At 34.3% G+C, this 144,179-nt stretch overlaps 1 protein-coding gene across 1 annotated transcript; it reads left to right on the forward strand.

Annotated features, from left to right (window-relative positions):
- Positions 1-12,442: 12,442 nt before the first annotated feature.
- On the forward strand, positions 12,443-97,242 carry LOC149771148 (transient receptor potential cation channel subfamily M member 5-like). The gene is made up of 16 exons (XM_089948822.1): positions 12,443-12,574; positions 15,756-15,856; positions 26,003-26,228; positions 27,673-27,783; positions 34,712-34,743; positions 43,780-43,915; positions 49,564-49,692; positions 65,928-66,102; positions 69,860-70,016; positions 72,441-72,754; positions 77,900-77,989; positions 78,696-78,836; positions 79,022-79,215; positions 92,220-92,281; positions 94,814-94,961; positions 97,207-97,242. Exons 1-16 carry the CDS (start codon positions 12,443-12,445, stop codon positions 97,240-97,242), a joined length of 2,184 nt encoding a protein of 727 aa, XP_089804948.1.
- The last annotated feature ends 46,937 nt before the right edge of the window (positions 97,243-144,179 follow it).

Raw genomic sequence — 144,179 nt, forward strand, 5'->3', positions numbered from 1 at the left:
CAGGCATCAGTTACTATCAAAGGCCACCACACAGTAATCAGACATATTAAGACATCATGGCAGACATGTTATCAGTCACGATAAAGACCTATCAAAGGAATCGTTTGGTTTCTAACGTGGCTCAGCTCAGCCTTTGGCCTGCATTTCTCAGAAGCTACTGTCATACAAAACATATTTTCTGATAGCGTTAGCTTCAACATGCAGGGTGAATGAGTTTCTGTTGTCCTGAACTATCTTCAGCTCAGATCAGATAGCTCAGTGGTCGTCTTGATGCAACCAGGCTTTTTACCGAAAATAGGTTACTATTATTTGGCAATCCAAGAGTTGTCATACACTTGCTCTACTCCATAGTCAAGTCAAGACCCTTTTCATACTACTTCAAATGCATAGTGGCAAATCATGGCACAAGCAATCACCTCTTTCTGCCAGTGAAAACTGGAAAGCAGGAATTCATTCCTCATGCCTTGTCTACATAGCTGAGGTGCATTATAAGCACAGTGTACTCTGAAGTCTTACAAGATTAGAGTCACATTATGAAGATTTCAGCTTATGAAATCATAATAATCTCTGCAAATCAAGCATTTGAGCACAACGTTTTGATTCAAGACATAGTAGCAGTGGTTGGATGGCATACAGTGTCAATCTTCTTGAGCTTTTATTAAGAGATTTATCTTCGCAGAGACAAACTCTTTATCTGGTTGGTGATTGGGGCCCAGACAACTACCAGACTCTGTCAAGAGTCATCACAGCCTATTGCCTTCTCTGGATTCATCAGTGAAATTCTGTAGGCAAGAAGATTTCAATGCTTTTGCCTTTTATGTACAAATGTTCTGTATCAGTAATATGCACCATACGGTCCAAGAATGACTAGACCACCATTTCGCAAAAGGTGACCAAGGCAAAAAAAGAGGGTGACCACAATGCAGATTTTGAAAATCCTAAAAATAATTATGATATAGTGGGGTAATACGCCCTCCATTTTAGGCAATCCAGTAGTCTGAACATAGCCTTTGGACCTGTAAGTTGGGGTGCATGGAGATTTTAAGGGATCCAAAGCATCTATCCTTTAGCTTGATATTGCCATCTGAAGCAATAATAATCATTTGACCAGTAATGCTGGCCATCCAGGCAGTGGAGCCGTATCTATCCGTCCTTCTTACCAGATTTTAATTATAATGTTTCTCCTACCATGCTATTTTGTTGTTGCTGTTAAAGGCTTTGACACCATCTTCAGTAAAGATAGGCTATACATGGCAGCAAGTGTAAATGGTGAAGGAAGAACCAGGGAAACCTTGAAAAGAACCACCGACCCACGAGAAGCTACTTGCAAGCGTTCACATGTACCTACATTGGCTGAACCTGAGACTTGAACCCATGCAGACAGAGGTGAGATGGCAGTGATCTGTAATGGTAAGAGCATTAGATCACTTGGCTACTCAGGGCATATATACAATTCCAGATATGGAGTTGCTAGTAATATATCTGTCTTGACAGGTCTAGGACTTTATCTCACTATGATTAAGGAGATATTAATGATCCATTTGCCTGTTCCAACATACCTTAGGTTATGTAAAGTTATGGAGATTACAGGATGGATCCATTTGGTCTCTCACAATTGTATTATGATGGTGATTTTAGTCATAGATCTGTTTGTCTAGCCATACCCATGGTAATGCTGGTACTGGCAACAACCGTACCACCTTCTGTAAAACTGGTAACTGTGCCAGTCATACTCCCAGCAAACCAGCCATCCTTACCGGTATGACAAAATTGTCTGGCTAATCCGGCTTCACTTATATTCAATGCTTACCCACACTACTTGCTGTGGATTGTATAGAGAGGAGGCATTAAGTCATCATTGCCGTAGGAAATGGTTTATCCCAAAATTAAAGCAGACATTATGAACAGTCTGGTACAATACTCATTTCACCACCTATCTTATTAAGCACATGGGTTTTGAATTCTTTTTAGCAGCGGTTAAGTTTTCTTCCCCCCAGTTATAAATTGGATTTAAAAATAATGGGTTTGGAACATTGTTGCAATATCTTTCATGTTAGATGTGGCTACATTGACGATTGGGAGATGATAGCCCAGAGTCTTGGGCTATTACCAGAACAGTGCACCATTCAAATTAAAATGGCAAATGTATTTATTCCTTCAGCCAGTCTTAATCTGATATGTTGTAACACATGTTTGCACTCCACTTTGAAAAAAGCTGCTTCTTGATCTAGCTATAAGGATCACTCTATTTGGCTCACCATTCATCACAGTTTGTGGGCAAATTTGAATATGTTTGGAGACAGGCAGCTCATAAACAATTCCTCCATTTTGCCACTCTATCCATATCTTCATTTTAAAAGCCTGTTGTCCCTGCAATAATGGTACGATGATAGGCAAGTCAAACAACCTTATGTAAGCAGACAACAACTGAGCCAGTATAGGAGGCACCCATGTTGGGGAGGTAAGAAACCATGTTTCTCCAAGTCCAATTATCCTGTTTCCTGCCATGGACTCAGCAGGTAGACAGTCTACTGGAGGCACCAGACTCCTGCAATCTTGATCACATATGTTCAGTTTATTGACCCAATAATGAATAGGCGAATCAGGTCAATGGAGGGGGGGGGGAGGGCTTCACATCTAGTTAATCTTATCCCTTCCTCCTTTGTTTCTCTCTCAATCAGATGGATACACGGTCAGATGAGAAGAATGGCAAAATTAATATGCAGGACATACATTCATTCATTTACAGATGGGTAATGGAAATTGTATAAAAACCACAATCAATGGAGTTCTATTCACATATGTCCATTTAATAAAGGCCAATGGGAAGTTGAGACCAATTATAAGCACGATTTGCCTCAATGAATCCGAGGTTCAAGATAGAGACAGCAAAATCACTAATGTCTCCATCCGAAAGGACAAGTATGCCATCATAGTCAATTTAACAGCTGCCTACTTTAAAGTTCGTTTTCACTTGACGTGCAAATGTTTCTTTGGCTTAACACAACAGTGTTTAGCATTTTGAAGTCCTTTCATTTAGTCTAAATATTAACTCCTTGAGTCTTTACTAAATTATGGATTGCTTCATCACCGTGTTCCTGTTGAATTACTCTATGGTAACAGCAATGTATCAGAACCAAAATCATATGGTAAGTTCTGTTCTCTACAAGAGCAGAAGCAGTCTCTCTCATAAATTAGGAAATATCCAACTTTCCCCCATCCCAGTGTTTTTTTCCAATGTCAGTTTTGCACATGTCTCTCATGTCTGCATCATACAGACTCAAATTCTGACAGGACTAGGATTTCAGCAAGAGATTTGATCCCAATGGGCTACCTTTGCATGCAGCCATTACAAATGACTTTGTTGGCTCAATGGTGACCTTTTCCACTTTACTAGATCAAAAGGTTACTATCATGATCGAGGTATGATCATTACTGTGTCCGTGCTGTGGATTCGATGCCAATCATTTGGTAGAGTTATGGGCATTTGCCATACCTCCTCAGCTATGGTCACAGTACTAAAAATAATAAAGCAAATAAGGGGTCAAAATTGCACAATAATTATAATGGCCTCTCTCCGATGAGACAAACCCTGGATCCACGATCTACTCAGGCATACCCAGAACTATTACAGCCAAGCTGAAACTGAATCTCTTCAGACAACCACAGTTGCAGGTATTCCACCCATTCATGCTGTGCTCATTTCAGGACAGTCTTGCAAGAGAAAGAATTTAGACCTTTGATTCTAGAGAGTCAGAAATCCAACCACCATGAATGCCTATGAGGGAAAGGAACATGTTTTAAGGGACTAGTGTTGATTCAATAAAGTCATCACTTTGAATGCCTCAGTCCCTAAACTATCCAAGTATTCGCTCCCTGCTTAAGACAGAACAACCTATTAATCAGGCAGTAATAGCAACCTACATTGGATTCACATGGAAAAACTTAATATGTGATACCATTTAAGTGTTCAATCCCATAAAGATATCCTCGCATGTGTATAACTTCGTTCCCCCAATGTGTTAAACAGAAACTAGGAAAACTAAATCCATTAGTACAATAAGTATGCTCCTTCTAGGTACTACTGGTAAAGGTAGGATGCTTGGTACTTCCTCCCCCTCTATGTGTTTCCTTCTAATGTAATGTGATCAGGTAATGTATTTTGCCAGGTAATGTATCTGCCAGAGAAAAGCAATTTTTTTAGTAAATTATGTTTCTCCCATAATGCTTACCCAGTCACATTACAAATAGTCATTATCATCCTTCCCTGCAATGCAAGCATCCTTTAATGTGCCACTCTGGTAAAACATTTATTTAAAACCGACATACTTGCAGCCACCAAGCAGTTAGAAAGGGGAATTAACCTGTAACAGTTGATTCCCTTTGACTTTATAATATACAGACAGAAATACAATGTTTTGTCTTTACAGAAGACTTGAATTTGGAGGTAACAAAGAATTTTACAAATGTAATGTGATCAGGAGAAACATAATTTACTCAATTTGCTTTCATCAATACATACTTTCCAGGACTAATTATCTGTTCACTTCCCTTCAGTAACAACATTCATAATTGATGCCAGATATAGATTATATGGCACTGGTGATGAAGCACATGCACAAAAGTACCAATGAGGCTGTTTCAGTGTTTGAAATTACCAGTGATTTATGCATGTCGTCATAAAAATATACATAAAATGTTTTGCCTAGTGGACCTATCATCTGTGCAATATCACTTTTGGAACTTTTACCAGATCAGCACGTCAGCAGCATTAAGTATTGCATCATGATTTTTACTAGCTGTTAAAATTAAAATTAGTTTGAAAAATAGGTAATAAACGTTGTTCCTATCATGCAGCATAATATATGTAGACTGAGAAAATCATATGGTAATTTATTTTCATGGAATTAAACTTGGACCTAGGTGATGGTGACATCAGGTTTACTTCAGAGTAGGTTACTGTTTATATGAATGTCAGTAATACGGATGCAACTACAGTCTGTGGAAGTATTAGGCTGCCATCAACATGACAATATATTTTTATTACACATAAAATCAAGATGATTTATTTGTGTCCGCAAAAGAAGTTACTGACTGCATTTTTCTGACATGATTATTTAGACATGATGTCAAATTGGTGTGTTTGTGTTGTTGTAATGACAGGTCACACTATAGCATCCTGTTTAAATTATTGGCCATGTTTGCATAACATGTCAGCAAATCTCAGTTGGTAACATGCTATGTTAACATCATCTTGATCATATACGCAATAAAATATTGTTGTTTGTTTTTGTCACATCCTAATACTTTCACAGCAGTATTCATACTGTCAAATCAATATATAAACTCCTGTTTGTTCTCATCATATTTGTCCCAGACATGAGTTTCCAATGTATTCACTTTAAAACTCTTCGATACAAGTGCTTCCACATTGCATACAATGACGTAAGTAATTAAATCAAACTGTCAGTTAATGATATCGCTTATCGTGTCACAATATCGCTATAATTAGAACATTGGTATGTTGCATGGTCTTGGCAATTTGGTCTTGCCTGCTGTAAACCACATTTGACATTAATGTATTGGATTTAAGAGAAGCAAAATGTTTTTGATAATTTACAAAAATTGTATTATAAAATACTCCATTATTATAATACATGACTTTGGGTCGATACTGATGTTAATTATAACTTAATTAACATTCTAATAAAATATTCTCTCCAAAAGAATTAATTTTTTCGATCTCTTATATCTTAATATATCTTGCAACACAGATCATATGATTCTTTATTAGAGATCAGTTTACTTCAGTTACATTAATCTATTCCTTTTTTTCTAGGAGCCTTTACAAATTCTCAAGGGATTGTGTTGTAAGAAAAAGAAGGTATGATAATGACAAACAAAATAATATTTTGTAGCAGAAGATTACTCTTTCCCTTGATTAAAAGTTGTGGGGTATTATGGGTCCAAACTTAGCACATGGGTGATCCTTTGCTAAAAAGAAAAAGAACACATATTGATATGACAATTTTTACATTCAATGTCAAGGTAAAATTATTAATGCAGATTAGATTTTGCTGGAAATTTTGAAGTGGTGACTACATTCTCTTAATCAATTTAGAAATACAAATTTAATTACATATATTGCAGTCATACTGCCAAAGAAAGAATCATGTTAATTTAATAGTTGGTGACTTGAAATATAAGGTCACTGTTGCCTTTCATTTCATGACAACAAATTGCCATCTCTTTAAATAATTCCAAGCAGACTTCATAATTATGTTTCCATTTTCCTACAGAAACAGATGGATTGCAGAGCTGGAATCCTAAAGGTCAGTTTTGCTAAAATTTGATTTGGTTCTTGTATCTAATTACTTGAAATGGACTATGAATGTGTTCACCAAACGCTTGCACTGGATTATCAGTTATTTACACTTCACCTTTTGAATATCCAAAGGTAACAATATAGATGGGTTATTTTGGTCATTTTAGTGGCCATATCTTATATGTACAGAATTGCAGTTTCTTTCAGTAGCAATATTGTCAGAGTCTGGCACATCCAATGGATGGGAGTAATCCTTGACAAATAAAGGAAAGTAAATTTTAATGTGACTAGTGAACTGCAATCTAAATTGAATTCTCCTCGGAGTCATATTATTAAGTTTGATTTGCATGGAGATGCCATATCTTTATACAAAATTTTGTTTACTATAGCAGGTATGATTCTTTTTCAGAATAGATATGGGGATGCTTGAATAAGCTTGTCTTGTGTATGCAAATCAGAGAAAATAATGTATCAGCTACTTTCAGTTCATCTGTTAAGGAAGTACATACAATTATGACCCACACTGAGAAAGTGAAAATCAAAGGTAGCATTTCTGATTTGTTTGCAGTGAAGGGAATTATTTTAATTACTATTTGAGGATATGTTTTGGGTCTGGCATTCTGAATCATTCCCATCCTTATTATAGAGAAATAACATTTCATAACATATTGTTGCAAAAATACTATGTATGCTTTATAATGTATGATATGTTCCTGCTAGTTTGGATTAGTGTTTTTGTGGTGGGGTGGTGGAAAGTACTTAGTTGCTTTGATGGGCTGTGATTCTTAATTTGGCTAAAATTGTCTGTGTCCCAGTAATATTTCAAGATCATTGTTTAGTATTATATTAGGTGAACAGAAAAAAATGTTAATACACAAAGCAACATATTGATTGATTAAAGATAGATGAATTGAAGATTGTATTGGTGTGAATTTACTGTTTTGAGCTTATAGTTCTAGCATACATTGTAAATATAAAGGTAATCTTTTGTAGAAAGGATAATAGTATCTCTTTTCAAATCAGTACATTTAAAATACCAATTTAAATGTTTAAAATTATACAACTCAATAAAATAAACTAGAATTAACATGACTGATATTTTAGTTATGAATAAATATGTATGAAAAGAGCCTGTATTAAGTTCCTTCTCTGTATTTGCACACTGTAAAATTAGCACTGGCAGATTATCGAACAACATGTAAATCATGTAAATGATGTTCTTAATATTTCAAAGGAAATCACGCTGAAGCATGTGATGCACTTGGTACAAGATTTACTGGGGGACAAATATCTCAAGCATTATGAAGGCAAAAATAATAAGAAAGGTGGTGAGTATATTAGCATATGCATGTTTTGATGCAAACATGTGTCCATACATAACAAGCCCATTGTTTTGCTTGAAAGACACAAGTACAGAAAAGCACTGCTTATCTCGATCATTAAAAGATATTTTGCCCAAACTAAATGGTTGTCCAATTAATGATTATGTAACTATCTGGAAATATTTAACATTTGCTTGGACTCAACTTGACTCTGTAAATAGACATCATTTTCTTCCTCAGTGCCCATTATCAAGATTATGGTGGCAGTATGTTTTAGTTTTGCAGCCTGCTGTGATAGACAAATGGCATTTATTTCTTTGCTGCTCTACATCTGCAGGTCATCAGGTCTATATGACCATGCATCAGTTCATGCAGTCACAACTGATCACATCCCATAGACCGACATCCCAAACTATTAATTTCTGAAGTCATCGATCATTAAAAGAAATTTTGCCCGAACTAAATGGTTGTCCAACTAATGACTTTGTAACTATCTGGAAGTATTTAACATTTGCTTGGACTCAACTTGACTCTGTAAATAGACATCATTTTCTTTCTCAGTGCCCATTATTAAGATTATGGTGGCAATATGTTTTAGTTTTGCTGCCTGCCATGATAGACAAATGGCATTTATTTCTTTGCTGCTGTACATCTGCAGGCAATCAGGTCAATATGTCCATGTATCAGTTCATACAGTCACAACTGATCACATCCCATAGACCAACATCCCAGACTATTAATTTCTGAAGTCATACAAGTAAAATGCACCAACTGATTACTCTGTGACAAGTGTTTTTGTTCCTACTTAAGAAAACGTTAGTGCATAATTTCAAACTTTAATACTTTTGTCAACCTTTGTATGACCATTCATACCCTTCCTGCATACTGAAAGCCTAATTCTACCCCTTTCACTCGTCATTGCTTATTGTCATACATGCATAAATGTATTACCACTTGACTACATATTGGGCTAAGTGGCTAAATTATTGACCAATCAAGCACATAAAACAAAACAAAGCTAACATGAATCATTACCTTTGTTTTAAAGAGTTTTGTTGCTCACTCAAACCTGATCCTCATGTTTCACCCACTGATTTTAAATCCACCTAGTCCAGAGTTAACAGTAAACTTGTTATGGAGTGGGGTTTGATTTACAAATTTATCTTACCCTGTTTGTTTTTGGACACCAGATTAAACATTTAACATGATTTTTGACGATTAAAAAAATAATTACTTTTTGCCAACATACCAAGAATATTTTTGAATTCATCATCTCCTCATACACAAAAACTTGTGTACAAAATGTTATCCAAAATAGGACTTGGAAATCCGTATTTGTTGTCTTTGAAAATCTGGGAAAAATCTTTGAATTTATTATACAGAATTCTGTATGATCTCTAGCAATTTAACCAAACAGTTTGCTTCCCTAAAGAATTGAATTATTTAATATGCATATTTGTATATTCATTTAAACCTTAAAGATATACACATATCTGCGTGACGCTGTCTTTGTGAAAATTGATTTTTGATGGTAAATAATATATATAATTATTTCATTATTTAATGTAATAGTATATGATTGTGATATGCTTTAAATTGAAGTGCTCATTCAAATGGAATCCATAGAATTGAGTTCAAGATATGTACATATCTTTTATGCATTTTGCAGGTTTTCTTTGCTGAAATATAATGTAAAATATCAAATTTATATGTTTGAACCCTTTCCTGAAATATAATGTTAAGTACCAATTTTGTGATATATATTTGAACTCTCTCAGAGAAAAAAGATTTTGAGGCAAATGCTGTTCCTTCAGAAGATGGGAGTAAGTACAAAAAATTATCATATTCTAGCTCTTTTCTGCCTTTGATTGAACATAGGCTCATTCAAGTGGATATACCCTTTATAAACCTAATGAAACTGAAATTAATACATTTGGAGCTATCATTAATACAGTTTACACCTTAGCCCATAATGAAATACCATATGCTAATATATAAATGGTGTTTGCTCTCTAGAAAAAGAATGGTGCTAATTCAAAAAACAGACTCAGTGCAAGATACCAAGTTCTGTCAATTGATCAAGTCATGTGAGAAGTTAAGGAAAGTCTAAATTCGAGTAAATATCTGTCCATTCTTGCTGATGGACATACTCCATATCAGAACAAGAAACAGCACATATACAATACCTGGACTTTGGAAAATTGGAAAGCTTATTTTGCAGCAACGATGAGTTGAAATTAGCTGTTGCCTAAGAGCTAAATGAAGGCATTGAATTGGGTTTGGAGAAAGTGTCTTATAATGACAGATTAATGTGTGATGCTACAAGCAGGAAACTAACCACTGAATGTGTTGATTTTTATAGTGCCAGTGTGATATGTTGACTAAAGAGTGGATCTATGAAACACTTATCAGACCATTTTCCATAGACATGTCCTATATTGAAGCAATAATGTTCAAACAGGAAGACCATCCTGCTATTCATTGGCAGTATTTAGAGTTCAAAGCAAAATTGAGGGTATATACAAGCTTGCTGGATCCACCTAGTCAAATTCTTGGAGTACTGTTAATGAACACTCCACTTCTTTCAATATGTTATGAAAACTGAGAATAATCATGTTTATTATAAGCCTGACCACTGCAGAGTAATGGTGAGGATGAAGATTCACTATCAAATTCCTTGGTACTAGACAGTTTGCAAATTCTAATGAACAGCACCTCAAATGAACCAGATCTTGAGGACTTTACTCTGCAGACACAGGTACAACTTGTTGGCTTACTACTGTTCCAGGTGACACACAGTTACAGCAACATTTTTGTCAAATCCTGCAGTTTGAAAGTATATACCTAATGTAGCAAAATGTATAATATTAACGAAAGGTTTTGAAAAATGAAATGCATTTAAGAAATAATTATTTTGTATGTTATTTTGTTTGTTCTTTGAATTAAGTGCAGCAACACTTGAAGCAACACTGAAGTCAGTTCTTTGAAAGTAACTTCAGTGTTGCTTCAGGTGAAAAAGATAGGTGGGATGAGTGAAGTTTCTGAAACAACTTGTCCAGGACAAGTGGAGGTTAAATCCTCCTTCAGCCTGGACAATACTGGATTTTGGTACCAACTGAATTATGTACTTCTGATCCAAAGCAAGTGTGAGTGTCTTAAGATAGCTAGTAAGCAATTGATATAGCAATCAGAAGTGTGCTGATCCAAATCATGGTTAGACCAATGGCTGGGTTATGTTGTGGCATGCAAGATACTTTACTCCTATTTCCATGGCACAGTATATATAACGTTCCATTTGTTAATGTCCTGTCAAACATCCATCCACCAACCAACCAACCAAATAAACCAAAGTAAGTTATAATTGTGCAAGCATACATGGATAATACCTTATTAATACACTAATAGAGTCGTGTTCAACATTGATGAAGGGTATTCAGAAATACAAATCATAACAATGTTTAAACACATTACTAAATTTAATGTAAGCCTTTATCAATATTTTCATTAATTAAACAAGATATTATTATTCATTAGGTGTGACAAAATCTCTAGTTAAGTGACTTTGTGACATACCTATCAGTTACTCGTTTATGGCAAAATAACACTGGATGTGGGCAACTTTTAGATTTGATATGCATGTTCGCTTGTGTACACAGATGAACTAGTTATATAGATCTTTTACCATTTAAGATGATGATCTTTGCTCATATCCTTGCCCAGACATAAAAATATAGCATTTTGTGAAAGCAATGGAAGCAGCAATAATTCCATGCAGAATATTTATGGTAAAGGTCAAAGTTTATCAAAGTTGTATTCTCTATTTAGCACATGTGTTCAGTTAAATCAGTATAGACTAGACTGATGTCTTGGGATTGTCTGCCTGTCCACACACCATTCAAATGTGAAAAACAGCATTCTACAGAACACTTGTTTATTAGTTTATAATGTGTTTTGCACTTTTGTCCAGGTATACTAAAATATTTGGCAAGCATTATGTTAAACTATAACATTATACTATACTATACTATGCTATGCTATACTATCTCATACTAACTATACTGTACCATACCATACCATATCATACCATCTTATGTCATTATGTTAATTTTGCAAGTGATATTCCAATGTATGATCCTTAACTGTTAGTCAATTCCTTGAAAAGTTTTCAATGTATAGCCTTAAAGCCCATTTGTTGCAAATGTAATACAAATGTGTATGATGCATTATGAATGTAATAATTTAAAGTTTAAAACACACAGGGTATTTTTAACTCGATTTGCAACGTTAAATCATAAGTGACATAACTGTAAGGAACTGATTTAGTTTTCAGTGTTTTCCCTTGAAGCTATACTTGGTCATTTGTTAAAGCTATAATGGATATATACATTTAAAGTTGTAATTTATTTGGCAAAACATACCATAATTTGAAGTTTTAAATTTTTTAAAACTAAAAGTTCCCTCATAGCATTTAACCTTTGTTATGTGCATATACCAACATCAGGTATAAAATTAAGCCTTGAAATAACAAAACTCATGAACCTTAGTTCCATCTTAAGATTTTGTTATAAATAAAAAATAATTTTACTTTTGATAGTTTGTTCCTGATTAACTGATAGTGGAAACACCATTTCAGATTTACTTTTATGATCTCTAGGCCAGGAGATGATAAGATATATATCAAATGTAACTTTGCTTCTCTTTGTTTAACAGTAGAATATTTGTTGAATCCTGTGACTGTCAATCTAACGAGTTTTAATCATTTTATTTAAATTCAAACCTGTTTATGAAAGTGAACATGATGTTTTCTCTCAAAGGTGACAAGCCAAAGGAGGAATCTGATCTTAAGAATATCGCTCTGGATTTTTTCCTTTGGTCAGTTCTAAACAGCAAACAAGATGTGGCAAAACTGTTCTGGAAGCATGTAAAGGTAATTTTATGTCATAGACTGTTTATTCATGGACATCTGTATGCATCATGAAGATGTTGTTGCCCCTGTGCATCAGTCTGTGAGTACATGTTTCTGTCCCTGACAAGGTTTCATATCACTTCTTCTCACTCAAAACTTGGATGTTATAAGTAAACATTGTAGCTAGATATGTGTTAAGTGCATAATAGGGGTTTACTATTGTCTCTTTAGCATTTTGGGCAGATATACAGTTTGCCAAAGATTGAGTGCAGTGTATTTGGAATTTCAGACATACATTTTCCTTTCACACCAGTTGACAGATCATATTGAAACTTTGTTGGCTATCAAGTTTGGCATGTTGGTCACTTCAAATGAAGCACTGATAATTAAGCATAGTTTCAACATTAGTTATCTTTGACCCTATAATAGCTGATAAAGTTAAAGTTGATGACAAGTTTTATGGGTCATAATGGAGGCTTCGTGTTAAAATTACAGTAGTCCCCCTCTTATAAGGCACCCCTATTGCAGCAGGAAAGTGGCCTTATAATGAGAGTGGCCTTTCTAGAGGGGGATGACAATGTAACTATTAAATACATATGAAGAAAGTCACAAGTACATTTAATTCTAAAACATTTTGTATTTACATTAAAAAATCACATTCATTTGTTGTGAAGCAAACTGTTTCATCATTTTCAAAAGAATGTTATGAATTATCATTGATATAGTTTTAAAACTGTCTTTATAATTATGTTACAGGTCAAATCATCTGTCACTTTGTTGGTAACAGTCTAAAAAACAAACCAGTCTCGTCACAATTAAAAATATCCTTGCTGTCTCATATCCCCTGTATATATCGTTTAGCCTTTTTTCCAATCTTCGACAATTACATTATTAACATGAGCTGATTCTCCACTAAGGACAGAACACATAATATTGTGTCGCACTTTAAATCTGTGCAACCATCTGTTACTTGCGCTAAAGTCTTCATATCCCAATTCAACTGACAAAATTGCATTTTCTTGTCATTTTTATCAGGATACAAACTTCTCCTTGCTCAAACAATCTTCCTTTCTCTATCCATTTCGCCTTCCCACTTCTGCAGAATTGTTTCTCTCTTTCACGATATTGTTTATATGTGTCTTTCCGACATTAGTTTTCTGCTAGGATCCTTGACCCCACACACCTACCTCTCAGTCAGTTTAATTACTTTCACTTTCTCTTAAAAATTAAATCAATATTTTCCTCGATGACATGTTGATCTTTCTGCAATAAATTATTCATATTGCTAACTACAATACTGATCAAACAATTTTTTTATGCATCTGAACAAATTGACGTGTGTTTTTAAAGGAAGTGATCTTGTGACGTGATTCATTAGTCGCATTCTGGTACCCTACTGTTTTATACATTTCTTTACAGAAAGTGAGAGAAGCCAAAACGGCTTCGATATGTACCATTAAAATCACGCATATTTGACCTCTCGGCTATTAGGATTTGAAATTTTGACAATTATTGTCAGTAGTAATAGCCATGAATTATCAAAGTGACCAAGCTCAACATCCTCCAAAGGGAAGCCATAAAGGCTATCAAACCATTTTCCTGCTGACTTGGGTACATCAATGCTACCACTTCTCATCTGTTACTACTGTTAAATAATTGTAATTTTAACAATTATCAGAGTAACTAACCTGGACATCTTATGATAACACAGCAGTAAGGCTAATTGGATTACATGTACTTGCCCTTTTGTATGGATTAAAACTTTAGTCTTTCTTGGCTCTATGGAATAAATGTGGCTTCTCTTGAGGCGTAAATGATATAGTATTAACCTTAGTGGTACATGTACTTTAGTCAATACTTATTTGAGTAACGAAAACCTAACATCGGGAAATATAACTCAGATTACTTAACACACGTTATGAATAAAATACTGGTTCTGGATACATATTAAAATAAAATGTGGCCGCTTGATAGGGGTAAATTTTATATTATTGGACTAATATGCTGGCCACTGGTCACGATAGCCGGGTGGCCTTTCGTGAGGGGTACTTTTGAACACAAACTCATCAGTGCCAACGGATTCTGGCCATAAGGAGCAGGTGGCCGCTGGTCAGTGGGGCCGTTCAAGAGGGGGACTACTGTACCCGTTGACTCAATGGTTAGAATAAGAATAAACTTATAGACTTTATAACTTTAAATTCCCCTAGACCCATAATGGCATACCTTGTCTAATGTTAAATTCTCAATGACACTAAAATGGCACGTAATGTTAAACCTCTGTTTAACATTACACATTACATTTCCATTGACTCCATAAGGGCCAAACTGGCTTACTGTTAAATTCCCATTGATTCAGTAATGGCTCATTGCTACTGTTTCTTATAAATTCCATATCATCCCACTATACTGCTCAGATGTTTTGTTGCTGAATCACAATGTTTCATGATTGATAATGAGTAAAATAATCTAATAGTGGGCTTATATGTCATACATGTATTAAATAATTACAATAGTTAAAATTCCAGACTTATTTATAGTATGCTCATAATTGATGGACTTATTTTTTTGTATAGTTTATAATAATAATAATAATAATAATAATAATGATAATAATACTAATAAAATAACAATGCTTTATTTATAGAGGGTGACTCATTAGTCCATGGCTATTCTCCATTGAGGCCCTCTTACGGAGAGTATAACAATGCACATTATATCAAGATAGCAAAAATTACTGTTTATTTTAACATGTTTAGTATTAAAATACTAAATTCCATTATCTATTAGAAGTACATACATACTCATGATATCTCTTCTTAAATGTTCTTATATTTTCAGTAGATTGTACATGTAGTGGAAACTTGTTCTACAGAACTGTACCAGAGTATTGGAAGCTCTTTTTAAATTGCGTGTTTTTTTGGTTTTGTTTGCTAGAATGTTTCCATGTCATATTGACCGCAACTGGTATTGTGTTGAAAAAGGTCTGAATAAGTCCTGAAGATACTCTGGTACCGTTCCATGCTGACATTTATATAAAAGAACTGTCTTGTGAAAATCTATCCTGTCATTTATTGTATATAATATAGCTCTCCTGGCAGTAAGGCTAAATGAGTTAAGTTAGAGCCCACTATCTTTCATGCGCCATCTGAAAAAATTGCAGTTTTAAAAAAAACATCGGATTTATAACTTCATATATTTTCAGGATAAAATAGCTGCTGCCCTAGTTGCACATGCTTTGTACTCTGCCATGTCACGCAAAATTGAAAAGCAAAAGATACGTGCAGAAATTGAAAAAAATGGCAGGTAAGGTTCGTTATAACATTTACATTAGAAGATTACAAATTGTCCCAGAAACATATATTTTCAGATATATAACATTAAACTTATACATTTCATTCAATTGATTACTTTTGGTGGCAGATGGGCTTATCAGATAACTCAGCAAACTATTGTGCATTGCGAAAACTGTTAATAAATGTCTTGTATTTGGTTTCTCAATCAACCTTCTTGAGAAAAGGATTACTAATCTGAAGGCCTTATGAAGTGTGACTAATTCATGGAATAATGGTGTTATCACAGATATTGTAAATTCATCTACACATCATACCATGATACCAGAATCCTTGTGTTTGGCTCACACATTTGTAAGCTAGGACAGAAAATGGCTCTCAACATCATACCATCTTTTGGTTAAGTTAACTTGAATTATGCAGTAAGCCACACTAGAGCCAGATTGACCAAACCTGGCAGGTTGCAAGACATGAAGAAAGATATTTACTATACAGGTCCAGCTCTCATATCACTTGTAATTATCACTATACTAACTGAGCAATTAATCTAATATTAAAGTCTAAATGGAACATAATGTGTGTTTTCATTTAGATTATTCTCTATTATGCACAGTGACAAAGTTATCTGAAGGGTCACTTGTGCTAACAATTCTCTCTCTCTATAAATAAAATGATTTTCTTCATTGTTTTATCAAAGGTAGTGTCTAAATTAAGTATCGATATTTTTAATGCATCTGAATCCATGTGTAAAGTAATGAAGTGAAGGAAATATATAAAGAACTTAATTAGAGCAAAGATATGTAAAGCATTCAAGATTTTCCCATTGCACCGGTTGAGCTAAAAAGAGCTAAAAGTTATCAGCCCACCTAGGTGACAGTTGGCACAGTGATCTCCCTTTGATACAGGGATTGGCACCAAACCCATGAGTATCTCAGTTACTACGTCCACTTGTGATGAGAAGCACTCTCAGCATGATAGGCCTCACTAACTCCAGGACCTACACATCAACACATATACAAGTTGGAGGTGTTTTCACTTCACAAAGAAAGTATACGCCATGTATAATTCCAACTTGTCTCTCTACCTCAACAAAGTTCTACCTTTATAATTTTAGCCACACTTTTGTCATCTTTACGCATTTAATTATACTTGGGTACTTGCAAGGGTAGCATATACAACTTCGTATATAAATTCAGGCTGTACAATTATTATGTTATTGTGCAAGCCACTGAGATCTATAGAAAACTCATAATATATAAATAACTCCAGGAGTGGCTACATCCGGGTGAGTTTTCTTTGCTAATACATTTTCTGTACGAATGCCACAGTTCATTCCATATACCTTTACAAATCATCGTTGAACCTCTCACTGGTAGTTCATGATTAAATTTGGTACGCCTTTTTGCTAATGTCCAGTTCACACTATAAGGCATAGTACTGCACTGACGTTCTGTTCAGTAATAAGAGACAGATGCAGAGCTAAAACAGGTTTATAGTAGCTTAGTACCTTGACCTCCAACAGATGTTACTTCTCATTTCTCTCAACCCTTGGTCAAAAAGGGACTAATTAATCTGTGACCAATTGGAAATCAACATTTCTACCTCAGCACACTCCATGAGTTTTGATAACGGCAGACCTCAACATTCTTCACCAGCTCCATCCCAGGTAATGAAAAAGACAGCAGCCTCATTTCATGCAAGTAGAGATGATAATGCTAGCTCTCAGGCTCTTTCTTCACTTCCTGATCTCACTATATTATGTGAAGACAAGCCTTCAGAGCTGCCGTTGATGAATTTGTCTGCCTTTTACCTCTGGATTTCTGCCCTTTTCTTTATATTTTATCAAATAGGATGAGAGCTCCAGCATCTGTTGATCTTATCACCTCAAAAAAAGGATCCAACTTCAATAATTCTGCAGTCTGAAATAATCACAAATATTTTGAACAGCTTACATCAGTTTCCACCATTTCTTTTTCTCACAAATTGTTTTCCATCAACTTTTTGTCAGTGTTTCCACTATTGCCATACACCAGCCTTCAAAAACCCCAACAGTTTACAGGGATATCACAGGTTTGGGGATGACTAAACCATACTCTATTTGTATATATCGAACATCTTTTAGTGACACTCATCCATTGGTTGCCAATATGGTAGCCATGGGCTCTATGTTGGACTTGGTATTGATGAATATCTTTCAGCAGGTGGAACAGAGCTCAGCTAGACTCCACAATACATGTAAATACATGGGCATCAGTCTTCAGAAATTCTGGGTCTTTAACCGAGCTGCTCAACACATATTAGTCAGTGCCATCACAACATCTGCGAATTATCAGTTGGTGGAACGAGATGCACAGTGAGTTATAGATTAGAACAATATATGATATCCCTTGTCAACTGCTTACAACTTGGGTTTCCTCGTCAACAAGGGCAAATACAACCTAGCTCCATCTTTACAATTTGTTCACTTAGGTATGGAACTCATCACACAGGTAAAGAGAGTACGTCTTCCTCAGGAACGACATTGTAATCAGGACCATGGTGACATGGTTGCATTTGAGGGCATATCTGTCCACATGGAAATTCATTATTTTAGGTTTTCTCAATGCAAAAGCAGACTTCATCATCCTAGGGTGCCATCTGCAGACTGCACACGTACTACTGCTTTTTGGGGAGGCTAGTGTAGTGTGGTCTCCCTGGACTGTTATCTGCAAATCAATATCCTTGATATGAAGGATAATTTGAAAGTCTCTCACTGATGCAGGAACTTGAAACTAGAAAGGGAGCCCTCATTATATTCATCAGCTCTAGGATGATGACTTGTCTCAACCAGCAAGAACAAACCATGTCCCCAGATCTTTGTATACTGGTGTGGGACTTTCTAAAGTGGTGTTGTCAGCAAGAAATCCACATCCAAGTCTATCATATTCCTTAGGGTCTACACGCTATAGCAAATTCTTTGTCTTATAAACAAGCCAGCTGATACAGACAGAATGGTTTCTTCATCTCTTGTTTACATTCAGATATGCAATTGATGGGACCGACCATTGGTGGACCTTTTATGCCACAAGGTGGAATACAAAGCTTCCAATCTTTGTCTCACCAGTTCTAAATCCAAGTGCCTGGGCAGTCGATGCACTATACATAGATTAGACTAGATTTGTATGCCTATCCTCCCAAAGCAAGATAATTGAAGTGTCTACTCAACCTTATTGTGCCACTCAGATGGGATAAATCAGGGATCAATGATCTCAATATTACACCAGAAAATACATGGAAATATAGAAATGACCACATCAAACAACCACAATGACATTTGTTTCACACGAAACCCAGAGCTACTGGACTGACACATCTGGGTTACATTAAACTGACCCTGAGAAATAAATAGTTCCCTTAACCACTTATGGAGAGAATCGCAAGCAGACTCTCTACTCTGTAAGCACTCGATGGCAAATGGAAAAAGTTTGCACAGTGATGTACACATGAATACATCCTGTTACTTCTGGCATCTATACCTGAAATAACTAACTTCATTTTCTGGCTCTTTGACAAGAAAAAGTTAGCATCAGACATAATCAAAGGTTACCTCTCCGCAATCACTGCAACCTTTCATCATCTCGAAAAATAATATGTCGGACAAACCAAACACTTACCCTAACTCTACTCCAACTCTGATTATACACGGCTAAAAAGAAACGTTGCCTCTGTGCCCAAAGTGGAACATATCATGCATACTAAATGGGTTGAACAAAACACCTTTCAATCCTCTTTTAAGGGCACCTTTGGCTCACCATTCATACAAGGCCTGCTTCTTTATCACATTAGCAGTGACAGGCAGAAATTGCAAAGTGCATGTCCTATGAGTGGACCCGAATTACATGCAGTCCCGACAAGATGGATTATTTTCACTTATGACAAGAACAGGCTTCCATCCATGGGTAACCTGACCTTTGTACTGAAATCATGGTCTACGCTTGATACTTCCACTCAGGGTCACGGATGCGGGAGGTCGTGGGTTCGATCCCCGGCCGAGTCATACCAGAGACTTAAAAAATGGTACTAACAGCTGCCTCGCTTGGCGTTCAGCATTAAGAGGTTAGTGTTAGGACTGGTCGGCCTGGTGTCAGGATAATGTGACTGGGTGGGACATAATGCTACATGTCTGCGGTATGATGCCCCAGTGCTAGACATCACTATAAACTGCCACATTGCAGACATCGTAGTGATATGACTGAAAAATTGTTAAAGCTACGTTAAAAGTAAAAATCACATCACACATCACATCACTCAGGGTCACGTACAGGATCCAGTACGAGCCTTGAAGTGGTATCTTCAAATTTTTCAGCGATTGCATCAGGGTCGATTGTGCCTGTTTTTACCTCTCAAACAGGGTCAGGACTGCAAAGACCTGTTTGTCATGGATTAAGTGGGTTATTTGCTCTAACTCCAACCCAGACGAATTGTTATGCAATTCAGCTCACAAGGTAAGAGAAGTTGCCAGGAGTATTGCCTTTGACTAGAACTGTTCTCTACCTAATATTATCTATGCCGTTGGATGGTGATCTGAGTCCACTTCCCCAATTTTTAACTTGATTCTAAAAGTTAGAGTGTTTGCCAGAAGAATTGCTTTTGACTGGAACTATTCTCTAACATTATCCACACAGTGGAATGGAGATCTGAGTCCACATTGTTTTACCTCACAGATCTCAAAGGGCTTAACTCGATCTGTTTGGGATCTTTAGCCATATCGCAACAGGCTGCCTTTCCAGGTCCTTCGACAGCTTCATAAGATGTGGCTTCATGATTTCATTGGATTTGTAGGAGGGAAAATATTTCATTTTTGAAGCCACTTTTTAACAAATGTGGTCTTTATCAGTCGGGCTACCCAGAATCTGTTTCACATACCTTTGCAGACTGGAGATGGCATCACCAGAATACGGGGATGTACCTCCCTTTACCCTCTACCTATTCTCCTAAGGTATTATGATTGGGTAACAAATTTAAAGAAGAAACTGATTTTTTTAGTAACATGTTTCTTCGCAAATACGTACCAAATCATAATACACATACACCCTTTAAGCCTCCGAGCATTTGTATCCATATAGAGAGCGTGCCTTGGCTGCAGTGGTTTTGCCGACAATCCAATATCAATATGAGATCACTCTGCCCACCCACCACCTAGGTAGGCAGATTACTTTCAGCCCTTTTTAGCTAAAAGTTTTATCTGGGAGGGTTGGATTTGGAAGGTAGTAGTTGTTCTCATAAGGGATTATGATTACGAAAGTATTCGCAGAGAAACATATTTTACTAGAAAAAGTTAGTTTCTCGGAGGTTTCCTAATTCTGACCCTGTCCAACTCTTGGGTACCCATTTATAGTATGGAAAATGAAATCACAAAATCTCTTTTGGTGCACATCCATTATTAAAGTACATGTAAATTAATAAATGTATACTTTACATACCGAATTCCATATCCTACATCAAATATCAGTGGTCACATCAGCATGAATGAATATGAATTGTTATAGAACTGGCCTATAAATGATATTATCCATTTTAGAAATTATTTTAATCAGCTGATGCAAGCGTAGTTTCCCTATATAAATATTGTTTTGAGGGGATATCATAGTTGATAAAAATCTGGTACCATAACATTTTTTGGAGAATCAAATTTATCAGCATAGCTGCAGAAACAAATAGCCAGATTATCTCTAAATACTAACTTAGAGGGATGTGTGCAATTCATGAATAATTCAAGTTACTTTGAGCACTTGCTCAGACTTCTTATGCAGTAATGTAAACATCGCCTGAACAATGTGGTGGGGTAGATGACTATAATACTGGTGATGAAACCACCTAAACACTCAAGGCCCTCTCACTGCTTTAATACAAGTGAATCAAGGGAAAATGTTATATGTGAGGAATCATTAATCATACATTACATTCTGGTTAGAGGAGCTACTCCTGAATCTGGGGTAATCAAAGCCCTGTTAATACCAGAGAAAAATGGAAATAAAATTTATTTGGCTTAAAACAAACAAGCCAGGTAACATAATAGGTAAAGTTTGTATAGATTCAGTTTGAAAATTTTAAATCCTTGTGTGTGTCAGCATGGATGCAGTTACATGAGATGATCTTGGTCTAAGCTACCATCAGTCAAGTACAAGACATACTGTACATGAAGTAATATTGAACCAATATATGGGGAATATTTATATCACGACATATAAATAACTACTAGATTATGTCAGAAAACTCAGTTTGACACTGCAAGTAAAGTAATTTGCTACAGTGCTTGAGGAAAGCAGTGAAATGAGATTTCATACAGAGTCCCTCTCCCTCTCATCAGCAGAGGAAGCATTATCAAAGACATTTCACTTGTTTCAAAGGATAATTTATGGTCACATGGCAATGATAAATAATTCACATGATTCATAATCACTATGGTAATGTAAATATCAGTCAGTGATTGGCACTTCAGAAAGTACAGTTACCCAATCCCATGAAGAATGCTTGCAGACAATCATGCTTCAAAAGAACAAAATCTGCTAAAGTTATTGCAGCTTGTTTTTGTCTTTCCTCTCCAAACAGTTATGGGTACATGTGAATATGGATCTAGTACACAAAATGGCACAATACAGCGAAACACAATAGATTATCAGTAGTTTGATGCGTTTTTGATGTCTAAATTGTTATAGAGTTTAGGTTGATGACTTACTTGCTCTAAGGCTGTGGAGAGTAGAGAAAGGCAGAAACCTAAACTTAAGTAAAGATCTGCATGCTTCAAAAATACAAGTGCACTCAGCTTCTTGTTACAAAAATACAGGTTTCTCACAATATTTTTCTTTGTCCCTTTGAAATCATGTGTCCCCTTAGTTGTGCATGAGGGAGACGCATTGTCAACAGAATGCCAGGTGCAAAACGTGTGAAGTCTTAGGGCAAACGTTTTGTCTCATCACAGCTGAGCAAAGGCAAAATGTTTACTATCCCAGATAAGTACATTATTATAAGAGATGTTCCTAATCCTTTAATTTCTGGTGTATTCAAAATTAGTGTCATGAGGGAAGAAAATCCTGACAATCATTGTTATGGACCTTTAAGGTGAAATGTTGTTAAATTTTCTGTTAACAATGAAATTGGCACTGACATTGATGTTTATCATCTGTACTGGCAACAGATTCAAGTTTGGATGCAATAAAACTACCCAAAATGAGATTATTACCTTATAGATGTTGGTTTTTAAGGTAAATAACAGGGATTATTGATCATTTGCAGTTGGCATTGCCATAGCATGTTTTACCTAAAACATACACACATGACTCGAGGAATTACTGAATGAGCTTCTTTATGTATGCATGATATTATTGGAACAGCAACCTCAAAGGGAGATGTGACTGATGATATTCTCTCAGACATGTCAAGCAGAGAGATTAAATCAAAGATGGCAGAATTATGTTGCTCCCTAGTGCGATCCTTATTTGCTACCCAGGCCACTACATGACACAGGTCAATACTGTTATTGCACTGAATACGGTAAAAAGTGTTCTTTATATTACATGCACTTAACAGCTGCGTTGGACAAGACAGTTTCATGCATATATTGACAAGATTGATTTCATCGGATATATATTGTCAAAAGAAGTATATAAAAAAACACTTTGAGAAGTGAAATACATATACGTACTATTTTTCAACCATGATATGCCCCGCCCCCATGTTCATGACAATACACACTCTTTAGTGTGGTATTTTGTCCAACATGGTTATGTCCTGCTTTCACCATTATTTCTTCAGTATGCCTTCCACAGTCTTCAAAAATATTCCATTGGCTTGTTTTTGTCATCCCAGGGGAATAAATTATTTTCACTATATGGTTTCTGATTTCCAGAACATATCTGGCATACATCTTGTTGTCAAGTTAGACTGTCAGCTGTGAACTAAAATCAGTTTCCTTACATCATCTACAAAATCAGTCATTGTTCATTTCAGCATCACTGACAAAGAGTGTCTTGTGCAGATAATGACTTTTCAGGGCTATTGGCATAATACGGCAGGGGAAAACTGATACACCAAGTCATTTTCTGCCTAACCTTAATCATCACCTATGGGAGGCATAAGGCCCATAGATAATCATAATAAAATATTTTGAAGAATTGGAATTAGTAACATTTGATTCCCTCTTGAAAACTGAAAAACCCAATGAAGCTTCACTTATAACAGGTATTAACAGGGAATTTATATTCGCCATACAGCTACTATGGACCATTGAATATGCTCATATTCAGTGAGTTACTTCGGGGTTTTACGTGTAAACCTTCCTAACAAACACTTTATAAAGGGTTCACATAATCCTTAGTTTTATTAAATAAGGACAAAATGTAAACAGTTCTTCTGTACCATATATATGTAACCCGAAAAGGACATCAGACTTTTATCTAAACTCTAGAAATCTTATAAAAGGTTTGAAACCTATTTTTTCGCTACATACATTTGCACAGTCCTAAGAAAAGTGACCTTCAAGAATAGGGCAATGATCAACGTTTGTAAGGTCAGAGAACAAGTGATGATTGTTGTGGTCATTTTGTCCTAAACTGTCATGAGAATTTATTTTAAAGAATATATAATACATACACCATATATTATCTTAGATTGTAGGGAGAATATGTGGGATTGCGATAAGTTTTTTCCAATTAATATGTTCATCCTATTGTTTTCATTAGAGTAGGGGGAGATGCTTTGATCATATTTTCCCTCAACTGACTTCCAAACATGTGCACCAGTTGCAATAAACTGTATCAATTCCTCCTGAAATGGGGCCCGGAGTACCCGAGTGGTCTTAAATGCTCTTGGTTACGGATCACTGCCATCTCACCTCTGCCTGCGTGGGTTCGAGTCTCAGATTCTGCCAATGTGGGTATGTGAGAAAGCTTGCTATTAGCTTCTCGTGCGTCGGTGGTTCTTTCAGGGGTTTTCTCAGGTTCTTCCTCCACCATGAAATAACAACAACAATCCTTCTGAAACGTTCGATGTTTTTTTTTTATTATTTCAACAAAGCTTCTAAGGTGATTTGTGTGCCAAGAGTCCTAAATCTCTTTTTGGTGGCTTTTTAAGTTTGGCATTTATTTTGCTTGCAATTGGTTTTAGCTGCTCAGACTGAGCCAAACTTTAAATTTAAATTGAGGTCAATTGGTACAATATTAATAGAGCTAAACTGTTTCAATTAATGTGATCTAAGTTTATAAATCCCACTTAAGATCAGTACATGAACAAGACACTGGTTGGCTAAATATCAACTGTCGGTTGCCAGGGTTGCAAGAGAGCTGCCTCTGTTCTTTGGTGGGGTTTATCTACACTCAGCATCTGCTAGATCTAAAGTTAAATATTATTAATTTAAGTTTAGACTGCAGCATCTCTGATGGACTTGGTCTGGTGAAATACTTCTTATGTGTCTATGTCTTACTCTGTGTTTATTGCAATCTTGGAAGTTTAGTTGCAACCTTACAGTTAACAGATTTTATGCATATAATATTTGCAAATTACAATCAGTGTCCTAATTGCTGTGTCATATGTCATCTTTTGATGGTCAGGTGTCTGGGTTCACTTGAAGTTGATATAATTAGAACTTAAGTTACAGATTGCCAGTTAAAGATATTTACATATGTATGTTCTTTATATATATATATATATATATATATATATATATATATATATATATATATATATATATATATATATATATATATATATATATATATATATATATATATATATATATATATATATATATATATATTTTTGTGTGTGTGTGTGTGTGTGAGTAGAAACTCAGCCTATGGATTAGCTGAAGATTGAGTATTATCTAATGGATGCAACATTTGTAAACTTACATATCATCACTAGAATTACCTTGGATGACATATGATATATGATCAAGTTCTTTTTTAATGTTATTAGCAGGTTGTGATTTTGATTTTCCTTTTCTGATCCTTTATTATTATATTCTTTGTACCACAGCCATGAAGTTTGGTAACTTTTCGTAGACTCTTCAACCCTATCATAAAGATCACACATTTCAATCACATTATACATTTGGAGATGTTACCACAATGGGACGACACCACACTTTCACTGTTTCAGCTTGTTCTTTTACATTTTACAGTGAGTTTATGACTTTGGCCATTCAAGTTGCAGAAGAGTGTTATGAAGCTGATAATAAGACAACACAGGATCTGCTAATTCACCGGATGAAACAGTGGGGTAATGCAACATGCATAGAGATTGCTGTGAATGCACATGACAGAGGATTTATTTCCCAACAATTTTGCCTTGATCTGTTCGACAAAATCTGGATGGGTGGATTGAAGCAGAAAAATGGCAATATGATTGTAAGCAAAATTTCACATAAGATCTAGCCACATAAGATTCAGCCAAATGAATTCATGAATGCATTTCCTTTGCACACCTTAAGTTATCAATACACAGCAATGTTTGATTCTTAAAAACGGCATTGAAAATAACATTGAACAATGTTTCAACCATCATTGAAATACCTGAAATACTGCACAGTTATTGTCTACGTTAAACCTGCAATCTCTTGGTGCCCCCAACTGTTAAGATCATCAGGCCTTATGCGCTATGTATAACCCAGATGTAGATTAACAGATTATGTTGTATTCACTCAGTACCTGCCTTGGTAAATCCTTATGACTGATAAAGAATGAAACATGTAAAGCCATTTTCTTTTATAGAGTAAAAAGTGCAACATGCTTCTTTTCTTCTAACAGTTAAATCTGGAAGTAAACATAATTCTATAGTTGAGTTCAGTGGTCTCATTGGAAGGCCATGCAATATACTCAGTCCAGACATGTGGAACAGCTCTATTGTTGTTTGGTCAAAACGGATTTACATGGCTTCAAACCCTCCATTGACATCTTGCTCTTGTTGTCAGTCAGGAGTTTTGCTCCCTCCAAATTCAATCCATATGGCCTTATATTTTGTAACGTTAATTCATTTGATGAATGCATTCTATTCAGGTTCACTTGGCACATTTGTTAAGATTCTTCTCGTCTGATTATGGATATGAAATCTGTCCATTGTCCTGATCATCAGTGGAATGACACTCAGCTGAAGGCAGAGATCGATACTAACTCCACATCCAGTGGTTCCACACCATACAGTGAATAAAATTTGACTAAATCCATCTTCTGACAATATTTTTAGTTGATATGACTCCAAGATGTCTTCCACTTTACTTTGCTCTGGAATGGACCATTCTTTGATAAAATTGTAGGATATCTTGATTAATATAAATGCACCTTTTGCTTGTTTATACAAACTTAATCTTCTGTGCTGTATTTAGCTTGTGAAATAAAGTTTCATTTTTTTTATAAATACCCTCTCTGCACATCGACTGCATTAACCAGGATAATTGTTACCAAACTTCTAGATGGTAAGATTTTACTAGATAGGATTGTACCTACTGACAATTCTTTGCAAATAGAAGCATGATGCGCATATTAGTAATTCCAATAAATTAAGCATCATTTCGAATTTACAATTTTCAGGTGCTGCTAATTTAAATTCATCTACCAGTACCATCATTCTAATCCTTTAACAAGGTCAAGGTCATCTGAAAGTCATAGTTACATTCCCTACTCTGCATATTCTTTTTCATTTTGATATTATATGCATCCAAAGGATTGCTGTAATAGCTCTGAGAATAAATATTTCTCCTTATTGTAATGGTTCTGTTGTTACAGTCTCATTGCATATATTACAATCAATTAATTTTTTAAGGATACATTAGACTAATTAACACTCCATTTTCAGCTACTGGCATGTATGGCTATTCCACCTTTGATCCCCTTGTTTGTACGCTTTGAGAAAAGAGAGGATGATCAACAGAATTCAAGTAATGAAGAGGGCAAAACCCAAATACAGGTTAAATTACTGCTGTTTTATCAATTACTCCTAGATTTGAATGCAATGACATGAATATGGAATGAACATATACTATTAATGTTTTCCATTTATCTTGTCCATTTTCTTAAATTTTGTTTATGACATTAATATGGATTGTTGGATTTCTTACATTATTTACAAGGTTATCACCTCTGATTTTTGGGCTCTCTGCAACATCATTTTATCCAGGATCATCCCATGTTAGCTAAATTTGGTATGCATATTTATTTTTATAAAGACGTTCAATGAATTTAAATTCCAACATCAGTTACAAGAGGTCCTATCCTGAAATGTCCATCTTATCTTTGGTGTCTGCATTATGAAATGTTAAAAATGAGACTTAGCTTGCAACTTTATACTCATGAAATATGAGTTTGACTTCCAGCGCTTTGAATCATTTACAGGAGTCTTCACACCTGATTGCATATCCATTTAACTTTATTTCTTCAATATAACTGTACTAAGGATCATTTGATTTAACATCATTAACCCCTGCTGCCACAATAACTCATTTTACTTTACCACCTGTATTTCCCGAGTGCCATAATAACGTGGTGCAGTTTACCTTGTTTGTGTCCCAGGTGCCATTTTTGCGTGGCAGTATTGGTCTTTGCCTGTATTCTGCATGATATGGTAAAGTGGCACAAACCATTAGTTGATTTCTTCTTCAAATATGTTATCCAATCATAATACCTTAGGAAAACTACTACCACCTGACGAATCCTGCACCCCCACATGATACTACTTTTAGCTAAATAGAGCTGAAAGTTGTGTGCCGACCTATGAGGCAGTGCGGCAGAGAGATCTCCCCTTAGGTATAAGACTTGGTTGCAAAGTGTAGGAATACGTACGTTACTACTTCTACTTGTGCGACACAACACACTCTCTCAAGAGAGAGAACCTGCAAGCCAGTTTCAGCTTGGAAGCATACCATTTTCATCTGGATGAGTCCTTTCACCTCAAACTAAAGTAATTCCATCTCTTTTTCCAACTTTTCTCTCTTCCTTACACCAATAAAGTTGTTTCTTTCAATTCCTAACACTTTGTCATCTGTGCATATTTTTGAGTTCTTTGTCACCTGCACAGGCGGCCAATACATCTTCACAGGATAGGTTTGGGTTGCAATAATTTGTATGCATGCAAGTTGTCACCTTGTTATAGCTGTTTAACTTCTTCATTTCTGGTAACAAAAGACAACCGTTCTTTACCAAGGCATACATTAATGCAGTAACACCATGCTTCCATGAGTTACTTGTATAGCCTGTCTTGGAGCCTTTCTAAAGGTAGGATTATCTTTTTTTGTATTTTATATTATACATTAAAATATATAACCTTTGTTGGTATGTCTGCTAAGTTTTTTACCTCTGTCTGCTGTCTTTTTGTCAAGACATCATGCTTCAGTGACTCTTCCTGTCCATGCCATCCTTGACCTCTCCCACACGTATTATTGGCATTAAATCGTCTGCTATCACAACTGTTTTGTCTAGGTAACTGTCATTTGGTCGGCTCATTGCTTTATCAGTATCCAAACAAAAGAGGTGCATGCATATAGCCATATATGTATTACCATGATATTCACTGTACACTTCTGTGCTTATTGGACTGCCTATTATCATTTACCGGGCCAGCTTTAAGTTCTAGCTCTGTACAGACATTGAGTATAAGCTGACATGTGCAGGGTTCCAATGTTTATATTTTCTGCTCATTATATTAACAGGTTCAATCTATGGGCAAAACATGAAAACATGTTGTGAAAGACGATAATATCATCAGGCTGCATGCTGATCTTTCCTCACTGCAAGATTTTATGGTGGACAAGGGAGATAATTTGACTCTTCACCCTTTAGCCATGAAGCATTGGAAATCAAGACGATCAGAAACAATTCCAGCACCCAAGTCACTACCTCCAGACCCAGCATTATTGCCAACTCCTATCGGCCTTGCCTCCTCAGGTTTCATTTCCATTTATATTTCAGAATAGCAAGAGAAAGAGTTCATCAAACGGCCATCTCTTCCCTCTCACTCAGTAGATACACGGACCAGATACATGGATCAAACATCCCGTAATTTGCCTCGACATTATGATTCAGACAACGCTCCTCCCAAGTGGATGGCCTATTTCTGTTGCAACTGGCCTAGGCTATATTCTAGGGATCATGAATGTCAACAGTAACCAATTTAAATGGCTCAATCAAGAACAGTTCTACCCCCACTACGTCGAACCAGACGTACACCGACATGTCCAGGGATCAGTCCAACCCATATGCCACCTGAAGAATCTCTTTCAGAACAATGCCTTAATTAGTTCCTCACACTTTAAAGACATCGCTTCGAAAGTCTCTCTACACTCTGCCATGAGAAGAGACTCTTTGCTCAGTAACTGTTTTCAGGTCATGGTTTCTTTTATCGTAAACACAGCTCTACCCCCAGTACGTTGAATCAGACTTACACCGACATGTCCAGGGATCAGTCCAACCCATATGCCACCTCAAAACTCTCTTTCAGCACAATGCCTTAATTTGTTCCTCACTCTTCAAAAGACATCGCTTTGTAAATCTCTCTACACCCTGCCATGAGAAGAGACTCTTTACTCCTTAATCATCTTCCGGTCATGGTTTCTAATTTGGGACATTCTACGAGCTTTGTGAGTGGCTGATCTCGTCACTCTTCACCTGCTAAGTCCCAGGCATCATGGAAGTTCTAAGCCTCACCTCATGCCACCAAGGACAATGATGCTTTCTCTTAAAGGATGTTGTCAGTTCTTGCCTATATGGTGTCACATGAAGATTCAGCCTTCCGGGCCTCCATCAATGAAGTTTTACACTTTTTACCTCTGAGTTCTGTCCACCTCCTCCCACACCAACACCTAACTGGACCAGAGTTCAAGTAACTGTTGATGTCATGACAAAGAAGGAGGAACCTAACTTAAGCAACTTCCACAGTTTGCAAGAGTTACAGGCATTCTGAACTGTCTTCACCATGAATTGCATGATCCCAGCATCAATAGACTTGTCTTCACACAAAAGCGCATTCCATATAACTTAAATTGGCAGTTCTACCTTTGCCGTATGCCAGCCTTTCACTTATATACCCCGGCACCACAATATTGCTGCTTTGGGGATAACCAAACTATGCTCCATACGGATGGAATGGATGGCCTTTGATGACATTCATCACTTACTGCACAATATTGTAGCTGTTGGACTTTATTTCCATGGTTATCTTCCGATAGGCAGAAAATAGTATATCCCCTCCCAATTTGAATACCACAGGACATGCATGGGAGTCAATCTCAAGAAAGGCCCATGTTTTAAATAGAGTTGCCCAACACACCCTGGCCAATGCCATAACCGCAGCTACCAATCTACAATTGGCATAACATGACTTGTAACACTCTACCTCAATTTTCCTGAAGGATCACCATAAGGCCAGACTGCGGGCGCAACCTTTATCTTCCGACCTTTTGTTTAATTGCCAGGATGAAGAAGTCAGCAAAGAAGGCACCAAGGAGACAAACTTCCCTCCCCCCACCACAACGTAGTTACAGGGACAATACGGTGAATCGTGAATGGGACCCAAGAGCCACACATAGGATACAAATCGCTAGAAAACTTTCTTACCAAAGCTCCAAAGAACCCTATCCGCATGAGAATGTCCTCGCCTCCTGGGCTTATACGGCAGTGGACCTCCTCACCCTAGGATACATTATTCTGCACCCATTGCAAATACTTCTTCTGTCTCAGTGGAGACCCAACGTTTGTTAACTGGACCAACCTCTCACCATCTGCGACCAAATGAGGCACCATCTGCAACCTTGGAACAACCTAACTTGCCTCATGGCAGTTATATCTCTACAAGTAGCGCCGCCCAAGATTAAAAGTTGTACCAACGCCAGAGCGGAGGGCTGGGGAACTCACCTGCTACTATCCGTTCAGGAAGCCAGTGGTGCATGGTCTCCCCATGAAGGCCTTCTGCACGTCAGTCTTCTAGAGATGAAGGCCATGGTGCCATTTCACTGATGACATGAATGTTTAACTGGCACGTTAGGCCTGATTCTGTCTGACAACTCTACAATAGAGACTTATCTCAAACGACAAGGATGAACCAAGTCCCCAGACCTTTTGGTGTGATACTTTTTAAGGTGGTATTGTCAACAACAAATCCACATGTTTGCCATATCCAAATATGCCTCATTGTTCTGGCCGACACTTTGTCACAGAACAATCAACTAATACAGACGGAATGGTCTCTCCATCCCTCGGTTTTCACTCAGATCTGTACCCGATGGGAATGACCATTGGTGGACTTGTTTTTGACTAGGTGGAATGCCAAACTCCCAACCTATTTCTCTCTCTCCAGGTCCAGACCCAAGAGCATTTGCAGTCTACACCCTATCATTGGATTGGTACAACCTGAATGCTTATACCTACCCTCCAACACTCTGATTCCTAAATGATACATAAAGCAAAGGAATCAGCCTGTTGCCTCATCCTCATCACACCACTCTGAAAGGAGAAGTCCTGGATCAATTAATCTTGCATCAGAAACTCTTTAAAGACCATCCACTCTGAAACGCATAAAAAGGCAACTGGCACATTTTCACCCAGTGATGCATAAATGAACATAACCTGCCTCTGCTGGCTCTTTGAAGAGAGAAAGTTAGCACTGAGTATGATAAAAGGTTAGCACATGCACCTTTCATCATCATGGGAGAGAGGATATTGGACAAAAGGAGGACTTTTCGACCTACTTGCATACTTTGAGTATACACGGCCAAAAATGTTAACTCTATCTGCATAGAGGACCCTATCTTGTGTATTAACCTTGCTGAACAAGACACATTTTGACCCAATTTCAAGTGCCTCTCTGGTGCACCTTTCATGCTTCCTTATGATGCTAGCGATGGCAGGCAGAAGTAGCAAAATACATGCCATATCAGCAGGCTCGAACTACATGAAGGTCTGACAAGACAGGTCAGTCTTACTTATGATGGCAGCCTCCTTCATCACCAAGAACCACCTCCCTTCACAGGGTAACCAGACTATTGTCATGAAACAAATCTGGATACATCAACTGAAGGCCACCTGCAAGACCCATTCTGGGCTTTGAAGTGGTACCTTAGTAAAAGAGAGTCTTTGCATCCAGGTAGATTATTCCTCTTTCTACCTCTCAAGACAGGACAGGAAGATATCCTAACAGTGACTATCTTATCCTGGATTAAATGGGTTATTCCCTCAGCACAGAGAAATAACCCCAGCTCAAATGAATTTATGCATTTTAGCTCCGGAGGTTAGAGCAGTTGCCGGCCTAGTATTCGATTGGAACTATTCCCTAACCGACTTCATTCAGGATGTGGAATGGAGATCAGAATCCACATTCTGTCACTTTTATCTCCAAGATCTACCATCCCATAGGGCCCAAATTGATTTGGTTGGACCTGTATCCACAGCTTAACAGGTCACCCTACCGGGTTGATAGACAGCTTCGTAAGTTGTGGCTTCACAACTTCTGCTGGATTTTTGGGGGAAATTTTTTCCCCCTCCTGTCTGGTTACCTAGAAGCTGTCTCACATATCTTCTGGGATCGGAGATGGTATCTCTGGGGTAATGGAATTTACCTCCCTCCACCTTTTACCTATTTTCCTAAGGCATTTTGATTATGTAATGTATGTGAAGAAGAAATGTGAATACTTACCCAATCATAATACACAGACACTCTCCCACCCTGCCCGTAGTTACATCTATAGAGAGCGTGCCTGTACTCCAGAAGTAACAGATGTACTTCTACACTTTGCCACCAAATCGTATATGCAAGGGGAGATCACTCTGTATGACCACCAAATAGGTTGGCATACACCTTTTAGCTCCGTTTAGCTAAAAGTATTGTTTGGGAGGGCTGGATTTGCAAGGTGGTAGTTCTCCTAAGGTGATAAGATTGGGTAAGCATTCTCAAAGAAACATATTTTGCTAGAAAAAAATGGGTTTGAAGCCATTCCCTCATTATGCAGGTAGATTAACCAATCAGTTTTAGATTAGATAGATGCAGTAAATACTGGAGCACGAAGGGAAATATTTGACTGTGACAGTGCCAGAAATAGTGGAGTTATTTAGATTTGAAATTGATGTAAAATGATGCGAATGAGTTCAAAGTTATCTTACAGACTGTGATGGAGAATTTTCTAGAATCGGTAAATATTTGGGAAAATAATTCTGACTTTCTTCGAAGTGTTTTGTTATTCAAGTTCATATACAGTTTTATTCTCAAGGGAGAAAGACACTATTGCCTCTGATTTTGTTTAATATGTCCATCTTTGTTTAACCCATATGATTGGGCAGTGCGGCATACCAGTCCCTTTCAGTCTGACAGCAGCATCATCAAACGTCTGTAAGGTCTCAGTTAAAGTTTGGTACCTGCATATTGTTTCTAAACCCTGGCCTTTATATTAAATCTTAAAAAAGAAGTATTTGACCTAGCCCCATCCTTGAATGATTCCCTTGCAAGAGTTGTTCATTTGTCCGAGTTATTGATTTGTCTGAAAGACATAAACAGTGTAGCAGATGGCACAGGTGACTGAGAGTTAAACCAGAAATAGTTAAGAGAATGTGTGAGACGTTGTTAACCAAGGACATATAGTAATACATAGCATATTCATTTGTTGGTATTTTTAATCCAATCACAGCTTATGTTTGCAGTGTACATTAGAACTTATAAATAATGTTCCCTTGGGTTTCATCATAACAATTAATACAAGTAAATATCCAAATTTCAGTGTAATATTTTTACCCTTTACATTTTATGCTGCAGTATATTTTGTTGATGCTTAATAGCAATTTCCTGCTTTTTATATTATTTGGTTTATTTGTGTTATTTTTCTGTTTCCATATATCCACTGACGCATGCAATCCAGAAAGCCATGTGCTGTTTTTCATCACAAAGATGGTAAATGGTCTTGTTACACCTTTCCCTAGTGTATGCATTCTTTTGTTTTTTGACAGTGGATCTTTAAACTCTTTTGCTTTTTGTTAATTTCATTATCATGAATGATAGCTGAGTACATTTTAGGTCTTAACCCTTTACCTCATGCAAGTGCCTTTGGACGTCTCTACTCCATTTGCATGGAAGTGCTTTTGGACACCTCTACCTGATTCGCAAAGAAGTGCCTTTTAATGCTTTTACACCATTCTCATGGAAGCGCCTGTTGATGCCTGCTGTAGACATCAGCCATTTTTAATGGGTTTTCGTAGCGTCACCTTTGGAGGAAAATCCCCATTTAGATGCTATATTGATTAGTGTGAACTACCATTACATCAGATCACATGGGTTGATATTTATGCTCTGGTCGAAATCTGCTTCTTAATGTAACTGGGTTGTATTCTCCACTCTCCAAGATGGAGGCCGCGGATTTTGTTCAGTACTTACTCGAGTTTTCACGATTAGAATCACAACTATGAAAGCTTAAATAACTTAGGTAAATGCTCTGATATTGATGTAGGCAGCAATTAGTTTTGATAAATTATCAAATTCAGATGATTTAGTGATGTAGACGCAGACAAAGAACTTGTAAATTTCGAGTATGAGAAATGGCAGTTACGGTTGATTACGCAGCTTCACTGACTTGATGGTGAACGAGTTCTCTCAAGATTTTAAAGCACATACAAATTCTTCTGTGAAACATAAGTATACAGCTATAACGATCAGATTTTACTCTTAAATCTTTCCATACATTATATATGTGTACCAAAAATGTAAAATGGTTAAAATTGCCGTTAAACGTAACATATACCACAATGCTTAACAGTTAACAGACAGGCCTATTTTTATGGAGTCGAATAGGTTACACGTGTTCTGTTTATAACACACTGCACTGGGTAACTTTGCTACCTGTATATCGAAGGGCTAAAACACCATACACTCTATGAGGTAACGGGCTAAAGCAACAGATTGTATTATTAGTTTTCATTACATTCATCTTTAAATTGACCAACAACTTTTTTATTCTTTGTACTATATAAAAGTTGATTACTTGGATAAACATGTATTAAATAATGAACCAATGTTTTTCACATCATCATACATATTATCAGTTTTTATACATACTATTAAACTATCAGAGGCTGTTTGTAGTAATTAAACAGTTTTTTGTATATCCTGCTTTCAAGTTATTATAATAAAGTCCAGTATTGATTGGCCACAATAAATTGGTCAGTTTAGCATTAATTTTGATTAAACACTATGGACATCTCTGAATTGTTCCGTAAATATATTTTCTGGGTATGGGTTGTTTTCACAGACGTCACGATTTTGTAAGCATATAGCCACAATGCAACAAACGCGTACCTTGCGCTGCCATTTTGAGTCCCTAACAAACCTTTATGAACACCAGCCATCACGTATATTCAACATAAGAATCTAATTTAATTGTCGATTAGGATATTTACTTAATCAAATCGATACATAGATTATACTTAAAATTATGTGCCCCTATAGCACGAAAATAAAAATAAAACTAAGTTACCTGGCTTGTATCGAAAGACAGAAGAGTGAAGTTAAACCATAATCGTGCATATTGCTATTAAATAGAAATAGTTATTTTTTTATACAGACAATATCTTCTTTTTAAAAAAATGTGTTTTGTGTGATGTCCCTAAGTTTGTATCTTTGAGAGAGTGATTCCAGACAATAATCTTCGGGATACAATAACAGTTATGGAAATATAATTTCATAGCATGTGTATTATGCCAAAACGTTTATGCACAAATACTTTTTGCAAAAATGTGCATATGCCAAATACAGTTGACAAACCAGTTTTAATTCGTACGGTCAAATATTGTATTTGTGGTGGAGATGATGGATGTAGGATGATATTTTATGAAAGCGATAACAGTTCAAAGAAGTTTCGTCTAAAATTAAACCTTAGTTTAGCCTAACTTAGTATGACTTTGTACCAAATGTCAAAACTGATTACTCTTGAAATACTTTAGAAATATGAAAAAATATATATTAACAATTGGCTTTTTAGCTTGAACTATAATCAGATGATTGATTTCATCCCATGTAAATTTAAAATCGTTACATGTTTTTACTTGTTTTTGTATCCATTTGCTTATGCGTCTATTTATTGATGGATCTATTTGTTATGAAAGAATAACAAAGACGGTTGAAATTTCAATGCTTTACTTGAAGAAAAAAGGGGGAAAAGTCACGCATTTGGTCTCGTGAAGTTGACATGTACAAGGGAGTGTGACGTAATATTATATCCTTGTGCACAAAATGAAACATACCTTCATTATTATGTAGGATAAACAATGTTGGTAGGTGCTGGTTTGTGTGGCTAGAGAATAAAAATGGCAGATATGGAAGTACACACGTTTTGTGACATCATGTGAAAACAACGGATAAATCAAGGACTTTTTATTGGTGGCCTAATTTTATCATTGTATCAGGTCTAACTAGCTTAGTGTTAGTTCTTTTTCTTAGGTTGTTCATTTCTCAAATTCAGTCAAATTATGTTCTTAGATTGGCATTGATTTAAATATATGACACCATTAGTTTTCTTGATTAAACTCTAGTACTGTAAGCACTTTTGTTACTTCAATATGAAGGTATGGATATAATGTTATATTTATCTTTATTCATTAAATTCATTACTAATTTATCACAATTGATATGTTTACTACATCGATATTATGTTAACTTAGTTCATCGTAGTTACGTAACCATTCCTCTTTAACAGCAAATGTTTTCACAACTATGTACAACAGGAAGATTTTTAGGATTCCCCAAATCAACCTTTAATATATAATTATTTCTAAAAGCATCTGGTAATTTATCTCGTGAACTTCAATTAAATTCAGAAATTAGTAAAGATTACCTATGTCAGATGCGTACACATTGTATTCAGGATAAATTGTCCAACTATTTTGATTATGTTTATGATAATTACTAACCATAAAATCATTAGCTATAATTTTTATAAAATTGAAATGCCACCACTTAATCTCTTTCCGGTAAATAAATGCAAATCAAATATCGGTTAGTAATTGTAATTTAGATTGTGTTGTGTTTAACAAAGCATTCAATACTCCTGGTGAACTGAAATAATAATCAGGGTTTAGGCCATAATATTCAGTACCCCTATTTCTAAAATGATCAGATACATCAACAAGCAACAGACCATTAGTTTTAAAAATATATCATGATATTCACCAAACTAGTTTATTTTACACATTTTCTAAACTTTTCTGTGCAATGTCATAACTTTTATCAGATTTTCCCAATTTATTCAATAATGAATAAAACTTTTCTACTATTCATAAAAAATATCAACAGAATTTTAAATTGTAATACCTTCTCGAGCTAATAATTTGATTTTTTCTTGAGTTGTAAATTTACTTGTCAATGACCTTATTTAATTCCTTCGCAATCAATAGCATATTGTTTCTAAAGTTTATTAGTACTAAAGCTATGCAAACATCAACATGTATTTTGCCCTGTTATTGGCTACTGTTTGTATGCAAATCTTGAGATATTTTGAATTAAAATAAAAATGATATTTTTTCCTGATACTTCTAACATGTCAGCATTTTTCTCCTTAGTGATTTTTCAGGGACATACTTAATTTTCTTATCCAAAAACATGAATAGCTATTTTGGCATTCAGATTTTCATATTATAATGTGATTTATTAATTTTATTGTGAATTTAACATCAGGGTTTGCATGATGTAATGCCACTAACACAGACCGCATAAACAATCTTTTTCTTTATTTTTAATATTAATCCATTCTATGTTGAATGCAAATTATTTTAGTGGCCATATTCCTGATCAAATTATATTTTCATTCAGTGTAAGAAGTCATTTAGAGCCTAATTATATGAAAAAACTTCAACAGCTTCTTCTAATTCCAACCTGTATCAATGGATGTATGACTGGTGCCATTTTCAGTTAATTCCATTATCCTTACATTTATGTTTCAATTAGCATATTTTAATGCGATTTTACATTTTGCATCAGTATTTACATGTAGATCCATACTATGGATATCTGCAATTTGTTGTCCCATACTTTAAAAAAGGTTTGCGAGTCATTTTCCTTATATTTATTTTATACGATCATACACATAATCCTCTATAGCATGATTTGTGACAGTTTTTAACAGATTTCGGTGGTCATTATTGCTAGTTCAAATTGTTTATCATCTGGTGATGATTTTGTTGTTTGATATTTTTAAATTTTGTTTGATGTTTGTAATGGTTTTATTGTTTTTGTCTTGGGCACTGCTCTAATTGTTTTATTAGCTAGCTCATGGGATGATCTGTTGTCTGTCGCCCAGCTCTCATCTATCCATCGGTCCATCTGTTAGCACAGTTTGTTATTGCTACTCCTCCTAAAGTACTTGCCTCAAGACTGTACACATTTTCACAGGTCTAATTGGTCCTAAATGAAAATGGTGCTTCTCAGACATCAAGATATATGGCTGCCATAGCAGTCACCTGGATAATTGTGTTTTTGATTCTCTTTCTGAAAGGATGCTCATATTAACATGGGGTTTTCATTGCAAGACTTCTTATGATGCCAGATTGGCCCTGAATCAAAACTGTGCTAATAACAGCAATACCACCACATATAGGTTCTTGACCTAATTATAATACAATATACATAATACCACCAGAAATAGAAATCTTTATTTAGAAATACCCTATATTTTTTGGTAATAAAATACAAATACTACCATGAGAAATACTAAACTTAATCAATTTACATGCACCTGACCTATGTGCTAACGAAATAGAAACAACTCCACCAAAAACTGGGCAACTGATTAGTTTAAAAAAATTATGTTCATATGATAAATTAAAAACACTACCTCCATGCGTAGGAAATCTACATACGGCACAACCTTGCCGTATGGTCTGATGAATTAGAAGTTCCAATAAAGATATTTATGTTGATAGAGGACAATGAATCAATTTTTTAAAAAAAAAGGTTTATAGAAATTATGAAATTACATATGGTATTAATCTAGACAACAAGAGAAGCAAGAACTAGTTTCATAATTATGTTTTTAAATTACAAGATATTTACAAGTTAAAAAGAACCACAAAATGTTAAAATATTTTCTCGGAAACTTTAAAGCTTTATAACATCATTAATGATATACTGGAATTAAAAAGATTTTTTTTTTAAAAAAGAGTTTCGTTTATTAAGGAATAAAATTAAAATGCAACTTTAGGCATTTGTTATTTCAAAATTCAATTTTATTTTTAAAAAAAAATTAAGTTAAAATTTTAAAATGTGTGTTTGTTCAAGCTATCATTATATTTGATTTCGGTTTAATCAGTTGTTTCTTGTTTGGATTAATTAATTAAAATATTATTTCCATTCTTTTTATGGTTAATGTTATTGTGTAGTCCTACTCAGGCTCGTTATTCAATTATTTTAATAGTATTTATTATATTTCCTTTTGTAATACAATCAACTCATGTATAAATAACATTTCTTCCATGTATAATATACAGTTATATAGTATAAAAAAGTTATAATATTTATGAAAATTAACTAATTTTATTGATGTAGAATTAGACATTACTAAATATATGACAAGAAATAATGTTATAAATTTAGAAAAATAATCAGAGGAATATATTACCTTTGGTATTGGATTGCAACTTGGGGCATCAACAATATTACAAATTCTGAGCATCATAAGTTTTAAAAATGTATATTTAGGATGCCTTTTAGTGCATATTTTGCAATAATATAAATGAATGCAAAGGATAATGTTAACATTCATATGTCAGATTTTTAAAGGTTAACAGTCTATGACAAATGAATTAGAATGAATAAAGCTTGATAATCAATTGTAGAAATAAGATGATATTTAGTTGTAGATACAGTGAATGGTGATCCTGTTTAAAAACACAGCTCACAAATTGCTGGGTATGATGATATTACAGCGGAGAAAGATTTACATTGAAATTAGATAACAACACAGTATAACAACATATGTTGATAAAGAAACATCATGTGATTATCACAACACTAAGTACATGTTGATTATTCAGGTCGAATGGCAATACTCTTAGATTTGGAACAAATGAGTAACAAGAAAGAGGTTTTCGAACACTATCAATTAAGACATTACTCTTATTATAAATATTAAAAAGCCTGTTAGTATTACCGATTGTGTGTAAATAAACTCTTCATGGATGATGGTAATGTTAAACATTATAACATAATCAAGCCACTTACGTTAAAAATTAGTGATAGATATTAATATTAAATAGGAATGATAATTTTATTAAAAATATTAAAGATCCAGTTGATGATTTAGATGGTAATATTAAACATTGATGTTGGCCCAAACTATACTTTAACCAAAACTACTTACATAACTCCACTCTGATGGCCAAGGGTTAGAGTGTCTGCCTCGGATGAAGGAGGCAGCAGGTTCGAACACTGGCCAAGTCATGCCAAAGACTTATAAAAATAGTACTAACAGCTGCCTCACTAGGCATTCAGCATTAAAGGTTAGTGTTAGGACTGGTCAGCCTGGTGTCAGGATAATGTGACTGGGTGGGACATCATGCTTCATGTCTGTGGCATGATGTCCCAGTGCTAGACGTCACTATAAACTGCCACACTGCGAATATTGTAGGGATATGACTGAAAAATTGTTAAAGGTATGTTAAAAATCCAATCACACACACACACCACTTACATAACAAAAAGACTGGTGATACAGTAAAAAGTGGCTTAAATAAGGAATTACAAAAAGTAAGATATTCATGTACCCCAACAGACAACAATGACCTAAGAATTAAATTATACGTGCATACATTATTAACTAATCCTGAAACAGAAGCAGTAATCAATGAATATAAGGGTGACTTTGTTTTTACTTGGACCAATAATCTATTTAAAATGTTTCATCTTCAGCTGTTAAAAAATGGCTAACATCACCTAAGGAGAAATATCTAATCGAAACATCTTTTAGTTTTTAAATAGATAAAACAGAAAATACCTCTGCAGACTTTACATTTCTAAGGGCTGTATTAAAGGGTATAAGACAGTTTTCCCCAACATTTTTGAGTATGAGACACTCTTAACTTAAACAAAAAAAAATGTGTGGACCCCCATATCCTAGTAGTAATACTGTTAGGCTCCATTAATATAGAAAATGCATACCCTATTTAATAACCCTGTTGACCCCCCCTTGGGCATCTGCAGCCGACAGGTTGGAAACCATGGTGTAAAAAAATGGACAATGTGATAATTGATGAATCAAAAGTAACAAACGTTAAGTAGAGTATTGTATATGCCTGTTAAAGCATGTACAAAGAACTTGCTTATCAAAGGATGGAAAAGATTAACTCAGTTTCATTTAAGTATCCCTAAGGAAGGTCAATCCATTATATATAATAATAAAAAGTTTGGTGTTGTTTTGTGAATCACAGTGGTTGGGTATTAAATTTTTGTTGGATTACAATAACAAGATATTAGATCGTTTAGGTTTTGAGGGTCATATCAATATTTTGATTTGCTATGAAATGATGTACAACATAATAATAAATTAATTTTAAGTAGATACAGTATTGTACCGCATAACTACATAATTATTTCATGTGTTTTTGTTCTGCATGCAGAAAGTTATGTTATATGGTATTGAAAGTAAGTCTGTCACGTTAATATCATCAGTATTTGAAGGTTATGAAAATTAGAGCATAATTCCTACTATCCCTTTGTTTGTGAGCATAATTGTCATTATTCTTATTATGGCATAAACAGTTAAAGTCAGATGAAACAAAACTCAGAACCTACTTTTAAGCAAACTCAGATAACAAAATTATGATTCTCAGAGCACACAATAAAAATAGTAAAGTTTGATGATCAACAACTTAAAAAGACCAGACTCCACTTCATCTTACTAGCTGGGTAAAGAAACTTATATCATCATGGTTTCAGGTTTTCCATATATATATAAATGTATGTATGTATGTATGTATATTAATATGCTAATTTACATTAGATCTTGATAGGTTTTTTATCGCTATAATTATTATATAATTGTGGGAAAACTTGTCTGATAGGTTTCTATCATGAAGAATATGCTTAAATTCAATTGAGCGAGATCTATGCATATTAGTTATGCTTTTGTCTATGGATATCATTGGCAAGGAAAATGAGGTTAATGAATGACTTTTAATATTGTCAGGACTAGAACTTTTGATGCTGTAAGGATATGTTCGTGGACATTATCTATCTGTTTGTCTGCCTGTCTGTCTGTCTGAGGCATGATGTCATCTGCATTAAAGCCAAGATCATGGCAAGAGAAAATGTAAATCTTTGACCTCTTTCTATATAAAGGTATAATATTTGTACTGCTGAGGATATTTGAATGAAACTTTACTTGTATAACTTGACTTGAAGTTTTCTAGTTGATTCACATGTTCTCAATGTCAAAATTACAACAAACCATAATGTAAAATCATTGGCTTGTTTCCTTAGCTTTGGCTTTATAACCTCAGTAGATATTATGATAAAACTTTGCAGTTATGTTATTAACCCTTAGGGAAATGTCACAGGCAGGGATGGGGTCACATGACAAGACTGTCAAGTGCCAGTCATTTATATAAAAAATGTGTCACTTCATTCTAGAAAGATATAATCTTAGATTTACATCGATATTTGTGGTGAATATTAAATCTCTCTAACAGAAAATAATGCTTTTGCAGTATTAAAACTGCCTCAAATTACACTGTCATTATAGAAATTATAGGTATAATTACAACGTCAGATGTCATTGAATATATGCATACAGGATTTATTTATTTTACTCAGCTATGTAACATTGGCAGATAGTGTCATACTTTCATAAGAATGAGAGAACATTGCAATTGGCATTCCTCATTTAATTTACTTAAAAATATGAAGTAATTGATGAATAACCCCAAATATTGAATTTTTTTATTTCAGTAAAGTGTGTCCAGCTTCAAATGACCAATCAGATAGCAATTCGAAACCTAAAAAAAATGGTGACCTAACCCTGACTGGATTCGAGAAATTCCAGATTTTCTACAGAGCACCTGTTATTATTTTCATGCATAATGTGGTATGTCTTAAATATACAATGTATAACTGGACCATTCTCATGAATGCATTTTAATAATACTGATGACATGACCATGTGTTTCATATCATAGCCATGCCACCAGTTACAAGTTCAAATCCAGATATATGTCTGTGATTTGTATCCTTGTCTTGAGTATTACATTTGAAATACTGTAGGTATTTGAATTCAACTTCATCTGATTATGTCTCATGTTTAGATGGTGTTTGCACCACAACCCCATCCTCAAGGTCATAGCAAGGGACATTCAGATATGTGACTTGTATTGTCCTATCGACTGTACCTTTTAAAGCAGTGATAATACAAAACTTTAGCCAACATAATGCCAGGACTTGAAAATGTATCATGTACCATACCTACTCTGTCTGCTTCACAGTCGAGGTCATGGAAAGAGAAACTATTTCTTTGTCTTCTATAACTATCTTGAGAATAAAATGAAAATCAATAATCATAGTATAACGAGTCTTTAGTCATTAAATGTATAGACAGTGTGCTGCATGTCACATTGTAGCCCCTTGTCTTAAAATGAATTGTCACCTTGACTAAGACATAATATTTCAACCAGTGAAGATTTTTTTCATGAAATGAAACTTTAACAATTTATATAACATGCATACACAGTGTATGATAGACCTTAAACTTGCTTTCTGCCTCAAGTTCAAGGTGACTGCAGATGAAAATACCAAGCATTGATTTCTGTGGATATAACTTTTGGTCCAGTGTGTGTGTGTGTGTGTGTGTGTGTGTGTGTGTGTAAACAGTGGAAACCTGCTATAACGTGATAACATGGGTCGTGCTAATGCGGGGTTTTACAGTATTTTACTTTTTTCAGATAACAACTCACTGGCACATATATGTGTATTCACGTCTAATGTATATGATGAATAGGGTATCAACACCGTTTACTATCGTGCCGTCGAAGCATGCAGTTCATCCATAATGCATGTAATTCCATTGAAAAATTACACACATATTTACAATGTTCAATAATTTTGTCCCAGATAATTGTGTCTCAACTCAACATCTAATATATATCATGAACAGAGTATCAACATTGTTTACTGGCCGTCTGATATCGTATCACCGAGGCTTGAAAATTATCCATAATATATGTAAATCCATTGCAAAAATTGCATACATATTTAAACTATTCAATAATTTTGTCACACATCATTATGTGCCTGAATTCAATGGGAAAAAATCACAGCTAAATAAGGTTAAGAGAGACGAAGCACATGTATGGTTCATTACGTTCCAGGGTCTATGAACTGTGTCTGTACAAATATCATGCTGCTAAAATGTTCTCATATGCGTTCCTGTGTTCATTTATCCATTGCAAATTTCCAATAATTAATGTTTGTATGTCTATTCATTTGAACAACTACAGCAAGAATAATTACCAATCAACACATGCTTTGAGCATGCATATAACGTTTACTTCAGACTTTATGAATATCAAAAGAAACATGTGAAAAATACTATACTAATCATTGCGCAAAGTGCAGAGAACGACTTGCGTTTGTAACTTGCTTTTCCATAACGGTAAAATATTTTTAAAAAAAATAGGAAATTAATACTGAGTTCATAAACAAACACCATACCCATGTAAAACCCGAGAATTAAGTGCAGTAGTCCTGCAATGGTCATGAGTCAATTTTATATAAAAAAAATGTTAGCTGAACGCATGCACAGTTTCATATCCTTTCAATTTTCAGCTAATAAAGCAGACATTATTTACTGGTTAACTGATTGCATCTAATAGCACCACCAAGCCCAGCAAACATGTTGGCGGATCTTGTTTTTTATGTTTATTAAGTTGTGAGAATCTTTTATCAGTAATAAATAAATAATAATTTTTTGCACAAAGTGCAGAGAACGAATTGCATTTGTGAACTTGCTTTTCCATAATGGCAAAATATTTTTATACAAAAATAGGAAATTAATAACGAGTTCATAAGTAAACCCCACACACATGTAAAACCCGAAAACTAAGTACGGTAGGCTCGCAATGGTCACGAGTCACTTTTATAAATTGTTTAATGCTGAACACATGTACAATTTTATACCCTTTCAATTTCCAGCTAATAAAGTAGACATCATGTACTGGTCACCTGATTTTATTTAATAACACCACCAAGCCCAGCAAACATATTGGCGACTCTTGCTTTTTGATGTTTATTAAATTGTGAGAATCTTTTATCAACCACCGCATTGTCTGCTGTTTGGTTGTATATGCAGTTAAAGAAACACATGTTGGCTATTGTTTGAGTAACGATTTTATACAGAATTAATTGAAGACAATCACAAAGATGACTTACTGGCTTTACGCATGGGCCAGTAAAAAGTAACATTTCCGATAATTTTTATGTTGGCATAACACATCAAGAACCTGGTGATATTGTTGGATTTCAGAAACTACGCCACGATCGTATTATATTTAAATTCATATGCGAACTCTTCCCCAAAATGATAATAAATGTTTTACACACTATTTCTTGTACTTAAAATTTCAGGGACTATGCCACAATCATATTAAATTCGAATTCATACCCGATCTCTTCCCCATAATGATAATCGATTATTTGTACACTATTTTAAATAATTTGATCAATTGTTTTTCATGTGTGAATGAATATACAAAATTTCGAGAGCCATGCCATGACTGTGTTAGCAGGTTTGCATTGAATGTATGTACATGTATATATATATATATATAGTATAACCTGTTATGAACGACCTCATGCCATGAGCGACCACTTGTCATTTCTGACCACAATCATAATGCAAGGATCGATTGTATTATTTAAATGCTCTGTCATGAGCAACAAGCTGCTGAACGCAACTAGGAACCATGAAATCTTGGCAAAAAATGCATTTTGCCATGGCTATGACGACATCACAAAAACAGACATAAATTCCGCTGCCCGTTATTTCTTCCCTGTAATAATGACCCCTAACACCATTCTAAAAAAAAAAAAAATAAATAAGCTGGCTACCAATATCGGAAATATATTTTAGATATGCTTATAGTGTTTGTATTTTATATTGTAAACCAGACAGACGTACATGTAGATTATTCCAGCACTTAGCCTGGTTTCTGGCCATTTCATTTCTAACACACATATGTACAAGTTAGACATAGTATCCCTATGAATAACCGTATCATGAGACAGACACTAGTGATCTTTATGTAATCATTTGTAACAGAGACCACTTGAATAGTAAAGATTGTTATGATTTTTTTTTAAAATGGGTCTGGCATTTGGCAACCAGTCTGTATATAGTGCAAGATAGTACAATCCATAAACCAGGCTAATGTACATGTTGTGAATTATGCCATTGTAGTGCCGAAATTAAAGTAGTAGTCATGTGTATTGTTTTATCTTTAGAGTTAATCCGTATTACTCGAGGGTGAATAAGGTCTTTGTCTATGAAACCAGCAAGTGAAAATTGTTTGCGGGATTCAATTGATAGTGGTAAAGGAGTTTGATGTTTGTTGTTTTTTACCCCGATGTTACAGTGATTACATCCCAGACACCAAGCTGTCGTCTATTCAAGTTGGTGCAACTGGGTTACACACTTTGTTTTTAGAGTTAATTCCTGTATGTCTTCTTTGAATTAAGCCGTTGAATTTTGTCTCTGAGTAAATTATTCTGTTTCTGGATGAGATACCTATTTTCTTTATTTCATCAATTGTTAGGTAAATAATGTCAATGTATAGATTTTTCATATTTCCCCAAATTCTAGTCAACACCTTCTTTGCAGTCAATGTTACAACTGAGCACTGATAATGTTAACACCTGGTACCTTAATAAGAACGTAAGTACCTCCAACTAAAAAGAGACAAATTTTAACGCTGGAGAAAATAATTATTGTAACTGAAAGAAGTGAAAAAGAGCAGACCACTTGCAAAATAGCAGTTTAAGCATTGGTAAAACAAAATTTAGGGTGTTATAAGGAAAAGGAGTAAATCAGAAATGATTTCATAAGCTTATACATGTATATGTGATCTTCAGAGGTAAGTATATCTTTCCTGCTATATACCACTAGGCCACAGGAGCGGTTCATGAAACTTGAAAGACACATTCATTTCATGGATGGAGGATGACCATGAAACTTGAAGAATACATTCATTCCATGGTCTTCTTGATCTTAAGTGAAAACTTTCCTGCAAGGACATCCATTATGGTGACTCTATCAGCAATCTTGAAAGTCCTTTTATTGCCAATTCTGAATGGATGGTCATATTAGCATTGGGGTTTTCACGGAAATAGTTATAATGTCTAGTTGGTCCTAAATGAAAATGGTGCCCCTCAGATATCAAATATGGCTGATGCAATTGCCCTCCTGAAAATCTTGCTATTACTGTTTAAGGCGCAAAAAAGATATTTCCAAACCTTAAATGAATGGTCGTATCAACATCATCAATGAAAGACTACTTACGATGTCTAGTTCATTAGACATGAAAATGGTGCTAATTTTGTCATTGCGATTACATCATGGCCACCATAAGCATCATCTAGAAAATTCTCTCATTACTTCCCCTAGATGAATGAAGAACCAAACCTTTTTGTTTTTACCAAAAGACCTATGTTGTCTAGTTGGTCCAAAATTGAAATAGTGGCCGAGTTGCCAGTAGCTTCACGTGGGTCGGTGGTTCTTCCCGGGCTTTTCCCAGGTTCTTCCTCCACCATTAATACTGGCTGCCATGCATAGCCTATTGTGTGCTGAAAAATGACGTTAAGCCCCACAACAACAACAACTCCCTAAAAACATAAGGTCTGTAGATACTCCTTAAAAACAAAATCATATCAGCAAGGAGCTTCTTCCAGTCTTATTGTCATATAGTGTCTTGTTGGTCATAAACTAAAATGGTGCCAAAGTGACATCCAATATGTCCAACACACCCGTGTATTGGAAATCTTGCTATTGCTGAAGAATATACGAGATTGTTTCATCCCTCATTGAAGAAAGGAAGATAGGGTGTGCTTCTGAAATCCAGGAAATTCTTTTCAGCCAGAAATTCATCAGCCACTTTGAGGGACTCTTTATATCTCCCTTTCTTGAACCGAATAAAAGTTTCAGCATCATGTTAGTGTCATGGCAGTTCTACTATATCAGGCAGTTACTTGGCAATGTTTCAATTAGTAGTTTCTGTAGATTGTGTTAATATTTCCTCCTCTTCTATCAGTCTCTCTTCAAAATTCAAAAGACACATTATTGTGAATTAAGTCCCAAATAATCCTAAATATCCTATCATAATTTCCAGGAATATCGAATGATCTGAACAAATTCAAATAGTTTTGAATGTCCTGATGTACCACATTGGTGTAATCCAAAATGTCTTTCCATGAGTTCTCAATAATCTCAATGTAGTGTTTTTAGTCCAAAAGTAAATGAGCACTTTGTAATTCCAAAATTCATACAACTTGTTTTAAACTCAAAGATAGTAATAACATTTTTGTTTTCTCATTTTCTTAACAAAATAAAAACAAATTACTGGAAGATAATCTGCCAGCTTTAAAGAGGAATCAATTTAGGCCATGTGCACTATCTTATATATTTACAAAGTAGAGGGCAAGAAGTACTTGTCTCAAAGATGGAATAAGAAAAGAACTATCTTATTTCAGATATCCTTCATAGCCTTTCTCCTCCTGTACAGTTACGTTCTGATCAGCAAGCTGAAGTCACAGATTTCAGCGGCAGAAATTATTCTCATTACGTGGGTAGCTTCCTTCTTCATTGGAGAGGTTATACAGGTTTGTACACTCTACTGCATACATACCCCAGTCTCATCTGTAATTTGTTGTGTGATTTATAGTTGGTTATCAAAAGCTGCAATACATGTATAAAGGTTTGGATGGGTCGGTTGAAACCATTAGTATAAATACGGTATATAGATTTGGTGCCTACATACTCATGGGTATAGACTGACATGCATCAATGCATATTGTAATGTTATGCATCTTATAAACATACTTACATGCATTCACTCATTACAGATCCTTTTCCATTAATTTACAGTCATAATCACAATTGTATGTAGGAACAAATTATTAAAAAATTGGTTAAATCAAGGAGAAAAAACATGATAATAACAAGCCATTACTAATACCAGTGTTTGGTTACATCCAGCATCAGTACAGGATATCCTTGATACTTTTTCACACAGTGTTTCAACACGTTTGAACTAATCTAATGTTTTCTTCATTTTATCATTTGTGGAAAAGCTCCTGTGCATGTGATGAGTTCCAATTTCCAAAGATATTTTTTGAGTTTTAATCAAGATTTCCAAGGTGACAGACTTTTTTGACATAAATTCGAAAAGCCTAAGATATGTGAAATTTTGTACAAAGTTTCACCAATAGTACACATGGAAAGCCAGTGTCCTGGTTTTTGGCATGACTAAAATCTCCTGATGTTGTTTCCATTGATTTTGTAAGATGCATTGCATCAATACACAGATCGATTACCTAATGCATTATATTTGTTGGTTAAGGTCTCATTTCAGTCACCATTTTAGTGCATCTACATGGTCTATCCCCAGGTAGTCTACTCCAAATTCCTCTAAACTAATACTGTGCTGATTTGTCTGCTGGAGACCACTCTTCTACTTTCATTTTTTCCAACTTTCCTGTATCACTGTGGTTCCTTAAAATATTAGTTTACATGTCTCTGATCACCCAGGGAAAGACTGTCTCCACAAATAACAAATAAAACAAAATTTGGTGAAATACACTTAACATGCTATAATGAAGGTGTAGGATACCTATATATATATATATATATATATATATATATATATATATATATATATATATATATATATATATATATATATATATATATATATATATATATATATATATATATATATATATATATATATATATATATATATATATATATATATATATATATATATATATATATATATATATATATATATATATATATATATGTATATATATAGACAAAGAAATAAAAAGATATAGATTTACCTGATTTAATAATTGATTTTAATTTCAGTGCTACTTCTTGTACACTGTAAATTTTACTATCTCAATATAAAAGTTTAGTTTATAGATGATGATTTTAAATTATGATACAGGTATGTTGAAAACAAAGTTATATATGAAACAGTTTTAGTTTTAAGTCATAAACATTTTACTAGAAAACCCATTGATAGCATTGCTACAATTAAAGAAGTAAAACATTGTAGTAAAGTTAAAAAGTTGGGAGTAGAGATACAGGCACAACAAGAGAAGAGTTTGGTTGAGTTTGGAAGCAGACCATCTTTGAATAGATAGATTGTCAGTAGACAAAATAAGACTGATCCAAATGTATAACTGCAGTCATTTTCCTTCCTCTGGGTATTGGTTATTATTTAAGCCGTTTTGCAGTTTCTATGTAGTATAACAGTGAATATTGCATTTAATGTAGAGACATTTGATATAATATCTGTATCTGTGAAAATTGTCTTTTGTAATTTTTCAAAGCTTTTATCAGTACAGCTAAAACCCGTTATAATGCGATTTATTATAACGCGATGGCAGCATGGCTCCTATTTTTCAATTTAAGGTGACCTCTCTTTTCAACATCCTGAATATATGCTCTTGGAAAAGCTGATTATTCGTATCCCTAGCAGATTTTTAATCCCACCACTGACTATAATATTGCCTTAAATTCCGAAATTTACCCAAAACAAACAATATATGATCAAGAAGTTAGTTAAAAATTTAAATACACATTTTATATGGTGAAGTTTTTAAAAAATATGTTAATGCAATCATGATTATATCACGATGTTATTCTTTGGACCCTGATCATTGCGTTAAAACGGGGTTTACCTGTGCTTTCAACTTCTACATGATTATGATTTCCATATGTTTTCCCATCAGGCCAAATTACTTGGTGCAAGACATTTCACTAAGACGGATATTTACTTATCTCTCACTGTAGGAGTGTCTCATTTGATAACAAAATACTACAAAGCAACCCATTTTGAATTGCTCAGATTGCTTGTACTGACTTCATTGAACTGTGTGTTGTGTGTGGGGTCATTTTGTACACAAAACAAACTTTATTATCCCCTGCATAAACGTTAACACAGATGCAAAGTGAAAAAGGTGGCCAGATCCCTATAGAAAACTGTTTGTCATTTTTTATATACCAGATCAACAGGTATTTTTGCTCGTCAATATCTTCATATAGAATAGTAATAGTACTTTAGGAAAATCAGTATGACAATAAAATTCATATTTTTCTTTAACATTGACTTTTCTTTTGACAAAGAATTCCAGATTCTAATTATTATGGGGACCAATTATTTACTACTGATAGCACTGACATTTTATAATAGGACTGTCATTTTCCTTTGTATCATGAACTTCAAAACAGATATTTTTGTACCTTAGGTTTGTATCCCACATTATGCAAATTTGAATTGATCATGTATTTTCAGTCAAATAATACAATTTTAGACTTGCTACATACATTTGCTTTTCATTTGCTTTTCAGTGGCATTAAGAGATACCTTGAAAAGTGCTCTTTTTCTTGGCATATCACAACTTTACAAATAAATTTATTATGTCATAAATACATGACACTGTTTACATATTATACAAAAACACTACGCATATTAATGCCATAAACATTATGCATGTTAAAACCTGAATCAAGTATTCTTCTGTATTATATATTTGTAGAGTTTTCACATGTGGCAGTACTCTTGTATGCATAATGTTGTTAAGTTCCAAAACAGTTCACTTTTGTGAAGTTCTAGGATCCCTAAGCACAACATGTGAAAAAAATACTGATAGGTGATAGGTTCATGTCTCAGTTATGAGTATATACTTTTTTACTTGTATGTAAAAGAATGACAAAACAAATATTTCATTATTTCAATTGTGCATATTTGTTACAATTTGATGGTCACAAACTGAGTAACAGAAAGATGCAAAACCAAGTTTTATAAAACTTAACAATTTAATTATCAAAGTCATAAAAGAAAATGTGAGCGAAACTTAAGGTATTACGATGTGAATCCAGAACAACAGTATCCAGAACAACAGTATTCAGAACAACAGTATCCAGAACAACAGTATCCAGAACAACAGTATTCAGACAAAGTTCTATGAAAATCCTAAATGAATAAAGAGTTCTAATAAATTTAAATAACAGAAATGTACTTTTCTCACCAAGAATCATGACATTATCATGATAGCATTGCCCAGAACCCCTTTGAATTAATTCAAAACAGTTCCAGAATAATATTATGGTCCATACAAGGAGCACTTAATATTTCCTCTGAACAGTCTAAACAAATGTTTTTCCTCTCAAATAATATCCAAGTACAACATAAAACATGTCTGCAGACTTACAACACTATAAGTGTGAATGATTCCAAAAATGTAATTAATCAGATAGCATAATTCTCTCCAAGACAGAAATGGGTAAGACTGAGGAACTAACTTCATGCAATGAAATGTGTTTTCTTGTATTAAAGACCTGCCTGAGTCTCTTCATTTTAACATTGGAACCAGGCCAAACAACAAAATTTTGTTAGTAGTTTATAAAATTTCTAACATTTTCAGTTTGGATATTGTGTGTTCATTCTTTGCTAGTTTGTGAATTTAAATCAATTTTTTAAATAATCATTTCTCCAAAAGTTACACATGCTGAAATTTGTCAAGCTGAGTTTGTTTGCATATAATCTATGAAGATATGATCAGTTTAATTTTGTTCTATTCCCCACAAAATTTGTGCATATATTCATATTCTACATTCCGTTTTAAGTTTCTAAGTACTTACTCGTTCCAAACAGGTTTCGAGAAGACGGGAAACGTCTATCTGGAGAAAGTTGATACTCTATATAACAGATGGCTGGAATATTTTAGATATGCTCACAATTTTGCTGTTTATAATTGGAATGGCAGTTTTGATGATCAACCCTCAACCCCTTGCATTAGAAGCTGCTGAAGTCATCCTGGGAATAGATCTTGCATTATTTTACCTGAGAATTCTTCATATTTTTCATGCGCAGAGACAAATAGGACCAAAGTTAGTGATGATCATTAATATGGTATGTAGTGACTGTACCAGATTTTCTCAAATAAGTCAGTTTTGTATTCCCAATGTTTTTTATTTACCTCACAATGTAGTCTTGGGATATAGCAAATGTTATAACATCTGTCTGCTTGTCTTTGGTATGTCTGTCTGTCTATCCATTTGCAAACATTTTATGTCAGCAGCAACTATGAAGTCTATTTCAACCACACTTGGTCTGCGTGGTAAAACAAGTGGTGCATAGAGGCACACATTACATGTAAGAATTTTCCATTTCTAATATTTTTTCTGCAGACCTATCATGCACATTTATTATTAGGTTAGAAGCGAGTTTGCTGTGAAACTTTATCTTAAAAACTGCTCAGTAGTGTTCAAGGATAACGACATTTTCTGCATGATTCTTTGAGTTGTGGCCCTTTATCATTCAGCATTTTTACTGCTCATGCACTTCACTGTGAACACTCAGCTTCATTATTATTATATTTAAACCAAATGCGTCCTGAAACTTCATCTCAACCAGAGCTTGGATGGGTTTGTATACAAGCACAGTTCTGCTCATACAGAGTTTTGTCCGTTGATCACATTAGCTCAGAAAATTTTAATGCACAACCTTAGAAACATTCTAAAGCACTAATTTGTGTTTTGATTTAAACTAGATTTGATTTAAAGCTTCATCTTATCGAGAGCTCAGAGGAGATCAACGTGGAGCATATTTGGCTCGCATTGCTAAGTAATTGTTCTTGATCGATTTTCGAGTGGGCGTCCTAATGGATTGTAAACACTCCATCATTTTAACTTTTTGTTGGATTTCATTTAAATTCACCTTGAATCTTTGTCTTAACAAGAGCAAATGTGATCTCACTGTTGTTTAAATTTTCATATATTTTACAGTGTTATGGCCCTTGAACAACTTTGATTGATTGATTAATTGATGGTGGATTTAACAGTGAATCAGCACTTTATAGTGCCACAAGAAAGGTTATTTGTTGAAATAGTATGTGCCTAAACATTTTTTACCAATGAGCAACAAAAGTACAAAAACAATGATGATATGATGAAACTAGATGAAGGTTACCAATCAAAGGAAGATGTAAATGGTGTGTATAAAGGGAAATTAAATAATAAAAGTTAAATTATGGTGATTAACAGTGCAAATGCTGATTAAAAATACTCATGGTTGGAGTGAGAGGTCTGTTTTAGCAGCATGGTCAGCTTTACATTACATTTAATACTGACATGGCTGGGTATTCTATATTGTGAGAAGTATACATTTTTGGTATATTTGATGAGAATATTGGTCAGTAATGGATTTTTCAGTTCCTTGTTTTATAGTAAATGAAGTACTGATAGTAAATCAGAGCAGACAATAGAGTTTAAGATATGTTTGCTTTTGATTGACTGACTGATGGATTGTGGTTTGATGGCACACCTGCACTGTAAGGCTACTTAGCATCACATAAAAGGTTATATGCTAGATGAGATCATTTACAGCTAATAAAAGATTCATTTATGACTGGTGATAATAAGACCACACAATTTCAATGCAAAGCAAAGAGATGGTGAGGGTAATATATGAAGGTTCTCAATCAATAGGGAATGTAAATGGTGTGTATCAGTGAATAATTAAATAAATAAATGTACTTAAGATGAATGACAGTTGGGTGGAAAATGCTAAAAGAGAGAGCACAAAAGCTATATTTTCGAAAAATGTTTGTTTCCTTCAAGAAATATAAAATGCAAGACACCTTTGCTGTATCAAAAATCTCCTTCATGTGCTGAAAATTGTGGTAGCAATCACATATAGTTTGGTCATCATAATATTGTATTAGAAAGTGCTTTATGGTAAATAGTTCGTTGCAAGTAATGCAGTCGGATGGATCCTCATCTTTTATTATGTAGTAGTGGGTTATGTAAGTATGGCCGTAATTTGTGCAATATCCACTTCATCCTTATGAATGATTAAGGGAGGCCATTCCCCTAAGTAAGATTTCACCACTTGGGGCTTGTCATTTACAGCATTATTTCATGATGCCTGCCACATACTAAATAAGAATGTTTTGATTGCTGGTTTAATTGGTATTCTAAACTCAGTTTTAGAGATAAGGTTAATTTGGCAACACAGTCTGGTCTTTCATTATTTTTCATACCGACATGACTGGGCAACCAAAGGTATATGATATTGTGAGAGGCACACAACTCAGTATGTTCAATGAGGCACTGGGCAGTAATGTGTTTTACAACTTCTTTTGTGGAATGACTGAAGTACTAATAGTAAAACTGAAAAGGTGATAGAGTTTAAAATATTGTATGTTTTGATATATTTCAAAAGCAAGCTCTATTGCGTGCGTGTGTGTGTGTGTGTGTGTGTGTGTGTGTGTGATTTGGATTTTCAACGTAGCTTTAACAATTTGTCAGACATATCGCTACGTTGTCTGCAGTGTGGCAGTTTTTATTGATGTCTAGCACTGGGGCATCATGCCGCAGACATGTGGCATGATGTCCCACCCAGTCACATTATCCTGACACCGGGCCGACCAGTCCTAACGCTAACCTCTTAATGCTGAGCGCCAAGCGAGGCAGCTGTTAGTACCATTTTTGTAAGTCTTTGTTATGACTCGGCCAGGGATCGAACTCACGACGTCCCGCATCCGAGGCGGACGCTCTAACCACTAGGCCACCGGAGCGGTAAAGCTCTATTGCTCCGCTGTCTGCTGAAAATACTGATGCACCATCTGGTAAGCGAATCTTTTGTAGTGTGGTTTCCACAAATGAAGGCTGCAACAGCCTTTTCACAATCTTTTTAGCCGTCAGTTTAAATTCATGTGTATTTATCAAATGTAGAGAAAAGTTAATTTCAAGAATTATGAAAAATGGAAAGATTTGTACCCATTTGTTTGCCTTCATGCAGAGTAAAAAGTGTTTTGGGTTTGTTTAGAAGCCATAGAGGTGCTTCAGGTATAGATGATTTTTGTATTTTAAAACGTCAATTTTTAAATTGACAGTGCTGATAAATATTCTAATGTCAAAGATAGGTATGACATTTGGTATTTTAGTTGGGTTGGAAAATTGACACAAAAGCAGGGTTTAAAGGGTTAGATCTCAATTTTAAGGCAAACTGAAAATATTTTTTTTTGTGATGTGATAGAGGTGATTAATTTGCTTCAGCCCGAAGGCTTTCACATGGGGATGTCCTAAACGCTCCAAAGTGAGTTGTACAAACCTGATGGTGAATTGGGCCAAATCTCTTTATATATGATTTTCTTGCTGAAACATCAGTCCATTTCAACAGATCTAATACGGGTTATATATAGGTTATGAACTAATTTATATCAGATCCCAAGTCAGTGTATAGACCTTAGAGTAGGTTGAGGGCTTTCAAGCATTTAACTTTCAATTGTCTAATCTGTTGAAAGAAGGAGAATTTTCTGTGTTGAAGACAATGCATACAAACTTTTTCCTCAGGAATCATTATAGGTGTTCCATATAGCATGAGTTTAGGATCGTGATTTTGTTTTCATAGCTGACAGAAATGCATACATACTGTTTGTGTTTTTGAGAAGTTAAAACCATTGGCTGTTGCCCAATTTCGAAACTTGTTTTTTATTTTGTTGGAAATGTCGTTCATTTGTATGCATAATTTTGGATCAATAACATTAGTAAGTTATCAACATGTAGTGAGTCATCTACTCAAGGAGATGAACACTTTGAGATTTTATTAATCATGATGTTAAAAAGCACACTGGAAAGAATACTGCCCTGGGGTACAAACACCTCTTCTCCATGCTTATCAGAGGGGGTGGAACCAACTTGTACTTTGAATTCCTTATCTGAAACAAAGTTAGATATAAAAGTGGGTAGATGGCCTTTTAGAACTAAATGGTGCAGGTTCTTCATGAATCCATACTTCTATGTTGTATCATAGGCCTTTCCAAGTTGAAGATAACAGCCACGAAATGTTCCTTCGTGATAAAATCATTGGGGATGAATGTTTTCAGTCTAACCCAATGTGTGTTGGTACTACAGCTATATTGGAAGCCACTTTGAAAAAGTGATATTAAATTGTTACTCTCCAAATACCACACAAGCCTTGCATTGATAATTTATTTCATCGTTTTACAAACTCAGTTGGTCAGAGGTATCGGACAGTAGTTGATAGGATATGTTTCATCCCTGACTGGTTTGGGAACAGTTATTACTGAGGCCTCTTTCCAATGTTTTGGTACTTTACAGGTCGTCCATAAATTATTGAAGATTTCCAAAAGAGCAATTAGTGAGATTTCTGGCATATACTAACAAAATTGGTAATGTATTTTATCAGGTCTGGCACATGTATCATGGGACTTGTTAAGAGTATCCTCAAGTTCCAGACGTGAAAATGGTTGATTATAACTTTCTGAATTATTTGATATGAATTTTAAATGTATCGTCTCTTTTTAATTTTTCAGTTTTCAAAATTATGTCGAATAATGAGGCAATGATGATTTATTTTGGGCTTCAATACATTTTCAGGGCAAGGTATATTGCCATGATTTTGGTTAAAAATATTGATTTTCCATTTGGCAGGTGGACTTTTATTGTGTGATTTCCACTGATAAAGGCTGCATCAGCCTTTTCCTTGTCCCGTGAGCCGTCAATGTAAATTGTGTTTAGTTCTTAAATTTGGAGAGGAGTTCCTTATAAGAGTTATGAAAATTAGATTGAGTTGTCTTAGACTTTTTTCCATCATGTAGGTTAAAAAGATCTTAGGGTTGTTTAAGAAGCCAGGGAGGTTTTTCAGAAATATCAGACTTTTGGATTATTGAAAGGTCAATTTTTGTATTGTCAAGGCTGGAAATTACTATAATGCGAAAGTTATGTAATGCAATAGGCAAGTTTTGTATTTGGGTTGGAATACAGTCATAAACTAGGGTTTGAAGGTTGGATCCTAATTTTAGGGCATATTATATAGATAAGATTTCTCCTTGATTTAATATAGATAGCCAATTCTCTTCAGCTGAAAGGCTTTCTCATGAGGATATCTTAAATGCTCTCAGAGCGAGTCATATTGCTTGGTGGTTAATTGGGTCTAAAATATTTAAGTACGACTTACTGGCTGAACCATAATCAACACAACCAGTTTGGATCGAATAAATGTTCCATATAGCTTAGAACGACTTTCCTGAGTGCACTACAACGTTGAGTGTGCAGCCTAAGTGTGCAACAACGTTGAGTTTGTAGTCTGAGTGTGCTACAATGTTGAGTGTGTAGGTGTAGTCTGAGTGTGCTACAATGTTGAGTGTGTAGGTGTAGTCTGAGTGTGCTACAATGTTGAGTGTGTAGTCTGAGTGTGCTACAACGTTGAGTGTGTAGTCTGATTGTGCTACAATGTTGAGTGCGTAGTCTGAGTATGCTACAACGTTGAGTAAACCAAAGAGCATTCAAGATTTTTATATGTAGAATGAAGGTGTATTTTCTATCAAAGACAATGAATAAAATCTTTGTTTCTTCAACAAATGGTATAGGTGTTCTGTGCAGCTTGAGTTTATGATCATCATGATGTCTTAGCTGACAGAAATATATGCATACTGTTTTGCATTTTGAGAATTTGAAACCATTGGTATTGGCCCAATTTTGAATCATGTTTATATTTTGTTGCAGTTGATTTTTCAATTGTAGTATATGTTTTGATCGACAATATATTAGGAAATCATCAAAGTTAAGGAGCAATCCACACCAGGAACTAAAAATTTGGTTATCACTATTAAGTTTGATGTTAAAGAGCATTACAGATTAAATACTGCCCTGGAACACATGCATATCTTGCCTGTACATATCCTGAGAGGGTGTAGCCCACTCTTACCTTGAATTCTTTTTCTGAGAGAAAGTTAGATATAAAAGTTGGTAGACAGTCTTTTAGACCCAGATCTTACAGGTTATTTATTAGTTTGTACTTCTATGTTGTATCATAGGCATTTTTCAAATCAAAGAAAACAGTTATTAAATGTTCTTTCTTGATAAAAGCCTCATGAATAAACATTTCAGGTTTAAACAGATGATCATTGGTTCTACAACCATATTATAATCCACTTTGGAAAGGAGATAATTATTAGTCTCCATGTACCAAACAAGCCTTGCATTGATCATTCATTCCTTTGTTTTACACACACAGCTCATCAGAGCAGTGGGATGGTAATTTGTCAGATTAGTACTATCCTTTCCTTGTTTGGGAACACTTGACCTCTTTCCATGTTTTTGGTACATTAACAGTGGATCAAGTTAGAAATTTAAAGGTACCCTTATGATCTTTTGAGGAATCTTACATCCACTCTTTATGTTTTATTGCAATAACATTGACAAGGAAGGCCTAACATAACAAGATTTTTTTATATAATTTGAAGAAAACCAGACTTTGACCTTAACGTCCTCAAATAACATTCCATTGACCTAATTAGATTTTCACATCATTACATCATCCTTTTATAATTTATTTACATTTTAAAACTTTTTGGACCTTTTTGACAAAGTCCATATTAAGTAATTAAGTAAAAAATATAAGGCAGATAAATGAAATTTATATGGCTTACCTGTATTAAAATATAGATACACTAGTTATATTTTCGGGGGCTGTACAACAATTATTATTTATTATTTGACATTTGTGTTATTTCAGCATTTTAGCACAACAGCTAAGTTGTTAGCACAATTTATCAACACAAACAAATTAGAATATATATATATATATATATATATATATATATATATATATATATATATATATATATATATATATATATATATATATATATATACACACATAGATGACCTGATTAGATTTCTATGACATGGCATCAATTTTCATAGTTGTCTACAGTGCTGATTTGAACTGAATTGGCTATGTAGTATCATTTTAATTGGCTATGTAGTATCATTTTAATTGGCTGTGTAGTACCATTTTAATTGGCTATGTGGTATCATTTTAATTGGCTATGTGGTATCTTTTTAACTGGTTATGTTGCATCATTTTAAGAGGATATGTAGAATCATTTTAATTGACTATGTAGTATCATTGTAATTGCCTATATAGTATCATTTTAATTGACCAAGCACTATCATTTTAAGAGGCTTTAGATCACTTCTCAATGACTTGCTTTTAGGCAGTATTAAAGAGATATATCATACATATATCATATCAATGGTGGCTGAATGATGTAGCATTAATATTTTATTTGCAAGTGTATTATCATTTCAACAGTTTCAAAAATAAATTATCCTCAGCACAGTCCATTGATAAATTGGATAATACGCAAACTCAAATTTATTTTAGAAACTTATGGCCTTTGCTTGCCTTAGAATATTTTGGGTATTTTGAGACCCAAATAGCTCACCTCCACTTCTCTCATAATCACTGTCTCATATATTGTATATGCAGAATTGTCACTTCAGAAGACCACTTGAAACCAACAGTTATGCCATGAAATATGTGCCATAAAGACTAAAACAAGAATATAAAAGAAAATTTTGAAAGTAAACATTTTGTGACTGACTTGAGTGAAGTTTCATTGCCAAGAAGTTATTACTTCACCCAAAAGTAGAATGCATGAATCAACTATTACATGATTGTATATTTTATACCATAAAGTATACAGTTTTCAATTAACATGAAATCAGTGAGTTCTTGTATAAACAAAAAGTTATTTATATATCTATTTTCAGTATTCACACTCAGCTAAAAAATATAGTACAGTAAATCATAGTAGGACTTCAAAGATAAATTAAGCACTAGATGCAAATATTGTGATGACCTCAAATGCTTGGAAATTCAGGCTTGTGCATGAATACAAATATACAGATGTTATCACTTCAGTAAATATTTTAGTTCTGATCTCTTTGGAGGAGGACATATGGTAACAAAATACAATATTTTTTCCTGTCTCTAAAGTGTGCTGAGTATATGTACAAATATTGTCATTGTGATATTGTTACAACACTTATTCTCTGCTCTCAAAACAGAAAAACAAGTCTAGTTTTGTTGTACATAGTAGATTTATATCTTTTTATAAAAATGAAAATGGTGTATGTTTCTTGCTTTGTTGTACCCTTATCATATGGGATGAAGGTCACGGTCACATTTTTCCTTCAAACAAAATCATCAGGCATTCTTCTTAATGCAATCCTTCACATGTCAGGAACAATCTTTTGGACTGACTGTTTATCACTAATATGCTTATCATGCTTTATTGCTTATAGAAACAAGTTGTACAGGTGTCCTTTAAAAGAACAATTTAGCATGAAGAGTAATCAGGGTAGCCTTATTGCTAAGAGTCAACAAAATTTAAACAGGTAATCATGGTTCAAGATGGTCTAATTGGCTAAATGTGTGCAAAGTGAGAACATCACAATAATTACAACCTGGCTGTACATATTCTGAGGTTTCTTAAGAAACCTTGGACAAATGTCCCTAGGAAAAACCTCGGAATATTGGTTTCTGAAGTAATAGTCCAAGAACAATTTTTTTATATACCAATGTCCAAGGTTTTTATTTTCAAATGTCCGAGGTTGACCTTATATTTCCAAGGTTTTTTGCAACCATTATTCTGAGGTTTCCTAGGAATCCTTGAACATCTCCATGGTTTTCAAGCATTCTGGCAATTCCTTGGACATATTGTCCGAGGATTCATATGACATATTGTCTGTTTCTTGTTTCAACCCTAAATTTAAAAAAGTGCAAACTTTTAAAATAATATGCAATATATTCCATGCCATTTACTAGCAATGGGATTTTATAACTTGTGAAAAAATACATATATCCATGTTTATTGCTAAAAAGTGGTTTAACATGTTGACCTTTAAAAATAAAAGTAATAATTCATTTTAATTACGTAACCTGACATCCTTTATAAAGTTAAGAGATCACCGATATTTGCATTTTTGCAAATTCGCATGCAACAGGTAAAATAGAGCATGAGATTGCCATCATGGACGCCATATTTGCTTTTCAATTAGACAAATAATATAAATCCAATTTAATTACTATTTAATATCATCAACATATGACATGCACGAGTATTAATCATTTTAATATGGTACAAAAATTTACACCCAAAATGAAGGACATATACTCTCTGGGTTTCCAAGGTCAATAAAGTTGTTAAACAATGGCCATCATGAGATGTCATGAATCACTGGTAACCACGTATCTCAAAAGTAGAATGCAGCAGCAATTTCAGACAAACACATGATAATATGACAGGCCAGTACAGTTATTTAAATTATAAAATATTGCACTTAAAGAAAATGGATGAAGTAATATTGCTTTTCATCAGTATACTTAAGCAGTAATGAATCTGATTGATTGCTTTGTAGATTTTCTTGCTGCCTAACAACTTATACGTATGGATATTCTGTTCTATTCTTATATGTCGTTTTAACATTATTCATAAGCCCATTCTTCTGATTTAATGCACTATAATAATTATGTACACAGTTATTCTAAGATCCATTTTTGATTCATTAAATATTTTTCAGATTTTATTGTTCTTTCAAAGATTTTAAACATAAAATAATTAAAACCATTAATTCTTTTCTTCTAAATTCAATTAATGTTAAATTCAAAATGGGCATGGTTAAAAAAATGAATCATTAATATATACTTAGGTCTTATAATTCACTTCCAAAGAATTACAACTGAATCGTACAAAGGTACAAAGGTAAAATTAGAATAACAACAACAATAATAAGAGATTATTATTATTATTTTTATTATTATTAAGATTACTATCATGATTATTATTATTATCATATATCTATATGGATTAATCCGATCAAACAATGCATAGAAGCAGAAACAGTCCAATTTCCATACCATTGTTTCACAACAAATATGTTTCAATTTTTTAAAATCCCTATTTGATAACACACACAAACTATCAGTGAGATAAAGATGAAAACAACAATAAGGTTTACTGAACGTTGTAGGCCTACATGTTTGTCTGAAAACATTACGGCTGATGGCGCAATGCCTAGTGGGTTAATCACTTCATACAGTATTTATAGCATGCTAAACAACCACATTTGCACCGAAAACAGGTGCAATTGACTGAAAAACTGATGCAGTGTACAGATGACCTATGAAACAAGAGCCAGTAAATGTTCTAATCTGTTTCAAATTTAATGTAATATAATTTAAGAAAGGAAACAAACTTACTTCGAATCATTCCAATAATTCCATCTGTAATCACAAAACTCAGCAACCTTGCAAACACCAAATCTCCTGACTTTATAATCTACGATTGCCTTTCTCGGCTGAACAATATTTATTAAAAAAATGATCCTACATTTCTGGTAATAGGATCATCATACACATAATGCAAACAAGTTATGGTGATTGATGAGTCCGCTCCTTCATAATGCAAATTTTTCACAGACCAGTTTGCTTTCAACAAACCACTTTTGAATTTATTATTATGGCACATACAAGATTGATTGATGAATCAGCTGCTGTGATTGGATAATTCCGTGCTCTGCAACCAATGTAAGAAAGCAAAAGAAATATTTCCCAGAACTTTCCATAACTTCTCAGCATTTTTTAAATTTAAAGAGGTAAGTAGATAAGCACCAGTTACGAGCATTATGTAGGGGCCTTCAATTATATAAATTTTGTTCTATAAGATAAAATTATCTCCCAGATTCCGATCATCGCAGGCTGGAACTACCATACCAGACCAAAAAAATAAAAGTTTCCAATTGACCAACCATCCCCGTTTAAGCCAACCCTTGCACTTTCTCTTGGGTTAAAAATAAAAAAGTGAAAATATTACAAATAAAAATAAAAATTCCTGACAGAACTTGAATTACTTAGCACATTATATATAATATATATATATCTTCACTGGCTTGATTCCTTTCACAAAACTGTAAAAGAAGTTCACTCTAACAGTCATCGGAATTATATTCAACAGGATGAACATTGTCAAAATTATCTAGGCGCTCAGGGTAGATTTCCAGGCATAGTTCATGAGCCAGTCGAGCCATTGGAATATCATCTGCATCATCATCCTCACTGACAGTATCATTGTCTGCATTAATAGGGAAGCTGGCAACTTCAAAGCACTTCGCGATTTTCGTCGCATATGTCAAGTGTTGTTTTATCCACTCATGCCCTTGGAGCAGTTTCCAGGCCTTTGTCTCAATTAGACCAGACTACTACAGCATCTGTTAACTATAATTAATCTGTGCCAGCATGTGTCAGGAATTTAGCAGCTAAAATATATTGCAAGTTTCAACTGAGTTCGGTTTATAAGGTATTTTTAAGTTTAAATTGAAATTTGGGATAAGGTATTTTTAAGTTTAAATTGAAATTTGGGATCAAAAATTGTTCCAGTGTTCATAATTGAGGGGTTCCAGTTTACTGGGGATAAAAATGCTGTTATTAAAACAGGAAAATTTTGGGAATAAAATAATAAAATTCAGTCTTCAGGGGATTCCGGCATCCTAAGGGTTTAGTTTTGGGGAGTTTCCCTTTACTTTTATATAGAGAAATGTAGCGTATTAATTTATCCCAACAACATCATCCTCCACCATTATAGCATTTGTAAAAATAATTATTGCTTGTCAAACTGAGCAGATTTACAACCTTGAAAACACATAACATAGTCTGACAGTAAATATCTAAATGAAAAGGTCCTTAAAAAAGAGACAAGAGAAGATCTATATGTTGGTAATTTCATACTTTGCTTTAGTTTTAATTAGGGTGTTAAATTTTTGTTAGAGCTGAGTGTCATTTTTCATGTTGCACATTAATTTGCATTGAAAAATATTTTTTGCAACTTGTTAGTTACTATAGTCACTAGTCTGTAAACATTAGTTTTGTATGGGTGCATATCTGCTTTTACAAACTTTGGGTTGTGGTGTATTCATTATGACCTAAACTTATTCTTTCCTTCCACAGGTGTCGGATTTGGGATTCTTGGCTGCAATAATAGGGGTTTTCATTTTGGCATATGCAATTTCTTCCTATGCCATCTTGTACCCTAATACAGAACTCACTATTTACACAGTGATGGCCATATTAAAGCGACCATATTGGAATATTTATGGAGAGCTTATGTTGGAAGAAATTGAAGGTATATTTTGTTGCAGTGAGATGGCTTAGCATTTTATTATATGTGGTTATGTATGTATGTATGTATGTATGTCTGTATGTCTGTATGTATGTATGTATATATGTATGTATGTATGTATGTATGTATGTATGTATGTATGTATGTATGTATGTATGTATGTATGTATATATGTATGTATGTATGTATGTATGTATGATTGTAGGTATGTATGCAGGTATGTATGTTGGCATGTATGTAGGTATGTGTGTGCGTGTGTGTGTGTGCGTGCGTGCGTGTGTGTATGTATGCATATATATTTCTATGTACTGTGAAATATTGTTCCTACCATTAGCAGAGGGATGTTGTAATACACACCATCTGTCAGTCCATCAACTTGTCCATAAATCTGTCATCGAATTCAACAGATAAATTTCATAACACATACAAATGTGGTGAATGTAGTTAACTTCCTGCAAGAAGGGTTACTTGGATTGGGTCAAAGGTAAAATTAAAAAGTGCAAGTACATGGATAAAAATGACATTTAACATTGATTTCCAAACTTCATACAGTAAATATTTTGGCTGTTTAAGGTATAGCTATCCTTAGTCAAAGGAGTACTTGTAACACTAGTGTTTTGTGTGCAGTTTAATATTTTTCTTTGATAAAGAAAACTTTGACCCGCACATATGCAGCCAAAACAGAGATTGGGTATGAAGAGAGAAAAATAATGAGAATCGTAGCTACTATATTTTGGAAGAAGTTCACTTGGCTGGAACAATTATTTAAGTAATATAATGGGAGTATGTACATATACATGCATCTATGCATGGTGTTGACAGGACATCTGTACAATAGTACTGATTTTAAGTTCTACAAGTATAATGGAGAAAAAAAACATTTAAGGAAAACTAACCTTTCCAAACTAAGGTATATATATATATATATATATATATATATATATATATATATATATATATATATATATATATATATATATATATATTTAACGTCACCATCTTAGTGTTGAGAGGAGTGGTTAATTGGATTTACTGGCGTTATCTATAGGAATTGATCTCCCTCGTTATTAATACGCAGCAGGGGTGAAAGAAGAATGGAATTTCAAGAGAGGACTGAGCAAGAATAACAAATTTAATCAGAACAAATTAATAACGGTAATTCCAGTTCAAGTAAGATTATATCAGTAGAATTTAACAGGTGTGTCTAATTTGGATTTATTTCATATCATAATGAGAAGTGAAAAGAGTGCAATGTCCACGACCGATTTGCATCACCTTCCTGTCTGATCGTATATCAATGTCTCCTAGTTCATCCTTCCTAAGCTGTATGCTTTGCCCCTTCATGGACTTCCTGGGATTTTTATTTTGACCTCATCCTTCTTTCCTTCCACGGACTCCTTTCTCCAGACTGTCTCGTCTTTCTCTCAGAAAGCTGTTCCTTAAAGGGCAAAATTACCCCATAATTCTGTATACCCCACTCTCTAGAGGTACATACGATTCACTTACGTTATTCAGAGCATGTTGATATCCACACTCTGCGAGCATTCTGATTTAGAACGGTAGGACAATGACCTCGCTTTCCAGCGGCATGTCTTAAATTACCGTATTAATTTACATAAGCTACTACATGAGCTATGTATCGTCCTAAACAAACAAAGGAAGTTATTTCATATAATGTTATGAAATCCTACACATATGAACATTTTGGATTGCATGCAATCAATTCTACCAATGAAAGAATAACTGTATAATTAAAAGTAAACTGCATAACAATTCTAGCATCAACATTTTCCATGAAATTGAATGAAAATAAATTGCATAATAAATCTAGCATCAACGTGAATTGAATAAGCAATACATAATATGGAAACCTAGTCATAGCAAACACATTTGCATAAAACAAACAATCAAATAATAGAATATTACATGAAACTAAAATTGCATACCTTATTGCTGTTGACTACCTGGTCCCTTTCTTGTTTCTCGAGGAAAGCACTAATCTCTGTATGCTTCCCCAGAGTCGGGACTAAGTTTTTCCTTCTAGGAAATGTTCAGACTAATGAAGTTTGACTAAGGTCGTCACTTTATATCTGATTGCTCTAAAGTGTACACTACAATTTATTCTACCCAATTGTAGGCAGCGGTCCCTAATTTTCACCAAAGAAATAATTCCTTTCATCAGATTTAAACAGCTCAGAATCTGTAAACAACAGTGTGTGACAATTTCCCTTTGAAAAAATGATAAGTGGACATAGGTTCCTACCATGCAGTTAGGTTGGGTAGCTCAAATGTTTAGTTTCTAAGGACCATGTTAAGATACCCGTTAATGCAGATATAAAGGATGGCAGTTGTTACAAGGAGATGAACGATTGCCAAGTAAAAGCCCATATTTTGTTTTCAAGGTAAGAATAGTAAAAGATGACACAAATTTGGGAAAGGTTATATGAACTAAAACAGATATGACAAAATGGAAAATCTTTAATGTATACAGGAGCCACAGTAGTTTGGTTGTGTGTTATATACCCACCCAGGTCAGTGCAGAAGACTACCGTTGACTTTTATGTGTAATGGCAACGTGCTTTTATAACCAATCAGCCTAGCAAGAATCATACATATTGTGTGGGAGTTGGAATATTTGCTCAGAGCCAACGATTAGCACATGTTCTATGTTTTAAATGAAATGAGCTGTCCCTTTACCTTATGCAAGCGTCTTTGGATGCCTCTACTCCATTCCCATGGAAGCGCCGTTTGACGCCTCTATTCAATTTGTATGGAAGCGCCTTTTGGCGCCTGCTGTAAACATCAGTCATTTTAAGCCGGTTTTCGTAGTGCCACCTTCGGGAAAAAACCCTATTAGATACTATATTCATTTCTGCGAATGATTATTACATCAGATGACATGGTCACTGTTTATGCTCTGGTCAATATCTGCTATTTAAAGTAACTGGGTCGTAATCTCCACTCTCCAAAATGGAGGTCGCTGATTTCATTCAGTACTTGCGAAATTTTCACGATTAGAATCACAACTTTGAAATATTCGGTAATATAGGTAAAGGCTCTGATATTGATGTAGGCAGCAATTTTTATAAATTATCAAATTCAGATGACTTAGTGATGTAGACACAGATGAAAAACTTGAGTTCTCTCAAGATTTTAAAGCACATACAAAATCCTCCTGTGAAAAACAAATTACACAGCTATAACAATCTGACTTTACTCTTATTTGTTTCCGCATAATAGATGTGTACCAAGAATGCAAAATGGTTAAAATTGCTGTTAAACATAAGATACACTACATTGCTTAACAGTTAACAGGCAGGCCTATGCATATGGAGTCGAATAGGTAACAGGTGTTCTATTTATAGCACGCTGCACTTTGTAACTATGCTCTATGAGGTAAAGGGCTATGCATCACATGATAAATAATCACAACAGGCTGACCAAAAACACTGCTCAAGTTAAAGTGATGATTGCCTCCTCCCACCCACCCCCACCCCCGTTAAGTCACTTTAGTCAGGTAAGCTTCGGATAATGTTTGCTTCGTAAAGAATCATAAGCAACAATTGAATAGTAGCAGGAAAGATCAAACTTAAGCTCCTGCCAGTTTCACTGATTGGGCGATACTCATCTTAATAAAAGCTTAATATATTTTCAAATTCATGTCTAAGTTGGAAGATCCATGGTTATTAGAAGAAACATTCAAAACATTTTTGTTTTTATGATGTTGTTTTAAAAATGAAACTTTGTCCTTTTAAACAAGGTGCTGACAACTGTTCAGACAATGAAGCTCTATATGGAAACGGGATCGTGCCTCGCTGCCCGACGAAGGCTGGGCAATATGTTGTGCCAGTGATGATGGGCATATACATGTTGATGACTAACATATTGCTTCTTAGCCTGCTGATTGCTACATTCAGGTATTATAAATCAGTTTACAACACTTACAGTTGATTTGATGGGAACTAATACAAGTTTTTAGAATGTTACGTTATGTTGCAAATTTATTTTAAAATTGCCTTACTGGCATACCATTTCAACCATGCACATATTACCAAACATACTTCTGGTGTTATATCCTGTGGACATGGGTTCGAATCTCTAACCTTTATGATAAGTATGATTCATTCATATTTAAAAATTATGTTAATGTTATCAATTATTCTACTGTAGGTACTAGGGATATTATTTTCCTTTTGTTTGTTTATATATATATATATATATATATATATATATATATATATATATATATATATATATATATATATATATATATATATATATATATATATATATATACAAACAAAAGGAAAATAATATCCCTATATATACATACAGGGCATTACAAAGAGGACAAATACTAGCGCAGTGTGCTATACTATCAAAGTAGAGATGCTGTAATGAGTTGGCAAAAAGATTATTTTTTTTTGTTTTAAAAAATGATATGACTGCATCAAAAGCCAATATAGTGCACATGTTGGAACCATATTTTGAAAGATATTTGCTTCAAGTAAAATTGTAATATCAGCTAGTATGGCCACAAGTAGATCCAAAATGTGTGCATCAGTATTTATCTTGATATGGCACTATTTACATATACAATACACCCTTAACATATTGAGTGCATCATATTAGAATATGCAACATGTACAAATTAATATGGACAGTTTTTTTTATATAAATGTATGTTTTCTTGCTTCTAGGTACACTGGTCAGAGTGTACCGTTGTTGGCTCGGATGTATTTAGCATGGGAATAGCTGTATATATCATGGGAATAGCTGTATATAGCATGGGAATAGCTGTATATAGCTTGGGAATAACTGTATATAGCATGGGAATAGCTGTATATAGCATGGAAATAGCTGTACATAGCTTGGGAATAGCTGTAACTAAACACAAATACTTAACCCATTTAGTAATGTCTTAACATGAAGACAGTAAAATGTGAAATGTAGGTCATAGTTACTCTCTTTCGTAATGAAAGGCATAGTGCTAATCATCAAGGTTGATTATTCTAGCATGATCTATGCTTGAGAAAAAAATAACCAACATCAATAAAGCATAAAATGTGGGTTGATATGACCTATTTTGGTGATAAGAATTCAGTACTCATCAAAGTGCTTGTCCTCATCAAGTTTCTTAAGTCCAAGTGTAGCAATATGTATACATGGTACCAACAATCTTGAAAAAAATGTAAAACCTTAACCAAGAATATACAAATAATGTACATGTATGTACACCACTACATGTAGCTTCATTATGCCAATTATCATGTGGTAGATGCTGTGAAACATGAAACTTATATGCGCCTGCCTGCCTGCAACATCAAAATAAGAATTCTTGAGATATTGTAATTCTACACGTATATGTATGAGTTTATATCTTTATAGTGTGCACACCAGCATCAATATTAATAGGGGCCCCAAGTGGTCTAAAGCACTCACCGTTATGGATCACTGCCATATTTCCTCTGTCTGCGTATGTTCGAGTCTTGGGTTCGGCCTATGTGGGTATGTGAGAAAGCTTGCCAGTATCTTCTTGTGGGTAGGTGGTTCTTTCCAGAGTTTTCCCGGGCTCTTCCTCCACCATTAATACTGGCTGCCATGAATATCCTATATTGTACTGTAAAATGGCATCAAACCCCACAAAAACAGCAAGAAATCCACATTAATGCGAGAAGGACTAGGTTTATTGCAATAGTTGCTGTCTGCTTTGTAGAAGTGAGATGAAAAGTAATATAAAATTTAGTCATGTTTATATGTAATATTTGATCAGTCACAAATCTCCTGTAATTGAAAATTTGGTTGAATACTTTTGGTCACATCATATGGCAAACACTAACACATTTTTCTAAGATGACATCATCACATTTTTACTGATTACCAAATGTTAGTACTTTGTGTAATACATAATTATCCTCAGCTTTATATGTTAAAGTGGGTCCCGAGTTCTCTAAAGGGCTCACCGTTCCGGATCACTGCCATCTCACCTCTGTCTGCGTGGGTTCGAGTCCAAGGTTCGGCTAGCGTGGGTACATGGGAAAGCCTGCCAGTAGCTTCTCGTGGGTCGGTGGTTCTTCCTTGGGTTTTCCAGGGTTCTTCCTCCACCAGTTATATTGGCCGCCATGTCTAGGCTAACTTGTGCTGCAAAATGGCGTTAAACCCTACAACAACAGCAACATATGTTAAAGTAAAAATAATTTTGACCAATTTATTTATTCTTGAAGACCCCCCTAATGACTTTCCTTCCCAGAAGGTCTGACAGTTCATACAATATGAATATATAATGAAATAAAAGTCACTGTTCTTTAGCAATTTTGAAATTATATTTTCTTGTTTTGCAGTTATTCAATCGAGAAGGTAAAACAACACACAGATTTGCATTGTAGCCTTCATCGATACAACCTGATCTGCGAGTACTGCACTAAGCCATGGTTGGCACACCCCTTTGCTTTATTGGTTTATCTACTTCAGATTATGTTTTTAATATGTGAAAAATGTTACAGCAAATGTGGAAAATGTCAGAGCAAATTTGGGAAATGTCAGAACAAAATACAATGTGGAAATTGTCAGAGCAAATCTGGGGAAGGTCAGAGCAAAATGCAATGTCTCAAACACTGTCTTCTAGCAGTTCTCACTCGAAGAGGAAACGCTTTCAGTAAGATAATGTTTCATTGTATGCTTTTATTAAAAAGATATAACTTTAATTGAAATATTTGATTGTTAGATACAGACATGCATACATGCATACATACATACATACATACATACATACATACATGCATACATACATACATACATACATACATACATACATACATACATAAATCACTTGTCTGTTTCCTCAAGATAAAAACTTGTCACTCCTTCTACAAATAATAATGGTCTCGTGTCTTATTTTGCTAACATCCACATCTCATTATATACCATAATGATACCTAATTAACTTAAAGCGTTACTTTTCTGGCATTACAGAGTGGCTGAAGGTGATCATTTTATCACTCACCAATTACTATATCATTTTCACTGTTGGTAAAAAAAGGGCTCCATTTTAACTTTGCATCAGAAAAGTCAAAACTTTCTGATATAAAAGACCTGTTTTCTTATTGTGCTGGATTTAGTCAGAAAAGTGAGTGAAATTTTCAGTAAATTAGTTATAATTATATTCATATGACAGTGAATGGCCTTTTTTGTTAGTAGTCTGGACTGAGGGGGTCCAGTTAATAACTTTCTCCACATAAAAGTAAAACTGCAGAATATAAATTAAACCTTGGGGGTTACAACTAGTGCATCATCGTATTTATATTTTCCTTCTGAAATATGATAAGTAATGCATTTAAAGAAGAAATTTTTTTAAGCTTAATATTCTTTTGAGAATATTTACTAACATGATCTTCATAACACTTCACCATAACCAGTCTGCTAAATACATTAAGCCTGACCAGACACTTTATCTTCAGTTCATACGTATCTACGTGCGAGGTGTATATAAAATATTTGTGCACTGTAAAAGAAAGTTACCAGTGAATCCACCCAAAGTAACCACATGCACCTACACACACTTTATCAGTATAATTTTTTAATTATTAAATGTCAATTTAGATTAACGTTTTGCTTCTGTATTCATACACTGGAAAATTGCACTTCTACTGAATGGCAGCTTCGAAAATCATCGGGCTATCAGCAAATCTGTGATAATGTAGTGGTGAATTTTCTTCATTTTAAAGTGGATTTATACATTTCTCCTTGTATGAATATGGTCTTCCTCATTACAGTCTATTTTTGATCTATCATAATACAAAAAAAAAGTATCTTGAATTATCAATAGAGACACAAACACAAAAGGTTTGAATTTAGGTTGACAAAAGTGTTAGAAATGAGATGGCTTTCTCACAAAGTCTGTGGGAATGTAGTTGGTAAACTTTTAAAGAAAACGGAATGCCAGAGGACTTGTATTAAGTGATCTTTGCCAGAAATATTAATTACTATTGACAGCTGTACAGCACAGTAGATTCTAATGTGTTAAATGAGAAAGAATTGGACCAGTATGATCTCAATGTTAGAAGATTCCATTCAAAAATTTAAGGAGGGACAACTTATAGATCACTGGTGGGCAAGTGCTGATAATGTTGCCAGAGACCCAGTTCTATCAAAGATGAGCATCCCGTCTCTGAGTTGTTTTCATGGTTGACACATATAATCTTCCATCAGTGCCAAGAATGATATAGTTATTGATTCCAAAGCAGGGAAGATAACCATAGAAATCTACAGTTCGGTACAGAACATCAGTTATGGTCTGAATGCATGGGGGAAAAAGTGGAATGCAGTGTTTTTAAGAAAGATGTTTATATGAAAGGAAAGAAGTGTTAAAAATTGTAGTCAGCATGTAGACAAAACAATGAGGAACTCAAAAATAAAACAAAATAGCTGTGTTGAGAATGAACTGAAAACTTAAGGTTGAACATTGAGCCCACAAAATCAATGGATACAAAAGGAAAGCAAAAAAGTTCTTTGACAAGGCTGCAAAATAAGCGGGGATAGCACATCAGTATCAACAGACTGTGTCCAGTGAAAAACAAGTGAATTTATGTGAATATTTTATATAGCTGATGTATATAGTTAAACCTTTTACTGTGAAAGAATGGGGAATTTGTTTTATTTATGAGAAGCGAAAAGTGTGATATACATGTAATATGTGCTGCAGAAATTATCACATCTTTGTGAATGAATTGTTTTGTGACCAATGTCAAACTTATACGTGCAACTGGCTTTGACACTGGGGCCCATACCTTCCTTGTAGAGCTTAGTTCCTTATCATTAACTAAGAACTTGTTATTTCCATCATTATAACTACATATACAGTTACCTGACAGGAAAATATAAGTCTATAAATGTCATTAACAAGCTTGAGAAAACCCCACACTTTAACCATACCTTTGCTATATGGGCATGAATAGACAAATGTATATATCCAAGCAACATTTGCTCCTGGGGCAATTCACAGGGCTACAAAAAACTTACCAGACGTCAGCATGCAAATCATAAAAGGGAAGTGGTAAAGGCAATATGTTTTGTGAACATAACAGTCTCGATAATAACCCAACTTTTAAATCATGGAATTCATCATCTCCAAGACAAAGAGGTGGGATACTGTGATAATCTCCTTCTGCCATCAGTCTGTCCAGACATCTCTGTTTTAGCTATCAAACTTGTTATATAGGCTGCTGATGTATGTTTCTTTCATTATTAGCCCTTAGCTGGTTGTTCACATGCCAGTGCGCCTTAGAATATGGTTTATGTTACCAAAAGAGAAAAACCTCTAATCTTCTCAAAAACTACATAGCAGACATTGAACAAATGTTTGGCACATTTGTTTCAAAACAGTGAAATGTGAAATTCTGGCAAATTGTTGCCGTATAAGTTGTCACATGATTCAAGTATGCAATCCAATATTATGGGAGTTGTCACTGAAAACAAAAATATAAAGTTTTACAGACTTCTTAAAACCACCCATCAGAATTTTATCAAATGTGACAAAACACGGTATAGCATGAAAGCCTTTTGAATTACTAGAAGTTATGTTCGTTTTAATATGGGCATGGTTACCTTTGTGAAAAATAAAATAGTTCTTTTTAAAATTAATCTGCAGACCTTGAAAACATTTGTCAGAAAGAATCTTTGCCCAAAGTTCATTCATTTATTTGACAGATAATACTAATCAGTGATCACTGTATATTTGCTAATTTGGGGTAGTGAAGGTTGATTCTATACTAAAATCACTTTAAAATGGCCTCTACTGAAACAATACTCAGCAAAAATATAAATCATACTGAATGCTTCCTAATGCAAATGTATCTCAAGTATACACATACAATACCAATCAACTATAGCATGCAGCAGAGGTTGCTAAAGATAAAATAAGCCTAAAATGGCCTTAAAACTGCAGAACAGCCAAGACAGTGTACATGTTGTAACTGACCTTAAAGCCTTTTCAGAGGATTTTTGAATGAATTACGCTGTCAGATATGACAGCTATTACAAAAATTAAAGACTGTAAAAGACTAATTCCCAAATACTGCTGGCAGACTTAGACCAAAATTGAGAGCTGTTACTACATAATACTTAACAAAAGTATGGTCTGTGATTCAATACAGTATTTTGATGGGCAAAGTAAATTTTGTCTGCAGAGATGAGTCATGCCAGAATTATACATTTGTTAAAAAACTTTTCAGCTGAATGTTTGCAGTACTCAGTAATGCGCCATTGTGCTATATTCAAGTAACTGTATGACTATGAGATAGGTAAAGACTGGTGTTTTTAATGAACAGTTAAGAAGTAGAATATATTGTTTGGACCTATGATTATTCTTAGTAACAAATGAAAAGCCTTATTACGTATGCATAAGCGCTTATAAACTTTAAGGAGCCAGCTATACAAACTCACAGGATGGTACAGAAGGGACCATGGGCTCAGCTTATAGAAGGTACCGTATTTACTGGCCTATAAGACAATACTTTTTGACCAGAAAATCTGAGCTTCATCTTATTCTCTGAATCGACGTATATTTGGATTATGTCATCCAAGTCATTTTATCATACTAAACATAAATTTTAGTATCGAAAAAATTCTCCAATAAGTACGATAAAAATGTGTCAAAAATTTTTAATTTTGGGGAGGAGAGCATGTATGAAAAACTTAAGGACCCCACATTAATAAGGATTTTAAACAATTACATGATCGTCAGTATTAAAAATTAACGTACATTAGACGTAATTGTGCTAAAGCAGTATGTACTAGTAATACACATTTAAATTTGATTATATATATGTGTGCATGAATTGACCAGTTAGAAGATGAATAACTATGAAAAAGATATTTCATGACAATTTTTCTTCTTGCACCTCACGATCAAATAAAAAGCATGCCCTTTATGAGAGAGAGATAGAGAAATGTCCTGTCTTTCACTCACTTGATGGCTGATCTTACTGGATGGTATTGGTCCACAAATTCTTAAAGTTGCTGCACCAGTAATAAAAAAATCATTAAGGATAATGAGTGGCAATTTTCCAGAAACCTTGAAATGTGCAAAGGTTACACCTATCTGTAAGAAAGGAGCAAAGGAAGACCCAGGGAATTGCAGACCAATATCAATTCTACCTGCATTGTCAACATTATTTCAAAAGCAAATAGCCATTCAGGTCTTTACATTTGTGTATTGAACTATTAAAGTTGGTTACCATGACTTCAAAAACTTGAAAGAGTTTTCCTCTAAGCTTCTCAGCATAATATATCTAAATTGTACTGAAGCATCCCACCAGCCCATATTAGGTTGTCAATGATATGGTAAATCTAAGTTATTATGGGTAGGTATTGGCTTGAACCTAAATAGGGTGATTCATATGGTGGTTCATATTGGGTTGAACTTAAATAGGGTGGTTCATATTGGGTTGAAACTAAATAGGGTGGTTGATATTGGGTTGAACCTTAATAGGGTGGTTGATATTGGGTTGAACCTAAATAGGGTTGTTCATATTGGGTTGAACCTAAATTGGGTGGTTCATATTGGGTTGAACCTAAATAGGATGGTTCATATTGCATAAGCGGCCTAAATGTCTTCATTATTTCACTCAAAAATATATATTTTTTCTTCCGGAAATGGGGTGAACTGATATCCTTCTAAGTTTGCCCCTGAATTTCCCTCACATTAGACATTTTTCTAATGTCATTCATGTCATAAATGTTGACGCCTTATTGGCATTACAGTAATTGTTGTTTTAAAGTCATGCATGTTTCTTATTTACAGAGAAAACATTTTGCGAGGAGCATTTAAAGGAATTGCTCGAGTTTGAAGAAGAAAAAGTTAAAAATCTTCAACCAAAGTGGGAGCAAGAAAGTAAAGCAAACACCTCGGACTTGTGGTAGGTCTGCATATTTTTTGCTTTTCTCTCAATCGTGATTTATGTGTTGTTCAACCTACCAACTTGGTCCTATCCCACACCAAAACTGCCTACCCTTCTGCACATGAGATTTCCACATGAGATCTAATTCAGGTTAATCTCAAATGCATTTTAACATGCAGCAGCAGAGGAAGTGAACAGACCTTTTGCTGAAACGTAACTTTGAAAACTAAAACCCTCATACAAAAGAAAAATAATAAAAAAAGGTTTCTGGCGCCAAACCAAAGCCTCTAACTTACTGAGAATATCTTTAATTGGGTTAGTTTATTTTGTTACTTTGTTTTTGTGTCGTTAGTGTTTTTCTAAATTTGTATGTGTGTTTTTGTTAACCCACTGGACATCTAATAGAGGTTGTGCCTCCTCTGCTGCTATAATTAGATCATTATTTATATCAATAATGGCACCAGCTATGGAGTCTTATACTGCTAGATTAGCTCGAAAGCGATTAAAAGCAATTAAGAAATTTCTTCCTGTTCGTGATTATGTTAGATGAAAACTTAAAGAACATCACGAATCTCAAGTTGAATATGCAGAAGGTGCAGACAAATTATTTAAACCAGTTGTTGAACCAACCAAGAAAATTGTTACAGCAACTAAGGCAACACAAAAAACTCTTGAAACATTGCCTGTTGATATTGCTAGCCGTCTCCAAGCAGCTCAACTACCACTCCAGCAATCTTCCTCAACCACAGCCTCTGGCAGAAGGTAGAACTAACATTATTGATAAATTCACGCCTGAATGTATTGCTGCTGTCAAGGACCCAAACAAAGTGATTGGTATAAGTATGTAACACCTGAATATGTGAAAGCTATGAGATCTGCCGATTGCGTTTGGGATATATTCGCATCACTAGTGATACTCCAAAATATTTTTGAACAGACAGTAAATGAGCATGTTGAACAATTAATACTGGAAAGGAGACAAAAAGAAGAAAAAATGAAGTTGCATTTTGAAAAATCAAAAACAGGAAGGAAGGAAAGAAATAGGGAAATGAGGTCAAAACTTAAGGAGGTTGAACGAGAAAGGAAACAAAGAGAAGCAGAAGATCTGGAATTTGAAGAACCAGATGAAGGAGGGAATTACGTTCTTCACCAGATAAGAAAGAAGCAAAGTGGAAATCAGTATCAGGAAAATAGGAAAAGGAAGCAGAAGAAACAACAAGTAAGAAAGATGAAACAACTGGAAGTGGTTTTTCTACTCAAGGAATCTGTCCTGACAGTGTTCTTTCTGATGTAGATACATTAGAAATATTGGTTGGAGGAAAACGTGCAGGAAATAATTCGCCGGAAATAATTAATGAAATATCTGATATTAGTCAACAATTGTTTACTGGCGGCATTATGGATATCAACATTTATCGTCCTCTCATTGATGAGATTGCTGATGATAATCACAGTGACTGAAAACAGTTAATTAATCAGTATGTATTTTACAAAATGATGATACATCATGCACAACGTGAACTTGTAATGGTCAGGGTAGTAAACTTACAAAGTGCTTTACGAAGATGGATTTGGTGATACTGTTATGGGTTTATTCAAAAGGTTAGCTCCAAAAGCAATACCGTTTGCAAAACAATTAGGGATGAAGGCTGTTGAGGTTGTTTGTGATAAAGGCATCGGTGCTGTTGGTAATCTTGCCGGTAAAGCGTTCTCGACAGTCAAGGATAGACTAGCTTGATTAGTACGAAGAAAACCACAACCAGTAAAATTACCCAGTAATGAAGTTATGCCTGCAAATATCAGTAAATAATAAATCAATCTGCAAATAAAAAACTATCAGAGTTGGCTGGTGAAGCAGAAAGACATAACTGCAAATTTAATAGCAGGAAGTGGTCTTCATGTTAGACGATAACAATTATAATAAAATGTTTAAAAGTGTATCTGATCCAGCGTTCAATATAGGTGTACCAATTCTCAAAGATGAATCGATATGTGCTTATCAATTTTATTCTCATGAAGCAAGAACCAAATTAGCATGGAAGAATCGAATTACAAGTTTGGGATACAAGTAGATATTCATTGAAGTGGAAGGGTAACTTGTAACAAATGTTGCAGCTGACATGCCATATGATGAAAATATACGTGCTGGTTTTGTTAACAATGGTATTATGGCGATGTTTGATAGCGCTACATATTTGATTGATGGAAGAAATATTGAATCAATTGAGAAAGACGTTGACGTTGCTACAACAATAATAGGCTTAGCAAGATATTCTGATGATTTTACAAGATCAGCTTGTCCATGAGTGATGTTTGCTAAAGATGTTACCGACAGAGCTAATCATGTTTCATTATACTAAAATACGGACACCACAGAATACTGCAGTTGATCCAGAACCAGATGATTTTGAACACGCAGCTAGACCAGCTGCTGCTTTTGATATTATATGAAATATTAATACAAATTTCAACTTAGGATTTGCAACACGTGTATCAATGCTGCTAGGAGCACGTAGAAGATTTTCATGATTCCACTATCACATATTTTTGGATTTTGTAGAAATGTTAGAAATGTTTTTTCGGGGCTAAGCGTACATTGTACTTGTAAGAAAAGGCAATGACAAGGACGCAATCTGGTGGGGTGCTGGTGTTGCTGATGATAGTAAAGTGAATGTAGTAAAACTCTCGTTGTGGATGCAGGTAACAACTCCAACAATTGCCTAAGAACAAAAGTTAATTTCTTTTATGGGTCAAGGCTGTACATCACTGTTATCATGGTTAACAGTGACCGCAGATAGCGTTCAGAGCACCGTTCGAGGTGTATTTATATGGCATGTAGCATCACAACAGGGTGTTTCTGCACCGCCTCACATTTTTACTGCTTTGCGAAATAATAATCGATTCAACTTGCAAGAATGTAGCCATATGATAATTGACCAACTAAGGTTTAAGAAAGGATTCTTTAAGAATAAACGACCAACAAGAGCCAGCTGAGGATATATTATTAGATTTTGACCAAATTCATGTAGTACGTGCATATCATCGTTTGATGACATTTATGGGACGTGATCAAAATATAGATACTGTTTTACAAATATTACAATTAGAATTTACAAAATTATATCCAATCTATTACTTTTTGCTGGAGCATCTTGATTTAGCACGACAATCTGTTTTTGATATTTATTTTTGAACTCGCGTAAACGACTTACCCACTGATGGTTACAGAGCAATTGCAGTTATTCTTTCAGATAAATCAATGTTACTTGAAGGTGCTGGTGGAAGAATGCGAGTTATTGGAGCTCCAGTAGAAAACATGTAATTAAATCGCTCATGATATTATAAAAATGTCATATAGTCACGTTAATGTCACTCTGTCTTCCGGTTAGGTGAAAAAATTACAACCAAAACGAGTAAATGCAGAATAAAAGTATCACTAAAAAGAATCAAATTTCTGATGGCGGTCCAAACAAATTATTATTAACCAAGACTTAACTCAAACATTTTAATAAGGCTTTATAATAAAAAACAGGAGTTCAACTTCATCTTTCTCTGAGCGCTATTATAGATATGGTTCAAGTTGGTGGTATATTTCCACTTCTTGCAGCTATACCGGCATTAATAGCTGCTGCAGCTCCAGCTGTAGCAAAAGCAGCTGCACTCGGTGCTGTTGGAACCGCCGCTGGAATGGCATTAAAAAGGCAGCAGGACAAGGATATAAAAAAAGGGATGGGGTCTGAGATTACCAGGATCCCCCTACCGATACGGAAAAGGACTGAGACTTCCAGGAATACTTCGCTAATTCTTCCTATGTCAGATTTTTATTTACTTGATGCTGCTAACAAATTATATGTTAAAGATTTTAGAGGAGTTTTTATGTGTGATCAATTACCAAAACAACCAAGTAATATTGAAACAGGAATCATAAATCTTGATGATAATTCAGAACCTGGTTCTCATCGGGTTGCATATGCATTTGATCCACGTGGTTCTATTTATTTTGATTCATACGGGATTCCTCAGCCAAAAGAATTTTAAAAATACGCCAGAAACATTCCAATTTGGTATTCATCATTACCAACACAAACACTAACTGATCCGCCAATATGTGGTCGTGAAGTAATTAATGTACTCAATGCTATATCAAAATCTTCCGATGCACCTCATAAAGTCATGCATGATTATACAAGTAACCGCGTCGTTTTAAACAGATCTTAAACTATAATGGTTGATATTTATGGAAGATCCTCTCTTAGTGGTGCCACTAAGGGCAAGAAAAAATAAGATGCTACTGATTTGTCAAATTACGTGACTAAAGATAACTCGCTGATATTATGAACCTCTCTGGAGTTGACCGAGATGAAGTTGTTATTTTTCAGGATAAATACGGTATTTTAAAGACGAGCAGCATCAAATGGAATGACATAGTTCATAGAGTTCTCGGTGCTACTATGGATAACATCCCAGTATTTACTGACGGCGGCAGAATCAGAGACCCAAATGTATCATTTGCAACTATTAGAAATGAGATTGCAAAAAGTGTTGCTAATCATTTGCGAAACACTGGCGACACAATGATAGGCAAACTCAGCATGAACGAATATAAGATAGTTGTTTTAAGAGATCCAACATCTAACGAAGATCCTGCAACAACAAAAATATGTAGACACAGTAGATACTAAATTATCCATGCTGTGGGCTGAGTATGATGTTCACGTAAATGCGTTTTTAAATACTCTTAGAAATTTTCAAAAGCTCAATAAAATCGCAGACGATTTCTTTGGCACTCCGTTGACTACCAACGTAAAACTCTCTGATATTAAGACAGCTATATCAGATATTGAAACAATTAAAAAAAAAGAACTAGAAGATGTCATAAGTTGGATTCCTGAGATCGTTAAAAAAAATTAATCTGATTAAAATTCCTTACAAACAGATTACCAACATAGTATACACGGTGTTATCAGGATTGTCAATATGGTTAAGCAAAACAACACTATCAAACATACTGCAGAAGTCACTGGTATGTACAGGCTGTCTGTGTTCAGTGTTGCAAAATTTAAGATATTTAATATGTATCCCTGTGTCATTCAACCGATAATTTTTCTGGAGTTGTATCTATTATATTAAATAAAGGGGACAAAGAAATATTTATTCTGGAACATCTGATAAGAAATTAACCCCAGCGTCTTACTGGTGGTGGCTGAATTTGTGGCTGAAACACCTCAATTGGTTACTGTATAAAGTATAATGAACACTTCAATTGACTTTCAAATATTAAGGTACAATCAAGCACGTAAATGGCAAACAAAATTAACACAAATTGTTGATGAGAATGTAGAAAAAATAAAAAAAATATCGCAGACGTGTAGGTATTGTTGATATAATTGTTTATTCAGCATCTGCTGTTATTGCTGGAAGCAACATGTTATTATCAACAATAACAATGACAGTGATGGCACCAGTAGTTGTAACAATTTGTATTTCAACTACAAGAACGATTGCCGTATTCTCAATATCATCGCAAAAAATATGCACGTGCACAAATGCAAATTGCATGATTATATAACAAAATAACACACAACGATGTTAGCATACCCCAAATTAACCTCATCATTATCAATGAGCCTTAGTGATGGAAAAATATCAGATTTTGAGTTCACGGAGATGATCAAAATTTATAATGAAGCGATTGATTTAGAAACCAAGATTTTAATAATGTCAACTCCACTGATGTCATCAGGCGAGCTACTACATCAGATTGTAAATAATACAGATCCGCCAAAAACAACAACGATAAAGGTAAGCTCAACTGATCCAGAATTTAGCATTAACTTTCCAACTGCAATTTCAGTGAAAGAAATCGCACTAGCGCAATTATGAGTATATTACAGCTGTCCAAATATCCGATCAAAATTATTCGGTGGATCACAGGCGAATGATTCGGTTGTCTTTGCAAAAGAAATAAAGATGATGAAACACCTGATTGGAATGTTGTTTCTATTCCTACAGAAAGTTATGAAATCGAAGAAATCAATGATGATTTTCAGTGCAGACTAAAATCAATGACCGGAAAAGAAGCGAAAATAGCTATATTGGTTCATGAACCAACATTATCATCCCTGATAGAGATACATTCGCCAGATTACGTTTTAGATATTTATCAATCATCGATTAGCTGTTTTAGGATGGCCAGAAATTCCACGAAAATATGAAGGACCACTAGAACCAGCACGGGCTGATTTTTCCACCGACGAAAAGAAATACATCATGGACCCAGAATATTGGAGAAAATATCCATGGATATAGATGTATTTTTATTATGGGGGAGTGAGTTTCCTACAATAATAGGTGATTTATATACTCATGATGATAAATTAAATCCGATGGTCCATGAACAATTTATCAAATCATTTTTCGATCCCATTAACTCTGAGTTTAGACGATCATTTAACCAATTACAAAATTTATTTTCTGGCGTTACACAATACTACAATGAAGATATAAAACAACAGATTATTACAACAATACAACATCTGAATAAGGTCATATCAGAGTTTGATTATATGAATAAAACTATCTTTTGGAATATGAATCCCCTCGGCAGTGAATTTGTTGATTACCATGGAAAACCACATACAATAAACCTTAAACAGCTGTTTCTAAGACACTGTGCGATCAGAGAAGAACAATTACCAGCATTTGTAACACCAGGATATGAAACCGAGGGACTAAAAATATCACTTAACGATATTTTTAATGAAAGCTTTCCTATAATCCTTGAATCATGGAGACAAATAGCCCTACCATTATCTCTTCTCAAACATAACAATGAGCCATATGGTGGCAGGCATCATATTTCACCAGAGATCGTTAATATAACATCAACAATCGCAGTTAGTCTTGTATGTGATGAAATTAGTGGTAGCTTTCAAATCGATCTTGAATAATCAAATCAGGCTCAGCAAGGATATATTTTATATACATTTACACCGCAAGTACCTCATGGATATTTCATTGTACAAGAAACTATCAATCATGATTATTTACGATGACATAATTCGTTATTATCTAGAATAAATTTCAAACTTACTGACCAACCGAGACACTTAATTGACCTGCGTGGAGCATTTTTAAATATAAATTTATACGTAAGATCTTAACGATTTTCACCCTCAGCACTAAAGAGATGACAAAAAAAATTTTGTTTGCATAAAATTGTTAAGATTTCGTAATTCTTGAGGATGAAAACCCCAGCGATTTTCTAATTGGTTTTGACCATTTTTTGATAAATTCTCTTTTTTTAAACTCGAAAATCACTCAAAAAAATTGACAAAAAACGCATGATAAAACATCATTCTTAGGTGTTATACAAGAATTTATTGATTTATCGATAAATCAATTAGAAAATCGCTGGGGTTTTTACCCTCAAGAATTACGAAATCTTATATATTTTTCTTGACAAAAATTACTAAAATGGTTGAAAAACGATGAATTTTGACCAAATTTCATGAAAAAAATAAGAAAGTTTGACCTAAATTCACAAAAATAAAATATTTCAGATAAAAATAATACAAATATTGTCCGTAGATTTTTGGATCATGCAGAGTGTTTTACACTTAATCCAAGGTATATTATATAATGTACCACCATGTGAGAATTTTTACACATGACAAGGGTGAGGTACTTGAATACACCATCAGAACAATAATGACACAGTCTCCAGTCATTCAGAACAAGTTCATGTTGACATAATTATTGATGAATATGGCAACGAATACTTTTTATTGACACAGGAACAATTAAATCAACTACGGCAAGAACATATTTCTCTGATCACGTGTGATAGAGATCAGATCATGAATTATGTACATTTCTGCATTAAATTTGATCAACTTAAAAAAAATATTTTCTAATTCTCAATAAAAATATCTGATTTGGTATATTTTAAAAACTAAAAATAAAAATATAACAGAATATTTTTTTTACTGAGTCTCATCGCTACCTTCATGCTCACCTTCATAAGCAAAAGTTTTTCTCTTTCAATATCCGATATAACTTTTTTCAGCTGTCTCACACGCGTATGTATAATTCTTTTTTTGTTTCATATTCGTCAAATAATTTTGATCTCTTATTGTCAATGGCGATATAAAGTGCGACGAATTTTTCCAGTTCTGCATATTTCACCGTTGATAAAGATTGTAACATGATTTCATGTATAATTTTACTTAATCGATGTTCGGCTGAAATTTACGATTTTGCAGTGATTCAAAATCAGAAATAATGTTTTCTGGATGAAGTTGAATTTGTATGCTGTCCTTTTTAAAATTCATTTTATATATATATATATATATATATATATATATATATATATATATATATATATATATATATATATATATATATACATATATATATGTATATATATACATATATATATGTATATATATACATATGTATATGTATATATATATACATATATATATATATATATATATATATATATATATATATATATATATATATATATATATATATATATATATATATATATATATATATATATATATATATATATATATATATATATATATATATATATATATATATATATATATATATATATATATATATATATATATATATTATTCCTCAACAGAGACGATACAGTACAATTATGGAATATACATCTAGGCTACAAAATACATGTTTTACTTACCTCCGTTCCCTCGAACTCAGCTCCAGTCCGACTGAGGATAGATCAAATCTGGCCTGTTTTTTATAATTCAACATTATGGGAAAACCCATAATTAGAGAACCTTCTAGAGAATCACTTGATTAAACGTTCTGGAGTATTTTGGAGAAGCATGTGATTAAGTTTTTCTGGAGTATTCTAGAAGTATGGGTTTTCCCGAAATATTTGACTCTAAATGACAGTGAATCGCTCTCTCTTAGTCAGTCTGGAAATTCGCATTTTGAAGTGGAGAGGAGGTTAGTATCTGCATTTGAATGCGTTTGTTAGAAACCATAAATTATCCTTCTACTAATTTGAACTTCACTGATATTAATTATGATACAGATGGTTAACCAGGTAATTACTAGGAAAAAATTAATTACGATTTACGAGAAAAATCAGGTCATTGGCTTCAACAAAGAGAGATAACTGCTAAATTAGTCTCTGCTAAGGAGACAGGAGTTATCTCCCTTAAATAATACTAAAATTTTATTGAGCTATCAGAAAAAGGTAAGTATTCATCTTATATGTTTTGTGAGTGTGGAAACTTTCGTTTTCCTATAATATATATTTTCTCACCAATGATAGAAGTCTTGAAATGGTAAAATAATCGTTCTATCATAATTATTTTGAAAATGATTATGATGATACAAAAGAAAAGAAAAAAGGAAATTAGGTAAATAATCAGTAGATGCAATCGAGGTAACTACTTAACTAATCTAAAGGAGATAGTTAGCTTGACAGTTATCTCTTTTAACAATAATGGAAAATAATTTTTTTGTTTCTATTTCTCAGAGATTTATATATTTTATTTGCTATAAATTGTACTGAATTTGAGTGAATATCGAAATATTTGGCAGCTGCATTAATTGATTGAAATATTATTTCTTTGTCATTCTCTGTATTTATAGATTTACCCGCCCTCTTTCCAATTGCTTTATGTTTACCAGTACGACCACATGGAGAATTCTGACTGCGTGATAGCTCGTAAATTTGATAAATTATTATCAATTTTTTTAACCGTTGATATGATCGATCACAAGACTGTCTTTTATCAATCCATTGAAACACTTGAATATGAATCGGTGACAGGGATATGTCTCATTCCCCCCGGTACTGAATATGAGATAACCTGTATTAATGTCACGACTGACTGGTATTTTTCGTCGACAGTGTCTGAATTACACCATCATGTGATACTTCATAATTTTCAATGGTTGGATGTCTCATAAACGTATTTTCCATTTTATATAATAAAATTATTTGTTTAGATAATATGTCTAAATCATTAGATTGAAAATCTCTTCAAATAATCGTCTACATTTTTATGACCCTGTCATTGTTATTAATTTTTATCATAGTATCTTTTCGGTTTTCTGTATTTTTTACCACCATCTTGTCCACACAAATGCGTGTTACTTCTAACTCCAACACCACATTTCAGATACGGTTTTGGTCCTAGACTTCTATTACAAACACTATGCATATGATGTCCGCAGAATTCGTTTACGCAAGCTTTGTTACAAGGAGTCATAGAACCCATTATTTGCCATCTTTGTTTGTTCTTCGTTTGAATCATTATATATATATATATATATATATATATATATATATATATATATATATATATATATATATATATATATATATATATATATATATATATATATATGTAATATTTCAATTTAAATATTTGTTTTAATTATAAATGGATGAATTCGAGAGATTATCCGCGACTAAGCCTTCTAAAGATAAATTTAATCTTGACAGAATATCCTCTGACTTGCTGATAAGAGCTTTGGGTATCCGAAGAATAAAAGCTTGATTAATAAAATTCATGACGCCAAGATAGAATTTCGCAAAGATGGCTCATCTCATGTTTTGTCAACATTCAAAATCACTAATGATGTCGATGCTACAATGAACGACAAATGAGCGGCAACAATCATTAATTATCTCGACAATCGAAAATATCTTTTTAAAGTAATTTTTTTTTTGCATTAGCAGAAACACAATTGGATTTTCCGTGACAAATATGATCCTGTTCAACATAATGAAAAAAATGCCATACTGAGTAAAAAATCCAAACAAGAATGCTGACTGGTATTGACAAACCATATTATGAAAGATCGTATCCAGTAACCGTGGTTATTTATAGAATTTATCCTATAAATGAAAAACCCAGAGTTAATGATCCAAAACCAATGAAATTTTCTGAAATAAATTATGTAGCCGAATGAGTAACGGAGCATTTTACCGTTTCGACTCGTGGAAACGGTTTAACGGATAAAAGACATAAAATAATAAATGATTGTGGATAAATAGTTAAAGATACTGGATCATCTGTCAAGGGTGTAGCTGAGCTAGGAAAGAAATAACAATTCCCAATAATAGTAAAAATGATAACCGAAGAGATTTTTTACGAATCAAAGTATAAATGAAAAGGAGCTTCGAGCGAAATTATTGATCATAATGCGCATGCGTGGACTAATGCAGTTACAGTATTTCCACAAAATCAAACTGTTAAATTTTATAATGATGATATATTTGATTTTATTAGCGAAATAAGTAAAAACGATCCTGGATCAGTATGGTTATTTCAGAGTTCAGATAAAGGAAATTATGATCAGTTTGTAAGACTTAATGGTGTTATTTATCGTACAGAATCTCTCCATGAAGAAATGAAACATCTTGCGTTGAAATATATCGATGATGCTGAAAGATTTCTGAGTAATTGTTTAACTGTTCCGTCAGTTGCGACTCATTTTGCTAGAGAGAAAAATTCGTGGAAATCAACTCAATTTGATATAATATCGGGTTCTGTTGAATACTGAAATGGTGAATTGTGGAATAGTAAATACGATTATAGAGATGTTATCTCAGTTGATATGGTTGCATGCTATCCCGGAAGTTTTCTTGGAATGGGAGAATGTTTTGTATATTTTAAAAATGTCGTCAACCTACACACAAAATGACCAGAGTATCGATAAACGGACCATGGACAGATTTTGATTTGACTGGATTCACATGTATTGAGTCATTCGAGTTTAATAAAGATTTTCTTCCAGTTTGTTATGCTTAGTTTGTCAAACATTTTTCAGAAAAATGTGGGTACCAATACTTTTATTACGATATATGCTTGATGTAAAAATATTGATATTTATGACAGTAGGTGAAGCAATATCATATCATCCACAGAAAGAAGTTTGGTTATCACAACACAAGAAATATTTTGATGATGAAAATCCTGATATAACCGATTATGAAAATAAAATCACAAAAGATCTTGGCTGAAAAATAATAGGTAAATTCACCCAAGAAGGATCATATGATCATAAACGACATTATAGAAGATTAATTATAGATGATGCTGAGTTAGATTTTATAATTGTTGGTACAACAAAAAAAATTTGTAAGTCGTGAAATAGCTTTCTTGCCAAATGGAACTTAATTAGGTATAATTGTGGGTTATATGGATGGAGAGTCACCTCAATTTACTCATTTAAGATCTTCAATGCTCGCATGTGTTTCGATAAATCTATTATCGATGATAAATAGGGTTTCTCAGTTTGCTCTCAGAGTCGCTACAGATTCGTTTTAAATCAATAAAAAATAATCAGGATTGTTGGAAAAATTGAATATCGGCATTTATGCATGATGGGGAGAATGGAGAATAAAACAGGAAAATATGCTCGATTATTCTGAATCAGCCGACGTTTCGATTAAAGATGTTTATTACAAAAATAATCAGATATTAAAATTATCATCAGCACCGTCAGCGTATGATCCCGTAGCTAGACATAAAACAATTTATCTTAATGGACCGGGGCCCCGAATGGCCGAGTGGTCTAAAGCTCTCTCCGTTATGGATCATTGCCATCTCACCTCTGTCGGCCAATGTGGTTATGTGAGAAAGCTTGTCACTAGCTTCTCGAGGGTCAGTGGTTCTTTCCGGGGATTTCCCGGGTTCTTCCTCCACCAATAGTACTGGCCGCCGTGTATAGCCTATCGTGTGGTGAAAAAGGCGTTAAACCCTACAACAACATCAAAAATCTTAATGGACCAAGTAGTTCTGGTAAAACAACTTGTGTGATTATACCATTTCAGAATTATGATATGTACGTTTTAACCCCTACACATAGACTTGCAAGACAAATGAGAGAAAGAAATAATAGATCATTTACTTATCATAAATTCTTAATGCCAACAAAAATCCAGGACATTTTGTATGTCCATTGGATTGTATGTGAATCCTTTCACCTGTTTCCTATTTCATTCCACAATAATTTGAGTTAGCTACTATTTACAGTACCATTAATAAGCTTTATAAATAGCCTGTAACTTTCAGAATTAGTGTTTATCCTCACTGTCGGGGAAAGACGAAAGAATGAAAAATGGTGTTCGTATAATAAGATTAGTTCATCAATGACCTGAACTGAACTTTGTAAATAGTATGAACAATTTGGAAAAGGAAGTAACCTATACTCAAATGGTTCACACTATATGACAGGATAGACTTTGGCAAGGCAGTTATTTTATATAAATGTCTACATGGAACTGCACCAGAGTATCTTCAGTACATATTCAGGCCTTTTTCAACACAACATGAGTTGAGAACAATATCACATGGAAACCTTCTAGCAACAAAACAATGGAGCAATTTGAAAAGAGCTTCCAGTGCTCTGGTACAGTTCTGTGGAACAAGCTTCCACTACATGTAAAATCTGCTGAAAATATTAGAGTATTTAAGAAGAGATACCATGAGCATATATGTGCTTCTAATAGAAAATGGAATTTAATATTTTAATACTAAACATGTTAAAATAAACAGTAATTATTGCTACCTTCATATAATGTGCATTGTTATACTCTTCTTAAGAGGGCCTCAATGGACAATAGTCCTTGACTAATGAGTCACCTTCTATAAATAAAGCATTATTAATAATATTATTTTTATTATTGCTTTTGGAGGCAGAGTGACTAAAGTCTAGCCATTGTGACTGAAAGAAGGGAACTGGTTTTGGCATTATAATATTAGATTTACTTCAAAGACTTGAACAAAACGTTGTGGTAGAAAAGCAAGAAAGAAAACTTTCGTTTGCGAAAATCTACTTGTAACACCATTTTTTGGTGTCTAAGATTGGCGTAACTGAATGAAAAATGCAAATATGCAGTGCTGTGCTCAAAGGCATTTTTCCAGAAAGTCGATTCCAATGTAGCTTGAAGAAATCGCTTATCTGACTTAAATTTCACAATACTGACAAGGTCATATTTTGTACTATCATTTTACACACCAGAAATTAAATGGTTCTGATAACAGTCAAAAGACTGAACCCTCATTCACATTATGTTATAGATGGGATCATAACTAGCATGATTTCCAACAATTTCATATGCATGCTCAGGTGTGGAGTGATGAATAAATGTAGCATACACCGCTGCTGTTGCAATCTTTGACCACTGGTATATGCCATCAGTTTTGCTTTCAGGTTGATGTGCAGTCTGTATATTTTACCCCAGTCCATAGCGATGAGTATTTGGGGTCATTGAGGTTTCATTTTCTGAATGGTGCAAAATCTCAATGTTTCTCAGTCTACATTGAAAAGAGAAAGGAAGTCAAAGTGGCATATTTTAAAATATTAATCAGTAACATAACATTTAGTTTCAGGTTTTGTATGATAGTACAGTGGATATGTAACAATTACGGAAAACAACTGCTTTGTATCATTCAATCATTGGCTACAAACTCTTGAAGTAAATGGATTAAATTACAACATAATTTTATTAGTTTCTGAAGGATTTAAAACAGTGTCATGGAGGCTGTTATAAGTAGTTACCAAGTAATGATCATCGCTTCATTTTGCAAGCAATCAAATAGGCTCCATCTTATATATCTAACTAGTGGTGCTTTACCAAAATCAGATTCAAGATCATAGCTTTCGATACAGTTGAACAGATGATCTTCATAAGTTGGATTGACCTACACATGGATCTCTAACATGGAGCTAAATAATACTATTTTCCAGTGTCCTTAAAGATCTTTAAATTGAAAGCGCTAAATATCGTCGGGACACTCAATGGGTTTCTTCCTTTTACGGTATTAAATGATTTGGATTGTAAAGGTTTAAGACCAAGGTCATTGTGATCTAGGTAAATTGGATTTTGCAGAATAAATTTTGTAGAGACATCTATAATTTTTCGAATCTAAAGGTCCATGGTTATGGTCATGTAAGTTGTAAGTATAGTAAGAAGTACGTGTTATTTCTGCTTAGTATGTTTAGTTCAAAACTGCATACCTTGATGCAAACAGAAACAAATTGCATTGAGACCATTGGGACCAATTAATACACTGAGACGTAGAGGACTAATAAATGCAGGATGGTCGTATAATGGGCTGGCTGTTCACTCAGTAATAACATTATATGAACAAAACTTCTTCCACAATGAGTATGCTGATTAACTCTGGTCTTATATGCTAAAACAAAACAACAAGAAATTGTCTACCATGAACGTATACCCATGAAAGTGCAGAATATTGGGTTTGGCAGACACAAAATGGCAAACCATAGATCATGATTTAGAAACTTGCATTTAAGTTCAGTTATATAAGTTCCAGAGTAAATTACAACATATATCAGTTTTTCATTTTGTCTAATCCCAGAAAACCCCAAACTAAGAAATTTAACAAAATTTATCAAAAAGGAATCCTAGCACATATGTTAGCTACACAGAACAATTGACACAAGCCAGCAGAACATCTTAGAACTATATCTGACTGACATATGCATTGTATGACACAGAAGTTACACTTGTACAGTTAGAATGTACGACACAGAAGTTACACTTCTTATGCTGGCAGTGTCATAGCTTTCAACAATATTAAACATCTGATTTACAGTTTTTGAAAGTAATAAATTCACTACTATGTTGCACTGAATAGAAACTTTGGGTCAGTATCACCTGGTTTGTCTAAATTGTATGCCCTGATATGCAAGGCATTCCTGTCTTTCCATGTTAGCAGTCTAAGCAGAAAACATGTATCATTTATACAATGTTCAAATTTTGAAAGTCACATCTCCTCCGTATCAGAGCATAACGTATACTGAAATTTTAGGATAATATTACTGCAAAGCTGATTTTTATATGTTGAAAAGTAATTCATGTCATGTTTGTCTTGCCTGCCTAAGCAAAAGGCTTGGATCATTATCACCATGAGCAATGTTAAATATTTTTTGTTGTTGAAAGTCACATATCTTCTACAGTTGTTGTGTCATCTAATTGAAATTGTTATATAATGTTACCGTACATCTGCAGTATTACCACAGGTTTACATGCTAATCTGCTAGGAATGTATGCTTAGCCAGTGTCTCGCATGTCTCACTTGGTTAAGTACAAAGTATGTTTCATTGCTTGGTGTCATTTAGTCTACTCCATGTTGGATTAAAGTAGTTAAATGATAGTTAACTTCAAATCATCATATGAATGTTGCTGTAACCATCAAAGATTATTTGGTATGCATAATATCACACAGACTTTTCTGTGGTAATTCTCATCAACTCCTTGTTGATCAATTTCCTATATTTACATTGGATGTTGTTTGTAAACATTGTTGCATAAGGCCAATCAAATATATTCTCATTCTATTTGTATCTTAGATGTAGAAGCATATTATGGTTTTGTCTTATGTGCTCCATTCTTAGATGGAGTTGTAACCGTTGCAATCTGCTGCACATCTTTATATGGGATATTTCATCTAATCACCGTGGCACCAGAATCATTCTTTATATTCTGATGAATATTTGGTATGAAAAGTATCTTAAAGCTATCCCTTCCATTTGGCATTTTTTCTTGTCTAATCCATGTTTGACTGAGTTAAGGCTCTTGTTGATTAGCTTTATATTTCGTCAAGTGTTTGTTTCTTTGAATCAGCATATCATATGAACTGGTCAACATATTCTAGTACATTTAGATGGAAATTTTGTTTTGTATACCTAAAATGGCCTATAGTTAAAAACGTTTCTTATGCTTTGAAATTAATACTCTTTCTACCTAGCATTATAATTATTGTTATCATTAAAATCAGGTTAGAGCAGCTGGTAAACAAATTAAATGAGCTGCAGCAAGCTGTAACAACAAAGAAAGACATGCCCAGCCCCAGTCAGAAAATAATGATTGGTCCTGAACCTAGTTCAACAAATGTAGAACAAAGGGTGGACAAGATAGAGAACCAGGTGAGTAAAGTAGTTTACTTATTATTGATTAAAACTTAATTTGTTTTTCAAATACATTATTTGATCATGATACATTAGGATAAAAAAATCCACTACCTCACAAACCTAGCCCTCCCGATGAACAAAGTCATTACCATGTATTTTTGCTTGTTTTAGCACCAAAAGTGCTTCAGTTATATGATGGGATGGAATTCAGATCATTCTTGTTTCTCACTTAATAGAGGAGTTCCTTCAAAATTCCGTAACTCATCATATTTTTGCTTGTGTTTGATCAGCATTCTATTAGGAAGTCTAAAAACAGTTTTCATGTGTGTCTTTTATACTTTTGAGCAATCCTTATATGTTTTCTCATCAGTAAATTATGTTCTATTTTCTTTCTGACATTTTGCTCTCTCTACGTTATCTACCGCTATTTTGCAGCCCAATTGTCTGTTCTGTCACACAATAAGCAACCGGTACCATCTTAATTATCGAACTCTATAGTACATAATATGTACAGCACCTCAAAGTACTTGACTTTTATTACATTTTATTCCAAGGAAATTATTCTTTGATTCTCAATAATAAGATTAATTATGTAATTTTCACTAGGGTAAAGGGCCACCTACCTACTACATACTATTTATTCATTTCTGAACAGTAGAAATTTCAGTGTTTAAAAAGGAAGCACACTTCATCATTTCAACGTTAAATTAAAAGCATTATCAAATGACTCAATCAAGGAACTTACTACATCTTATGCATTGATCTGTTGTATGTAAAAAAATGTCCATACAATTAAACATCAAGTTTAAACATATGCTTAAATATTATTCAGAATGATACGAACAAAACATGTTGTTTAAATCTAATACTATGCATTTCAACGATTTACATCAAATTCATGATGACCCAAAAACTATGTTTTTATCTTTCCTTATTTCCATTGTGACAAAGACAAAATTTGAATGACTTATTTGTGACTATTTGGCAGCTTTCCTTCCACATATTAGACACCTCAAAAAATAAAAACGTTAAACATCCTTGGATTTAATACAAGATGCATCGTACCTGCAGATGTTCAATCAATGTTCAATCAAGTATTTAAACTTTGTCTGTAGATTTTCAAAAAGCCGTGATGTTGAAGCAAATGAGTCATTGCTTGCATCACAAATGGAAATCGAAATTGGCTCTTTAGTACACTGTCAAGCTATCCTCTAATCCACTGAACCCCACATTTGATTGCATCCAGATACAGTCAAAAACAAAAGTTGAGTCCACTTCTAGGCATTTATCCTCCTGTAGAATCAGCCAACTTATTCCTGGAGAATTACAGTCCTTTTGTCTCACAATGATGACACTAATTTAAATGTGGCTTTTAGCAAACAGAGTAATGTCAGTTTTCCATGCCAAAGTCAGAGGCATCATCAGAGACATTGCAGGCCTGACCATCTCCTGTACACATGGATATGAAATTCTCCCTTGGCATACATCAATTCGTTTGTAATATGATAGCTATTTATTCTATTTTAACTAGTCTCCATAACTATATATTTCGGCGTCACAACATATTGCTTACATATAATGCACACTACATCCAGTTCAGCACATGGGAATGGAGATTTTCCATAAAATGCGATGCATCTACTGTATGTCACCATCTACATGTTATAAGAAATATAAATTGGAAGTGGTTAGTTTGCTGGACTTGCAACCAAAAGAGTGTGCATGTTTGAATCCTACCATTATCAATGCAAAACAATCCTCTTGTGTTCTAGTTCCAAATCTCCAAAACAAACACACCCCCAACTCCAGATAAATCATTCTTCTTGACATGGACTTCCAATCCTATCTCTACATCACGTGTACCTCCCTCAAGAATATACCCTGTATTCCATTTCAGTGGTGTCTTCCATCTAATCGGAGAGTGGAATTTCCGCTTAGGAATTGCTTTTGCCTTGTGGGTCTTTTCAATGCAGTCATGGATCTCTTTGTTTTCTGCTGCCCATTCATAAACCACTGCAGAATATTCTACTACCTCAGCGGCTGAAACTTTACTCACTTTACTAAATGATCATAGTTTGGACTAAATGAGGTTCCAGAAAGGACGTTCACTCTTTGTTTTGTTCAGACATCCAATTTGATGATCAACATCTGGGAATGACGTTCTAAACAGGTGTCATCAAAACTGAGGTGCTAATATCTAACCCTCATTACAATAGGAAAACAGGATTTAATCTCTTCAGGAATGTTTTTTGCATATCAGCCTATTGGAGCTGAAAACCCTAGTAAATTGAGGTGATGACAGGAAATAGCATTTTGATTTTTTTGGAAAATTCTTGTCAGTTATTCTAGAAGGCAAGCGTGTGAACCAAATCCCCATTTTCCTACCTTCTTGTTTGATATTCTTTCAGGTGTTATCCATGTTGACAAATTCACATTTCAAATTTGCCACCTGACAGGCATGTTCAGTGTCCTAGAGAACTTGATGGTTAATACAGCATTAGCCAATAAACAAATAGTGTCTCATTTGCCCACTCCACCCCCTTCATCTTCAATAGAACCTGCTCTCATTTTGCACCTATGAAAGATGGAATGTTAAAATCTCATCATGCATCCACCAGTCACAGTCTGAAAGCCTAAGAAGCATAAGACTTTTCATGAAACTGGAATAGTCTCATTACATTTACTTTTTGTGAATCAATGGGGGTAATGACAAGGATCACCCACAATGACTCAATTTTCATATAAAACCTGCTTAATATTCACTCTAGCGTTAGTAGGCAAAGTCAGTAATATTCATGCCTTGTCATTTGGCCTGAACTACCAGCAGTTTTGCCACATTAATTGAGTTTATCGTATGCAAGTAATTGGTTGCATTACGAATGGCAAGTTACCACAAATGTTAAAGTGTGCAAAGACCCAGTTAGGGCATTAATAATAATAATACTAATAATGAGGACTCTGTATAGCACCTAATCTTTAGAAGCTCTAAGCGCTTTACAACAATAGACAACACCTATAAGATAAAAAACATAAGATGATATGATTACAAAAACAAACACCATGAAATTAGAAAACATTATTAAATAAACATGCTGAGAATATTTAAGGTATGAAACATTATTAGGTCTTTAAGTTTGTTCTTGCAGTCGAAATAAGTGAGTTTTGAGAGCCCTCTTGAATGTGAGTGATTACTGTGTCTTTGTGTCTAAGTTCAGTGGGCAATTCATTCCACGTTGCTGGGCCCTGGTATGCAAAAGAACGCTGTCCATATTACTTTGCTTTCATAGTGGAAATAATAAGTATACGATTGTCAGAAGAGGAGCGTAAGTATCTTGCTGATGTTTACACATGAGTGAGGTTAGATAGGTATGTTGGACTAGAGTCCAACAGCGAAATGTAGCACAGAGAACAAATGTTGTGTTGATTCTGGATTGAATGGATAGCCAGTGTAGGGTACAGAGCAGCGGGGAGGTGTGCTCTGATTGTGGTACTCTAAGTATGATCCGAGCAGCTGTGTTTTGAACTTTTTGAAGTTTCTGGAGTAGATATTGAGATGAACCAGACAGAATTGAGTTACAATAGTCCAGTCTTGAAAGTACTAATGAAACACAAGTGTTTTAGTGGCATCGACCGAAAGATATGTGTGAATTGAGTTGATGCGTCTCAGCTCAAGATATGCAGCCTTGCATATGTTCATGACATGTTGGTGCAATGTGAGAGTACTGTCCAGAGTAACATCTAGGTTTTGTACTGATTGTGTGAATTTAATGTTGGTGTTGCTGATATTTATTGTTTGAGGTAAAGGATGTGAATGAGAAAGTATTTGTGTTGTGATCAGAATGGCCTCAGTTTTATCATCATTCATCTGCAGCTTGTTACATGACATCCATTATTTCACATCAGAAATGCACCTCTATACACCTTAGATGGTAGCATCAACTTCAGATGGGTAGCTAGATTTGTATATTTGGGTGTCATCAGCGTACAATTGGTGAGACACTGAATGATGATCTATGACACTTGAAGGTGACTGAGTATATAGAATGAAGAGAACAGGTCCAAGAACAGACCCCTGTGGAACACCATAACATAGATCAACTGGGCTGAAGTGTATTCCATTTGCAGATACAATTGGTGTCCTTTTGACCAAGTAGGACTTGAACCACAGTAAGGCTGTATCAGGAATGCCAAATACATGCTGGAAATGGTGAAGTAATATATCATGGTCTATCGTGTCAAATGCTGCAGAAAAATCAAGGATTGTGAGGACTGTAATCTTTCCACTATCCAAAGCAGAGAGAAAGTCATTAATTACTTTTAGAAGAGCAGTTTCAGTACTGTGGCAAGGGCGATATGCAGATTGCACATTGCTAAAAAGACTGTTTGAATTCAGATGAGATGCAAGCTGGGATAGAACAACCTTTCCTAAGATTTTTTTTATATGAATGGGAGATTAGAAACTGGGCGGTAGTTCTTTAAATCGTTATGGTCTAGTGTTGGTTTCTTCAGCACAGGCTTTGCAATGGCAGTTTTGAAAACTTATGGGAATTTCCCTGATGAGAGAGAGGTATTAATAACACCAGTTAGTGAAGGCAATATTGGAACTAAGCACTCAAGCAGCAGTGATGATGTAATTGGATCTCAGTTGATATGGTTGCATGCTATCCCGGAAGTTTTCTTGGAATGGGAGAATGTTTTGTATATTTTAAAAATGTCGTCAACCTACACACAAAATGACCAGAGTATCGATAAACGGACCATGGACAGATTTTGATTTGACTGGATTCACATGTATTGAGTCATTCGAGTTTAATAAAGATTTTCTTCCAGTTTGTTATGCTTAGTTTGTCAAACATTTTTCAGAAAAATGTGGGTACCAATACTTTTATTACGATATATGCTTGATGTAAAAATATTGATATTTATGACAGTAGGTGAAGCAATATCATATCATCCACAGAAAGAAGTTTGGTTATCACAACACAAGAAATATTTTGATGATGAAAATCCTGATATAACCGATTATGAAAATAAAATCACAAAAGATCTTGGCTGAAAAATAATAGGTAAATTCACCCAAGAAGGATCATATGATCATAAACGACATTATAGAAGATTAATTATAGATGATGCTGAGTTAGATTTTATAATTGTTGGTACAACAAAAAAAATTTGTAAGTCGTGAAATAGCTTTCTTGCCAAATGGAACTTAATTAGGTATAATTGTGGGTTATATGGATGGAGAGTCACCTCAATTTACTCATTTAAGATCTTCAATGCTCGCATGTGTTTCGATAAATCTATTATCGATGATAAATAGGGTTTCTCAGTTTGCTCTCAGAGTCGCTACAGATTCGTTTTAAATCAATAAAAAATAATCAGGATTGTTGGAAAAATTGAATATCGGCATTTATGCATGATGGGGAGAATGGAGAATAAAACAGGAAAATATGCTCGATTATTCTGAATCAGCCGACGTTTCGATTAAAGATGTTTATTACAAAAATAATCAGATATTAAAATTATCATCAGCACCGTCAGCGTATGATCCCGTAGCTAGACATAAAACAATTTATCTTAATGGACCGGGGCCCCGAATGGCCGAGTGGTCTAAAGCTCTCTCCGTTATGGATCATTGCCATCTCACCTCTGTCGGCCAATGTGGTTATGTGAGAAAGCTTGTCACTAGCTTCTCGAGGGTCAGTGGTTCTTTCCGGGGATTTCCCGGGTTCTTCCTCCACCAATAGTACTGGCCGCCGTGTATAGCCTATCGTGTGGTGAAAAAGGCGTTAAACCCTACAACAACATCAAAAATCTTAATGGACCAAGTAGTTCTGGTAAAACAACTTGTGTGATTATACCATTTCAGAATTATGATATGTACGTTTTAACCCCTACACATAGACTTGCAAGACAAATGAGAGAAAGAAATAATAGATCATTTACTTATCATAAATTCTTAATGCCAACAAAAATCCAGGACATTTTGTATGTCCATTGGATTGTATGTGAATCCTTTCACCTGTTTCCTATTTCATTCCACAATAATTTGAGTTAGCTACTATTTACAGTACCATTAATAAGCTTTATAAATAGCCTGTAACTTTCAGAATTAGTGTTTATCCTCACTGTCGGGGAAAGACGAAAGAATGAAAAATGGTGTTCGTATAATAAGATTAGTTCATCAATGACCTGAACTGAACTTTGTAAATAGTATGAACAATTTGGAAAAGGAAGTAACCTATACTCAAATGGTTCACACTATATGACAGGATAGACTTTGGCAAGGCAGTTATTTTATATAAATGTCTACATGGAACTGCACCAGAGTATCTTCAGTACATATTCAGGCCTTTTTCAACACAACATGAGTTGAGAACAATATCACATGGAAACCTTCTAGCAACAAAACAATGGAGCAATTTGAAAAGAGCTTCCAGTGCTCTGGTACAGTTCTGTGGAACAAGCTTCCACTACATGTAAAATCTGCTGAAAATATTAGAGTATTTAAGAAGAGATACCATGAGCATATATGTGCTTCTAATAGAAAATGGAATTTAATATTTTAATACTAAACATGTTAAAATAAACAGTAATTATTGCTACCTTCATATAATGTGCATTGTTATACTCTTCTTAAGAGGGCCTCAATGGACAATAGTCCTTGACTAATGAGTCACCTTCTATAAATAAAGCATTATTAATAATATTATTTTTATTATTGCTTTTGGAGGCAGAGTGACTAAAGTCTAGCCATTGTGACTGAAAGAAGGGAACTGGTTTTGGCATTATAATATTAGATTTACTTCAAAGACTTGAACAAAACGTTGTGGTAGAAAAGCAAGAAAGAAAACTTTCGTTTGCGAAAATCTACTTGTAACACCATTTTTTGGTGTCTAAGATTGGCGTAACTGAATGAAAAATGCAAATATGCAGTGCTGTGCTCAAAGGCATTTTTCCAGAAAGTCGATTCCAATGTAGCTTGAAGAAATCGCTTATCTGACTTAAATTTCACAATACTGACAAGGTCATATTTTGTACTATCATTTTACACACCAGAAATTAAATGGTTCTGATAACAGTCAAAAGACTGAACCCTCATTCACATTATGTTATAGATGGGATCATAACTAGCATGATTTCCAACAATTTCATATGCATGCTCAGGTGTGGAGTGATGAATAAATGTAGCATACACCGCTGCTGTTGCAATCTTTGACCACTGGTATATGCCATCAGTTTTGCTTTCAGGTTGATGTGCAGTCTGTATATTTTACCCCAGTCCATAGCGATGAGTATTTGGGGTCATTGAGGTTTCATTTTCTGAATGGTGCAAAATCTCAATGTTTCTCAGTCTACATTGAAAAGAGAAAGGAAGTCAAAGTGGCATATTTTAAAATATTAATCAGTAACATAACATTTAGTTTCAGGTTTTGTATGATAGTACAGTGGATATGTAACAATTACGGAAAACAACTGCTTTGTATCATTCAATCATTGGCTACAAACTCTTGAAGTAAATGGATTAAATTACAACATAATTTTATTAGTTTCTGAAGGATTTAAAACAGTGTCATGGAGGCTGTTATAAGTAGTTACCAAGTAATGATCATCGCTTCATTTTGCAAGCAATCAAATAGGCTCCATCTTATATATCTAACTAGTGGTGCTTTACCAAAATCAGATTCAAGATCATAGCTTTCGATACAGTTGAACAGATGATCTTCATAAGTTGGATTGACCTACACATGGATCTCTAACATGGAGCTAAATAATACTATTTTCCAGTGTCCTTAAAGATCTTTAAATTGAAAGCGCTAAATATCGTCGGGACACTCAATGGGTTTCTTCCTTTTACGGTATTAAATGATTTGGATTGTAAAGGTTTAAGACCAAGGTCATTGTGATCTAGGTAAATTGGATTTTGCAGAATAAATTTTGTAGAGACATCTATAATTTTTCGAATCTAAAGGTCCATGGTTATGGTCATGTAAGTTGTAAGTATAGTAAGAAGTACGTGTTATTTCTGCTTAGTATGTTTAGTTCAAAACTGCATACCTTGATGCAAACAGAAACAAATTGCATTGAGACCATTGGGACCAATTAATACACTGAGACGTAGAGGACTAATAAATGCAGGATGGTCGTATAATGGGCTGGCTGTTCACTCAGTAATAACATTATATGAACAAAACTTCTTCCACAATGAGTATGCTGATTAACTCTGGTCTTATATGCTAAAACAAAACAACAAGAAATTGTCTACCATGAACGTATACCCATGAAAGTGCAGAATATTGGGTTTGGCAGACACAAAATGGCAAACCATAGATCATGATTTAGAAACTTGCATTTAAGTTCAGTAATATAAGTTCCAGAGTAAATTACAACATATATCAGTTTTTCATTTTGTCTAATCCCAGAAAACCCCAAACTAAGAAATTTAACAAAATTTATCAAAAAGGAATCCTAGCACATATGTTAGCTACACAGAACAATTGACACAAGCCAGCAGAACATCTTAGAACTATATCTGACTGACATATGCATTGTATGACACAGAAGTTACACTTGTACAGTTAGAATGTACGACACAGAAGTTACACTTCTTATGCTGGCAGTGTCATAGCTTTCAACAATATTAAACATCTGATTTACAGTTTTTGAAAGTAATAAATTCACTACTATGTTGCACTGAATAGAAACTTTGGGTCAGTATCACCTGGTTTGTCTAAATTGTATGCCCTGATATGCAAGGCATTCCTGTCTTTCCATGTTAGCAGTCTAAGCAGAAAACATGTATCATTTATACAATGTTCAAATTTTGAAAGTCACATCTCCTCCGTATCAGAGCATAACGTATACTGAAATTTTAGGATAATATTACTGCAAAGCTGATTTTTATATGTTGAAAAGTAATTCATGTCATGTTTGTCTTGCCTGCCTAAGCAAAAGGCTTGGATCATTATCACCATGAGCAATGTTAAATATTTTTTGTTGTTGAAAGTCACATATCTTCTACAGTTGTTGTGTCATCTAATTGAAATTGTTATATAATGTTACCGTACATCTGCAGTATTACCACAGGTTTACATGCTAATCTGCTAGGAATGTATGCTTAGCCAGTGTCTCGCATGTCTCACTTGGTTAAGTACAAAGTATGTTTCATTGCTTGGTGTCATTTAGTCTACTCCATGTTGGATTAAAGTAGTTAAATGATAGTTAACTTCAAATCATCATATGAATGTTGCTGTAACCATCAAAGATTATTTGGTATGCATAATATCACACAGACTTTTCTGTGGTAATTCTCATCAACTCCTTGTTGATCAATTTCCTATATTTACATTGGATGTTGTTTGTAAACATTGTTGCATAAGGCCAATCAAATATATTCTCATTCTATTTGTATCTTAGATGTAGAAGCATATTATGGTTTTGTCTTATGTGCTCCATTCTTAGATGGAGTTGTAACCGTTGCAATCTGCTGCACATCTTTATATGGGATATTTCATCTAATCACCGTGGCACCAGAATCATTCTTTATATTCTGATGAATATTTGGTATGAAAAGTATCTTAAAGCTATCCCTTCCATTTGGCATTTTTTCTTGTCTAATCCATGTTTGACTGAGTTAAGGCTCTTGTTGATTAGCTTTATATTTCGTCAAGTGTTTGTTTCTTTGAATCAGCATATCATATGAACTGGTCAACATATTCTAGTACATTTAGATGGAAATTTTGTTTTGTATACCTAAAATGGCCTATAGTTAAAAACGTTTCTTATGCTTTGAAATTAATACTCTTTCTACCTAGCATTATAATTATTGTTATCATTAAAATCAGGTTAGAGCAGCTGGTAAACAAATTAAATGAGCTGCAGCAAGCTGTAACAACAAAGAAAGACATGCCCAGCCCCAGTCAGAAAATAATGATTGGTCCTGAACCTAGTTCAACAAATGTAGAACAAAGGGTGGACAAGATAGAGAACCAGGTGAGTAAAGTAGTTTACTTATTATTGATTAAAACTTAATTTGTTTTTCAAATACATTATTTGATCATGATACATTAGGATAAAAAAATCCACTACCTCACAAACCTAGCCCTCCCGATGAACAAAGTCATTACCATGTATTTTTGCTTGTTTTAGCACCAAAAGTGCTTCAGTTATATGATGGGATGGAATTCAGATCATTCTTGTTTCTCACTTAATAGAGGAGTTCCTTCAAAATTCCGTAACTCATCATATTTTTGCTTGTGTTTGATCAGCATTCTATTAGGAAGTCTAAAAACAGTTTTCATGTGTGTCTTTTATACTTTTGAGCAATCCTTATATGTTTTCTCATCAGTAAATTATGTTCTATTTTCTTTCTGACATTTTGCTCTCTCTACGTTATCTACCGCTATTTTGCAGCCCAATTGTCTGTTCTGTCACACAATAAGCAACCGGTACCATCTTAATTATCGAACTCTATAGTACATAATATGTACAGCACCTCAAAGTACTTGACTTTTATTACATTTTATTCCAAGGAAATTATTCTTTGATTCTCAATAATAAGATTAATTATGTAATTTTCACTAGGGTAAAGGGCCACCTACCTACTACATACTATTTATTCATTTCTGAACAGTAGAAATTTCAGTGTTTAAAAAGGAAGCACACTTCATCATTTCAACGTTAAATTAAAAGCATTATCAAATGACTCAATCAAGGAACTTACTACATCTTATGCATTGATCTGTTGTATGTAAAAAAATGTCCATACAATTAAACATCAAGTTTAAACATATGCTTAAATATTATTCAGAATGATACGAACAAAACATGTTGTTTAAATCTAATACTATGCATTTCAACGATTTACATCAAATTCATGATGACCCAAAAACTATGTTTTTATCTTTCCTTATTTCCATTGTGACAAAGACAAAATTTGAATGACTTATTTGTGACTATTTGGCAGCTTTCCTTCCACATATTAGACACCTCAAAAAATAAAAACGTTAAACATCCTTGGATTTAATACAAGATGCATCGTACCTGCAGATGTTCAATCAATGTTCAATCAAGTATTTAAACTTTGTCTGTAGATTTTCAAAAAGCCGTGATGTTGAAGCAAATGAGTCATTGCTTGCATCACAAATGGAAATCGAAATTGGCTCTTTAGTACACTGTCAAGCTATCCTCTAATCCACTGAACCCCACATTTGATTGCATCCAGATACAGTCAAAAACAAAAGTTGAGTCCACTTCTAGGCATTTATCCTCCTGTAGAATCAGCCAACTTATTCCTGGAGAATTACAGTCCTTTTGTCTCACAATGATGACACTAATTTAAATGTGGCTTTTAGCAAACAGAGTAATGTCAGTTTTCCATGCCAAAGTCAGAGGCATCATCAGAGACATTGCAGGCCTGACCATCTCCTGTACACATGGATATGAAATTCTCCCTTGGCATACATCAATTCGTTTGTAATATGATAGCTATTTATTCTATTTTAACTAGTCTCCATAACTATATATTTCGGCGTCACAACATATTGCTTACATATAATGCACACTACATCCAGTTCAGCACATGGGAATGGAGATTTTCCATAAAATGCGATGCATCTACTGTATGTCACCATCTACATGTTATAAGAAATATAAATTGGAAGTGGTTAGTTTGCTGGACTTGCAACCAAAAGAGTGTGCATGTTTGAATCCTACCATTATCAATGCAAAACAATCCTCTTGTGTTCTAGTTCCAAATCTCCAAAACAAACACACCCCCAACTCCAGATAAATCATTCTTCTTGACATGGACTTCCAATCCTATCTCTACATCACGTGTACCTCCCTCAAGAATATACCCTGTATTCCATTTCAGTGGTGTCTTCCATCTAATCGGAGAGTGGAATTTCCGCTTAGGAATTGCTTTTGCCTTGTGGGTCTTTTCAATGCAGTCATGGATCTCTTTGTTTTCTGCTGCCCATTCATAAACCACTGCAGAATATTCTACTACCTCAGCGGCTGAAACTTTACTCACTTTACTAAATGATCATAGTTTGGACTAAATGAGGTTCCAGAAAGGACGTTCACTCTTTGTTTTGTTCAGACATCCAATTTGATGATCAACATCTGGGAATGACGTTCTAAACAGGTGTCATCAAAACTGAGGTGCTAATATCTAACCCTCATTACAATAGGAAAACAGGATTTAATCTCTTCAGGAATGTTTTTTGCATATCAGCCTATTGGAGCTGAAAACCCTAGTAAATTGAGGTGATGACAGGAAATAGCATTTTGATTTTTTTGGAAAATTCTTGTCAGTTATTCTAGAAGGCAAGCGTGTGAACCAAATCCCCATTTTCCTACCTTCTTGTTTGATATTCTTTCAGGTGTTATCCATGTTGACAAATTCACATTTCAAATTTGCCACCTGACAGGCATGTTCAGTGTCCTAGAGAACTTGATGGTTAATACAGCATTAGCCAATAAACAAATAGTGTCTCATTTGCCCACTCCACCCCCTTCATCTTCAATAGAACCTGCTCTCATTTTGCACCTATGAAAGATGGAATGTTAAAATCTCATCATGCATCCACCAGTCACAGTCTGAAAGCCTAAGAAGCATAAGACTTTTCATGAAACTGGAATAGTCTCATTACATTTACTTTTTGTGAATCAATGGGGGTAATGACAAGGATCACCCACAATGACTCAATTTTCATATAAAACCTGCTTAATATTCACTCTAGCGTTAGTAGGCAAAGTCAGTAATATTCATGCCTTGTCATTTGGCCTGAACTACCAGCAGTTTTGCCACATTAATTGAGTTTATCGTATGCAAGTAATTGGTTGCATTACGAATGGCAAGTTACCACAAATGTTAAAGTGTGCAAAGACCCAGTTAGGGCATTAATAATAATAATACTAATAATGAGGACTCTGTATAGCACCTAATCTTTAGAAGCTCTAAGCGCTTTACAACAATAGACAACACCTATAAGATAAAAAACATAAGATGATATGATTACAAAAACAAACACCATGAAATTAGAAAACATTATTAAATAAACATGCTGAGAATATTTAAGGTATGAAACATTATTAGGTCTTTAAGTTTGTTCTTGCAGTCGAAATAAGTGAGTTTTGAGAGCCCTCTTGAATGTGAGTGATTACTGTGTCTTTGTGTCTAAGTTCAGTGGGCAATTCATTCCACGTTGCTGGGCCCTGGTATGCAAAAGAACGCTGTCCATATTACTTTGCTTTCATAGTGGAAATAATAAGTATACGATTGTCAGAAGAGGAGCGTAAGTATCTTGCTGATGTTTACACATGAGTGAGGTTAGATAGGTATGTTGGACTAGAGTCCAACAGCGAAATGTAGCACAGAGAACAAATGTTGTGTTGATTCTGGATTGAATGGATAGCCAGTGTAGGGTACAGAGCAGCGGGGAGGTGTGCTCTGATTGTGGTACTCTAAGTATGATCCGAGCAGCTGTGTTTTGAACTTTTTGAAGTTTCTGGAGTAGATATTGAGATGAACCAGACAGAATTGAGTTACAATAGTCCAGTCTTGAAAGTACTAATGAAACACAAGTGTTTTAGTGGCATCGACCGAAAGATATGTGTGAATTGAGTTGATGCGTCTCAGCTCAAGATATGCAGCCTTGCATATGTTCATGACATGTTGGTGCAATGTGAGAGTACTGTCCAGAGTAACATCTAGGTTTTGTACTGATTGTGTGAATTTAATGTTGGTGTTGCTGATATTTATTGTTTGAGGTAAAGGATGTGAATGAGAAAGTATTTGTGTTGTGATCAGAATGGCCTCAGTTTTATCATCATTCATCTGCAGCTTGTTACATGACATCCATTATTTCACATCAGAAATGCACCTCTATACACCTTAGATGGTAGCATCAACTTCAGATGGGTAGCTAGATTTGTATATTTGGGTGTCATCAGCGTACAATTGGTGAGACACTGAATGATGATCTATGACACTTGAAGGTGACTGAGTATATAGAATGAAGAGAACAGGTCCAAGAACAGACCCCTGTGGAACACCATAACATAGATCAACTGGGCTGAAGTGTATTCCATTTGCAGATACAATTGGTGTCCTTTTGACCAAGTAGGACTTGAACCACAGTAAGGCTGTATCAGGAATGCCAAATACATGCTGGAAATGGTGAAGTAATATATCATGGTCTATCGTGTCAAATGCTGCAGAAAAATCAAGGATTGTGAGGACTGTAATCTTTCCACTATCCAAAGCAGAGAGAAAGTCATTAATTACTTTTAGAAGAGCAGTTTCAGTACTGTGGCAAGGGCGATATGCAGATTGCACATTGCTAAAAAGACTGTTTGAATTCAGATGAGATGCAAGCTGGGATAGAACAACCTTTCCTAAGATTTTTTTTATATGAATGGGAGATTAGAAACTGGGCGGTAGTTCTTTAAATCGTTATGGTCTAGTGTTGGTTTCTTCAGCACAGGCTTTGCAATGGCAGTTTTGAAAACTTATGGGAATTTCCCTGATGAGAGAGAGGTATTAATAACACCAGTTAGTGAAGGCAATATTGGAACTAAGCACTCAAGCAGCAGTGATGATGTAATTGGATCAAGTTCACTTGAGTTTGGTGCACTCTTCATCAGGATTGTACGTACAAAATCCATAGAGACAGGTTCAAATGCTGCTAATGGTTGCCGCTTAAATTCTGTATCCCAACTGTATATTGACCACGAGCCAATTGAAATTGTGGCGTCAAGCTTATCTCTAATGGTTTATACTTTGTCACGAAAGAAATATGCAAACATGTCCGGAAGGTCGACTGGAGAGAAGGTTGCTGGAAGTAGTGTAGATTTGTTCCTTGACATTATCTTGTTAGTAATCTTGAAGAGCTCTTTGCAGCTGGAACTTTCCATGATCTTAGTAGTGTAGTGGGCTGATTTCGCTGCATGGACTATATTTGTGACATTCGTCTTAGCGGCTTCATATATTTGCTTATGAATAGTGAGTCTGGTGGAAAGCTAGAGCCTCTCAGCTTTACGGTGGTCTCTGCTAACAGCGCGAAGCTGGTCCCTAACACTGCTATACCATAGAGAACACGTTTGAATTGATACTCTGCACTTGATAGCTGGGGCATGTTTGTCAAGCAATAAACGAAGGCATTTATCGAGTTGTTCTGCGGTAGGAGGCAAGCAAGTTGTCCTGAACTGTATATAAGACTGAGGCCATTTTTATTCTTATAGTGTTCAGAGAGGAAGAGCACAATATAATGTTTCTACTTGTCCTTGATCTGATGGCTTATTCCTTTAAGCAACAAACAGTTGAGTTAACTTCATTTGTACCTAATGGAGATCTCAGCTCACTCACCACAAATTTAAAGTCACAACCAAATATCAAGCAAGCTAACACTAATCAATCCCCCTCTGTAATATGCAATGGCAAAGCATCGCCTGTTTCTTTGTTTTAATAACATGCATATCTATAGGATGATATTGTGAATAAACACTATGTTAAGTTCATGAATGATGAGAAATACTGACATGTATTTAGTACAATTTCATTTGATTGCAAGGAAAATCATGAACGTTAAAAATTGCGTAAGCTTGTAATGACTCTATCTGATACTAATACCGCGACATGGGTATACCAGTATATAATCTTCTCTGCATCACTGTTTTATTTCTGTATTTTTTTTTGTAAGTGATAGATTCAGGAAATTAGGTTTTTTACCTAAACCATGTACACTGTAATTAGAAAACCATAAAAATAACGTATGTCACATTATTTGAAGATGAAACTTGTTTCCCCTGCCTACCCCCCCCCCCCGCATATAACCCTCGCTGTATTTATCTCTATGGAAGGGCTGTCATTTCTCATGCAGTAGGGACTGACAAATGAAGGGACAAACAGGCCATATACCTAATGGTGACTACACCTATCTGATATCACTCCCAGAAAGCAGCAAAAATGTAATAATTTTGGTGCAAAAATTACCAAATGCTGTTAATATTTTTATTTATCTGGGTGGGCAGGATTTGTGAGGTAATATATGTCCTCATAATACATTGTGATCATATTAGATATTATAGAAACAACATAGTTCAATCTGATAATTGGTTTCTCTGTTCAGTACTTCTTAAAGACATGTGATAAGGCACATGGTGAACGATATGAGTCATGGAAAGTGATACATATAATTGACTATAGTAACATTTATATTTTATTGAATGTAAATGATATTTTGCACATAATTATTGAATGAAATCGTGTGTAATGTGTACAAGCAAAGTCATTCGGAAAAATTACTTCCAAACATTAGAGCATTGCCTAATAAATAAATAAATGTATTACTGTAGATAATTGGACAGTTCCTTGTGGATGTTAGATGATAAACTAACTGTTTTTTCCCTTACAGTTGAATTCCATTACTAATGTGTTGAAGTCAATTGAACAAAAACTTGGAGCCAAACAGACAATCCCTGGGGAAACTGAAGAAATAGAATGTATTGTACTTTTCTTTCGATTTTCCTTCACACTATTTTGTACTGCTGTTATTCTTTCATTATGAAAATTAAAATGAATATTTATAAATAATATTAATTCACACTCATGTTGCATATGTGTTATTAACATGGTTAAGATACATAAAGAATGTTAATTTTTCAAGTTCTTTGTGTTTTAGTGTAGGATTTTTTTTCCATCTCGCATGATGTTTGTATTGTCTCACATGTCATCCATTTAGCTTGTGCATTGTTACTCAGTGTCACAATATAATGAACTCATTGCGTTCATTACGCCACAAGCATTTGTCACATATCCATATCAAATATGTTATCTGGCCATAATGTCTTAGGGAAGCTGCCATTACCTTGCAAATCAATCCCATCCAGCTAACATATTTAGCAATGGAAGCTACATCTTGTCTGGCCATGTGAATGGCAGTCAGCCAGACTGATCTTCCGATGATGTACAGGTTGGTGACAAACTTGTGTCATAATTCAGTTACTGCTTCCCCCTCATGCTGAACAGCACACTTTGCCCTGTCATAGAGACCTTGCACTCCAAGGTTATCTGGAATCAAGCTTAGATGACTTTCCCTCTGACATGGAAGTAATTTCCATCTCTGTTTTCAACTTTTCTGGTTTCTTTCTGTCAGCACCTTTCTTTAGTCAAAATTACTGAACACATTGTCCATAGACTCCAACATACCTGCAAGGGTCGCTAGTCCTTTCACTCAAATCTGGACTTCAAGCAGAGCTTATTTAAGGTGCAGGTAGGCTATAGTAAATTCTTGTTAATTTAGATGTATAAATATTGTGGTTACAGATATATACAGGTAAGTTTTCTATAGATATGATGAGATAGAAGCTCTCCAAAACATATAGGTAGCAGTGATGCTTCATGAATGTTTCCTGTATAGGCTGTTGTCTAGTTATATCTACAGATAGTTTATACTAAGTTAAAATTCTAGTTGTGGTATATATATTGACGATTTCAGTTTTTCTCTATAGCCTTCTATGAACTTTTGGCATACAAGTATTTGTTTTATAGTTGGAACCTCAGTCACAGCCACTCACTAAGTTGATAAACATGTTTGCATAGCTGGATACTCAGGTCAATATTGTCTGGTTTGCCTATTTTGCTTATTAATAAAGGCATGGCAAATGCAAAACTGTAAACATTGGAAACACACGAATGACAATTACTCATCATATTTTCTAGAATATCAATGGGTAGCATTACTGGCATGATCTGCACAAGGGAAGGTGCACCAATAATCCCTCAGTGACAAGGACACTATTATAGTTTATGCAGTGACTGCCATTCAGGAGATGATTATCACTCAAGGGTTTGTCAGCCATGATCCATCATATAAACAGGTTTCAGGGACAACAACTGCAAATGTTCTCACCCTCATCGCCTTAGCGCCATAAACTTTTTGGTGGAGCTTATGGGTCTAATATGGTCGAGTGCAATGACCATTCACCTTCATTGGTCACTCTTAAGCTTGACTAAAATCAATCCATGACAGAAATTCAAGTAATGTCTTGCTTGTCACAACCATGGGCCTGCTCTATGGAACACATATCCTAGAACCCTTCTTCATTGAGATCTCAACTGCATGACTATAGAAAAGTAGCACTATTCTGTCAAGATTGGACATATTTAGAAGGTCTTATGTGGTAAATACCATAGTTGATCTCACCCTTCAAGACACATGATGCCAACTCTTTGTCCAGTGTGCACACTTAATCAGGCACTCACATGAACCAATTACCAGTAGAGTGACAAAAGACTTGTGATGCACACAGTGAACATCTCTGAGTGCACCAGTAAACAAGAAACTTGTAATGTCTTTGTTCTTCAAGCTTTGAGAGATACACTTAATGATTGCTAGTCATACACCTCCCTCCATCAGACAGTCCTCTCCCGCTACATCTTGGATTGCACTTAAGACTTCAGATTCAAATTACCCTCTCTTAGTGATGAAGACATGTTCTTACAAGCTTAAACTCACAGTGGCAGAGGAAGAATCCGCCTATCAAGCCTTGGTTTAGCAAGCCTTTTGGTTGACACGAAACATGTGTCATCCCAGTCCTAATCCATCTTCATGATTAAAGTTGATTTCGTACTCAAAAGAGTCATTGACCTCATGGGTCTCCAAATATATTACCTCAGTGAGTTTCGTTTTTGCAATGTCATCTTCCATCTAACTTCAACAAGAGATACTATGGCACACTTACCGATGCACTACCAATACAACAAAAACAACACATAGAAGCAGATAGTGATATTGCTTCCTTGTGAATGACAAAGCCATCTTCTGCTCATGTGAACTGGAAAGCCTTTAAGGAATCTCAGCAACTTGTCAGAAACGCTGGACCTCGTGTTGACTGAGACACTTCAACAAAACAAGAGCTGTCTGTCACCTCCCACCTTGAATTTCACAGGACACATGTGGAAGTCATTGGCATAAAGGACTCGTCAACTTAATAGAGCTGCTTAACACTTGCTGACAAATGCAACATCACAGCAGCAATAAATCTAGAACTGGCAGAAAGAAATTCAGTTTTCTCCACTTCTTCCTTCTTATGATCACCACAAATACAAGATCAGATCACAGCCTTTCTCATGCAGACTCTTGTTTAATGGCCAGGTGGAGAAAGTAGTTTTGCACAGCCTTAGCGTTTAAGAAGTGTTCTAGATAGTTCCCGAAGGGACAAAGAAAAGACTACTAAAACACTAAACACAACAAACCAATCCTGTACCCCATGGGATCAATGGTTCTCAAGAACTAAGGTGGATAAGAAGACAAGATAAGGCGATCATTTTCACTATTGTTCTATTCTTACCACCTTCCTGCTAACAAGAAATGATGTCCCACTAATTCCACCTTAGGCAAACATCAAATTGAGAATAATATTGTTTTATGTGGCTGAAACAGAACAACCTGTTGTACATATCATTGGAACAAACATGTTTTGGAATGCCCCATTATCATGTTCATCACAGCATTACCAGAATCCAGACTGTTTAAGATGTCACTAAAGACCCATTCAAGACAAACATCTCAATAAATGAAGGGAATGATCTTTAACAAGGTCAACATCACTCTGTGTCCATTGTTAGATGTAAGTGCATGCAATTGTTTCATTCATTCCTCCCGATTAAGAATTGAACACCATGGCTTGTTTTACAATGTAGTACAGTAAGGGAGTCTCTGACTTCCCTAACTTGTTGGCAGACATCTCAATGGAGATACCACTGAAAAAAGATCTACTGTTGCAGCTTAGAAGGTCCCGCCCACACAACAACCCACAGATTCTCCACATTTTGTCCAGGCATATATCAAATTGTCTATCTACTAATGTCGGTTTTAAAGCAAGGTTGCAGACTGTAATGCCAGGCTAGACGAAAATTAAATTCCAACACTTACAATGCCAACTACAGAACATTGCATAACTAGTCTAGAATGGAAACATGTTGATCAGATATGCACCTTGGTCAATTTGTTTTTTAAGAGAATGACTTTTTGTTTTGGTGTTTATTATTAAAGGCACCAAATATATATATATATGAGTTTTCTATGGGTTGCAGCATATAGTCAGAACCTCACCTTTCGGCATTTATCAAGTATTTTGATATCGAAAGCCCAGTATATCACTAATATCTAGGTGGAATTATGCATATGGTCTTTGGTCATTGCCCAGCTCAATGAGTCATGCTTGATACCAACATCGTTCCTATAAGATGATCTTCCCTCTTTCCATGGCATCAACGAGAATACAGAATGTACTTAATGCCTTTTCAGTTTTGCCTTGGTGTCAGACTTCCTTTCTGGTAAGTACCTTTGGTAACCCATTAACCATTTGAACCATTAGATTCAGCAGGCTATTGTGCTAGGGATAATCAACATGGACCCCATTGCCTGGTTATTTTTATTTTGGCTAAATCAAAAGCTGAAGTGTACAAGTTTTCATTCCTCCCAAAGGTACATACTATAGTTCAGTAGCCCTTACCTTGATGTGAATTATTCTATCAAAAATAGACCCTTTCATTTTCTGAGACATCTTTCCTTTATGAGAATCAATGCCCACGATGTAAAATTATTTTTACATTTGGGCCTGTTTTAATAATTCTTTTCTGGATGGTGTTATGCACCTAATGTCATGTGTCTCACTCAACCTTAGTTTTGTTTGCTGTGGCAGTAGCACAGCAACATCTAAGCAGTATTGTATGTCCCAGCAGTTAGTCCAACCATCTTCTGGTCTGCAGCATTCCGTTTCCTGCTGACAATATATGTTATATTCAATCTGGGAGCTAGTTATGGGGCCCATCAAACCCATTTAGTGCTGGAAACGTCAGCAACATGATGTTAATAATCAGTGTGCCACTACATAGAAAATGAGAGCAATCTATTGATAATAAGTAGGTGTTACATAATTATTAGTCCCTAAACCCACCCATCAAGAAAGAGCAAACTATACTTCATTTAAATATGCTGCTTGATCGGTAAGCTTCATTCATAATTTAATTCTCTCTCTGTGCGTTAAATGGCTTTTAATGTAAATATTTAGATGTCATCAATAAGTCATAGTACATGTCCTTATTATCGATGCCAATCAGAGAATATAATAAAACATGGTACACCACATAATTGGTGTGTTGAGGGAAAACATTTTGTTAATGTCTGCAATCATTATAACTTCATCCATCCTTTACAAGCTCAGTTCATGCAGCAAAATCATCCCACTATAGCACTTGGATCACTGAAAATACCAGCTGCAAAGAGTTCATTGAGATTACGAACAAGCTAATGTCAAGGAAGAAATATACACCAATTCGAAGACCTTCTTTCCAGTCAAACTTTTGGACCTGTTTGCAAAGTTTTTCAATGACAAAGTTCAATCCATTAGAGATAAACTTGACAACACATATTCAACCGACTCATTATTACCATACAGTTTTGACAAGGAGTATGTACAACAACCTTTAACATCATTTCTCTATGGATTTGGTCCAAACAGCTGTGATAAAAATTGTCCCAAATGATGTGAATTCAAGATGATTCTGATAGCGCTGCTGTTTCTTAGATTGAATATTTATCTTCACTAACCAGTGTCATCAATAGTCCTTTTATCGGAAAAATTCCCATCATTTTCAAAACTGCCATCATGGACACCTTCTGTTGAAGAAACTGACACTCGACCATAATGGTTTAAAGAGCTACCGCCCATTATATAACCTCTCATTCATTTCAAAACAATTGTTATATTCCAAAATGTATCTCATCTGAATTCAAATAGTCTGTTTAGCAATGTACTATCTGCATTTCGCCCTCGCTATAGTACTGCAACTGCCTTTCTGATGGTAGTTAATGACCTCTCTGCTGTGGATAGTGGAAAAATTACAGACGTCAACCTCCATGACTTGTCTTCAGCATTTGACACAATAGACCATAATATATCACTTCACAATCTCCAACATGTATTTGGTATTAACAATACAGCCTTACTATTGTTCAAATTGGTTTTAATCAACAGGACATATATTCTATTTGCAAATGAAAACATTCCATCCCAGCTGATTTATGTTTGGTTTTCTTCTAGGCTCTATTCTCGGTGCCATTCTCTGCATTATGTACACTCAGCAGCTCTCAGGTATCATTGATTGACATCCAGTGTGTCACCAGTTGTACACTTATGACACTCAAATATACATATCTAGCTGTGCAACAAAATAACCAAGTTGGATTTCAGATTTATAACAGAACACTGTTGATGGTGATACAAATACAATGTTTATTGGTGAATGACTTGAATGAGAAAACAATTATGATTAATATGTGCATGTATAAGATCCAGATAGTGGACAAATTAACATAACTTGCACAAACCTAATAACAAATGAAAATACAAATAAAGACCTTACGCAGTACAAGGACAAAGGTGAATGCTTCTCAGTAATTTCACATGATGAAACGAATGTATTTTACTCAAATAGTAAAACTGAATTGACTTTGATAGTGACAAATTAGGTATTTACTAAAAAAGTACAATGATGAAAACAAAGGGACAGATATCATACAAAATATCTTTACAATTCCAAAACACTGTGTATTACAAACCCTAAAATTAGCCCATGGCTAAAAGATTACATATATGGAGTTACACATTCCATCACCAGCACACTTAGCAACCAGTCACACTGGTCAATCAATCAGTCAGTATTCCAGGTAGTCACCGACAATCATTAAATTCCTTGGTCCATCAAGCGCCCACCAATCAGTTAACAATGCCTGATCACCTGCTACTTGACCAGCAACACTGTTCACTACGGCTGCTATGGTTCATCTTCTACTGTTAGCTCTATAGCTGGTACCACATCGACTCCGATCAGCTGAAAATACATCTAATAACATGTATTATGCATGACATGGGCATATACAATAAAACGTAATGACATTATATACGGTAAGCTATACAATTACATTATCAACGCAATAGTTACAAAACAATAAACAGGCTCAGAATCAAACCTACCCATGCCCGATAAGAATCCTGTATTACTAAACGTTTCTTAAAAATGGAACTTTTTATTGCTAATATAAATCTCTTGTTAAGTCACAAACAAGAATATTAACTATTTGCATTATACTACATAAGCTGAAGCTACATAGAAAATATATAAAACTAAATGTGGTAGTATAATGGTTATAACTTGTACACAGAAAATTAATAAATAACTCAGATACCTCTATAGCTGAAGATATGCAATCCTTTAAGTAGACTGCTCAACGACAAGATGTTCCGTAATGTGTAGATTTAGTCTTACAGTGAGGCATTTATACACAGACAATGCAACCATACATCATCTGTGCACTGGAAGTATTCTGTTTTTCCCAACGAAAGCACTTCGTGTGTGCACCATAGGATGAACCGAACTCACTGTTTCAAAATATTGTACAATATACATAAATCACCTTCGGGTGTTGTTGTACACAAAAAATAATCCCAAGTACATGCATTTAATAAATAAAGGGATTTATACAATTCCATGACAAGCTGCCCAACTGGAGTTGAGGCTACCATCCAAGGCGTAGAGAGGTGCCTTTCTCTTGTGAAGTCATATGACATGCAACAGATGAATGATAATAAAATTGAAGCCATCATGATCACCATGAAAAGATTTTCTAATTCACATTCATTACCTCAAACAATATGTGTCAGCAAATACCAATACTAAAATTGCACTCAGTATGAAACCTAGGTGTCACTCTCAACAGTACACTTTCATTACACCAACATGTAATGAACATGTGCAAGGCTACGTATCTTGAGCTAAGATACATCAGTTCCATTCGCAATTCTCGTTCATATGCCATACTGACATATAACTTCCAATTACTATCACCTGAATTAGCCAATGCAAGTCCTGTACAGGTATGTATCAGAGTTCCTATCACTCTCTCATATCAGCTGAATTATTCATTGCAAATCCTGAACATTAGTGTTGCTTCCTGTCACAACAAAATGTTCAATGCAAATTTTGTACAAACATGGTCAAGACAATCATACACAGGAATGTGCCAGAACACCTAGAAGGGTCTCCTATCACCCTAATTGGTGCAGACAAATCAAGAATACATATGTGCTAGACCACTTATTGTTATCTACATCACATACAAAATTGATCAAATCAAGTCCTGTACATATATGTTTAAGAGAGTCTAGCAGTGGTTCCAGTCACCTGAATTGGTCTTTGCAGATATTAAAATTATGTGCCAGAGCATTCCACAGTCTCTCCTATCTCCTCAACTGGTTCAAATAATTCCTGTGCTGATATTTACCATATCACCCTCTGAATTGGTTCAAGCTATCCTGTACAGATTTATACAAGATGGAGGATCAAATGTATATGTTGCAATCATGATTCTATATGGTAAAGATGGGACTCTGAAACACCACCTGTTATTCTGCATATCGATATTGTGTAGTTTACTTTGGTCAGTAATTAATGATATAGGACTAGTAGCATCTATTCTGTATTGATTGTAAGTTATTAATAGGGCTGTTTACAAATGCTGAGTTCTGCTTTTGTGACCTGTTTCCACTGTTGCCATTGGCACTATATAATGTTGTACCTAATGGTGTGATTGTGTAACCTCACACTAAATAAAACCGCACCAAAGCTGGAGGGATCAGTTAAGAAAATACTTTGAAAATGAGGGAGAGAGCCATTGATGTGTATGATGTCACTACCAATTTCCTTAGTGGTTTCATTGGATTTTATTTCTTAACTGCAAATAAAAATAAGAGATTTGCCTGATTTGTGCAATATCCTATAATATATTTTGGTATATAATTATGATGTTCATGTTTACAAAATAATAATGCAGTATACATTTATGTGAATATATTACATTTAATAATAATGCAGTATACATTTATGTGAATATATTACAATTAATAACAAATTATTCTATTGTGTAACTTGACTTTTTTCCAGGCTAGTGCTCCAGGTATCACCAAAGTGCTCATATTTACAAGCTAGTACCTGATGTTGGAGGTGAGAAAGGCAAATGCCGCCTTATGAAGATGCTAAATCTACAACTTCCATTGACTCCCCGTATCTAGTGCATGTGCAGAGAACAAGTCAGTTTCCTACGAGATGTTGACTGGAATGGAATTTGATTGTTTCGTTTAGAGGATACTACATAATAAATGTTGATAGGGATTGACTATTTTATACCTTAATTAAACAAGTCTCTAAGCAGAAAGTGACCTATTTATCTTTTGGACATTTCAGATGTCTCAAAATTGTTTCATATTCTCCCTTCAAATGTATATTGGAAGGGGGTATTTTTGTCCATCTGTCTGTATGAGTGTTAATCCATCCATTGACATTTTCTTCTTAGAGCGAAGCACTCAGACTTTCAAAGGTTTTGTAAACAAAATGCCTGTACAAAGCAAGCAGTTTGTATGGGGTAACTTTTATAATTGTCATCACTTAATGTTTATACATTACCGTGCAAGTAAGTCTAGCATAAGTTGTGTATCAACTGAGGGTACTGAACCATGGGGTAACTAATTTTCAGTAGTAGACTTTACACTACTTGGGGACCAATATTATATATTATTGTTTTCATGACTGGTGCACATATAAAGTCATAGGCAATTGAACTTGGTATTTTGGAAGTTTAATTAAAGGAGTGCATTTTCTTTACCATTGTACAGTTGTTTCTGGGTGCAGTTTATTAAAAGTCCTTTGAACAAACCTTTTGCCAATAGTCATATCTTTTTGATGTATTTGTTTTTTGTCTCTTAAGAGTCTGCTATACAGTTATTCTGTTCTTCTGAGAGAGAGATCAGTACAAGATGAAGTTGCTTTGCATTGGCAACATGCACGATAGAAAGACGTTTGGCATATATCTATCCTGTTTGCATGTACTGTGACTGAAATTGCTTTCGTTGTGGTAATAATGCATATGTAAGACAGATAATTCATAACGATGGCTGGTCCCATATGGTTGAAAATGAACTTGAACTAGCTGAAGATACAGTAGTTTTTATGGTTATTTAAATAGGAAAACGGAATTTGGTAAGAGTAGGAAAAATCAGATTCTGAATGTGCAAGAAATGAATTACAAAAGTTATGCAAAGTTTAAAAGTGTTATTGGCTTATTTTGTTTCTAAAGATACATTTGAAGTTCATGATTCAAAATGGCAAAGTGTAGCCAGCAGTCTACTGTGAAGGTCTGTAGGCTTTATAACTCAGACTACACATATGAATCATACAGTAAAATAAATGAAATTAAAAGTTATTTTGACAATTCTTAAGATATACAATTTTTCACATATGCAAGGGTTGGGGGTGGGGTGGGCTATATTTTTTGTCTTTAAATAACCACTATAACCAGTGAGTAAAACTTTGGAAAATCTTTATCTTTTAAACATTGACTAAGTGTGAAGGTACAGAGCTGAACAAATATATCTCAGAAGTTTGAGTTTATAATGCACCTCTTTCAGGATGCTGATAAACTATATTTAGGAATTAAACTGTTTTGGTGTTATGAAGAGAAAATGGAATCATATGATATTACTGGTTCAGTCAAAGTAAATATTATTATGGTTCTTGTACATTTTGTACCACCCATTTCTTCTATTTCAGCTGTGGTTAATATTCAGTACAGATTTATTGAAAATTCATCAATTGAAAAGTCACAATTACACAATGTTAAAAATTCTTGTAATGGCTTCAACTCCTTTTTACACAATTTAATGCCAGAAATATGTCTGTGATCTTGACACAATAGCTTAGTTGAACCATATTTTGTTGTAAAATCATAAATAAAACATTTAGTTATATCTTTTCCAAAGATTATTATACTGGGATAGATTCATATGGACAGAGGTAACTCATTCCACGTGTTATCAATTAACGGTGGAGAGCTGGCTCAGAATAAATGTCTTGATCAATCTTTTAGGGTTCTGACAAATGTAACTCTGGATTCAAACACAATTTAGGCCATGTTTAAATACATTACAATTTTATTTTAGATTTCTAGCCATTTTCATTGTGCACATTTTGCATTTACTGAAAAATAAAAGGAAAGAGTCTTCAAACAACAGATTCTAAATGCAGAGACATACGCAATAGTTAAACGTAAAAACCTCATTGAGCAGAACTTGTATTCCGATTCTAGTCAGAATATTGCACAATTTTGACTATTTTAACAGAAGTTTAAACTACAAGTCTTTTATTGGATTTAGCCCCATTGTAACAGTTAAAGTGGATTTTGTATAGCTTTTTTAACAGACAGTGTCCTAAAACAAACCAGTTGGGCTAGAAATGAAGGAATTATATGTGATAAATGATACAATGATTAATCATAATCGACCAATGTAAAACAGTATGTAAAAGTCCAATGCCTATTAAACCAAATGGCCAATCTGATTACAGCCAAGAGCCTATATACTTGACAACAGCCATGTTTTTTATACATATTGGTTCAGTTGTCCCTCCTTATAGTGGAATTGCATCTTTAAGAAACTAACATGTAATTGATACATTACTCCTGACTCCATATTCTAAAAATGTTTTCAAGCATGAACCTGGAGCTCAAACTCTAAGTTAAAAGGGTTGACTCTTTGCAAATTTAATGAAAACCAAAATTAAAATTTGGGAACTTTCAGGATTGTCCTCAGTCCCTTAGATAGGAGGCTAATCCCCAGTTATCTAAATGTATATTAATAGATCGAGCAGTGATGTTAAAATTATACACTATGGTTGAAAATTGCTTTTGAAATTTTCCGTTTCCACATGCGAACCTTTTTCCAAGTATTCTAGATTTTCATTAGTGTTTCAATATATTTTTGTTTCAATTTTCGGAGATCCCTCGGTAACTTGCGCCTCGCTTATAGTGCGGTTTTTGTATGTGGACCCTGTTGTGCGCAAGTTATCGAGGGAGAGGTGTATTCTGCATTTTCATTAGTGTTTCAGTGTATCCTGGTTGGTGAACTATTTCACCATTTAGGATATACTCTAGTATGTGCCCACAAAATGACCCATGTAGAAGTCAGAAATCCTAGTTATACTGGTGTAATGTGATAGCTGATTGGTCAGTGTGGCTTTTAGGATTTTTTTAAAGTTAGTTTTCACTTTAGAATATTGATGGTGTGGCACACAGATTATCTTTTCATTTTCAAAACATTGTAACCAGTAACACACTTGACACTCAGTATATTGTACTGTTGTATGTATTCGCTTTAGAGCGGCTTTGTGTGATGTGTGTTGTGGGCCTTACTGTTGATAGTGTGGAAGGATGTACTAGATCAGAATTCAACTATGAAATGAAAATAGATGTCAAAATCAGGAATCATTAACAATGGTAATGGACAGAGATGGAAATGAACAATGTTATAAGATTTAGTGATATTTTGAATATGACAAGCATCCTTCAGATGGAGGAGGTAACAGTCGATAGAGGTATTAGTTGGTAGCATAAACTTAGAGATTACAATTGGCAAACTCCTAATAAATGTTTAATAAAGCCTACTGAAAAAATATGTTTATAATATAATCTTTTTTGCTGTGATAAGAAGATTGCATAAAATAATCAGTTTTAATATTTTGCTTTGTTTGCTCTCCTTCAATTATGTAGAATGCGAATATGTTATTACTAATATAAGCACTAAATGTTCATTATTGTCTTCATAATTTATGACCATTTTTGTGTTTTGGGGTTAAAAATTACATGGAAGCTATAAGGAAAAAAACATTTTATTTAGATACCACAATCTCAGGTGGTGGGTGAGCAAGGTAGGGAGAAAAAATCTGGAAACCCTGCCTTGATGTTGCCCCTGTATGACGTGGGAGGTTTATGCAGCCCCTAAACACCTGGTCTACATTTGCAATTTTTACCATCGCATAGCTGATCCAATTTGGGAATTTAGAGCCTGAATATGGGGTATTCTGAATGATGACTCTACTCCAAAGGTAGACCACATACTTACATACAACATGCTACATAATACTAGTTGCTTCATATTATAACAAATTTCCCACATAAAATAAGTAATGCAATATTTCATTAATTCAGCCCATGCATGTCTGTATCATAGATTTATAATATTATCTTATAACTCAAAGATTATATTATCAAACCATGAAAGACAATCATAGAATGCCATGATGTACTTATACATTGTTTCACTTCACCATAACCTTTATTATATTATGAAAGGTAAGTTCATTTTGTGATCATTCCAAATGAAATTTATCACACTAGTTGGATGATTGTATTATTTTGTTCACCAGGCTTATAAGAGATTGAACGTATGTAATTATATAAGTCTTATTTTAAATCTTACACTTTTATATTTGATTGTGATATACATTATGATTGATGTGCCTTATTTTACATGTTTACCTTCAAGTACTTATTTATATAGCAAATAAAGGCAGGTAGTCCATTTGCACTAAGACAAAGTAAGCTGTGAAGGATGAATGTTGTGATGAATTGGATTGTAATTGTATGAGTAGTCATAGTATAGCAGCAAGCATTTCCCTAGTTTTGTTTGTCATGGGTGGATATGAAGAGAAATAAATTGTAGATCAATGAATGAACAGTGCATATAAGATCCTAAATGGAAATAGTTATTATGTCGTATAATAAGTTATCTTCATAGAAAACATGACATATAACAAGTCACTAGTTTTGTAATGTCCAGTGGCAATTACTTGGCTCCAATATCTCAAACAGGAATAAAGTTGATGTCTGTACCAGTAAACCTATGAGTGCAAATAATACCATTGTATCTGAAATATTATTCATTCTAATTTCCATCTTATCCTCACCAAGGGTGGCAAAGGTTGAAGCTGTTCAACTCGTCTTGTACGTCCAGTAATAAAGCATTACTTATTTTAGATCATCTGTGTATGATTGACTGAGTTACATGCCTAAATTAACATACATATGTTCAATGAATAGGGACTGGATGAATTTATTTAAGTGCTTACATTTATGTGTTGCATTTGAGTAAACTAGTTTATTGAGAATTCCTTTATAATATGACTTAGCGGAATTCATGAACAGAGCAAGCAAAACTTTTATGTGATGTGCGTGGGTAATCTCATTTCCTGAGAATTCCGTTATCTGTATATAATATGAAATGTGAAATACTTGTATTGACTAGCAAATACCATAAAACATATCTTAATGTTCATCAAAAATTAAGTAGGCATAGTTCTTATGCAAAGGCAAAACAAATTAATATCCATTAAATTCATGTGGTCAGAGCATCCACCTTGTATGTGGGAGGACCCAGGTTTGAACCCAAGCCAAGTCATACAAAAGACTTATAAAAATGGTACTAACAGCTGCCTAGCTAGGCACTCAACATTAATAGTTAGTTTTAGGACTGGTCAGCCTGGTGTCCGGATAATGTGACTGGGTGGGACACGATGGTAAATATCTGTGGCATGATGCCCCAGTGCTAGACATCACTATTAACTTCCCCACTGCAGGCATCGTAGTGATATGACTGAAAAAGTGTTTAAAGCTACATTAAAAATCCAAATCACTCACACACATACATATATACACACACAAATTCAAGCAGTGGCATGACTATTATAGGTAATTGTGCACCTGAGTGCAAACTATTATTTTGTTAAATGTATTGTTGATTGTTCGAGAAATATGTGCTATAAGTAAAAAATAATATTTTGACAATATTTTGTGTGTTTTCAAAACAACCCTACTTTTGTCATTTATTTATCTCACTGTATGTAGACAATTATACGGTAATTCTGAAATGAAATGTCACAGATTTTTCTTGATTCTGATTTTGTTTTGACAGTTTTGATGCATCTTTTGTTTCAATTTCGCTTTGCAAAACTTTACAGTTTTTCTTGATACTAATTTTGTTTGACAGTTTTGATGTATCTTCTGTTTAGATTTTGCTTTATCAAACTATTTTGTCAATTATTCATGCAGTAATATATTTTGATTTTAAATTTTTTCAAACAATTTGCTAAAAGGTATACATACATTCAGTGCATGGTATACATGATGTATACATGCTGTAGGTAAGCATACAGTTTGTCCACATAAACACATGGTTGAACCCTAAGATCAGACACAAGGTTTTCCTCACTATTTTGTCCTATGTGCCCTAAATTTTGACCCTGTTACCCTTGTTGGTGTGCTATTTTGTCATTTTAAAAAAGTCAGTAAAGGTGATAAAAACTGTAAAATTGAAATTAATATATATGTCAGAACAATGAATCTGACAACATATGACAACGAATATTTAATTTATTTTCTAGCTCAATTAATGATGAAAAAGTCTAACTAATGCAAAGTTCACACTTCATCATTGATTAATGATTTATTATTTTCAAAATAATCTTAATAAAGAAAACATTGGAATTAATTATAACAAGTGCTGGTAGAGAATGAGTGAACTGCTAAGATCTGAAATGGAAAAGTTCCAGTATGCAGTAGCTCATTTCGGGTAAATATGTTTATTTATTCATGAGTTGCTTGATCACATGATGAAAGGTTTATTGCAAGTATATAAGTGCACATTTAAATATAAAGTCAAAGTGACAAAACTTATGGGGCAATTAAAATAATCTCCATGTCCATTATGTATTTCAAATTTCCTTTGTCTTTTAAAATGTTGAGTGTCCTCCGAATTCTGGATGGTGAGGGACACAGTGCGTCCCGTGTTTTGAATCCTAGGTGCTGCACTGTAAAGAAATATGAATTACGTTACACAGTTCAAGTATTTCTTTTTTAAAAAAAAGATTATGTGATTTGTTTTTGTTTCTTTTTGGTCATTTAGAGTAGTGTTTTTATTTATAATATTTAGTTACAATCCAGATTTGTTTTCACTTTTTCAAGTAGGTTGTGGGTGTACATTTTTTTAATAATTGTCAAGTAGACTGTAGGAGGGCACATTTTAATGCAGTTTTCAAAGAAGCTATTTGAGTATATATTTTGTTGATGTTTTTCAAGCATACATCAGAGTAAACATTTTATAAAATTGTTTAGTAAGTCTATGGGAGTACACAATTTGCAGAATTTTTTGCACACAAGATGCTATAATTAACTATTGCTGTTCATAGTAACTGCTCTGACTTTCAAGGCACACTAAAAGATTGTTACAGGGAACATTGATTTCTAGTGCATGCAAACCATAACTTAAACATTTCCAGGTATTTAGAAGGACATACTGGTAGAAACTAGTGTAATCTTACTAAACATCTTACACCATATATTGGAAACAATAAGAATTTCTTTGAAATCAAACTTACCTGTTCACAAGTATTAGGGTGGAATTCATAAATTGTTGGTTGATCAGGACTTTAGTGCTTCCATTTCATTAGCTGAAGTACTTGATGAAAGAAAATTGTTCGTTTATGTTTGTCATGATTAATCGAATGTACAAACTATTCTGCAAAAGGGTTATGCAGTTTACAATGTCAGGCTCACCAAGTTTTGACTACTCTATAATGTTTAATGCAAGCTGGCATTTTTGTATTAAAATGCTAACATTTTTATATTGAAGTCAAATAAAAATACTTAGCACTTATTGAGTGTTTGATTCTATTTGGTATTTGTATCTCTTACTGCTTCCTATTCTGAGTACTGGCCCCTTGGTAATAAATGAATACATATGTATATACTGGTACACTGCACACAAAAAAGGGAATTCACTCATCGTAAATAATAGAAGTGCATTAGGGCGAGGCAACAAAAGGTGAAAAAGTGATCATCAGAACCATTATTTAATGTAAGAAATTCATTTGTAGTATTAGAAATTGGTATTTTCTCAACATTCTATCTTCTAATAAAAGAAAATGACTTGTATGTTAGAGAATGATGTTTTACAGCAATTGATTTGCCTCATCTGTCCACACACTATTCCTTTCCAAGCAGGTCTGCATAGCCACTAATTGTCATGTATATTTTATTATCCAAAACATTTATAGAAACATTTTCTAATACACCAGGCAAATCTTTATAGCACTAAGATTCCGTGATACGTCTGTGACAGGATCCACTAGCAATGAATTTGTACTGCATTTAATTCAATTAGTTTCATTTGGGAGTTTTTGTTGTTGAGCGGGGTAGATTGTGTTAAACAATTTGAAAACCTCCAGTTACCTAACAAGAAGACCACAATGAATCACATCAGCTGGTTCAAGTCTCTGAAATCATAAACCTAGCACATACCAACCTTGGCTGACTGCCTTATTGTGTCCTTCAAAAGGACACAGAGGGATCATTTTCTTGGCATGAGTGTATTCCATAATGTACTTCAAGTGCATTTAAGAAATAAAACCTGAGTAATTAAACTATCAAAACACATATGATGATATATTCTGCTATGTACTATAAGACTTCATCATTGTTAGCTCTGGCAAATTGCGTTTGATTTTTAGAGACTTAGCTTCCAAGCATCAGTTGCAGGAAAATCTAACGCAAACGTTTTCCCCTGAAAAGTGATATAAATGACTTTATATAAAAAGTCATAAATTAATACAATCCTGGTGGAAGCATTTGATAAATATTTGCCGGTCTTTATTCAAAGGTTAAATCTAGTTTGAGAAATAAATTTGAAAGTGTTTGAAAATCTCCACAGTATAAACTCATATACTTCTTGGAGAATATATTACATATACTCATACTGTTATTTGCCTCAAAGTCTTCAGTGTGAAAAGTATTTTGCTTATTGGTCAGGAGTGTTAATGTAGATGTATCAGTGAATATTTCAGAAAAATTGATTTAATGTGCACATAAATTAAAAGCACCCTCGTGCTGACCAGAACTGATATTTGCTGGTAATCTGTGATCACTCGCTCTCACATGTGTACCATGCTGCTTAGTCATATGACCATGAATTTTAGATTCTACTCTAAATATGAGTTCGTGGCATGTAGGGCATTATTATCATTTTGTTACATTTTTATGTTTTTGAAGTACCAGGTGCATTTATTTGTGCCCCATTTTGTAAACATTCAAAGCTGTCATTGCCAGAACTGTCATGCAAAATGTCCCCCTTGGAATGTATGATGAACTTAATTTTCAAATATATATGTTAGATAAATTCACTTGGATTTCAAAGACTGTAACAATATTTATTACACTATTTATCTTACTGGACAATATGTAAAAACTTTAACATGAAATATCTTAATGCTGTCATACACAGGACATCACACACAGACTATATTGAAAAAGAACAAAATAAATGTTAGTATGTATTGATCTTGTCACTGACTGCAAAAGTTTATTATCAATTTAATTGATGCATTAGTGCAATGTAGCTATGTAAGATTCTACTATTGCTCCAGTCTATAATTATAATCTGCTTCTCATCCTGAACTAGTATAAGGTGAAGCTGTGTGAGTTTCCAATAAACACAGCAGAGAGAATTCTGACATACATATATGTCAGCTTAAATGTAGTAAAAGGACAACGATGCACTGACTAAAGAATGGCCTGGCTGAAATGTCTGTTCCTGTGTATTCTAGGAAAGAACTTAATTAGAATTACACTAGCTTCAGCAGCTGTTAAATGGGGAAACAAACTTTTGCCAGCGTAGGTAATTCTAACTTCTAAAAGTGCAATAAATGAGTTATAAAGTATCCACACAAAACTAAATAAAGTTATTGGCTGATAATTTCAAATTACCTTTGAAGTCTAGGAGGTGAAAATAGCCAAATGGAGTTAGAGGTCACTTGACAGGAGCATGTCGGAAGTAAGGCCAAGATTTATACTGTCCGTCCCAATTTATACTCAACAATCAATATCCAAAAAAGGGAATGAAAGGATATATTTACAATATCTTACATATACATGGTCTTTGTTACAAAACCAGGTTAACCAGTGAGGCAAACCTTGGTAATTGTTTAAGTACTAAAATGTTGAAAAAGACTCAAAATGATAATATTTTGCAAAGGCTTGCTTTTCAATTAAAACTAATTTTCTTGATTTCCTTACTGCTAATAAGAGTCATGTTATAAAACAAAAACTTTACATATCATAGGTATTGTTAAAATAAATTTAAATTCCCTTTTTCATTGGTGCTATTATTTAAGTCAGTTTATCAAGCGCATGGGGGGGGGGTCCATTTCACTCTGCTGGCCACTTTAGCAAGTGTATCATTTTTCTAATGACACAAACAAGAATATAATTGGTGCTTAAGAAGATCAGAATACAAGTGAAATATTATCTAAAACATAACTATTATGCAAAGGACATATATTTTCCTTTTGATGCATTCTTATGGATACACATTTTATGGTATGTGCTATGAATGAAGTTTTGATGTCTTGCCTGCTTCTACTTTATAAAAGCCACTTTAGCAACAAACTTGAGTCATTACAGCAACAATTTGCCTCTTATGAATGTCAAGATGACTGTTAAATGTGACTGCAAATATGGAATTACATGAACTTGAGGGCATCACAATATGGCTTTTTGATATATGAACCTGTGATAGATCAGACCCTTCTATGTCCTATGATTTTATTACTTGTACCCTGATCATAACAGATTATTGCATGCACTACATTTCAAAAGTCGGCTAAAATACAATTATTAACTTGCAGAAATGCAGTGACTAAAACAACGGGGACACTATCGAAAATCGTCAATGGGCGAGGCAGATAATTCCGTCTGTATGTATACGGAGTAAAATTTTGACATTGTTTATATTTCAAAACATATTCTTTGTAGACATGCTTGGTACTATTCGCTCACGTGGATGCCTTTTTGCACAATAAAAACTGGTACCGTAAATGAGTGAATCCATTTGTCAAGTGAACGATAAGCAAAATCTTCTGGCTAACAGTCGCGTTTCACTGTCCAAACCATTTAGCTGTTTTGGTCAATGACGCCTTTTTTGTAACTGTGCATAGTCTTGTCAGTAGTTCTCCATTTCCACCATCATCCCATGCTAAATAGCCATCGAGTTCAGCGCATTCATCGTATTGAGACAACTTTATGCCGCGAGAAATTCCGAATAGACATGTATTACTGAATATAATCGTACATAAAAACAATTTACCAGCAACTTCAGACATGCTGGTTGATACTGATACATCTCGGACAACAAAGCCGATTAGTGCACTTATAATGGCTGCTGTGGTCACAATTACCACCACGTTGGCCAATTCTGCGCGTCGGGTAATTCTGCGCAACGATACGTCATTTCTGTAAACATTGGATCACATGTTATTTTGGGTCAAAAATCAATTTTGTATCAAGAAGGAACGATTGCAGTTTAATTAAGAAGAGTGATATTCATAAAATGTACAAATAAATATCCGGCATTTCGACTCGAAATGCATATGAAAATGTGATTTCTAAATTTCAACATGAAGACCCACTCCATGATCTTCATGAATCTTATTTATTATATCTTTTAGAATCATACAAATAAATACATTATATAAACGATGGAAATGTATACCTTAAAACAATACTGCATTTTAATCCAAGTTTCCATTTTTGCAAAAAGTTGTCCCACACGTATAAAATTGTTTGCTACCCAACGTGTCAACTTGCCGCTACAATATAAATTCTCAAGGAATTCACCAGCGTATAGTCTGTTTCTAAATTCTTTAGTAATTTTTCCCCATCAGCAAGACGTTGTAAACATATTACATCTCATGCATTGTTGTTTCTCTTCCACATAATAGATTATTTTTTATAAAAAATGTTGAACTTTACTAACATTTTTACAAGATCGGTTTTGTTTGCTTAATATATATTGCCAATTATTGGCAATATTACGATTATTCTTTGTAAAATTAGCTATAAAACTGACCTAATTCCTCGACTGAAATGCTGACAGAAACGGTCCAAAGTAATGTGTTCGATTTATATTGCCCGATTAATAAATATTACATCTTTTCAACGCTGTGCGGAGAATAGACCGACATATCGCGAGCCAGGAAAACACGGAGGCGGTATCCCCTGTGTCCAAAATTAATACTATTTTGAACAAAATATTCTGGTGACAATTGCCTCTTTTCAAAAGGTAACCATTAAGGTATTTTATTTTCTTCAATCGGTCGAATTCGGTATGAGTTTTGCTTGAATATTGGAGACGGAAATCTTAAGTTCGCAGAAATGCCCGACAACAGTTTACTGCAATACTAAGACCAACGGTAGTCACGGCGATGATTCCACAAATAGCACAATGACCAAACACACGGGTTCTTATTTCATGAGCAAAATTGCTCTCATTGTGATTTTATCTTGTAGTTTTTCTTCCGCTTTGATCTATTCCTAATGTCAGTCACAATGTGGGTATATTATAGTTATTTTAATAATGTTATTACGAAGTTATACAGCCTGGTCTTCAGCAGGTTCAAGAAGCACATGCATCTCTAGACACGTATTCTTATTACTGGTATAACTGTCATACGATCATATAGAACCGAAATATTTCTCTAGTCTTTTATAGTTGCGTCCCCTTTAACGTGAATAATGTTAAATGTCACTGAGGTGTTTTTTTTATTTAGCTATATTAAGCAATCAAGATGTGTTTGGTTAACCGTACGGGGCAATTCCTGTTAACTTTTCTGAAGAAGGATTCATTTTGACCTCGCAATTATTTTATAGTTTCGACATTTGCTTTGATGCATGGTCAGGATTAACGTCGTGATGTAATATTATTTGAACTTATTAGTTTGTGAAACCTTTTACTAGTTTTCCATTAATGCATCAATAACCCTCATTGGACCACCTTCACCATCCAACACCATCAGCTTATAAGAGAGAATCAGAAAAGTGCACGTGTAGTTATTGGGAGCAGCCGGCTTAATAACACATGCATTAAGGTGCATATCTACAACATACTGTTTAGCCATGTCTAACGAAAAGTAATAAATCCGATCCGACCCAGTGCAATCCTTTTGATCAATCTTTATATCTGTGTCAACGTTTTGAGCCCTAGCCATGAATGACTACACTTTCTGATATGCACCATGGGCATGATAGTTGTCGAAGTCAATACTTTATTAGCTGAATTATACACAACTTGTTGGTTTTCACTCCTGTTTGTTACTTAGTTTAAGATCATTGAAACAATATTATTTCCTTCGTCTTGCATTCAGTTTTCTTTGGTTTCCAAATTTCTTACGACTTACGTTCGAAATTCATTTTCTCTATGCTAGCGAACTTTATATTGATTTCCTTGCAATAATAATGTGCGTCTTGTGCGTGGATATCTGCTTTCAAGACATTATTCTTAGATCCAAAGCAAGATCGTCGAAAGGCAGGACATATATCCATCCTGCTTTCGACCTATGAATATGTTCTTTCTTTTGTCGTCTTATATTGTGTCGAGTTCTTCAGTTATATTATCTAGCTTTCTTTTAATTTATGTGTTGCTTAGGTTGATTTCTCATCCACCTTTAGTATTATTTATTATCTCTTCACTTTTTATTCTCTTCCCCATCAGTTTTGATCCAAGTAATGAGCTACATCAGCATTTTACAGCAGTATCAGTATCATCTTTACCTTTTGCATTTATTCTTAATCATATTTAAAACTCAATCTAGACTATTATGAACCTCATTTGCTTTTAAAAAGCTCTATATCATAAGCAACTGTCGAGTTATATGAACAGACATTTTACTTTTATAAGCACTATTTATTAGCATGTCCGAGACTGGGCAATACTCAAGTCACAGGATATAGAAGTACGTTTCAAGTGCCATGTAAGTTGCTTATGTTCTGGATGCACATTATAACATATATTGATCAGTATATTTGTTCTACAAAGTTGCTTTAGTCTGTAAAGAATGAAATAGCGAGAGGGACGGAGAGAGTGTGCAAGAGAGAGAACAAACTAAAATGACACTTGAAATGTCATATGAATATGGACAGATGAAGGAATTGCTGCTATTTTAAGATGGAGTTGATCAAACTTAACAAAACAGTTTAAAACTTACATTTCTCAAACTGTTCTTTGCTAAGTTTAATAACAACTTTCACTGTTTTTTGTTTCAAGATATCCTGTTTACTTTTTATGTTTGCATGTAGATTTCTGTGCCACATTAATAATTATTGCTTTAAATGCGTAATATTAGTTATCGACTAGCTATAGGTTAGAAGGCGTCGATTCAGATTAAAAACCCGGCAACCACATGCTAGATGTAAATCTTGATTACTATTGTAATTTCTTCATTATTCTATTATCTAGGTATAACAAACAAAACTTCAATACAATTTTGTTTGCAGGTTTTCACAATAGATCGTTTCCCAATCAATTATTTCAAAGTCTTTTTTGGTTTGTTTATTGTCCCAATATAGTCTGTGCCACACCTGTGTTGACAGTAATAAGAATTGATACTTAAACAAGATAACTCAGATATTTCCACTCAATAAGTTTGCATTCTGCTTCATATGTTAACAATTGCACGTTGAAAACTTACACGCACGTCACTAATTATTTAACATAATGTTTCAAAACGGTCAGTAATCTGATTTTAACTAATTTCAATGAAGTTGAATAGATCATATCATATAATTTAGACTAATTTTCTTTCCGTATGCATAGTCTTTAATTCTTTGTAAAATGAACTCCACATATTTTTGATCTGAATAACTTCCAATTATGAGATCATCTGCGTTGCTCTAAATGCAAGCACATTTATATCTATTAAACAAACAGCCAATTTGGGTTGACCATTAAAAGATTAAAGGAGAAACTTAAAAAATAAATGGCTTTGAAATGTGAAAATTTAAGATATATTTAACATAAGACAGCGTATTTCAAACTTATTATAACATCTTGACATGAAAGAGGAGAGCAACAAATTAAATTAGTTTATAACATAATACAAGGCATTTGTTTCCACTTTAATTCAAAGAAACAATATGTAATTTAACATTTTGTTTCCTATCAGTATATTTTTAACTGAGAATGTGTTTAGGTTGGATCATTGATGACAAGAATGTTTAAAATTAGATTTCGGAAAGATACATTTGTGTTTGGGAGAGTTGAAGAAGAAAAATCTATCATTGAGTGCATATTCTTTGAAAGCAGAGCGTTGCTAAAATATCTATTGATATCGAAATATTCTCGATCGGATATAATTCTGAGATTTGACTTGCGAAATCGCTTTGTATGCCTCCGATTGCTATTATTAATTTATGTTTGCATGCACATTTGTCTGTCAAAAACATTTGGCTAATAAATCCCTTTCGATATGTTGTATGCAGTAAGTATGCCGTTTATTTATGAGCATTTATGATTTAAAAATAGGGTTGAATGGCATACGTTTCTGACATAGCTTCATTTCGCATTAACACAGTGCATGTTCTAATGGCTTATCAACGCGGGCCACTGAACATCAAGAACAGAAGTACATAATTTAGAACAGTAGAGCAACACTTCCGGAAAATTCATGTTGTCAGACTAAAGATTTCTATCAAAATGGCAGCATAATTCCGGAATTGGCAGAAAATTCAACAAGTGTTATCTGAACAGATCTGACTCCATAGTTTGTAAATAATCAATTATAAAACCTGCCTTACAGTGCGCAATATATTTTATACGAGAATCTGCACTTTTGTTTTTTAAACAACTATTGAATTATATTTTAAGGTTTGACTATATATTTATCAGGTGAATGTTTTTGTATATTTACATGACAAAGTTGACCTTTACTTAAGCCATTTGTATTAAGACAAGAAAAATAGTTTCTGTATGAACAACAGCTCATTTGGCCTACTGGATAGAGCGTCCGCCTTGGATGCGGACGGTCGCGGGTTCGAACCGAGACTGAGTCATACCAAAGACTTATAAAAATGGTACCAACAGCTGCCTCGCTAGGCGCTCAGCATTAAGAGGTTAACGTTAGGACTGGTCCGCCTGGTGTCAGTATATTGTGACCTGGATGGGATATAGTGTTACATATCTGCCACAGGGCTAGACATAACTCTAAGCTGCCACACTGCAGACATCGTAGCGATAAGACTGAGTTCTTTTTTAAAGCTACGTTAAATATCCTAATCAATCACTCCACTTTTTTGTTAAATCAAAACAAATATTACAACTACGACGGGACATACACAGTGTGATGACAATATGCGCTTAGAATGTCAAATTTGTTCGCATTTACCTACCTTCTTCACATCACCAAGTCCTTCTGTGTCCATTAGTACCAGGACCTGGTCTTGGTGTACAGGATGAGGACGACACCAGACCCAAATCCCTGTTGTTTCTGATTGAATTGTCGAACCAGTTGGAAAACATAAATACAAATTATAAAACACATAATAAAGGGATGGGCGTACATATTTGTTGAGAAATGGTAGATAAGAGGATGACTTGATAGTACAATGTGAACACTTAATGAGGGCAATGATGAAAAAGGAGAATTCTAAAATGTAGTTAACATATTTTAAATATGAAAAGAAAAGCCAAATGAAAACAAAACTCTTTCATCAGAAATACGCGTATGAATACCAACCAAATCAATGGTGAAATCAACGTCCCATTGAAAATATATTAACAACAGAAATAAATAAAACTGCAGAGAACATAACAACAACTTATTCGCCACGAAATAAATAAGCATAATAACAACAAATAAGCTACGAAATAAATAAGCATATATTATGTATGTATGTATGTATGTATGTATATATATATATATATATATATATATATATATATATATATATATATATATATATATATATATATATATTGATATAGACACAGGCATACAGACAGAGAAAGAAAGGTAATTGTACATAAAATTGAAAGTGAAAAGCAAATATCAGTACAAGAATATTCATATCAGTAAGCAATAACTGTATTAGGGTATAGTGTCAAAATAAACACAGAACGTATCATATCAATTTGGAAACTAAATTCAACCTCATAAATAATGAAATTAACTGAATATAATAATATTTTTTAGAAAATATAATCAAAAGAGCGTTTTACCGCGCATTGGAAATTGTAAATATATGGAGCCAAAGAATTAATAAAAAATAATAGAATGTGTAGTAAACCATATTAGGGACCTAATTATTAAACAACACACCGCAAATATCTCTATCTATCTATGTATCTATATATACACAGAGGGGATGAGAGAGATCTTGGATCTTTAACGTTTATACGACACAGTATTGTGAAAAGTTTATAAAAGAATGAAACATAGGTATACGAACATATGCCTTCCATTAAATCATAGAATTATGATGTTTAATTGACTTACATTGAACCAGAATGGTGGAGAGTGTAATATTTATAAACCAACAGAAGAAAATTGTAACAAGATAACCGGGTGGGATATTTCGGATTGACAACAGAACACGTTTTGACGACACATATATATGGTTTAATGTGGTGATTTATATGAGCAGTAGATTATGAAGATGTGTGCGTATTTATTATCCAAATATTGGATCTATTTAAAATAAAAACGCACAGTTTCAAAGATGGAAAAAAATACAAATAAATTAGTTCAGTAACACTAGAACACAGGATAAATGATTCACAAATGATTCAATAATGGAAAGATGAATATAGTTCACTCAAATAGTAAACAATGTAAGTTTTTTTACACATAGTAGAAATGTATTCGGTCAGGTAGCGAAATTATGTCACTAAACACAAGAACGGATATACCATTTATCCTTCCAGTTCTGAATGATACACTGGGTCTTACTAACCCAAAATTAGCCTATAGCTAATAAAATATATGTATGGAGATACACTCCGTTACCCGTGCAGCATATCCGCTCCACAGCTCCTACGAATCAATTTCACAACTGCTACAGACTCCGGACCCTCGGAATACTATGATCACTCGGAAAATAGACCCTCCGGACACTGCAAATATTAGACCCACCGGTCACCCTGGTCGTTTGACGGCTCTACAGCTGGGTCACCTTAGTCACCCTTGACATTAGACACTCCGGACGCTAGACATTAGACACTCCGGCACCTTAAACGCTCCGGACAAACGGACGTTTCTACACTCGGACAACACCGGACACCCCGGATATTCCTACCCTCAGACAACACCGGACACGCCGGATATTCCTACCTTCAGACAGCACCGGACACCCCGGATATTCCTACCCTCAAACAGCTGAAAATATACCCGATACAGTGTACTAAACTTGATACAGACATAACGTAAGGACGTTATACATGGTAAGTTATAAAGATTATATTATTATGGCAATTACAAAAAGACAGGTTCAATAGTAACCTAAAACTGCTTGATAAGACTATAGTAAACAATTCTTTAAAAAAAATGTAGCTTTACATTACCAATATAAATCCTGTACTACGTTGCAACAAGAATAAAAAAATGCACGCATTATGCTGTATAAAGAAAACTATATAACAAACATGCAAAGGTAAATATGGTAATACACTAGTTATCACTTAAGACCGAAAAATTACCTGCCCCTACAGCTGGAGTTGTGTGAATCCTTTAAGCAGGTCGCTTGCTGACAAAACCATTAGTATTGTAAAGACCCTTTACATGCAGTAACGTATTTATACCTTTAGAATTTTCGTTTTGCCGTATCGAAAGCACCTTGCATGTGTGGCATTGGACGAATCGTACTCACGATTTCGAAATACAATAGACCATATATATAATCACCCTCGGGTATCGTTGTACAACCAAAAAAAACGAAACCCAAGTGCATGTATTTAATGAACAACATTTACACCAATCCGTGACACTATCTCGATAAAGCAAATATTGTAAAGATGCAAAGTGAGGTTGAAATTTACATCAATTAAAAATGGGAAGAATTGTCATTAAAATGGAAATTAAATATTCAAATTGCAACTAAAATATATTTCAAGCAACAAAACGACAGAGAGAAAAGCATAAAAGTGATGTAGTCATATACTGGATAGTGTAATATCAAATTGAAGTGAAAAGGATAAAGCAACATAAGTGTACAAAAATCAAGAGCAGCAAAAGGAAAATGTACCGAAAGTAAGGGCTAAGAGATGGGAGAAGGTGTACGCAGATTTAAGATAGATAAGCAAAAGTAAAGAAATCAAAAGAGGAAACGAAAAACGTTAAAAACGCTAGCAGTAGGAGATACGAACATGTCCTATATAAAGGAATATATTAAGTAATCCTAATACAAATACATTCAATCAAAACAATATACGGCAGGATGCTATTAATTAATTTTGTCGTAGTGTTGAACAAAATACTAACCTGAATTATCTAAGAAGAAATGTGATAATGTCGTAATCAACAATGAAATCAAAGTAGCGATGCAACAATGTAAAGAAGGAAAATCGCTAGAGTCAGTGGTCCTATATTCAGACTTTTTTTTTAACATTGAACCTGAGTTAGCGATTGTTTCATAAATGTTGTATAACAATACCTTTTGATAAGTACATCTGTGTCCTACCATAAAACAAGGAATATTCGCTTTGGTATAAAACAGAAAAAGGACAATTTTAAAAGGATATGGAAGGATTTGTCTTTATAAAATGAAGATGGCATTCTAGTATGTAAAATGTAAGCTACCACAAATACAAATTACTAAAATATTAAGAAGAATAATTTTATTTCATGAAAAATTTGATCGAACAGGAACAAAACATTAGATGGTGGATTGGAAAAAATATGGTTTGAGGAAAAAAAAATTCTAAAAAAGTAAAACAGCAATATTACAGTTTTTTCTAAGGTACCAATTTATAGGGTTATAGCAAGATTTATTAGCATTGAAAGATCTGAGTGACCTGGGTGTTCCTCCCTTTTTTTGTTTAATGTCAGAAATACATACACTTTGTAAAACAAAGTAAAACAGTCTTACAAAAAATACGAGAGAGAGAGAGGGAGAGAGGAAGAGAGAAAGAGCAAGATTCAAAATGATACAACACGCTTAAAAATGATGCAAATACGCAGAAGACTGCAGACGTTTCATTAAAGTTGGAAACTCCTTCAAACATTTTTAAAAATAATTTTACAATTTTAACATATCCTCAGGATCAGATTCAATCATTAATGCATGGAAAAAGTACTGACTGCATATTGGCGAGGTTGCTAATCTGATTTAAATAACGAGCAGTCGAATAAATTAAGATTGTTCAAAATATACATAATTTATATGGGAGAGAGACTCCCGCTATACTATAAAAGAGACGAGAACAAAGGTACTTAAATAATGACAATCAAATGAGATTCTTAAGACTTATCTTTGCTAACCCCTGCAAGTCGGTTCATGAGGTATCATTTGCCCGTTCTGTATAGTCCTGTTATCGTTACGATGTTTAGCTTCTGTTTAATTGACTCTAATTGGTTTATAACCTCTGAATTGACACATATTTTCCCACTGTCATCCGTGTAGATAATACACAGAGGTTCTTTAAACAATGGAAGTGAGTAATATGCCATAGTGTACTCAATAGGGAACGTTTGAAAACTACAACCTGCAGAAAAGCAATAGAGTCATATGCGAGCAACACTTGGCAGACAGTCCTGTCGTATATTTATCTCTCTCTTACCTGTTTATGCTTGGCAAGTTGTAAATGTGATTAGTGTCCGCAATATATAGAATATTATGGTTATCAGGGTACAAACTGCGCAAGCCCAGGTATTGATTACACTGTATTCACAAATAAACAGCAACGCTAGCTGCGATTGGTACATTATGTTAGAATTGCACTTTCCGTCAGACATCAGAAAGTTGAGTATCTTGGCTACATGTGAGATTAAGATTATCTTGACTACATTTGAGATGATGTTAATTCATATCTAGATCATGTCTAGTGTTTTTGGTGCTTTTTAAAACTATGGTACATATAACTGAAATACATATGTTGCGAATGGATAACTCTTACACCTGTTAAGGTCTAGCAGAGTTATCTCTCTCAAATGTTGTGAAGTACATGACAGTGTGACACAGGCATGATGAAGTATTATAGAAGGTACTTCGCATTTCGAGTTTTGTCCATGATTCATCTTTTCTTAGCATTGGAAATAATTCTCTTTTGCGACACTGTTGACGTTTCTATAGACCGTATATATGCGGAAAATATCAACTGATTAAAGTACAATAACAGAGTAAATTCTATTTATACTTGAGTTCAATGGATTTTTTTCCAGCAAATATTTAATTTCCTTTTTCAAACATCTATGCAAAGAGGATTTATATTATAATTATCCTTTTCTACATCAACAGCATGATAGATGTTGCTGGCTTCTGTTGGAACAACAGGAAACAAGTGCTCATTTTCATATAATAGCTGTTTAGTACACTCGTTTCCTTTTGTTGTAGATGTCAAAACTTCTGATTCAGATTGCTAAATATGTCAATATTATGATGTTTGGCTAAATTGGAGCCACCACAATCAGATTGTATGCCATCACTTACACCAAGACTATGTAGGACAGGTAAAATTAAATTTCTATAGACCGTAAAATTAAATTGAATGATCTGGACCATTTCTACCAAAAAATTTATTTTAATCTAGTTTGAAAGCAACGACGTTTCTTTGTCCGCATTCCAATATTGTTTATTACATCACTGAAATCACCTTCTTCAAAGGAATTGCCTCAGGAAATCTTGCGGACGCACAAATAATCTTAACAAGTATAGGTTGTCCGATTTAGTCTTAGGTAAAAGACCGACACAGTCCATCGTTATTCTAATGAATGGTAGCGTTTGATCTCTTTGATTCGGCTGTCCTAATTTTAATACATGTGACACGATCTATCTTGAAACATCAATCTTAAGTTTGATTCAGTCGAGATCTGATAAGTCGAATTGACTGCTCAATGTCGAAACAATTGCCATTTGAACAGAAAAAAACTCTTCCCCTACACCCATTAATTTCCTTCCACTCTCTCTATTGACTGTAACTCCAACCAATCTCATGCTTGCAAGAAACTCAATTCGTTTTAGAGACATCTATCTTAATATATTTATGTTTTTAAACAAATATTGTATCTAACTGCACAATACTTTTTAAAGCATCTTTGTTTCACAACCACATAAACAGAAATCGTTCTAAACTGATTTTTATTCATGCATAATGTTTAGACATATATACATGTACATACAGTATAGCAACAACTTGACGCAACAGTTACACGCGGGGACGACCACGACATACCAAAGAATGCTTTATTAGACCTGTCAAACTTAACAGTTACTGCAATATAATTTTAAAAATGTATATGCTAATACATTCCTCACCTCATTGACAGAGAAAGAAAATTTTTGACATCGGATACCCATCACGGACAGCATTGCATAAACAACCAAAATAAATACCATATACAATATATATGTTTATAAATATGTCGAGTTCGAATGTTGTATACTGCTTTTATATTATTCATCCGATTACAATTTAAGTACCTTGTTCACTCGTTATATCTCGAATGAGATAGCAGGTGTGAATTAGATATAAAAAAATACGTATATCTGCAATGCACACTTTCGTAATTCGCTTTTCCAAAACATGTAAATATTATTTCGTGTGTGAAAAAATGTAATCCATTTGACAGGAAAACGAGATATATGGATCGAATAATAGAACATTAAGACAATTGGGGTTAATTGCATAGGCTTATGATTAGCATTTGCAGTATGTAAACAGTTGTCTTCCTGCGATTAGAAAAAGAAAGATACTCTGTTGACTTGAAATAAACGTAGAATTTTCCGACTGTTCCATTTTCACTCCGTCACTCCGTAGATATATAACGTATTGTTTTAAATGCGGCGAAAATAAAATAGTGCAAATGAACTGGAATCAAAAAAATATTCACTTAGAAAAAGAACGGTCATTTTCAGTTTAGAATATGAAATGATTTCAATCGTATTTTAAAGCTTATTACAATGATATGATAAGAGAAGAGTACGTCTTCCCATTCTACCCGTGTCAAATTAGATTCAGTCTTTTTACTTGAAATACACATTATTCACATACAAGACTAAATTACAATTGCCTCGTTCCAGGTGTAGACAAATAACAATTCATGTTATAAATTACATGTGATGGGAGGAAGTACACGCGTTCATAATTTTAAATAGTATAAATAGCCCAAAGATGCATAGCATTGTTTTTACTAAATAAGTGAAATCGTCACAAATTACGTTTTGTTTTTTCTTCAGCGCATAATAAATGCAGATTCGCACTGCTTTTCTTTAATCACTACTTCAGAACATTTTCATGGATGATGAAGCTGGACTTTTATCGTAATTGTCATGAAAGATGAAAAGCTCTCTCATAGTTGTTTGGTATTAATCGAAGCTAATTGTCAAAAACGAAAGTTTCTCCTATGCAGGAAAGATGACAATACCTCTAAAGCACTGCAAACTTTTAAATCGCTAGAATTTGCAAGCCCTTTAACAAAAAATGATAAAGAAAGAGACATCATATTCCTGATCTTGTCAAGAAGATGACATTTTACAAATAAAACGATAGATGAAACTTAATTTAGGCATGTATATTTTGATTTAACCGAAAATCGTTGCGAAATACACATGTATATTGGACAATATTTAGATATAATAAATCAACTGCTTTTATGTGAATTCCAGGCAATGAAGAACATGTTCAAAAGTATTGTAAAGTTCTAACGGAGAGAGAAAGGCGACAGTGTATGTTCATTGTAAAAGGAAATTGGACGACTTTTGCCAATATAATTAAAATAAGTTGTTTCATTGTATTGTATTGCATTCATTGTGCAAAGGATAACACTCCATATCTGTACAGGAGTTCATATATCTTGCATTTAGACAGATAAAGCATAAATCAGATCTAAAAAGGTATAAACATGTCTGTTCCAAATTATTACAATAAGAAATACTAGTTTGCTTTTGTTTAATTTGTATTGAAAGAGGGATTTATCTTGGACACAGACACGGAAACACACAGACCTAAGATGTTTTAAAAACAGATTTAATGTGATTTAAGCTCATTTTCAGTACACACGGATGATATAATACGTTCACATCATTGTTTTTAACCAGTAGGATAGCTGTCCTTTTCTTCTTTTAAAACTATTGTCTTTGTGGCATAATTTGGATATGCCTGCGTTGCTTTTTTCCAGCACCATACACAAACCAATGCTAGAAAGTGTAGATGAACAAGAGATATTGATGGTGTAAAATATGAACAGCAGCAAATATCAAAGTTTACAAATTAGGTCTCTATAAGAATGATTTGGTATGAGTT

This window comes from Sinohyriopsis cumingii, unplaced genomic scaffold, assembly GCF_028554795.1.
Source record: "Sinohyriopsis cumingii isolate HCF-2022 unplaced genomic scaffold, ASM2855479v2 utg002106l, whole genome shotgun sequence".
NCBI lineage: Eukaryota > Metazoa > Mollusca > Bivalvia > Unionida > Unionidae > Sinohyriopsis > Sinohyriopsis cumingii.

Coding starts and splice junctions, on each gene's coding strand:
- LOC149771148 (XM_089948822.1), top strand. CDS start 12,443: ATGATGTTTTCTCTCAAAGGTGACAAGCCAAAGGAGGAATCTGATCTT. Junction 12,575..15,755: donor TGTTCTGGAAGCATGTAAAG/GTAATTTTATGT, acceptor ATATATTTTCAG/GATAAAATAGCTGCTGCCCT. Junction 72,755..77,899: donor TCGAAGAGGAAACGCTTTCA/GTAAGATAATGT, acceptor TCTTATTTACAG/AGAAAACATTTTGCGAGGAG.